The following is a 144,179-nucleotide window of genomic DNA, read 5'->3' as shown; positions in this document are numbered from 1 at the left end:
AAATCGGACTTGAGTTCAGCCCTGGAAAGCGGTTCTGAATCAGACAATTTAGGAACAAGGTCAGAGACCAGCAATATTAAACTAACGTTGGGGGAAGAGCTGGAGATTTTAAAGCGCCGTCGGAGAGAGACATTAAGGCCGCGCATCAAGGTGCCCGTCAGAACAGGGCAACCCGGAGAAGAAGGGGGCACAGGCAAGCAAGAAGAAGGCGCAAAGAAGCGCGGTAGGGGCAGAAACCGACGATAGGTGCAAGAATAGGGGATACAACAATGGGAGGTGATATTGTTGATCCCGTTGCCCCAGACAACAACAATACCATCATGAACCTTGCAGAATTGATCTCTCTGCGGCGGAAAAGCAGCTTTTATCTTTGGGGTTATCTTATTGTCCGGAATCAAATTTTAACTATACCCAGACCCGGGCAGACATATATAGGTTCATACGAAAATTAAAATTGAAAAAGTTTCATCACCTGCGCAGCGCCAGGGGGGGGATTGGAAGAGGCCAAAATGGCATCTCAAACCTCGGGGATGCAAGGTTTGCTGGGATCAGATTATGAACTATTAAATGATCTGCAGAGCTTGGAAAGAGGAGATACAATGGCAACTGGTATCCCTAATCAGTCCCATGGGTTAAAGGAGATAGTGGACAGGGATATACAGCTGTCACAAATACATGGGACCAATGTCAAGCCACGGACTCCATTCAAACAAAAATCTAAATTTGTTCCTATCATGGCGAGAGACTCCATAGATGTTTTCAATGAACAGGTTGTTGCACAAATAAAGAGACTCAACATTGCTATCAACAGTGCCAATAATAAAAAATTCACTAACCATGAGAGGAGCTATTGGCAACTCATCAAGAAGTTGAAAGAAAATCATCAGATTATTATATGTAATTCAGACAATGGAGGTAATTTGGTATTATGGACCCTAAAGGAATATTTGGAGGAGGCGCATAGCCAACTCAACAACATGGAGTGCTATAGAAAGGTTTCACCTATAAAATTTAAGGACATCCAGGCGGCATTGTTTTCTCAACTACTAGCTTGGAGGAGCATGGGGTTGCTAAGCTGGGATGAATTCAAATATCTCAAAAAGGAACATGCCATTATCCCGGTGATTTATTTTATACCTAAAGTGCATAAAAATATGAACACGCCACCGGGGCGCCCTATAATTGCTGCATGCGATGGCCTGTTAGAGAACCTTTCTAGATACATTGACTTTTTCCTGCAGGATTTTGTAAAAAGTTTAAAGTCATATGTGCAGGATACAAGTGACTTCCTGAGAAAAGTACAAAATATAACATGGAGGTCTACTTATTTAATGATAGCACTCGATGTGTCCTCTCTGTATACCTGCATTAGGTGTAAGGATGGTATGAGGGCGGTTGAGTATTTCTTGATGAATAGACCGATTGGTCTCTTTCAGCATACCAATGTGCTTCTCAAAATGTTATTATTCTGCCTGGAAAATAATCTGTTTCTGTTCAATGGGAAGATGTACCAACAGATACAGGGAGTTGCTATGGGGGCCAGCTTCTCTCCCAGTTATGCCTGTTGTTTATGGGGTTGTGGGAGGAGCTGGTCCTCATGCAGCAGCACAAGCAGATTTTCAATAGGAGAGTGGTAACCTGGCTCCGCTATATTGATGACTTGTTTATAGTGTGGGACGGTGATGTTGTAAGTGCAACAGCTTTTATTGAGTTATTGAATAACGATTTGTTTAATCTTCATTTTACATCTGATATAAGCAAGGAGATGGTCACATTTCTGGATGTGCGAGTCCAGATATTGAATAATAGGTTATCTACTACCCTCTATAGAAAACCTTCAGCGGGCAATAAATTACTTCATGCCTCCAGTGCACATCCACCTCATCTTATCAAAAGCATCCCATTTGGGGAGATGCTTCGCATCAGACGGATATGTAGTGAGGTGGATGATTGCAATATAAAACAGAAGGAAAGCAGAGCCAGGTTTCTAGATAGGGGGTATAGCTCGGATGTGATTGAGTCAGCAATTGCCAAGTCCAAGTCTTTGGCCAGACAAGATTTGTTAAAATATAAGCATATACAAACTGGCCAAGATGGAGGAGAGGAGAACCCATAAGGTTGTTCCTTGGATTTTCACGCCAGGAAAAACAAATTAGGGCAATAGTGAGGAAGAACTGGCCCATTGTAAAGGATGACCCACTAATTGGGGGATTATTACCCAATAATCCATCAGTAACCTTCAGGAAAACTAATAGCATGGGCATGTCCTTAGTAGAAAGCAACCTTGAGGTGGAAGGAAAGGGTTCATGGCTTACGGCAAGGAAGGGGTTCTTTAAATGCTCATCGTGCAAGGCTTGCCAGTATGGAATAAACACCAAGACCTATATAACAGCATTTGGCTGTAAAATATGTAAAATTGGGCAACATCTTACATGCAAATCTGATTTTGCAGTATATGAGCTAACCTGCAGCTGTAATTTGAAATATGTAGGAAGCACAAAGCTGCCTGTGCACAAAAGAATCCTTCAACATATCCGGGCTATTTGCAACAATGATGAAAATTACCCCGTTGCAAGACATTTTAAGATTAACCATAACAATGACCCAAAGTTTTTGAAGTATTATGTTATAGATACTGTAACCCCCCAAAAAAGAGGTGGTGATAGGGAATCAAAATTGAGGAGGTTGGAAACAACCTATATCCTGCAATTCGATTCCAAACACCCCAGGGGTTTAAATAACAGTGAAGATTTATACACATTCTTATGATAATTGTGACTTTTATGAACATCATAGATGGAGCCTCTTGCAAACTGTGATAGGACAGATGACTTTCGCTTATATTTCCTGTCTTTTGATGAGATGTTCGTTAATAAGTTCCACCGTACATGAATGTTTAGATGGCAAATTTTAGGATAGTATTTCTATATTTATGATGTTCTAGGATTGATTTAGGAATCAGTATTGGAAAGTATATTTTTATGCTTCCACATATATCGTATGATTTCTAGTTGGATCTACCTATTATATTAATCATATTTATTGTTGTCCTGAAAACATTTGCACTTTAATAATTTATGCTGTTTGCACAACCTCTAGACTCACAGTGGAGATGGAATTCGCCACATATGCTGCTTTGATGTAATAATTGTAGCACTTTTGTGATTTAACATGTGAGTAGGGGTGGAGACCTCAGGTGGTCACCTTGCTGGAATCCTGAACTGTTTAGTGTTTAAATATTCTCTTTTTTTTGTTTAAGGTTTATTAGAAACAGCACTTTATGAATTCTGTTAAGCACTTTATATGGTTCCATGGTAAGGGCACAGTGTGAAACAAAATTGACTTATGCATTGATGCTGCTATCAGTATTTGTTTATTCAAACAAATATAAAAAAACAATTTTCAGCCTTACAGTAATTTTGGAAGGACTTAAATGTATATATATATGTATTTTGTAGTGATCTGGATTTTACATTTATGTAATTATCTATGAGCATTGCTGATACATTCAGATATATTGCAGTGTTTTCACAATTTAAGCCATTGCACTTGCACTTTAAAAAGCCTGGCATACAGCCAAGAGTTGTCATGTGATCAAGGGCGAGATCGCCCGAAACGCGTAATGGCGGAGTTGGCTAAATAAAATTTGCACAAGAATTTCAGGGTCCACGCTCGTTTGTTCTCAAGAAAGGAGGAGTGAAGGCGAGTTGCAGCACATATATATGTGTGAAACCTATATATATATATTCACTGAAAAAAACATAGGTTTCAGGGGCATTATAGTTAGCTGGACTTTTCACTCGTACAAAACCATTGAAATTACCCTGTTATAGTTAGTTCAGCTAACTATAACTCGCGCGCCCGCAATGCACTGCTGATGACGTCACATATTACATCACTCATGACATCACTGATGACATCTCAAATGACATCACTGATGACATCATCCAGTGGATGTGTGTTTTTCTGATATTACATGTTTTACATATGTATATCTCAAGGTCGATGGAAGAATAAATGGGTATATAAGTGTCTAAATGGATGATTTTTTTGTGAAAAATTGGTTGTATAACTGACTGATTAAGTGTATAATAGTGAATACATGGCTTAGTGAGTAATGTTTAAATATGTAAATATCTGTATCAGTCTCTCACTTTGTGTATAAGTGGCTGCATGAGTTGGTGAGTAGCTACATGAGTGTCTATATAGGTTATTAGTTGGTTTTTTGAGTATCAGTATGAGTGTCTGAGTGTCTGTATGGTTCGGTGGGGGGTATTACGTAGAGCATAGATGCATGAATGAATGACTCACTGTTTGTATGTGTTGAAGACAGCATGTGTGCAGGACTGTATGGGTGGATGAGTGTGTGTATGGGTGTGTTAGTGAGTGAATGACTGTCTCAATAGTGTCTTTATAAGTAACTACATATGTTTTAAACTAGTATATGTGACTATTGGTGTATATAAGTGAGTATATGTGAGAGTGAGAGATTGGAGGAGTTCGTGTATGAATAAGTATGTGTTTCTATAAGTGATTGTTTAAAAGGCTAAGTATGTGTAAGTTTCTGTAGAAGTAAGTGTGGTGGTGTGTGTATAACTGTATATGCAAACAAATGGATGTTCGATTCTTTATTAGCATGAGTGACTATGTGTGTAAGTAACTCTATGGATGAGTGGCATTGTGTAACAGGATGTATAGGTGTATGAGTACATATGATGAGTGAGTACATGTATGAGTGACTGTATAGGACTGTTGATGAATGAGTGGATGTGTATGTGGATCTTAGAATTACTGAATAGGTTGTTGTAACTGGTATTGGTACATCCATTGTTTTGAAAATTGTAGCTTCTATTTTTGAATGTGTGTTTCAAAGGTTATATTAGGGTGAGAGGAGGTCTGCCACTCTATCACAAGGATGATGTCATCAGTGATGTCATCAGTGATGTCATTTGAGATGTCATCAGTGATGTCATGAGTGATGTCACTGACCATGTCATGAGTGATGTAATATGTGACGTCATCAGCAGTGCATTGTGGGCGCTCGAGTTATAGTTAGCTGAACTAACTATAACGGGGGAGTTTCAATGGTTTTGTACGAGTGGAAAGTCCAGCTAACTATAATGCCCCTGAAACCTATGGTTTTTCAGTGAATTTCTAAGATTTTTGTAAATGCTAATTCCTAACTATATCGTGCCTGAAACCTATGTTTTTTTCAGTGAATTTCAAAGGTCTTTTAAATGCTGATTTCTAACTATGCCATTCAGAGATAGGACATGTGAAGAAGGAAGAAAAAACACATAGAAAAAAAAGAAATGCAGAAAGAAGCAACAGAAGTCCTCAAATATGAAGAAAAGTGCAGGAAGAAGGATAACGTGCAGAAAGAACAAACAGAAGAGCAGACAGAAGCCTTGTTGCAAAATCATCCTGTACCCTCAACTTTTTCAGACGGATACTGGTGGTAACTGAGTCTGACTAACCATTCCTAGAGCCAGTGCTATGTTAAAAGACACTTAGAATACAGTGCAAACACCTACATACACTAGGGAGCACTATGCGTTGGGGTCCCCCTGTGATTAGCATGACCTCCTCTGTAAGTCCCTAGTATATAATAGGGCAAGCGGATTAAAACTACCTCTTAAAACGCGCCACAGGGCGTATAGCGCACGTCACCTCAGGCCCCGTCCCCTCCCTTCACCACTGAGTAAACACGCCCTGTGGCAGTTTTTAGTTGGGAGATAAAGTTCATTTGAATCCTGAGGGTCCCTAGGATCCAACTAGCCCACTAGGTACCTCCAGTAAGCGCCACAGAGCTGCGTTGCAGAGAAGTGTAAAAAGTGGCATGGCCTGGACCACCTCTCTGAAACGCAGCACATTGGCGCTTACTGGAAGCACCTGGTGGGCTAGTTAGCCCCCAGGGGCCCTCAGGATTGAAAGGGAATTATTTCCCCAACTTAAAACGCGCCATAGGGCTTGTCTGCACACATCACCTCAGGCCCCGTCGCCTCCCTTCCCTACTGTCTAAACACGCCCTGTGGCCGTTTTAAGTTGGGAGATTAAGTCCCCTTGAATCCTGAGGGTCCCTAGGGGCAAAATAGCCCACTAGCTACGTCCAGTAAGCGCCATTGTTGAGAGGTGTAAAAAGGGCACGGCCTGCACCACCTCTCTGCAACGCAGCGCAGTGGCGCTTACTGAAAGCACCTGGTGGGCTAGTTGGCCCCCAGGGTCCCTCAGGATTGAAAGGGAATTAACTCCCCAACTTACAACTCGCCAGGGGGCGCTTTTGCAGAGTGCTGCAAGGAGGGGGCGCAGCCTCCAGCGCGATGCTGGTCTTTTATCTATTTAATTTTTTTAAGAAGGGGGGCTGTGTGGCCTAATTTATTGGCACTGGGGACTCCATCTCCCAGGGCCTGCCCCCTAATTTTTTTTTTAGAAAAAGAAAATTTGGAAGGGCCCCCGTCCCGAGGCCTGAATCTGCCCCGGGGACCCCAACCCCCGGGGCATGGCCTTTTTTTTAATTAATTCTTTAGGAGGGGGGCTGTGTTGCCCCCCTCCTCAGGCCACTTATGGCCCCCAGGGACACTATCCCCCGGGGCCGGCCTTTGTTTTTTATTTTTGTATTTTTTATATATTTATGGAAACACCTAGGACATGCTGGACAAACAGTACGTACCTATCACCATGACGATTTGCATGATATTCATTAAAAGGCGTCTATGCATACAATGAATCCACGTGGAATGTATTTACATCGCTAGTGAAGGTCTGACGTGTCTGACGCCCTACCGTGCCTAATCACGGCGCCCCCGCCGGTGGGTACTCTCCAAGTAGACACCCTTGTCGTTTATTTATACAAACATGGGTAGCTATTGATGGGCACATTTAATACACACGCACACCAAGCCATTCAAAGGGGATTCGACAAAAATTCAACCAAAACTATGCAAGAAACCCCCCTCACGGTTAATAAAACACACATCCACCGCCGGATGTGTAATACTTTGTATTTTACTCTCTTGAAAGAAGACAAACCTCACTTGAGGGTCACAGCACGCTCATGGCTGAGCCCAATGCTGTGTTACACCCACCAGTGTCCACCGAGTGCCACACACCTCTGTGTTGTATTCCACCAGCTAGTGCGTATGCTATGACATCCTCTAGCCCATGTGCACTGTAACACCACCCCATGAATATGTCATGCCACACTTGCCTTCGCACGGGTTATATTGCCCCATCTTACCTGCCTTCCTCGATGTATATGTTATAACGCACAGCGCTATGCCATACATATTACAATCTGGGATCCATATCTTTGTCACAGTGCATATGCAACGTTACTCTCCCCAGCACATATTTTATATTACAACTTTAGAGACTAGTTAGGTTACACAACACTGCCCTTGCATATTACACTCCATGATGCATATCGCAGAGCACGCGCTAGTGCCTGTGCTATCTCACGCTCTCCAATGAATCTGTCATTGCGCACAATGTATTGCATATTATATTTCACGCCCTGGTTCATCTTATATCACACTTTTTGGTGCATAGTTTATGCCATACACTATATCTAGTTTTCATTTTCAATCGTGCTCTCAGGACTATATTCTATATAACACTGCGTTCACCTACCTTTTCACAGGCATTACATTTTGCGATGGGGGTGGAGGGTCAGGGGGTGTTTCTGCCAAGTGAGCCCAGAGTCACAGTCACAAACGTCCTCTTCTTCCTGAATAAAAGTGAGATTATGCTGCATACTTGTTCATATTTTAAGTAGTTCGCACAGACACACATTTTAAATACAATAAAGTTCCTAATACCCACCTTCTCTGAACAGTTAGCTTGCTGCCCCATCCACCTCCTCCCTATCCTCTGTTGTCTGAATCCATGGACTAGCCTCCTCCCTCCTGCCATGCATGGTCTGATGTGCTGCCACTGCCCTCCATTTAGCATGATGTACCAGTCCACTCCTCCTGCCCTCCATTGCACGATTCTGTGCCCCACCATTGACCTCCTGCTTAGCCTCTGTGCTTAGCTTGCTGCCCCTATTCTCCTTCCCCCTGCCCTCCGATCTCTTTGTGCATGCCCCTGCTCCATCCTTTTTGCCCACCATGTTCCATGGACCTGCCACTCCTATCTACTCTGAGTGTTCTGTTGAGCTGCCACTCCCCTCCCACCTGCCTAGCATTGTCAGATGACTGTAACCTGTCCCTGCCACCTCCACCCTGCCTGTCCACATTCCATGCCTCTATCCCCTTCCTCCTGTCCTCCATGGTCCATTTTACTGCCACACACTTCTGCCCTCCCTGGTCTGTTGTGCTGCAACTGCTCCTCCTGCCTGCCCCACGTGGTCTGTTGTGAGGCCCCTTCCCCTGAACTCTCTTGTCTGTGCCCAGGTCCTGACCTTCCCTTCTATCATGCACCCTCCTTCTTGCCCATCATAGCCATTGTGCTGCCACTAACCCACCCGCTTGCCATGCATGGTCTTCTATGCTGCCACGGCCCCTCCCACCTTCCCTGTGTGGTCAGCTAGCTGCCCCTGACCCCCTCCCACCTTCCCTCCATGGTCTGTGTGTCTGCCATCATAGTCTCACTGTTGCTCTCCATGGTGTGTCTTGTTTCTAGTGCCCATCCTGCCTGACCTCCATGGTCATCTTGCTGCTCCTGCCCTGCCCCCATGACCACAGCCCTCTGTTTCCATGTGCAGACCCCTAATCCCTCTCTCCTGGCTTGTCTGTTCCATTGTAATGCCCCGGATCCGACACTCCTGCCCTTTATGGTCTGTTATGCTGTAGCTTTCTCTCCTGTCTGTCCATTATGGTCAGCTAGCTACCATTGCCTCTTTCTCCTCTGTTCTCTGTTTTACGTGTGCATGGTCCTGTCACCTCCCTATTGCTTTCTATGGATTGTGCTGCACTCCCGTCCCGCATGCTCTGTGTGGTGTATTGTGCTGCTGCAAACCCTGATGCCTATCCTGTAGGCTCAGTTTGGTGCACCTCTCCATGTCCCTCCTGTCCTCTGTTATCCAAGTCCATGTCCCTACCCCATTTCCTCCTGCCTTCCATGATGCAATGTACCATACTTGTGAACATTTTGAACTTGGTAAGAGGGAGATTTTGAAAAAAAACTGGGGTATTGATTTTCCCCTTTGAGTTACATTGAAAAAGAGGAGATTGTAGACAGGAGACAGATCAAACAAAGCCCATTTGAGCTTAAAAACATTGGACGTTTCCTGGCTGAATTGAGTCTGTTGGCATGTATGGTTGTACCACCACTGCCTCTTCCTTCTGCCCACAATGGTCTGTTATATTGCCACAGCCTCTCTTGCCAGTCCTGTATTGTTGGTTTGTTGCCCCTGCCCCCCTTTCCACTGCCCTCCATAGTCTGTTGTGCTGCCACTGCCCTTCGTGCCTGCCCAGTGTGGTCAAATTGTTGCCTCTGCACCTTCCTACCTGCCTTCAATTTTCAGAGTCTGTGCCCCTGGCCTCTGCCTCTCAACAGTATCCTAATGAACAACTAGATTGCTAACATTCTATATTTATTATAAAAGTGTGGAACGCCTGACATCATCTTGATGTAGTCGAAACTGTAATACCTAGAGCATTTCCTTTAGAAATTACATATATGAGAGGGTCTTATTTGCATCACAATTATGGTGCTCTCAAAAACTAAAATGAGAACATATTTTCTGAATTTTCAAATAGCGACAAAGCACTTTTAAATAATTTGTTATCTTTATGTTTTTTTTATCCAGTTGACCACTTGATTAAATGTTGCACTTAGGGGAGAGGATATGGTGTTACTTCCAGAGCTGCAGAATTTGCAACTGGGAAACTAGTTTGGAGTTTCTGCTTCAGCTCGACATTCTGTGAATCTGGTCAAATCACTTAATCTCCCCATGTCTACAACCAAAATGAATTTGTTCTTGTGTGATGTAACCAATTCTCATGTAAAGCACTCCAATACCTGACAAGTCTGCACTATATAAAACTGCAAAAACACAAAAAATAAAAAGTGTTTTGCACACTTCTGTCATTGGGCTACATCTGGGTGATATTTGTGCTGCATTTGGGCTCTTTTGTCTCTGATGGCCATCTTGGGAGAATTATTTGTTATGAAGTTTCCTAATTTCCTCATTTACTGCAGTCTCCTCAGTAGGAAATACTTTCAGTTTTTCACTTTGATTCCATCAAGAAGGCACTCAGATGTGTCACACCTTTGCCATAAATTCGGAATGTTAGCACTCTAGTTGCTCACTAGATCACTGTAGTAAAGCTACTGCTCATCAGGTAAGTCTGCTGCTGGTATTCAAAGTGCATGTTTCAGTCTGCATGTCAGAATTGTTTAATGAAATAGAAGAGGGTTTGAGAAGTCAAAATGTGCCCTAATTTTTCTTTCTGCAGCACTAATCATAATTTCTATAGCAAAATGAACCCCCTCATTTTGTTCCTTTGCAAATTAAATGTTCTAAGTGTTACCACTTTATTCCAATCAAGATGGCTTTAGGTGTGCCATACTTTTGTCATAAGTAAGACTGTTAGCGCTCTAGTTGTTCTTTAGGACACTCTGGGACATTCTGTCATTGGTCTATCCTTGGGCTACATCTGGGTGATATTTGTGCTACATTTGGGCTCTTTTGTCTCTGGTGGCCATCTTGGGAGACTTATTTGTTATGAAGTTTTCTAATTTCCTCATTTACTACAGTCTCCACAGTAGGAAATACTTTCAGTTTTTTACTTTGATTCCATCAATAAGGCATTCAGATGTGTCACACATTTGCCATAAATTCAGAATGTTAGCACTCTAGTTGCTCATTAGATCACTGTAGTAAAGCTATTGCTCACCACGGAAGTCTGCTGCTGGTACTAAAAGTGCATGTTTCAGTCTGCATGTCAGAATTTTTTCATGAAATAGAAGAGGATTTGAGAAGTCACTCAAAATGTGCCCTAATTTTTCTTTCTGCACCACTAATCATACTTTCTATGGCAAAATGAACCCCCTCATTTTGTTCCTTTTTAAATTAAATGTTTTAAGAGTTACCACTTTATTCCAATCAAGATGGCTTCTGGTGTGCAATACATTTGTCATAAGTAGAACTGTTAGCGCTCTAGTTGTTATTTAGAACACTCTGGGGAGCTGCAGTAGAACACAAAGGAATCATCTGACAGTCTCTGCCCTTGTTGGATGTACATGTTTTACTGAGAATGTCAGACTTCATTCTCACATGACTGAGAAATATAATGTGAATCTTAAAACCTTCTATTAACTGCAATGCTTTTTAATGAGGTGCAATCATGTATATTGGTCCCAAGATGGCTGCCAACACTTCTTGGATGAAGTGCTGATAGCCAATCAGATCTCACGATGAGATGTGTGGTTAGGCTCCGCCCAGAAATATATATTTCTTTTTCCATTAATATTTTAAAAACTAGTGAACGGATTTTACACCATTTAACTAAAAGGCACGACTCTGAACCAAGGGCTACGTTTTGCCAAATTTGGTGTAATTCCGTTCAGCAGTTCGGGCTGTAGCTGCGACTAAAGGTTCCTATGGAAAATTGCATGGGGAAAACACGCAATCCCGCTGAATTGTTTTTCAAAATAAAGCACGGGCTCTCGTGCTTCATTTTAATGAGGCCCCCGGGTGGTCCAGGACCCGGGGGCATTGCCCAAAAAAGAATAGCGGGGACCTTGGGGCCCCCACACCCCGGGGACCGCCACCTCCCCGGGGCTATTTATTAAACAATGCGTGGGGGTCTCACCCCCCCGCTGCCCCGAGAACCGCCACCTCTCCGGGGCATTGTTAATTGGATGCGGGGGGCTCGCGGCCACCCGAAGCTCCAGGGACCACCACCTCCACAGGGCTTCTTATAAATAACGAGGAGGGGTCTCTCAGGCCACCCCAAGCCCCGGGGATCACCACCTCTCGGGGCTTTGAAACTGAAGGGCGGGGGGCTACGTGGCCTCCTCCAGGAGCCCTTGATGACCCTGGGGACCGCCACCCCCCAGGGCCTGCTCCTGCAGTGTCCCGGGGTGCCCACCCCCGGGACACTGCTGTTTGCTATGGCAGGGCGGGAGCCATGGGGCTTCCACCCTGCCATAGCAGAGTCTGCTTTGCTTCATTGAAGCGAGAGCAGGGAAACCTGCTCTTGCTTCAATGAAGCAAAGCAGAATTGCTCAAAAGCAATGCCGGCTCCCGCAGGAGTCTGGGAGCCGGTGGGACCGTGGGGGCATTGGGGCTCCCCCCATGGTCCCCAATGAAAAAGGGCCCGGCCGCGGGGATGGGGTCCCCAAGGCCAGAAGAGGCCCAGGAAGGGTGCCACGCGGCCCCCCTTCAGTATTAAAATTTAAAAAAATAAATAAATAAAGAGGTACAGCCCGGGGGATGGGGTCCCCAGGGCTAATAGAGGCCTAAGGAGCAGGCCCTGAGGGATGGGGTCCCCAGGGCCTCAAATAATTTAAAAGAAGGGGGGCCACAAAGCCCCCCTGGTAAAATATATATATATTTTTCAAAAGCCGGCATCACGGCAGAGGCCCTGCCCCCTCCCTGCAGCACTCAGCAAACGCACCCCCTAGCACGTTGTAAGTTGGGGAAATAATTTCTCTTGAATACTGAGGGTCCCTGGGGGCCAACTAGCCCACCAGGTACCTCCAGTAAGTGCCACAGAGCTGCGTTGCAGAGAGGTGGTCTTTAGCCACGCCCCTTTTTACACTTCTCTGCAACACAGCTCTGTGGCGCTTACTGGAGGTACCTGGTGGGCTAGTTGGCCCCCAGGGACCCTCAGGATTCAAGGGGACTTAATTCCCCATGTTACAATGTTCCCGGGGGCACCATAGGTTTCAGGCACCTTATAGTTGAAAATTAGCATTTAAAAAACATTGAAATTCACTGAAAAACCCATAGGTTTCAGGGACATTATAGTTAGAAACCAGCATTTAAAAAAACATTGAAATTCACTAAAAAAAACGTAGGTTTCAGGCACGTTATAGTTAGAAACTAGCATTTAAAAAACCTTACAAATTCACTGAAAAAAACATAGATTTTAGGGACATTATAGTTAGTTGGACATTTCTCTCGTACAAAACCAGAGAAATTCCCCTGTTATAGTTAGTTTAGCTAACTATAACTCGCACACCCGCAATGCACTGCTGATGAGGTCACATATTACATCATTCATGACATGGTCAGTGACATCACTGATGACTTTAGGCCATAAGTTATTGTTTCTTAAGTGATGTCAGATGTTTCCAGCTGCAATATCATAATACGGCAGGCAGGAATGCCTTCAGCGCTGCAGAGTTGTCAGTCCTACTACTGCAGCGCGACTTGGTAAGAACACTAAACTCATAGGGGCTTACTTATGAGAAGCTAACGCAGCGAGGTGGCGCAAGTTAATTTGCTGCACCACTCTGCATTAGTTACGAGGCACAGGGATGAGACATATTTACAGCAACTTGTTGCATTTCTGTGCCTTTTCATGAATTTGCGCACAAACTCTTGCCATGTGCCGGCGCAGGCACCCTTGCACCATGGTGCAAGGGTGCCTGCATCGTGGAGCGATTGTTTATGTGCAGTAAGTGGCACCTTCCAGCATAAAATCAATCACTTGAGGTGATTTCCTCTTCCAATGAGTGCTGTAGAATGCAGCACACATTGAAAGAGAAAAAAATGAGGAGAAATGAAAACATTTCTCCTTGTTGCGCCTCGCGTAGAATTCTGATGCATTTCCAGGTTTAAGATTGCTCGTAAATCTGGAAATCCATCAGTGGACATGGGTATTGCGTGGGAACACCCACAGCAACACACGTCACGCCCCTAACACGCAACGTATTGCGTGAAATGGGGCGATATTTACGAGCACACGTAAAGCCACACAGGGTGGTTTTATGTGTGCCCGTAAATTTCACACAGCTGGTTGCGCCACCCGTGCGTCACATTTGACGGCACAAGGGGTTTATAAATAAGCCCCCTAGTAGTGCCCTCTGTGATTTTTCCAAAGTCTCTATGGTTAAATGCAGCAGGCAGATGAAGGCTTCAACAGAGAAAGAGAGGGAGAGGGAGGGAGGGAAAAACAATCAGAGAGGGAAAGGAGCGAGAGTAGAGAACAGGAGAGAGAGAATGGATGGATGGATGGATGAATTGAAAGAGAAAGCTTGTACGAAGACGAAGGGTGAGGAGCTGGTTTGAGCATTTTTGCCAGGGCTGCTTTTGGTTCACTAGTCTGGCCCCTGCCAGTGTACAGCAATAAAAAGTCACCTAGTACAAAAGCACTGCCACTTTGGCTCTCGATACAAGTCCGTGCATGCCAATACAGCCGATTCAGGTGGGAGTCTCCCGAGTTTGGAAATTGCCTCTGCTTAAATAAAAGTACATGGAAGAAATACATTTTAAAAACTCCCATTTTCCTCTTTGGAAATGTTGGCCTGCATACTAGTAGTTCAGAGCGTGAGCCTCCGAGGCACACGTTCTGGCGATTCTGATGGAAACTGGGGGGAAGCAGCAACCGGAAACGCTAATTCACGCCTTGATGGTTCCCTATGACAATCCCGGGCACCTCGTGACGAGGGCCATTGAGATAAATATGTATCATACGAAAAGTAGGTTGAGTCTAACAGTGACGAAAATGCAGCTTGAAAGCAGACTTCTCGAACTACTTCATAATCACAGCTGTTACCGAATTCTTCCTTTTTTGTAGCTACAGCATGCAATCTGCTCATCACTCACTCCACAGTTCTCCCCCTCTCACGCCTCACAATATGCTTAACCAAAGGATTTAATGTTCTGTCCCAAGCAATGATTCATCGCCAGCAAGACCAACGAGGAAAACACTGGTTCATCTCCCGTCGTACGGCTCGTGCTCACACAATAGTGTCTTCAGTTTATAGCTGCAGCTGCATCGCCTTCTAAAAATACGAAGAGATGTCTGAAAGCAATTGGAAAAAAAAAGAAATGAAATTGATGTAGCATTTCAAAGAGAACACGGGGAGGAATTATAAAATACAGGAAGACATCTCTAAATGTGAAATCTATTAGAACTGATAATGTGGCAATAGACAGCCAAGCGTGAACAATCGGATTCTTATCTAATTCATGTAACTTGAATACTGTTTTGAACATTAAATGCGCTTTAAAAGAGACTTGCAGTTCCCACGCAATTTCCTGATTCACAAAACAATATGCCTCATTACGCGTAGATGATCGTAATATTTCTTAATTCGTAGAGCCTCCTTCAGAAGCTTAGAAGCAGGTTTTCCATACTTCCGTGAACATGAAATATTACGAGTTCATAAATATGCTACTACAGGCCCGGCTCCAGGAATTTTTATTTGGGTGGGCCAAGGGTGCATTTGGGTGGGCCACTGCGGGCTCGATTTGTCGCATATATGTCTAGGTAGGCCTGCTTCAGGGCCCTCCTTTATTTCTTCTTAGTCTTACAAGGCCCAGTAAAACGCACTTTTTCCAAATCTCTTTCTAAATATTATCACTCTCAAAAAGTGTTTTTTCCATGTAATGTTCTTTTGATGGAAAGAGAAGGTTTCTGAGGTGGGAGTATCAGGCAAGTGACACTTCTCGGGCTCCCTCTGTGCGAGCCTTTAGGGTGAATCCCTCTTCATTACTACCTCCACCTGACCCCGGACTCTGCAACGCACTCCCTTATAGGCTTGATTATCCACTACTCTTCTCCAGTGCACCTTTTCTCACAGCTGACCTTGGGCCCCAGCCCCATATCAGGCACCATCAGGCTCCACTTTCATTTTTCCCAGTCAAAACATTAGTAAAATCACCTTCAAACTTAAAACATTGAATATAGCAGTAAATATAATGAGTACGTACTTTAAAGTATGTTCCACAGTAGCCCTTATGACCCGACGGCTAATTAAATGAACAAAAACAGAAAGACCATGACAGGGCCGGCTTTGGTGCAGATGCGAAAGTCATTTTTGGCGCCGCACCAATAACCTCTTTCTCCGTAAATACCTTTACTACCACCTTCCACCAGTGCCCCTCATCTCCCCATAGGCCCTTCCTCTCATGACCTCATCCTCGGATTCCCTCACTACCACCCTCCACTAGTGCCCCTCATCTCTCCCTAGCTCCCCCCTCCACCCCATGACCTCTTCCTCGGATTCCCTCACTGCCACCCTCCAACAGTGCCCCTCATCGCTCCATAGCCCCTCCCCTATTGACCTCCTCCTCGGATTCCCTCACTGCCACCCTTCAACAGTGCCCCTCATCGCTCCATAGCCCCTCCCCTATTGACCTCCTCCTCGGATTCCCTCACTGCCACCCTCTAACAGTGCCCCTCATCTTTACGTAGCACCTCTCTCATACGCATTTCATATTGTTGTATAGTGCTACTCATATCAGTGTAGTGTGTGTCAGTACTTTACACCACGCACACATTATATAGAGACAACCAATCATATAAGTATGTAAATCAGTCTACAAGGAATGTCACATAAACCAATGAGGATTACAGGGTGTATGAATCACATGTCATCCATACTGGTGGGCAGTATATTTTAAGAGTTTGGTCTGAAGAAGCACAAACTCAGGATTTAAAGAGTACTCCAGTGGTTGTGGGTTGGCTTTACTGATAAAAATGTATATCTGCCCAAACATACTCATTTTAGCAACATTAGAATAATGAAAGACTGAGAAAGTTCTAACTATGGGCCAGATGTATGAAGCCCTTTTCATGTTCGCAAACGGGCTGATTCTCAGAATCGGCCCAATATTGTGAATGGGAAAAAGCCTTTTGGGATGTATCCTCCCAGAAGGCCCTCACAAAATAGGGAATCGCTAAATTTGCGATTCCTTATTTTTCAAATGCATTTAAGGAATCGCAAATTGCGAGTCCTTAAAAGCAATGCAGGAAGCACCCAAGTTGTGCGATTTTTCCGTAAGAAATCGCAAATTACCACCAACTTCAAGTTGGTGGCAATTTGCGATTTCTTTGAAAAATGCTCTTTTATGCATTTTTCAAAGTGCCATGTGGTGCACATGCATGCCTTTAGGGCATGTTTGTGTACCATATGTGCACGCATATATATTTCAGGGGTGCTACAGGGTGTCATTTTGACACCCTTGAAATTGCATTCGCAATTTGCGAGCACCTAATGGGTACTCGCAAATTGCAGATGTCTTCCCATTCATTTCTATAGGTCTCTAGGCCCATAGGAATTAATGGGAAGGTATTCCTTAATTGCGAATCGCAATTTGCGATTCGCAATTAAGGAATATCAAGGAATCGCAATTATTATTACGATTCTTACCTACATAGCATTTTGCGAGTCCTTAACAGCGATTCGCAAAAAATCGCTATTAAGGACTCGCAAACTGCTAAATTGATACATCTGCCCCTATATCACAAAACAAAAAAAGCCAAGTTCTAACTATACCATTCAGGTTTGCATGCATCTCTTTGATGAAAGTTCATTGGTCACTGTCCTATGTTGGGATTGTAACTTCTGAACTGCAAGTAACACAAGGATCTTTGTGACAAAGGCAGTAACCCACTGAGCTTCCACATAAAATGCAGTTCATCTGCATTTAAAAACTACTAACAGACAAATGATTGCTCTCCAGCAGGATCATTAATCACCAGCGTTATCTGGGCATCTTTTATTGTCTTACTGTTGTCCTGCATCGGCAATGAAAAGGATAAAAACTGTTTAAATGAAGCACACACGAAGTATGTGCCCTGCTGGGCCTGTGCAGATTTTAAAAAGAAAAACATATAGTAACACATTCTCTTACCTACTCCATTAGTCAAACTTTGTGTCACAGCCTGATGTGATAAGCGGCTGCAAAGGTTACCAGTGCCAAAGAAAGGATTTGTCGCCTTTCGCCATGCCCCTAGTGGAGCTGAAGGGGTGAAAAAATAAACAAAGCCTCGTTAACATGTAAATTGTATTTTGAAGACCTGTGAAGTACTCGGGTGCGGCTGCAATTATCTCAAAAACTCTGTGTGCGCCCTGGAACCTGTCTCAGCCGGGCTGACACACACAACGGGGGGACGGGGGTTGAAGCCCTTTGAGCGCCATGGCGTTGCGCGCCTGCCTTCAAGCCCTCACTGCGAGGGCCAAGGCTCATGTTTGGGTGGGCCAGACTCATGTTTGGGTGGGCTTGGCCCACCCGGCCCACCCGCTAGAACCGGGCCTGTGCTACTATGGTGCAAATGTGGGTGAATCCAAGAGTGGCTCCAGCAATATGCAAGCGCTCCTAAAAATAGGCGTGGCGTCAGTGAAAAGGTGAGAGTGCACTGTCTAGAATATGCTTTGTACAGCATGCATACTTTTCCAGTAAAACTTCCTGGGGCAGATTTACAAGAAAGGGCTGCAGCGCAGCACCGTAGGCCCTTTGGCTGCACCACGCTGCTGCACTTTCAGAGCAAGGTGCAAGGATGCCTGCGTCATGGGGAGATAGTTTTTGTGCAGGAAGGGGCACCTTCCTGCACAAAAACAATCACCACAGGCATTTTCCTCTTTCAATGCGTGCTGTAGAATGCAGCACGCATTGAAGGAGGAAAAAAACGAGGAGAAATGAAAACATTTCTCCACGTTTCCCTTCCTTACGCCTTCCCTGGGGAGACTTAGCATACTGACGCATTTCCAGGTTTACGATTCCTCGTAAATCTGGAAATGTGTCTGGTTCCATGGGTGTTGCATGGGAACACCCACAGTAACACCCATGGAACGCCCCTTTCACGCAAAGTGCTGAGTGTAAAGGGGCCGTATTTTCAAGGACAGGAAAAGCCACGAAGGGTGGCTTTTACCGTCCTTGTAAATATGGGGCAGAGAAATGCGCTGCCACTGCGTCACAAAAAGTGACGTACTGGCAGTGTAAGGGGCTTGTAAATCTGCCCCTCTATGCCTGGTCACACTCCAAAGAATTTCACGCAGAAAGAAATTGAATTAAACATTTCCCCAAATTGCTCCCAGGAGCAATTAGTTTTTGACGCAAATTCCGGTTTGACTGTCTTAGGAGATTGGGTTTGTGTCAAACCACTACTTATTTACGCTGGTCCTTCCCATTAACCCCCTTGACACAAAGCAATGCAAAGGAGCACAAAAGTATTTCTGCACTGAGGGCACCTCACCAGTGCAAAATACCTTTGCGATGGATAGTAAACACCTGGGCAAGATTGCGTCGTATTGGCCACTTTGCAAAAATGCAAAGCCATAGTGAATCTGGCCCTTAGTTTTTACTGGCTGAATGACTAATAATGTCAGGCTTTTCAGATGCCTTTACCTACTCAGTGGGAGTTACTAATGTCAGTTGGTGTTGCCACAACTCTTCCTCGATGGACTGATATCTTTTAGTAAGTCAAGGGGCATATGCAGCATTACCAACTTATCTATGAAGAAATTATCATAGCATTAATATGATGTGATTACTTTAATATCATTTGATATTATCACTTTCTCGCTCTCTGTCTCTCTCTCTCTCTCTGTTTCTCTCTCTCTCTGTCTCTCTCTGTCTCTCTCTGTCTCTCTCTCTGTCTGTCTGTCTCTGTCTCTCTCTCTCTCTCTCTTTATATATATATATATATATGTATATATATATATCTATTACCTACTGGCCGTCGCCAGTAGGTAGTTATAGTTAGGGCCTATTTTCCATAGGAAATCCGCAACATCCTATTCCCAATAAGTCTGGCGCCGGTTGACGAATCTTCGTGAAATTTTCCAAACTTTTGGTCAGCACCGGTCCGCTGCTATCCGGAAAGTTTCGTGGTGATTTGTCAAGCGGGGGCTGAGAAAAAAGGGGGGTCCCAAAACGTGTTTTCCCCATGCAATTTCCCATAGGACCTGTTGACGCAGCTACAGCCCGAACTGCTGAACCTAATTACACCAAATTTGGCAGAGAAGTAGTCCTCAGTTCAGACTCGTGCCTTTTGCATAAATGGTGTAAATCCGTTCAGTAGTTCCTGAGAAAATGAGAGTAAAAAAGATAGATATATCTATGGCCTCGGAGGATCCGCGCAACCTAAGCGCAACCTAAGCGCACCCTCCCCAAACCGAGCGCGCACCCTTCCGATCGCTCGCTGATTGCTAATTGGCTGTCAAGTGTTTGTCTACATTCGAAACAAGGAACTGTTGGCAGCCATTTTGTGCCTCGGTAGAAGCGAGGCTGATTAAGTAAGGTAAATAAGTGTGTGAAAGATGGAAAGGGGGCAGCATAGAAATACTCTGACCCTCTAGTGTTGCTTAGGGGGTCCCAGAAGGACCCCCTGGGGCCCCCTTTTTTTTTTAAACGGCGAAATGCGTGCAGGGTGCGCGGTTCCTAACACGTTGGGTGCGCGGATCCCCAAAAAATGGAGAAAAAAATTAAAAAAGAAAGTTTTGAAAATATAGTTTAAAAAATATTTTTATAAATATTAAACTATATTTTAAAACATTAACAATTTTTTTTTTTTAAAACGCAATAAAAACAAATATTTTTTAATTTTTAAAAGACTTAATTGAAAAAATAAGTTAAAAAAGGTGATAAAAAAGTATTTTAAAAAACCATAATTAAAGCAATTGACACACTGTTGTGCCTCGGTAGAAGCGAGGCTGATTAAGTAAGGTAAATAAGTGTGTGAAAGATGTAAAGGGGGCATGGTAGAAATACTCTGACCCTCTAGTGTTGCTTAGGGGGTCCCAGAAGGACCCCCTGTGGCCCCTTTTTTTTTTTTTTTAAATGGCAAAATGTGCACAGGGTGCGCGGTTCCTAAAGCGTTGGGTGCGCGGATCCCCAAAAAATTGAACTTTTTAAAAAAAAATAAGGTGTTGAAAATATAGTTTAAAAATATTTTTAAAAATATAAAACTATATTTTAAAACATTAACAGTTTTTTTAAAAACCCAATAAAAACAAATATGTTTTAATTTTTAAAAGAATTAATTGAAAAAATAAGTTAAAAAAAGGTGATGAAAAAGAATTTTAAAAAAACATAATAAAAGGAATTGACACACTGAAATTTAAAAATTTTAAAATTCAATGAAAATCATTAAACATCATAGCTTTAGAGATAAATTATAGATAGGAATTAGCATTTAAAAAACCTTTGACATTCTCTAAAAAAAACATAGGTTTCATGCCCGTTATAGTTAGGAATTGGCATTTAAAAAACCTTAGAAATTCACTGAATAAACCATAGGTTTCAGGGGTGTTATAGTTAGCTGGACATTTCCCTCGTACAAAACCCTAGAAATTCCCCCATTATAGTTAGTTCAGCTAACTATAACTCGCACGCCCCCGCAATGCACTGCTGATGACGTCACATATTACATCACTCATGGCATGGTCAGTGACATCACTGATGACATCACTGATGACATCTCAAATGACATCACTGATGACATCATCCATGTAATAAATTAGTGCATCTTCTCACACCCTAATATAACCTTTGATACACCGACTCAAAATTTCAGACGGCCATTCTCAAAACCATAGATACTCCAATACCAATAACTACATACACACTCATTGACTCTTAGGTCTACACACACCTCCACTCACTCACCTGTAGAGTCACTAATACTTACAGTCACTCAGTACAGGACTATCATAGGCATTTATACACCTATATAGACACTCAGACACCGCCAATCATCCATAGACATACTCACACACCTAGTCAATCATGCAAATAATTAATCACACTCCAATTTACGCACCTATACAGTTATACACACACAAGTTCACATACTCATAAAAATACTACCACATTCTTACGCTCTTATACAATTACTGATACAAGCACACACTCATCCATACAGCCGCTCTCATAATCACACACTCTCACATATACCCAGTTATATACTCTTACACACATATACCCTGCCTTTCACATATGTAGTTACTCACACATGTACCACTGAGATATACATTCAATCACTAACACACCCATACATAAACTTACCCAACCATACAGTCCATCACAGATGCACTCTTACAACCATGCACCCATAGAATCACCCACTCACTCATCTATGCACAGAGTCACACACACCCTACCCACACAAACACTCAGGCACCCATACAGATACTCAGACAACCAATCAATAACCCATATAGACACTCATATAGCTATTCACAAAACCATGCAGCTACTTATACACCAACAGACAGACAGATACAGACATTCACACAGTTTAGTCACTAGTCTTCAGTAAGATACATTTAATGACTCACTTATAGAGTCAGTCACACACCTAGAAAATCATCCATTCACACACTTATACACCCACTCATTCTTCCATAGGTCTTTCCCTATATATATTAAACATCTTAAAACTCTACAGAAACACAGACTAACTGGATGACGTCCTCAGTGATGTCATCAGTGATGTCATTTGAGATGTCATCAGTGATGTCATCAGTGATTTCACTGACCATGACATGAGTGATGTAATATGTGACGTCATCAGCAGTGCATTGCGGGGGCGCACAAGTTATAGTTAGCTGAACTAACTATAACGGGGGAATTTCTAGGGTTTTGTACGAGGAAAATGACTAGCTAACTATAACACCCCTGAAACCTATGGTTTTTTCAGTGAATATATATATACATACATATATACACACACACACATATATATATTCCCACATATTTATATACATGCCTGTATCAGTACCCATATCTATCTATCTATCTATCTATCTATCTATCTATCTATCTATCTATCTATCTATCTATCTATCTATCTATCTATCTATCTATCTATCTATCTATCTATCTATCTATCTATCTATCTATCTATCTATCTATCTATCTATCTATCTATCTATCTATCTATCTATCTATCTATCTATCTATCTATCTATCTATCTATCTATCTTCTATCTATCTATATATATCTATATCTATATTCACTGAAAAAACCATAGGTTTCAGGGGTGTTATAGTTAGCTGGACTTTTCACTTGTACAAAACCATTGAAATTCCCCCGTTATAGTTAGTTCAGCTAACTATAACTCGCGCGCCCGCAATGCACTGCTGATGACGTCACATATTACATCACTCATGACATGGTCAGTGACATCACTCATGACATCACTGATGACATCTCAAATGACATCACTGATGACATCACTGATGACATCATCCAGTGAATGTGTGTTTTTCTGAAAATTAAATATGTTTTATATATGTATATCTCAAGGTCGATGGAAGAATAAATGGGTATATAAGTGTCTAAATGGTTGATTTGTTTTTGAAAAATTGATTGTGTAACTGACTGATTAAGTGTATCATAGTGAATACATGGCTTAGTGAGTAATGTTTAAATATGTAAATATCTGTATCAGTCTCTCACTTTGTGTATAAGTGGCTGCATGGGTTGGTGAGTAGCTACATGGGTGTCTATATAGGTTATTAGTTGGTTTTTTGAGTATCAGTCTGAGTGTCTGCATGATTCGGTGGGGGGTATTACGTAGTGCATAGGTGCATGAATGAGTGACTCACTGTTTGTATGTGTTGAAGACAGCATGTGTGCAGGACTGTATGGGTGGATGAGTGTGTGTATGGGTGTGTTAGTGAGTGAATGACTGTCTCAATAGTGTCTTTATGAGTAACTACATATGTTTTAAACTAGTATATGTGACTATTGGTGTATATAAGTGAGTATATGTGAGAGTGAGAGATTGAAAGAGTTCCTGTATGAATAAGTATGTGTTTCTATAAGTGATTGTTTAAAAGACTAAGTATGTGTAAGTTTCTGTAGAAGTAAGTGTGGTGGTGTGTGTATAACTGTATATGCAAGTAAATATATGTTTGATTCTTTATTAGCATGAGTGACTATGTGTGTGAGTAACTCTATGGATGAGTGGCATTGTGTAACAGGATGTATAGGTGTATGAGTACATATGATGAGTGAGTACATGTATGAGTAACTGTATAGGACTGTTGGTGAATGAGTGGATGTGTATGTGGATCTTAGAATTACTGAAGAGGTTGTTGTAACTGTTATTGGTATGTCCATTGTTTTGAAAATTTTAGTCTCTATTTTTGAATGTGTGTATCAAAGGTTATATTAGGGTGAGAGGAGGTCTGCCACTCTATCACAAGGATGATGTCATCAGTGATGTCATCAGTGATGTCATTTGAGATGTCATGAGTGATGTCATGAGTGATGTCATGAGTGATGTCACTGACCATGTCATGAGTGATGTAATATGTGACGTCATCAGCAGTGCATTGCCGGCGCGCGAGTTATAGTTAGCTGAACTAACTATAACGGGGGAATTTCAATGGTTTTGTACAAGTGAAAAGTCCAGCTAACTATAACACCCCTGAAACCTATGGTTTTTTCAGTGAATTTCTGAGGTTTTTTAAAAGCTAATTCCTAACTATAACGTGCCTGAAACCTATGGTTTTTTCTGTGAATTTCAAAGGTTTTTTAAATGCCAATTTCTAACTATGCCTACAGAGATAGGACATGTGAAGAAAGAAGAAAAAATGCACAGAAAGAAAAAAAAGAAGTGCAGAAAGAAGCAACAGAAGTCATCAAAGACGAAGAAAAGTGCAGGAAGAAGGATAACGTGCAGAAAGAACAAAAAGAAGAGCAGAAAGAAGCCTTGTTGCAAAATCATCCTCTACCCTCAACTTTTTCAGATGGATACTGGTGGGAACTGAGTCCTAGAGCCAGTGATATGTTAAAAGACACTTAGAATACAGTGAAAACACCTACATACACTAGGGAACATTATGCTTTGGGGTCCCCCTGTGATTAGCAGGACCTCCTCTGTAAGCCCGTAGTATATAATAGGGCAGGGGGATTAAAACTACCTCTTAAAACAGGCAACAGGGCAATTTTGCACACGTTTACTCAGGCCCCGTCCCCTCCCTTCACCACTGTGTAAACACGCCCTGTGTCCGTTTTTAGTTGGGAGATTAAGTTTATTTGAATCCTGAGGGTCCCTAGGGTCCAACTAGCCCACTAGGTACCTCCAGTAAGTGCCACAGAGCTGCGTTGCAGAGAGGTGTAAAAAGTGGCACGGCCTGGACCACCTCTCTGCAATGCAGCTCAGTGGCGCTTACTGGAAGCACTTGGTGGGCTAGTTAGCCCCCAGGGGCCCTCAGTATTGAAGGGAAAATATATCCCCAATTTAAAACATGCCATAGTGCGTGTTTGCACACGTCACCTCAGGCCCCGTCCCCTCCCTTCACCACTGTGTAAACGCGCCATGTGGCTGTTCTAAGTTGAGAGATTAAGTCCCCTTGAATCCTAAGGGTCCCTAGGGTCAAACTAGACCACTAGGTACCTCCAGTAAGCGCCACAGAGCTGCGTTGCAGAGAAGTGTAAAAAGGGGCTTGGCCTCAGAACACCTGTCTGCAGCGCAGCTCCCTGGCGCATACTGGAGATGCCTGTTGGGCTAGTTGGCCCTCAGGGACCCTCAGTATTGAAGAGGAATTAATTCCCCAACTTACAACTCGCCAGGGGGCGCGTTTGCAGAGTGCTGCAAGGAAGGGGCGTGGCCTCCGGCACGATGCCAGTCTTTTATTTATTTTAATTTTTTAAGAAGGGGGGCTGTGTGGTTCCCCTTCTTATTCTAATTTATTGGCCTGATGACCCCATCCCCCAGGGCCTGTCTCCTAATTATATTTTTTTGACCCCAATCCCCAGGGCCGGCCACTGTTTTTTATTATTTTTTTTAAAGTATATATTTATAGACACACCTAGGACATGCTGGACAAACCGTACGTACCTATCACAATGACGATTTGCGTGATATTCATTAAAAGGCGACTATGCATACAATGAATCCACGTGGAATGTATTTACACCACTAGTGAAGCTCTGACATGTCTGATGCCCTACCGTGCCTAATCCCGGTAGACACCCTTGTCGTTTATTTATACAAACATGGGTAGCTATTGACGGGCACATTTAATACACATGCACACCAAGCCATTCAAAGGGGATTCGACAAAAATTCGACCAAAACCATACAAGAAACTCCCCTCACGGTTAATAAAACACACATCCACTGCCGGATGTGTAATACTTTTTATTTTACTCTCTGGAAAGGGGACGAACATCACTTGAGAGTCACAGCGCGCTCCTGGCAGAGCCCAATGCTGTGTTACACCCACCATTGCCTGCTGAGTGCCACACACCTCTGTGTGGTATTCCACTAGCTAGTGCATATGCTATGACACTCTCTAGCCCATGTGCACTGTAACACCACCCCGTGAATATGTCATGCCACACTTGTCTTCGCACAGGTTATATTGCCCCATCTAACGTGCCTTCCTCGATGCCTATGTTATAACGCACAGTGCTATGCCATACATATTACAATCTGGGATCCATATCTTTGTCACAGTGCATATGCAACGTTACACTCCCCAGCACATATTTTATATTACAACTTTAGAGACTAGTTAGGTTACACAACACTGCCCTGTGCATATTACACTTCAAGGCGCATATCGAATAGCACGCGCTAGTGCCTGTGCTATCTCGCGCTCTCCAATGAATCTGTCATTGCGCACAATGTATTGCATATTATATTTCACGCCCGGTTCATCTTATATCACACTTTTTGGTGCATAGTTTATACCATACACTATATCTAGTTTTCATTTTCAATCGTGCTCTCAGGACTATGTTCTATATAACACTGTGTTCACCTACCCTTTTCACAGGCATAACATTTTGCGATACGGGGTGGAGGGTCAGGGGGTGTTTCTGCCAAGTGAGCCCGGAGTCACAGTCACAAACGTCCTCTTCTTCCTGAATAAAAGTGAGATTATGCTGCATACTTGTTCATATTTTAAGTAGTTCGCACAGACACACGTTTTAAAAACAATAAAGTTCCTAATACCCGCCTTCTCTGAACAGTTAGCTTGCTGCCCCATCCCCCTCCTCCCTATCCTCTGTTGTGTGAATCCATGGACTAGCCTCCTTCCTCCTGCCATGCATGGTCTGATGTGCTGCCACTGCCCTCAATTTAGTATGATGTACCAGTCCACTCCTCCTGCCCTCCATTGCCCAATTCTATGCCCTATCATTGACCTCCTGCTTAAACTCTGTGTGCTTAGCTTGCTGCCCCTATTCTGCTTCCCCCTGCCCTCTGATGTCTTTGTGCATGCCCCTGCTCCATCCTTTTTGCCCACCATGTTCCATGGACCTGCCACTCCTATCTACTCTGAATGTTCTGTTGAGCTGCCACTCCCCTCCCACCTGCCTAGCATTGTCAGATGACTGTAACCTGTCCCTGCCACCTCCACCCTGCCTGTCCACATGCCATGCCCCTATCCTCTTCCTCCTGTCCTACATGGTCCATTGTACTGCCACACCCTTCTACCCTCCCTGGTCTGTTGTGCTGCAACTGCTCCTCCTGCCTGCCCCGTGCGGTCTGTTGTGAGGCCCCTTCCCCTGAACTTTCTTGTCTGTGCACAGGTCCTGACCCTCCCTTCTATCCTCCATGGTCCTTTGTGCATGCCCCTGCACCCTCCTTCTTGCCCATCATAGCCATTGTGCTGCCACTAACCCTCCCACTTGCCATGCATGGTCTTCTGTGCTGCCATGGCCCCTCCCACCTTCCCTGTGTGGTCAGTTAGCTTCCCCTGACCCCCTCCCACCTTCCCTCCATGGTCTGTGTGTATGCCATCACAGTCTCACTGTTGCTCTTCATGGTGTGTCTTGCTTCTAGTGCCCATCCTGCCTGACCTCCATGGCTATCTTGCTGCTCCTGCCCTGCCCCCTTGCCCCCAGCCCTCTGTTTACATGTTCAGACCCCTACTCCTTCCCTCCTAGCTTGTCTGTTCCATTGTAATGCCCCTGATTCGTCCCTCCTGCCCTTTATGGTCTGTTATGCTGCAGCTTTCTCTCCTGGCTGTCCATTATGGTCAGCTAGCTACCATTGCCTCTTGCCCCTCTGTTCTCTGTTGTCCATGTGCATGGTCCTGTCCCCTTCCTCTTGCTTTCTATGGATTGTTGTGCTGCACTCCCGTCCCGCATGCCCTGTGTGGTGTATTGCGCTGCTGCAAACCCTGATGTCTGCCCTGCAGGGACAGTTTGGTGCACCTCTCCATGTCCCTCCTGTCCTCTGTTATCCAAGTCCATGTCCCTACCCCATTTCCTTCCATGATCCAATGTACCATACTTGCGAACATTTTGAACTTGGTAAGAGGGAGATTTTGAAAAAAAACTGGGGTATTGATTTTCCCCTTTGAGTTACATTGAAAAAGAGGAGATTGTAGACAGGAGACCGATCAAATAAAGCCCATTTGAGCTTAAAAACATTGGACGTTTCCTGGCTGAATCGGGTCTGTTGGCATGAATGGTTGTACTACCATTGCCTCTTCCTTCTGCCCACAATGGTCTATTACATTGCCACAGCCTCTCTTGCAAGTCCTGTATTGTTGGTTTGTTGCCCCTGCCCCCCTTTCCACTGCCCCCCATAGTCTGTTGTGCTGCCACGGCCCTTCCTGCCTGCTCAGTGTGGTTAAATTGTTGCCTTTGCACCCTCCTACCTGCCTTAAATTTTCAGAGTCTGGCCTCTGCCTCTCAACAGTATCCTAATGAACAAGTAGATTGCTAACATTCTATATTTATTACAAAAGTGTGGGACGCCTGACGTCATCTTGATGTAATCAAAACTGTAATACCTAGAGCATTTCCTTTAGAAATTACATATATGAGAGGGTCTTATTGGCAACAAAATTATGGTTAGTGCTCTAAAAGACTAAAATAAGGACATATTTTCTGAGTTTTCAAATAGCAAGAAAGCACTTTTAAATTATTTGTTATCTTTATGTTTTTTTATCCAGTTGACCACTTGATTAAATGTTGCACTTAGCGGAGAGGATGTGGTGTTACTTCCAGAACTGCAGACTTTGCAACTGGGGAACTGGATTAAAGTGGTAACTCTTAAAACATTTAATTTAAAAAGGAACAAAATGAGGGGGTTCATTTTTCCATAAAAGGTATGATTAGTGCTGCAGAAAGAAAAATTAGGGCACATTTTGAGTGACTTCTCAAATCCTCTTCTATTTCATTAAAAAATTCTGACATGCAGACTGAAATATGCACTTTTAATACCAGGAGCAGACTTCCATGGTGAACAGTAGTTTTACTACAGTGATCTAATGAGCAACTAGAGTGCTAACATTCAGAATTTATGGCAAATGTGTGACATATCTGAATACCTTCATGATGGAATCAAAGTAAAAAACTGAAAGCATTTCCTACTGAGGAGACTGCAGTACATGAGGAAATTAGGAAACTTCATAACAAATAAATCTCCCAAGATGGCCACCGGAGACAAAAGAGCCCAAATGTAGCCCAAAATCACACAGATGTAGCCCAAATATAGCCCAATGACAGAAGTGTGCAAAACACTTAATATTTCGTGTTTTTGCAGTGTTATATAGTGCAGACTTGTCAGGTATTGGAGTGCTTTACATGAGCATTGGTTACATAACACAAGAACAAATTCATTTTGGTTGTAGACATGGGGAGACTAAGTGATTTGACCAGAATCACAGAATGTCGAGCTGAAGCAGAAACTCCAACCTGGTTCCCCAGTTGCAAAGTCTGCAGTTCTGGAAGTAACACCACATCCTCTCCCCTAAGTGCAACATTTAATCAAGTGGTCAACTGGATAAAAAAAAAACATAAAGATAACAAATAATTTAAAAGTGCTTTGTCGCTATTTGAAAACTCAGAAAATATGTCCTTATTTTAGTCTTTTAGAGCACTAACCATAATTTTGATGCCAATAAGACCCTCTCATATATGTAATTTCTAAAGGAAATGCTCTAGGTATTACAGTTTTGATTACATCAAGATGACGTCAGGCGATCCACACTTTTGTAATAAATATAGAATGTTAGCAATCTAGTTGTTCATTAGGATACTGTTGAGAGGCAGAGGCCAGGGGCACGGACTCTGAAAATTGAAGGCAGGTAGGAGGGTGCAAAGGCAACAATTTAACCACACTGAGCAGGCAGGAAGGGCCGTGGCAGCACAACAGACTATGGAGGGCAGTGGAAAGGGGGGCAGGGGCAACAAACCAACAATGCAGGACTTGCAAGAGAGGCTGTGGCAATGTAATCGACCATTGTGGGCAGAAGGAAGAGGCAATGGTAGTACAACCATTCATGCCAACAGACCCGATTCAGCCAGGAAACGTCCATTGTTTTTAAGCTCAAATGGGCTTTATTTGATCTGTCTCCTGTCTACAATCTCCTCTTTTTCAATGTAACTCAAAGGGGAAAATCAATACCCCAGTTTTTTTTCAAAATCTCCCTCTTACCAAGTTCAAAATGTTCGCAAGTATGGTACATTGGATCATGGAAGGAAATGGGGTAGGGACATGGACTTGGATAACAGAGGACAGGAGGGACATGGAGAGGTGCACCAAACTGACCCTGCAGGGCAGGCATTAGGGTTTGCAGCAGCACAATACACCACACAGGGCATGCGGGACGGGAGTGCAGCACAACAAATCACAGAAAGCAAGAGGGAGGGGACAGGACCATGCACATGGACAACAGAGAACAGAGGGGCAAGAGGCAATGGTAGCTAGCTGACCATAATGGACAGACAGGAGAGAAAGCTGCAGCATAACAGAACATAAAGGGCAGGAGGGACGGATCAGGGGCATTACAATGGAACAGACAAGCCGGGAGGGAGGGAGTAGGGGTCTGCACATGTAAACAGAGGGCTGGGGGCAAGGGGGCAGGGCAGGAGCAGCAAGATAGCCATGGAGGTCAGGCAGGATGGGCACTAGAAGCAAGAAACACCATGAAGAGCAACAGTGAGACTGTTATGGCATACACACAGACCATGGAGGGAAGGTGGGAGGGGGTCAGGGGCAGCTAACTGACCACACAGGGAAGGTGGGAGGGGCCATGGCAGCACAGAAGACCATGCATGGCAAGTGGGAGGGTTAGTGACAGCACAATGGCTATGATGGGCAAGAAGGAGGGTGCAGGGGCATGCACAAAGGACGATGGAGGATAGAAGGGCGGGTCAGGACCTGTGCACAGACAAGAAAGTTCAGTGGAAGGGGCCTCACAACAGACCGCACGGGGCAGGCAGGAGGAGCAGTTGCAGCACAACAGACCAGGGAGGGCAGAAGGGTGTGGCAGTACAATGGACCATGTAGGACAGGAGGAAGAGGATAGGGGCATGGCATGTGGACAGGCAGGGTGGAGGTGGCAGGGACAGGTTACAGTCATCTGACAATGCTAGGCAGGTGGGAGGGGAGTGGCAGCTCAACAGAACACTCAGAGTAGATTGGAGTGGCAGGTTCATGGAACATGGTGGGCAAAAAGGATGGAGCAGGGGCATGCACAAAGACATCGGAGGGCAGGGGGAAGGAGAATAGGGGCAGCAAGCTACGCACAGAGTTTAAGCAGGAGGTCAATGATGGGGCATAGAATTGGGCAATCGAGGGCAGGAGGAGTGGACTGGTACATCATACTAAATTGAGGGCAGTGGCAGCACATCAGACCATGCATGGCAGGAGGGAGGAGGCTAGTCCATAGATACACACAACAGAGGATAGGGAGGAGGGGGTAGGGCAGCAAGCTAACTGTTCAGAGAAGGCGGGTATTAGGAACTTTATTGTTTTTAAAACGTGTGTCTGTGCGAACTACTTAAAATATGAACAAGAATGCAGCATAATCTCACTTTTATTCAGGAAGAAGAGGACGTTTGTGACTGTGACTCCGGGCTCACTTGGCAGAAACACCCCCTGACCCTCCACCCCCAATCGCAAAATGTAATGCCTGTGAAAAGGGTAGGTGAACACAGTGTTATATAGAACATAGTCCTGAGAGCACGATTGAAAATGAAAACTAGATATAGTGTATGGTATAAACTATGCACCAAAAAGTGTGATATAAGATGAACCGGGCGTGAAATATAATATGCAATACATTGTGCGCAATGACAGATTCATTGGAGAGCGCGAGATAGCACAGGCACTAGCGCGTGCTATGCGATATGCGCCTTGGAGTGTAATATGCACAGGGCAGTGTTGTGTAACCTAACTAGTCTCTAAAGTTGTAATATAAAATATGTGCTGGGGAGTGTAACGTTGCATATGCACTGTGACAAAGATATGGATCCCAGATTGTAATATGTATGGCATAGCACTGTGCGTTATAACATAGGCATCGAGGAAGGCACGTTAGATGGGGCAATATAACCCGTGCAAAGACAAGTGTGGCATGACATATTCACGGGGTGGTGTTACAGTGCACATGGGCTAGAGAGTGTCATAGCATATGCAGTAGCTGGTGGAATACAACACAGAGGTGTGTGGCACTCGGCAGGCAATGGTGGGTGTAACACAGCATTGGGCTCTGCCAGGAGCGCGCTGTGACTCTCAAGTGATGTTCGTCCCCTTTCCAGAGAGTAAAATAAAAAATATTACACATCCGGCAGTGGATGTGTGTTTTATTAACCGTGAGGGGGGTTTCTTGCATAGTTTTGGTCGAATTTTTGTCGAATCCCCTTTGAATGGCTTGGTGTGCATGTGTATTAAATGTGCCCGTCAATAGCTACCCATGTTTGTATAAATTAACGACAAGGGTGTCTACCGGGATTAGGCACGGTAGGGCATCAGACATGTCAGAGCTTCACTAGTGGTGTAAATACATTCCACGTGGATTCATTGTATGCATAGTCGCCTTTTAATGAATATCACGCAAATCGTCATGGTGATTGGTACGTACGGTTTGTCCAGCATGTCCTAGGTGTGTCTATAAATATATATTTTTTAAAAATAATAAAAAACAGTGGCCGGCCCTGGGGATTGGGGTCAAAAAAATATAATTAGGAGACAGGCCCTGGGGGATGGGGTCATCAGGGCCAATAAATTAGAATAAGAAGGGGAACCACACAGCCCCCCTTCCTAAAAAATTAAAATAAATAAAAGACTGGCATCGTGCCGGAGGCCACGCCCCCTCCTTGCAGCACTCTGCAAACGCACCCCCTGGCGAGTTGTAAGTTGGGGAATTAATTCCTCTTCAATACTGAGGGTCCCTGAGGGCCAACTAGCCCAACAGGCATCTCCAGTATGCGCCAGGGAGCTGCGCTGCAGACAGGTGTTCTGAGGCCAAGCCCCTTTTTACACCTCTCTGCAACGCAGCTCTGTGGCGCTTACTGGAGGTACCTAGTGGTCTAGTTTGACCCTAGGGACCCTTAGGATTCAAGGGGACTTAATCTCTCAACGTAGAACAGCCACAGGGCGCGTTTACACAGTGGTGAAGGGAGGGGACGGGGCCTGAGGTGACGTGTGCAAACACGCACTATGGCACGTTTTAAATTGGGAATATAATTTCCCTTCAATACTGAGGGCCCCTGGGGGCTAACTAGCCCACCAAGTGCTTCCAGTAAGCGCCACTGAGCTGCATTGCAGAGAGGTGGTCCAGGCCATGCCACTTTTTACACCTCTCTGCAACGCAGCTCTGTGGCACTTACTGGAGGTACCTAGTGGGCTAGTTGGACCCTAGGGACCCTCAGGATTCAAATGAACTTAATCTCCCAACTAAAAACGGACACAGGGCGTGTTTACACAGTGGTGAAGGGAGGGGACGGGGCCTGAGTTAACGTGTGCAAAAACGCCCTGTGGCTTGTTTTAAGAGGTAGTTTTAATCCCCCTGCCCTATTATATACTAGGGGCTTACAGAGGAGGTCATGCTAATCAAAGGGGGACCCCAACGCATAATGTTCCCTAGTGTATGTAGGTGTTTTCACTGTATTCTAAGTGTCTTTTAACATAGTACTGGCTCTAGGACTGGTTAGTCAGACTCAGTTACCACCAGTATCCGTCTGAAAAAGTTGAGGGTACAGGATGATTTTGCAAGAAGGCTTCTTTCTGCTCTTCTTTTTGTTCTTTCTGCACGTTATCCTTCTTCCTGCACTTTTCTTCGTCTTTGAGGACTTCTGTTGCTTCTTTCTGCACTTCTTTTTTTTCTTTCTGTGCATTTTTTCTTCTTTCTTCACATGTCCTATCTCTGTAGGCATAGTTAGAAATTAATATTTAAAAAACCTTTGAAATTCACAGAAAAAAACATAGGTTTCAGGCACGTTATAGTTAGGAATTAGCATTTAAAAAACCTCGGAAATTCACTGAAAAATCCATAGGTTTCAGGGGTGTTATAGTTAGCTGGACTTTTCACTTGTACAAAACCATTGAAATTCCCCTGTTATAGTTAGTTCAGCTAACTATAACTTGCGCGACCGCAATGCACTGCTGATGACATCACATATTGCATCACTCATGACATGGTCAGTGACATCACTCATGACATCACTGATGACATCTCAAATGACATCACTGATGACATCACTGATGACATCATCCTTGTGATAGAGTGGCAGACCTCCTCTCACCCTAATATAACCTTTGATACACACATTCAAAAATAGAGACTAAAATTTTCAAAACAATGGACATACCAATACCAGTTACAACAACCTCTTCAGTAATTCTAAGATCCACATACACATCCACTCATTCACCAACAGTCCTATATAGTCACTCATACATGTACTCACTCATCATATGTACTCATACACCTATACATCCTGTTACACAATGCCACTCATCCATAGAGTTACTCTCACACATAGTCACTCATGCTAATAAAGAATCAAACATACATTTACTTGTATATACAGTTATACACACACCACCACACTTACTTCTACGGAAACTTACACATACTTAGTCTTTTAAACAATCACTTATAGAAACACATACTTATTCATACAGGAACTCTTTCAATCTCTCACTCTCACATATACTCACTTATATACACCAATAGTCACATATACTAGTTTAAAAAATATGTAGTTACTCATAAAGACACTATTGAGACAGTCATTCACTCACTAACACACCCATGCACACACTCATCCACCCATACAGTCCTGCACACATGCTGTCTTCAACACATACAAACAGTGAGTCACTCATTCATGCACCTATGCACTACGTAATACCCCCCACCGAACCATGCAGACACTCAGACTGATACTCAAAAAACCAACTAATAACCTATATAGACACCCATGTAGCTACTCACCAACCCATGCAGCCACTTATACACAAAGTGAGAGACTGATACAGATATTTACATATTTAAACATTACTCACTAAGCCATGTATTCACTATGATACACTTAATCAGTCAGTTACACAATCAATTTTTCAAAAACAAATCATCCATTTAGACACTTATATACCCATTTATTCTTCCATCGACCTTGAGATATACATATATAAAACATATTTAATTTTCAGAAAAACAGACATTCACTGGATGATGTCATCAGTGATGTCATCAGTGATGTCATTTGAGATGTCATCAGTGATGTCATGAGTGATGTCACTGACCATGTCATGAGTGATGTGATATGTGACATCATCAGCAGTGCATTGCGGGCGCGCGAGTTATAGTTAGCTGAACTAACTATAACGGGGGAATTTCAATGGTTTTGTACAAGTGAAAAGTCCAGCTAACTATAACAGCCCTGAAACCTATGGTTTTTTCAGTGAATATATATATATACACACATACATATATACTTTCAAAAGCAAAGCAGTATTGAAGGTGGTGCACTCGACTGCTGTTGCCAGCATTAGGGTTGAGACCTAAAGCTCTTGTAATTTGTTGCTAAAACAGAAAGGAAAACGCTGCACTCTCAAAAGCTGTTTGAAGTAATTTCTTTTCTTTAGCTAATTCTAGTTGCATTTAGTTGCATCATATACCACAACGCATTTCATCAAAACTGCCTTCTTCATGGCGGTATTCATCTGTTTGCAATTATTGTTAATAAGTGCCTTGACTTTTATACAGTTGACAGGCTTGCTGGGATAGGTAGTCTCTTTATAATCCCACCTGAGAGTCAACACCTTTCACTTTTACTCTGAATTAGAGATCAAAAAGATCGATATGACTTCAGTGGGTAAATTGCATTTGTATTTATTACAGCACACTGCTGGATTGCGAATGTCCTAGCTCACTTTCGCTCGTACAAAATCATAGAAATTCAGCAGGTGTAGTTACCTTAGCTAACTATTACTTACACCCCCTCAATGCAGTGGGAGTGAAAGTGTCTGAGTGGGTTTGTGAGTGCATCCATGAGTGTGTCAGTCAGTCTTGAGTGACTGCATGAGTGTTTGAGTAGGTCTATCAGTAGGTGCATGAGTCTCGGAGCGGGTCAGTGGGTGGGTCTGAGAGTCAGGGCATAAGTCTCTGAGTAGATCTGTGAGTGGATTAGAGAGAGTATGTGTGATTCTGTAAGTGGGTGCGTGGGTGTCTGACTGGGTTCTGCTTGTTTTCTGCTCATTTTCTGCCTTTTTTCTACTCACTTCTATCCATTATTTTGTCTCGTCTGCTTGTTTCAGACCTGCATTTTGTCTCTTTCTGCTTGTTTCTGACCTTTATCTTGACTCTTTATGCTCGTTGCTGACCTTTATTTTGTCACTTTCTCCTCATTTCTGATCTCTATTTTGCCTCATTCTTCTCATTTCTGATCTCTGCTTTGCCTCTTTCTGGTCGCTGCTAACCACTATTTTGCCTCTTTCTGCTCATATCTGACCTCTATTGTACCTCTTTCTGCTCGTTGCTGGCCTTTATTATGTCTCTATCCTATCATTTCTGATCTCTATTTTTCCTCTTTCTGCTCATTTCTGACTTCTATTGTACCTCTTTCTGCTCGTTTTTGATCTCTATTTTGCCTCTTTCTGCTTGTTGCTAGCCTTTATATTGCCTTCATCTGCTCATTTCTGATCTCTATTTTGCCTCTTTCTGCTCATTGCTGGCCTTTATTTTGCCTCTTTCGGCTCACTTCTGATCTCTATTTTACCTCTTTCAGCTGTTTGCTAACCTTGATTTTGCTTCTTTCTGCTCATTTCTGACCTTTATTTTGCCTCTTTCTGCTGGTTTGCCTCTTTCTGTTCTTTGCTGTCCTCTAGTTTTCCTCTCCCTGCTTGTTGCTGACCTTTATTTTCCCTCTTTCGGCTCAGTGCTGACCTTTATTTTGTCACTTTCTCCTTGTTTCCGACCTCTATTTTGCATCTTTCTTCTTGTTTCTGACCTCTATTTTGCCTCATTCTTCTCATTTCTGATTCCTGTTTTGCCTCTTTCCGATCGCTGCTAACCACTATTTTGCCTCTTTCTGCTTATTTCTGACCTCTATTGTACCTCTTTCTGCTCCTTTCTGATCTCTATTTTGCCTCCTTCTGCACATTACTGGCCTTTATTTTGTCTGTATCCTCTAATTTCTGATCTCTATTTTGCCTCTTTCTGCGTGTTGCTGGCCTTTATATTGCCTCTCCTGCTCATTTCTGACCTCTATTGTACCTCTTTCTGCTCGTTTCGGATCTTTACTTTGCCCCGTTCTGCTCATTGCTGGCCTTTATTTTGTCTCTATCCTCTCACTTATGATCTCTATTTTGCCTCTTTCTGGTCATTGCTGCCCTTTATATTGCCTCTATCTGCTCCATTCTGATGTCTATTATGCCTCTTTCTAATCTTATTTTGCCTCTTTCTGCTGATTGTTAACCTTCATTTTGCTTCTTTGTGCACGTATCTGACCTCTATATCACCTCTTTCTGATCATTTCTGATCTCTATTTTGCCTGCTTCTGCTCGTTTCTGACCTTTATTTTGCCTCTTTCTGCTTGTTGCGGGTCTCTAATTTGTCTCTTCCTGCTCATTGCTGGCCTCTAGTTTTGCTCTCTCTGCTTGTTGCTGACCTTTATTTTCACTCTTTCTGCTCAGTGCTGACCTTTATTTTCCATCTTTGTGCTCATTTCAGACATTTATCTGCCTCATTCTGCCTGTTACTGATCTTTATTTTGCGTCTCTCTGCTAGTTGCTGATCTCTATTTTGTCTCTGCTCATTTGTTACCTTTATCTTGCCTCTTTCTGCTCATTGCTGACCTTTATTTTGCCTCATTCTGCTCATTGCTGATCTCTGTTTTACCTCTTTATGATCATTGCTGGCCTCTATTGTCCCTCCTTCTGCTAATTTCTTACCTTTATTTTGCCTCTTTCTGCTCTTTTCTGATGTTTATTCTGCCTCTTTCTGCTAGTTTCTGATCTTTATCTTGCCTCTTTCTGCTCGTTGCTGACCTTTATTTTGCCTCTTTCTGCTAATTGCTGGCCTCTATTGTGCCTCCTTCTGCTCCTTGCTGACCTTTATTTTCCCTCTTTGCGCTGGTTTCTGACCTTTATTCTGCCTCTTTCTGCACATTTCTAACCGTTATCTTGCCTCTTTACACTCATTGCTAACCTTTATTTTGCCTCTTTCTGCTCATTGCTGACCTTTATTCTGCCTCTTGCTGCTCATTTCTGACGTTCATTCTGCCTCTTGCTGCTAGTTCCTGGCCTCTATTTGACCTCTTTCTTCTCGTGTTTGACCTTTATTGTGCCTCTTTTAGCTCATTTCTCTTCTTTATTCTTCTTCTTTTTGCTTGCTTCTGACCTTTAGTCTGCCTCTTCTGCTCATTTCTCACCTTTATAGTGCCTCTTTCTGCTCATTGCTGCCTCTTTCTGCTCATTTTTGACTTTTATTCTGCCTCTTTCTGCTTGTTTCTGACCGTTATTTTTCCTCTTTCTGCCCTACCCCTGGGACCGTGGAGGGAGCCTCAAGACCCCCACAGTCCCAGCTGGCTCCATACTCCTTCATGAGTGGGCTTTTCTCCCCCAAGAAGGGAGCTGCTTGAAATAGCAGCTCCGTGCATGCGGGAGCAATGTTTTCATCTGTTTCACTGTACGCTTATTTATGTGCAGAGAAACAGATGAAAACTCCACTTTCTGCAAGCCAGAGCTGTTTGACAGTTCCAGCTTACAGAAAGCGGAGTTATCTTTGCATATGCTTGGTGGGAGATGCCAGCTTTCTTATTTTTAGTGCCTTTTTAGGTCAAACATTGCGATGAACTGTTGTATCTCTCTCTGTGTGGCTTAGCCAAACCCAACCATTGCTATTGGCTGTTAGAGAAATGCTGGTTTCCTAATGGTGCATGTCTGTTGAAGTCCCTTCGTGTGTTTATCTCTCTGTCCGGCAATTTCACTCTGAGAGCATTTTCTTTGGTCATCACACAGTACAGTGTGTGATGCCCATCTTCCCTCTTCCCGTATAGGCATTGCATGTTTAGTGTTGTTCATAGCTCCCTCCCCTCATCTGGTTGTATATGGTGCTTTGAAAGGCACTACAAGCTCCGGCAAAAAGCATTTATAGACTCAGCTCGAGCACGCACTCAGCAGTCCCCCTGGGGCACAAGCAAGCATCCACTTCAGTACTGCCTCGTAAGAAGCGCCCAGCTTGGTTCCCTCCCACATTGCTGCTTTTGGCCTGCATGGCGCTTGTAATGTCATGTTATTCTAGTCTTGAGATTGTTATTGATGTTTATACAGTGCCTGGTTTTTTTGTGTGCAGCGTCTACAAAAAAGCAAGTCCGATTTGCATTGCCGATGCCTAGTTTTAACTTTAAAGGTGAGCGTGGCGCCCGCTTCACGGATGCCACGCTTAATGTTTCAGCACGCTTTATAAAAATGTATTTACTTTGAAATGCTTGTTTCTGGTTGCGGCATGAGGAGCAGAGGCAGTGACGGGTCCTTAATATGTGAGGAGGTGAGCAGGCGTAATTTAGCCTTACTTTTTCCATTAAAAGTTAAGTGTTGCACACAAAACTAAAATACCGTCCGATCTGCTAAATGTGAGGACGTGCAACGTTTACTGCATAGAGATTTGTTTCGGACAACAGCTACCGTGAAGTACAGTTTTTCCTCTGAAACGTACTTGCGCTTCATTGTTGGCATTTTTTTTATTGGCTCTGCTTTCACTTTCACAATCCCTAGCGTCCTCAAATTTGCACACTCATTGGCAAGTTAAGCTCTCCCTCTGCCCTCGGGAGGAACTCGTGGACTTTCAGTTTACTGTTTGCAGCACACAGGCTTCTCAGAAGCTGGCTGCAATGCCACAAAACTGAGGTGGGGATGTTGTGAGACTTGCTGTGCTTTCTAAATCACTAACAGAACAACTTGTTGTATTGGAGATCGTAAGCGCATGTAAAACTCATGAGGTTGTCATTAAGAGAATAGATTTTTTGCTGAAAGCATGTTATGTATAACACAGGTCTCTTTCAGCCGATAACCTTTGGGCAAGCATATTCAGACTATAATACTTCTACAGAGTTTTCTATTCACTCATCAAGCACAATATTTGGCATGTTAAGTACGGGGGCAGTTGCATTTTCCAGCCACACTGTCAGCTCAAAGTAGGAACACAGTGATTAACATGTCAGCGCCACTGACATATTTTGTACTGTAGTGGTCTGCTTTCGGTGCACAATAGATTTATAACATTCCTCCTTGTTTATTCACACAAACTCCTGAGGTGGGACATCTCTGTGAACTGCTGTCATCCGTGTTTTTGCACGCTTCTCTTTCCTGCCCTTGTTCTCATCCTCCAGCATGCACGTTCAGCTAAGTGGGGGTGATGGTTCCCCCAGTAGGGCACTGACTCGTTTCTCTTTGGACTGTTCCAGGCTGTGTGCTTGTGGTGCTGATCCTTGCCCATTTCCCTAGCAGTTAGAAGGAATAAGTGGCTTGAAGGGAAGAATATGTCCCTTGGCAGTGCCAGTCCACAGAGGCATTTCGTAACAGGCACCGATAGTCTGTCTGGAAACCTCCTGATCATAAACAAGGCTTACCTGGACATTCCTGGCAAGAGGTAAACAGTTCTTAAGTTACAACATGGACCAAACGTGCGCATTGAAAGCCCCCACGGGAGATACATATGCCAACAAACAGAAATAGCTGTATATATGAAGGGTTGCATTATGTTCCCTTCTGTCTGTATTGCAAAGCAAAAAATAAATCTTCATAAGTATTGCGAAGCTTTGGAAGGGCAGCTGAATTGTAACGTAATCAACAACACATTTGTATAGAAGGCACAACCAAGTCTCCCAGTAACATTGCGCCCTAAAGAACAATTGTGTTACGTGCAAATGCTCTATCAGCAACATACTTTAAGGCACTTCTGGTGATGTTCATCATTTGAAGGGATGAGCTGGGCTGATCATGTGATTGATAATAATTGGAATGTGCAAGTACCTGCCAACTACTCCTATGCCATGCATGACAACTTCCAGCAAATCCTGGGTTTTGTTTTATTTAATATCATGGGCTGTTTGTGGCAATATGTTTCTTCATGAAAGCAAAAACCACAAGTTCCACAATACAAAAATGCTGGCTAAGTGAAAGGGGTAAAGCAATGCTACATCTATGTAAAATGAAGGCCAAAGCACAGTCACCAACCTATGCCCTATGTAAACTAAACACGCTAATGCAAAGTCCAACGACAGCTCCTATTAGAAAAGTAATACAAGCCAAAATCAGGGCAACTGCAGGGTATGCACAGCAGGCATTCCCGGGTAAAATTGAATCATTGTTAGACAAAGCACAATGTCAGGCCTATAAATGCATCTTCAAATTGCCTAAACACACTTGCAACTGCCTAATTCGTTTGGAATTCAGACTGAAGCAATAAAGTAAAGAATGTTTGGGAATGCATGCAAAATATTACTATCAAGTACTAACAGCCCCAGCCGGTAGCTTAAAGAGCAAGCTGAAGCCGATCTACGGGGGCCATTTAACCCGTGGCAATGCTATATGGAGGAAGCAGTGGAAAAGTTGGGTTTAGTCATTGAAAACTGGGACCAAGGGACGATAAACTATCTAGCCATTAAAAATGCAATCAATAAACAATGTTACAAACTGTCACATAAAAATTACATTGCAGAATATGTAACAGGAAGAGGTCTACCAGGGCTGATAACATCATATGCAGGGCATAAAATTCAGCCCTATCTCTGCCAAGCACTTGGAAGGAAAGCACTAAAAAACATTGTATGGGCCAGATTAGTGCCCCTCCCAATTAAAGAACTGAACTCTTGGTGGACGTCCCTTCAAAACAAAACCAGATGACAAATCTGCAACTTTAAATCTGAATCTTTGCTACACTTGATTTGTTGGTGTCCCGAATGCTACAACCCCGTAAGAACCTGTTAAAATACATATGGCTGCATAACGGGGTCCGGACAGTGAAAGAAGCAGTCTCGGCTCTCTTTTCCAGCACCCTACCGTCAGACCTGGCCAGATTTGGGAGATACATGGCCGAGCTGCGCCTTATGCTTATGGAAGAGGGAGGGGCAAGGCAATGCAAGAGGCAACCTGGTTTGTTAAACACTCAGACACCAGCAATTAGCTCATGATGACGCTGTTTTAACTAACAACCTCAGTACCTGTATCAACTTGCCAATAAGGCTGAACTGGCAATCCCTTTTCCATTTTGTTAATGTATATAACATATCTTTTTATTCAGTTTTTGATAATGCTGTACGTAAGCCCATTTTATTTGAATGTTCTTTTAAACAATTGCTACTATAACCGTCTTTTAAATTTGTATGTAAGCCATATTGCAAATGGTTTTAAGTAACTGTGCAATATAAATAAAAATTAATTAATTAATTAATTAATTCATTCATTCATTCATTCATTCAATACAAAAATGCTGTTGCATGAAAATCCAGGACTGAGAGGAGATGCCACACAAAGTATGGGTTCATTTGGTAGCTGTGTGCATAACTGCATGGGAAACTTGAGAGATGGCCCTTAAGACTGAAGGTGACACGCACCTTTTCTTATAACACAACATGTTGTTCCTCACAATCAATGTGCCACCTTCTGCCAGTTTCATCCATCAAAGATTCTTCCCAGCTAAATTATTTGTACTTTTTTTTCCCTTGTCTAGTGCTTATTCCATTTCGTGACTCACCTATAACTATTGAAACAGGAAGTGACATCAGAAAAAAACACATGCAGCGTGTAGCTCATTTAGGGCATGCTCTGTGATCTTTAGGTCTAAGCCTACCAGACAGCTCCGCTGTCTGATTTGCTAATGACATCTTGGGGCCATTTGGAAAACGTCCCTGGAAATGCTTTCCACCCACTGCTTACCATTAGCTTTATAATTAGTTAGGCACACTTGCTTGCTTTCTATTTTTTTGTCGTGTATCATCCCCGACCATTTACAGCAACTCTGTTTTAATAGGTCTAGTAGCCAAGGTATCGTTTGTTAAAGATGATTTATTAGTCTTAGATACAGGTTAGTATATTCAAAGTATGCTCCTGGTTTAGTAGCTAGTATAGCCCCATCAGGAGCAGCCTCCCTACTCCTCAGCCCATATGCCAACTGACATCTCTCACCGACACTACAAAGATTCTGTTGCGTCATCACTCCTCCAACATTCCACACAGCACATCCACTCTGGCTGAACAACAAGGGCCAAGGCACCAGGGAAGATGCATAGATAAGTACACAAGATATAACAAACTTCATCCCTAGTTTTTTAAATTCTTTTTTCCATTGGTGTCATTTTATTTTCCACCTCCCCTCCCTCGTAACCTATTTCACATTTTCTGGTTCTCCAGCGCCGCAAGGTCATACGAATGGAAATAGCGCTATGCAAATATGATAATTCCACTGCAATTAAAAAAAACAAAAGTAAAAAACATTGTAATTTACAGCGCCAATAGATCTAACTTTCACAAACGTAAAACCGATAGCATTGCAAATGCTTGTATTTTGCTTCCTCCCATTACAAACCAAAACAAATGAGTAAAAGACATTATCATTTACGCCAATAGCTCTAACTCTCTCAAATGCGAGACCAATTTGCATTGCAAATGCTTGTTTTGGATTGCAATTAGTAATTTCCAGTGTTTCCCAAATTCTCAAAAATGTTGGTTACCAGTGTTTATATATTTTGCTGCCTCAATAATTTGGTGGAGGTGGCACTTTTTATGTGCTAGAGGAAACTCACTAATGGATTACATTTTTAGTATAACAGGGTGTTAGATATGTCATCCTTATGGTTGTCTTCCCCAAAACATTTTGCCTGTTTACCTCCCCTTTTTGTTATATCTTATTGTTGGACTTAGGACTCTGAGGCTCTGAGGCTTTAACGCTGGTGCCCAGTGCTAAAGCGCATGTTCTCCCCCTTAAACTTGGTGACACTGGTGTATATATATGATTGGCATATGTAGTTTACCTATAAGTCCCCTGTAAAGTGGTGTTAGACTTGGCATCTTTGGCATGGTTCCCCTGACTTTTTGCCTCTACCTCCTGTATTTTTGATGCTGTGCTGGATTTAGTTTTTGCTGGCTTAGATGCTTTGGGCACTTTGCCACTGCTAATCATTGTCAAAGTGCAAGTGCTCCCTGTGTAAAATATTATTACAATTGGTTCTCCCTGATTGGTATATTTGATTTACTGGTAATTCCCTAGTAAAGTGCACGGAGTGTGGCAGGGCCTGTAAATCAAGTGCTACTAGTGGGCCTGCAGCACTGATTGTGTCAGCCACCTGGGTAGCCCCGAAAAGAAAACTCAGACCTGCCACTGCAGTGTCTGTGCGCAGTTTTAAACTGCCATGTCGACCTGGCAAGTGCATCCACTTGCCAGGCCCTAACCTTTCCTTTTGTTACATGTAAGGCACCCATATGGTAGGCCCAAGGTACCCCCGTGGGTAGGGTGCAGTGTAGGTGAGAGGTAGGACATGTACTGTGTGTGTGACATGTCCTGATAGTGAAATACTGCCAATTTTGTTTTTCACAATTGAAAGGCTATCTTTCCCTTTGGATAGAATGGGAGATACTTTGTAACATTATGCAAGTATTGCTTCCCATTGGGACAAGATAGAGAAATAAAGTTTTGGCTCTCTGAACTCAGAATGTAATAACACATCTTTTAGTAAAGATGGTTTTTAAATTGTGTGTTTGAAAATGTCACTTTTAGAAAGTTTGTTAACAAACAAAGTGTCTAGTTGCCAAGTTTTTTAATACAAATTCAAACATAAAGGACCAACAACTATTATTTTGGATGGCCCTTGTGCTTTAGTTCACTTTCCTTCTATATTAATTCCAAACCTTATGTGACATTGCTGCACATTGATTTTTGAAGGGCATATTTTTTATTAGAAGTAAGGTTCAAATATCCATTTCAAACACGTTTTGACAATACAATGAACATAACTAATAACAAAAAACAATAAAGCTTTGTTAATTCTATTAAAAAACTAATAGTGAAAGTAAACTTTCTTAGACCAGTCTTTCATTTAAACAAAATCACACCTGGCGGAAATGATATGTCTTGCCGGTGTAGGCTGCCGGGGGTCTCTAACTCTATATGTTTATAAAGAAGGAATAGGCATATTACCATATCTCCCAAACATTATTGGTTTGTTGCAAGTATTCTTCGCCCAGAAGCTAGGTCAACGCGTTGCAATCCCTCTACGGTTAAAGGTGTTCTCCTCAGGACCGGGACTTGGTCAGTTCTGTGAAAGGTTATATGAAACAATGAATTAAATCAGTGAACTTAGATATTACCCTCTCTTTTAGGACCTCATTACACTTTTTGTCGTAAAATACCTTGGTTTGTCCTCGCACGAAATGAAGCGGCAGTGGCAACTTCTTATTCTGAAAGGCTTGAGGCAAGATCACAGGTACCTGTGTCTCCTGTAGTAGATTTACGCAGGTTTACCTTGGAAAGGAGTGATGCATTCCAGCATTAGCGAATCTGAATAATGATATGGACATTAAATAAATATACCTTGACCTTAAAGAAACATGAGTTGGAAATTGGTCCAATACAGATCGTACTTTGTTGTTCTTTTTATTACTTCAAAGTTTCCTGAGAGCGATGTTCAGTCAAATACATGTTTGTTTGTATTTGTGCTCTTTTAAAATTGGAATGCACGTGAATATTGTGAAAGCTCACCCAGTGATATGATTGAAGCAACTTGCCTTTTCAAACATGAAAAGCTTCGGTTAGCCTGCCTTTTTCTTTTATATACGGTGGGCGTCGTCTTTTCCATGCCAGCACGCCTGAAAAGTGAAAATACAATCATCCATTGAAACTGTGTTGCAAAAAGTTCGCTTCTGTTACATTTATTTGAAGGCTGCCATTGTGTGAGGTAGGATTGAAACTATGTAGCGAGTTCTCAGATTGATTTTGGCGTTTGTAAAACCGCTATGACATTATTTTGAGCCGAGGCTCATATGGGAACTTGCCTTCACTTTTCGGCGTTGTTCATCTCCAGTACTTCTCGTATCAAGATCTGGGAACCATCTCCGAGCTGCTCTGATACCGGCTGTTAAATGATACTTAGTCGGTAAGGCGTGAAATGTCGAACTCCAACACAGCTGAATCCACTTGTAGTGTTGCATGCTGGATTTCGTTGTTTATCAGATTTCTATAGAGCCATGTAAATGATTCCTTCTCAGGGTCCAATTTCTTAGGGAAATGAAACCGTAGTAGTTATGATTATTTTATAATGTCCATATTCCATTGAGTCTGGTATGATTGCTCGACATCATAAGGCAGAAAGACTGAACCAGGTCTGGCTTGGTTTTATAGTCTATTAATCTCCGTCATTTCTTTAATCCCTGTGTTGTTGCGTTGAATTTCATAATTAAATAAGCTTTTCTTATTAGTAGAGTTTCTGAGTCCTCGCCTCTGAGATTTGGCTTGATGGCACTGAGGACAGTCCACTTGAAATCCTTTTCATTATGGCCCATCTCCCTGTAGTGGCTTACCAAAGGTGCCGCTGTAATTTTATTTTTCAATCTGGAACGATGCCGGACAATTCTTTGTTTCACTTCCTAATTTGTCTTGCCTATATACATCTTGGAAGATGGGCAAATTATTGCGTACACCACATTCTTAGTTTTAAAATTGGAAAACTCATTGTGCCTCCATTGAAGTCGACCATCAGTGTAAATTGACCCCTCAATTGTTGAACTACAAGCCGTATAATTTCCCCATTCATGATTACCCTGAACCGGTTTCAGATTTATAAGTGTAACGTGTCTGGTTTTCTTTGCTGTGCATCGCTGGCTCTAATTAATTGTTGTCCAATACTGATGTTCTTCTTTAGAGCAAATAAAGTAAGGTCAAAACCATGCTCCATACCTCTGATGAGATGCCAATTATTGTGTATAATCTTTTTGAAGACATTTGTGTAGGGACCATAAGTTGACACACACACCAATCGGTTTGTTGTTTTTTTGGGCTTCTTTGTCAGTAAATGTTCCCTCGGTGTATGCCATGCCCTCTTCACAGAATGCTTCAACAATTTCTGAGGATAACCCCTCTCTTTTAATTTGTCAATCAACGCGTAGGCATGTAGCTCGTATTCTTCCATGTGGGGCCAATTGCATCTTATTTGTAAAAATTGACCATACGGCAAATTATCTTTGAGGTTCCTGGGATGAAAGCTTTTATAATGTAAGTGTAGGAAAGTAGGATCTGATTTTTATGGTTACCCCCAATTTTTCCTAGATGTAATGCTGTTCTTGAATAGTCTGACTGTGATTCTGCTAATCAGGACCCCTGTCTATCTGCTTTCTCCCTAAACTGCTATGTTTTGTACTTAGGTACACTCCAGATTGGATACTGGGGTACCCTTGTCAGTACCCATGTACCCAGGGCATAGGTAGACCATATGCCTCCCATGGGCTGAAACATGTATTATGCCACCCATGAGAGGCCATCCAAAATGGAACTACAGGCCTGCCATTGCAGCCTGTGTAAGTTGGTACATGCACCACTTAATTAAGATATAGGTTTACTATATCTAAGGGTCACTGCACTTAAAACATATAAGTCACCCCTATAGCAGGCCTTTAAATCCTGAGGGCAGAGTACTTGGTTCTAAGTGAGAGGGTGCCCCTATATGAGAAGGACACCCCTTCATCCTAAAGAGTCCATTCTCCCAGGTCGGTGAAGTAGTCATATACCATATATAGAAGGGCATTACGCAACTGCGTGATGACCAACTCTAAAACGACTGAAACAAACCCTATTGTGTTCGGTGTCAAACATGTTGGAATCATACCCCCACACCGGTAACTGGTGTGGGAGGTATGATTCTACCCCTCAGAAGCGACCTTCAAGGGCTTCCTGGGGTTGGTACCAGCCTTCTAGCTCTGGACAGCACAAAATGGTTGCTGCCGACCAGAGACACATTTCTGCCCTCCTGCTGCTGAGCCAAGCTCAAGCAGGGGAAGGCAGAACAATAGGAATCCTGTCACAGGGAGGTGTGACCATCTCCCAGACAGGATTTGGTGTATTAGGGATGGGTGGGTGTGCTTGCAAGCTACTGAAAGTCTGCACGAGGGGCACATTTGGTGTACCTGTGCATAGTCTAGTTCAAACCAGTCCTTGAGCCGTTGTCTCCTGCTCTGGCTTGAAACTGGACAAAGGACATGGGAGTAACCTCCCCCGTCCAGACCCTCCCCTGGGAGGGTCCCCTGAATCTTTCCAACCCCCTCCCGTGGGTATCTAAGGCCTCACCTGGCTGTAGGGCATTAGATTTGTCGTCGACAAAATTCTGAACAAGAAACCACTGCACTTAGACCGTCTGGGCACTCTGGATTTCGCTGGACTTCGTTTGGGCATGACTTTGTCTCCCTCTCAGTCTGCTGCATTGTCTGTGTCTGTGCACCATACAGGATCTGTGTAGGACCTGTGGAGCATCCAAAACATCTTAAGATAATCCTCCTTGGAGTGAAAGAATCACTCCCCTGCATTCACAGGCTCCGCAACACTGCTGACCAGTCTGCTGATTCCAAGCTCCTTCGGATTCCAAAAAGCTCAGCAACACAGGAGGCTAGTTTCTATGTCCCTTGAGGTCCGAGCTGCCCTCTCACCAAGTTTGAGGTCAGCATCCTTCTTAGGGGCTGCAATGCCCGAACCCCTGTGCATCGCGTACTTTTGCAAGTGTATGTGCTTGTTGGCAATCCTGCGATAAGTGCATTAGGCTCCAGGTAGCCCCAACCTCTGGCACCACTTCCTACAAAGATCTTCAGTCACCTCGCAATGTGTGCTCCATGGCCTGTTGTTTTGTGAAGCTGCTCTAGGTCCTCTGCGACCCCTGTGCCCCGGCCTGTGGGTCCAAAAGAGGGTCAACTTTGCTTTTCCTGGGTGCCCCTGGCTGCTTCAGGCCGGACCTGACGTCCCTGTGTGTGGGGAGTCTCCTGGAACTTGCTGGTCCGAACCGTGCACTCCCTTGACCTACTACGTGGGTTGCTGTTGCCAAGGCTTGTTGGTGCTCCCGCCGGACACCGACCCCTCACCACTCAACATCCTTTGTGGGAAAGCTCACATTTGGCGCCTGGTCATCCTCAACATCGCCTGGTCCCCGCAGCTACAGAGTCAAGGTCATAGTCAACTATCCTGAAGCACCCAACATCGGTGAGCATTCATCTACCGAGCACCTGGTCACTCTCAAGTGACCCAGACTCTGTCCCCTCTGCTTTCAGGGCATCTAGATGATGAGGGATGTTGGACTGATCTGTCCGAGAAACAGAGATGGATGTTACCAAATGCATACGTACTTCCTGTAGTTACTATGGCACATGGTCCGGCCCTTATTAGCGCCAAGGGCATTTGTAAGTTGCTAGATCCTGTGTGGCAAAATGACAATATTTCAAAGGTTTCTACTCACTTGGTGAAATACTGTATGATCTGTCTTAGACACAATCCTGGGAAGGGTACCCCTACACCTTCTGGTCATTTTGCACCTCCTTCTTTCCCTTTTGAGGTACTCCAAATAGATTATATAGAATTACCACGAGTTCATAATTTGAAATACGTGTTAGTGGTAGTTTGTACTTTAAGCAAATGGATTGAGGCATACCCCACAAAAGAAAACACTGTCATGGCAACGGCAAAGGCTTTTATTAAGGAGTTTTTCCCTCGCTACGGCTTGCCCCATTTGATTTGGAGTGACAATGGAAGTCACTTTAACCCCAAATTGATCCAACTGATATGTGACGGTTTGCATATTCAGCAAGAATTCCATGCAGCTAGTTAACCCTGTCAGCAGGTTTAGTTGAGAAGTAGAATGGTACTCTCAAGTTAAATGTGGCAAAAGTGAAGGAAAGTACTGGGTTGCAATGGCCAAATGCATTACCCTTTGCTTTATTGTCTCACAGAATGACAGCCCATTCTAGGACAGGATTATCTCCCTATGCAGTAATTTTCAGTCGTCCAGCAAATGTGTGGAGTGTTACTAGACCCAAAAAATTCTCTGACATCGATTATCCTCTGTTGGTCGATTATTTGTATGAACTTACTAAAAGCTTGTGTTCTATTTACCAACAGGTACACGAGGGGCTGCCTCTAGCACCTGAGGGGTCTGGTCATACAATTCAACCTGGTGATTAGACGTTAATATGAAGCTTTCAAAGAAAGAACGGCTTGGAGCCAAGATGGAGGACCGCAGTGAGGGTGGAAGGTCGGAAGAACTGGATGCAGGCCTCTCATTGTAAGAGGGTGCCGTTACCTCTTCCCTACGATGCCTGGGAGCAAGAGGGCATCGGAGATCACAAAACCGAGAGGGTCCCAAGATTTCTCCAGTTCAACGTATGCCCAACTGGTTTGGACGCAGACAGAGGCAGAAAACGATGCTGTTCTAAATGAAGCAGTCCCCCCAGAAATAAGGGCTACTCAGGGTTCCACTTTATCTAATTCACAGGAGCCTGAGTCCCAGTCCCCGGCACCCCCTGAATTTCAGATTCTACTTCGAGATGAGACAGTACCTGGAAAAGACAGGTATAATTCGCGTCTTCGACAGAAAGGTAGTGCGCCAAAAGAAAAGTGAGTCTAGTTAGGGATGGACTTTATTGGATAAGACAAGTGAAAATGTCCCTTGTTTTTGCTTCTTCCCATTGGATTAGGGATTAGAACATTGGTGCACTGCCTGTGGTGCAGGACAGGATGAGTTGAGGATATCTTCCAAGGAAGGAGAGTGTCCTATTTTGAGAACATTGAATATTTGTTGATGAGCTGCAAGGGTGTGCCTCCACTGCAGCGTGCTCAATAGCAGCACTGAGGATTGGACGATAGAAGCCTGACAGTGAGCCTTGGAACGAACCCTGATCCTCGATCATTTTTGGTGTTTCTTTTTACCTGATTTATTAGCTTTTTTTGCCCTTTTCCCATTATTGACCCCATTCTAAGTCATTTTGTTTTTGACGCTTTGGTTTGTGAATATAAATATAGAGAAAATGTATCTGCTGGGTCGTCCTCTTGCAGCAGATGAACAGGTTTTTGATGCCCTACACCCCAGGCGGGTTTGTTTTGAAAGGTTGCTCAGGAAAAAGATCTTTTGGGTTGTAGTTATGTTACTGTTTCTATTGGGGGGAGGGGGGCTGTTCTGGATAATGTAGGTCTCTGATGTTACATCTTCATGTGTATGGCATCAAGCAGTTCTCTCTGATGGTCAGAAGCGAACTATGCGCAGTAATATTTTCTTGGATACCCACTTAAAATTCTTTGGGGAAGCACAGCTTGTTACCCCACTGAATCTGTCACAAGTCTATGGAAAGCTTATCCCCTATCACTGGTAAATTACATGTTTGTCCTCCCACCTTTGTAGAGGTAAAAGGTGAATTTGGTTTGAGATACACTGAACTTGCCTAGATTATAGAAAACCAAGAGGCACAGGATATCCGGGATGTATGCATGGAATGTATTGTGGTGATCTATACTTTAGCAAAAGAAATATCACTCTGACAGGTTGGCATTACCAAGACCTCACTGTCACTCAAGAGGCAGGAACATATCCTGCATGTTGTCCTGAACTAAACAATACTGATACTTATTTGTATCTTAATTGTTTTGGAGAAATAGTATACAAAAATGTTCTACGTTTAGGGAAAAAGGATGACCCCATTATGAAAGAAATGAGCACTAGATATGCTCCATTAGATTACCAAGGTCCACTCTATGCACACCCAGGTTTTTATTTTCTATCCAATAGCACATATTCCAATATGTACAATGGTACAGAGGACGTGAATTTGGGAATGGTGTTACCTCTTGGGGTACCTTGTAGGCATAGTAGACCGAATATACAATGGGTAAAAAGAACTTTGACTAAGGAATTCTGCGAGGGAGTTACTGATTTAGAAGTTAATAACTATAACAATGGTATTACTTTTGGGTATATCCTTTCTTCCATTATCACATTCGGTGGTACTGCTATGGCCAGAGGTTGACGTGCTAGAGATTATTTTGGGTGTAAATTACAGATTTTATCCAATTCGACAGTGGCAGCTTTACTGGATATCACCACTCAATTATAAAGTATGCGCATATACTCAGAGCACACCAGATATGCTGTTGATTTTATTTTAGCTAAGAATGGTGGAGCATGCACTGTCATAGGAGATCAGTGTGTGGTCGGCATCACAAATATGGAAAACAATATTACCCAACATATTTTAGACATCTTGGAGAATGCTAAAGGCATGGAGAGTGGCAATTGGAGTTGGTCCTTGTTCGGTGGGTGAGGTTGAATCTTAGAAAAGGTGATATATTTCATTGTTATTCTAATTTTCTGCTGTGTCCTGATACAGTGTCTTCCCTTATGTTGCTCATATTGTGCCACTTATCTTACACCCAAAAGAAGTTTGATTCATGAAACAAATGCAAAAATAATGCTTCAGCAAGAGCTTGATACCCTCATGCAGTTGGATGAAGGAGTCTTTGGATCAGATACTTCCTTGGCAGATTCTATCTCTGATGTTACTTGTGGCTGGGTCCAAACTGGGGTGGTGTGGTGAGCAAATGAATGATGGATTAAACCCAGATTCTTGTGACTGGGGGTGAATAGTTGCATTGTCCAGGATTCCGTCCATCAATTGTTTCTTTTGCATTAATATGCGGAAGCCATATAGGGAATGGAGAATGGAGAAGGGAGAAGTAGCACCTCTCGAATGCACAGGAAGTTAAATGACTGTATAAAGCTACAAAGCTCTATTTTGAGAAAAACAAAGGTACAGTGCAGAGCCCTATTGCATTTTTGGAAGCGTACAAGTAAACAATTAGAGGTGTCATAATTGCAGGGGAAGTTGGGGACAGGGGAGACAGGTACATTAGGTCGACCATACTAGAAGGAGATCTGTTACAACTGGAAAGGGGTTATGCGGCTTCCTCCACTCTCAGGGTTAAAACAAAGATGGACCTAAAAAGGGCCAAGAACCAGACCGACCTAAAAAGGGCCAAGAACCAGACAGTATCTAATCACAAAGTCCAAATGTCTTGTATGACGAAACAAAAAAGGGTTTACGAAGCAGGGAACAAAGCACACAAACCGCTGGTGTGGATTGGAAGCAGGAAAGGGAAGGCATGTCCATTAGAGAATTGAAGGTAGAATCAGGGGATATGGTGATGGACAGTCGGAGGATAGTGGAGGATTTCGACAGGCACTTGGAGGAGTATTATGACATGTGGTTGCAGGCCCCTGAGGAGGAGGTGCTAGCTTTTATAGATGATTGCCCCGTGAGTTGTCTGGGAACACAACAAATTAAGGAATTGGGGACAGATATTTCAGTAGAGGAGGTTTCCTTAGCCATGGGACAGATGCAGTCGGGTAAGGTCCAGGCCCCGAATGGGTTCCTAGTTGCACTGTTTCACAGAATTACTAGATGAACGGTAGTCCCACTGTATGCAGCCTTCAAAGCGGCATTTAGAGAGGGTGGGTTACTGGAACACATGAGGTTGGCGACAGATGTTCTCATACTGAAGGCAGGCAAATCCAAAGAAAGGCGTGACTCATACCAGCCAATATCACTGCTTAATGCAGATGTGAAGTCCTCGCCAAAGTACCAGTGACCAGACTACAGGTGGTGGTGACTGACATTATGCATCCAAACCAAAATGGGATCATACCGGGTCGTTCGACCAGAATGAATCTGAGATGACTCTACAACACTCTGGTGGCAGCGGGGGCATCGCCTGCGGGTTGCTTAATCACTTCACTAGACGCAAACAAGGCATTTGACACTGTAGAATAGCCATAACTCTTCAGGATGCTGGCCAAGATGGGTTTTAGTTTCAAATGCATCAGATGGGTTAAGCTGCTGCATAAGGAGGGGACTGCTTATTAACCCTATGATGGGCACACAGGCTTGTACATTTCCCATCCTGGGATGGAAACAGTGAGGGGCATAGTGGAATTTTTTGCAGTAGTGCAAACAGGAAGTGCTGCAAACCTGTGTAGGGTAACTATTACACCATTAGTTAGGCAGGAACCAGGAGTCACCTCACACACTTTCTGGTGCCAGGCATGTATGTGGTACCCCAATGTACCCTCTTCAGAACACTTTCTAAACCTGCAGACGAACAGAAACAAATTGGACCTGCCGATGTGACCTGAGTGGAGCCCTGATGACTTTACCTGCTCCCGCTTGTACCCAGGACAAAGACTAGGGCTCCAGGAGACAGTTGACTACCCTCCTGTATGGTGACAGGGCCACACAAAGCGGTAAGAGGCCTTTTTCCTGATTTTTTCAGCTGCCTAGTACCAACTGGACCTGACCTAGATGGTAGCCTCTGCTAGAATGAGTTCTGACAGTCAAGTGCTGTTCCTGAGACTCTTGGAGGTGCCTAACTGAACTTTTTCTATCACTGCAGAAAACCTTGGACTGGTCCTGTGATTTTTTAACCCTAGGTGGGCCGGGACAAACCACCACCAGCCTATGCTACCGAGACACAGCCTCACTGAGATAAGGAAACATGTGTCTTCTGGTCAGAGCTTCTACGCAGCAGCAAATACAATTCAGGTGACACTGGGTGAGAGTGTATCTGGCCTCTTGGAACTCAATTTTGGAATCAGACGCAGCCTTGTTCCACTGCAGGAGCCTGAGCTCCAAAAAGAGAATAAGTCCGAAGGGAAAAATCTTGCCTGAGCAAAGGCACAAAAAGTATCCAAACAGCGAGAGAACTTTCCCGGGTGCAAAATTGGAATATCTCTTTATTGGAGCTTTTCCTGTCAAAATCAGTGGCTTTAGCTGTACCTCGTCCAATGCCTATCTGACTTTGCGAAGACTTCTTTGGACACAGCCTGCTACCTTGCCCCGTTGAAGATTTTGACTTCCCAAAAAATACTCTGATGGGGCCAACCCTGGTTACTGCATTGGACCAAGTCTCCATTGTGGTGGACCTTAAATCGTGCTTAGGTCCCAGTCCATCACAACCATTGACTACCATTGTTACTTTGTGCTTTTTGGCACTATTTTCAATTAAAAATATAAGAAATCATACCTCTGGTTCCACATGTTGTATTTTTGTCATTTTGGTATCATTTTATTTGTTAAGTTTTACTCTATTTCTTTTTTTTACTATTTTGGGATTTTTATTGCTTGGTGTTTTCACTCTATATCTGTTTAGTTGCTGCAGAAACACTTTAGACATTACCCTAAATTAAGTCTGCCTGTTCTGTGTCATAGTTAACAAGGGGTTGAGCTCAGGTTAATTGAGTGACTTTGAAAATTCACCCTGACAAGAGTTGTGATTGTTCCCTGAGTTGGACAGTCACCCACCCCAAATAATATTCCAATTTCTCACAAGGAGGAAAAGTGAATGGATTGCTCGGTTGCATACCTTAATGCAACCACATTTTAAATCGTAACACTTTCACAGGACCTCAAAATGTAATTTGTCTGAAGAACAAACACTAATCAAAGAGCTGCCAATACACCAGCTTTTATTTTCTTGAAATTAATAGCTCAGAGAAAGAGAAGTCACTAAACAATGGTGAAGCAAGACACAGAAGAGGTACAAGGTTAAATAAATAAGTAGATTGGTGGGAAAGGCAAAAAGTGTTGTTAAAACATTTTTCCTCACAATGAAACACAGGCAGAATAGCTGCAAGGTCATTTCACACATTTACCTATACTTTTCAAGTAGTTGAAATAATGTAATTTATTTTACATTATTTCCAATAGGGTTTCATTTGAAGTTTCTACCTCCCTAAATTCCTATGGAAGGCCATCAACGGTTAGTCATGTGTGGTGCTGGACTTACTCCAACTCCTATCTGGAGTACATTTACTACCATGTGTCCTTATTTTTGGCTGTAGTAACTTTAGAGGTGAAGTTTGTGAATAGCAATAGACTTAAGGGCATATTTAGGAGGTTTGTGGTGCAGGGCAGCGCAACAAGTCACCTTACTGCACTGCTCTGCGTCACAGGGAAAGGGACAGAATTTATTAAATACTGCGTATTCCTGTTCTTTTCCCCTTGCAGTGGTGCCATTTTGGCAGCATAACACCAACACAGGCACCCTTGCACCAATGGTGCCTGTGTTGTAGGCAGGAATGGGCCACCACAGGCAAAGGGAGAACCAGCCTCCAGGAGCTCTCGTCAACTAGAGCCTCCATGCTCGTCCCGCTGAAGATTTTTTACTTCCAAATAAGTGACTAAGTCTGAATGTAGAAATTTTCACCACAACTACATCCAGCGGCTCCCCAAAATGATGATTGTTCCTCACACCTCACCTGCAGCGTTGGCTTGTTAAACTTTATCTTCTGAGAAATTTTTCTTCAAACTTTCTTTTACATCGGAAGATAAGCACCAACCAGGCCAAATCTACTTCTTGTGTCCGACTTTCAGTCCATCGGGGTCGACCATATTTTTCAAATTTGACCCAGTCTTGCATGACTAAATGTCCGTGATTGGTGCTTTAATCTTTTAGTCAATAGTTTTCACTTGTGTTTTAACTTAATTACTGTTTGTGTGCTATACAAAAAATGTACACATTACCTCTAAGTTAAGCCTGATTTCTTTATGTACCAAGCTACTAAAGTGTTAAACCCAGGTTAATTTAGTGAATTTTGTAGTTTACTATGACAGGAATTGTGGCTTTTGCTTGAACAGGTGTCACTTCTCCTTCAACCAACAACCCAATTTGTCACAAATCTTATATGGATTACGGCATTACGGTTCAGAGTGCAGAGTGGAGAAGTGTAGCTCACTGGTGTGGAGAAGTGTAGCTCACTGGTTAGAGGAGGCATACCCTGAAGCAGAGATCAGGCCCGGGACCTGGGTTCGATTCCCGACGCGGCAGGGTCCAGAACCCAATTGTCCACGGACTTGATAATTCTCGCTTCGGTGCCCACTCTAAGCATGAGTTCACACTATGCAGCTCTGGGCAACAAGCCTGCTTAATCTCCACAACGGCCCCCCGTGGCGGGATGCCTGGCTTTCACCTTGGGGATACCCAGTACGGGTTATCTTACAGGGAAAAACCAGGACGGGTTCCCAATGCAAGCGCCAAGATGCCCGTAGGGTGATAGTTGCGCTCTATAAGTACCTCAATCAAGCATAGTAGATTGAGATTTTGATATTTTACTAGATTTTAATGAAATATTTCACTTTCTGAATCAAGCTTCTTGATGTTTATTCATGATAAAATGTTCTAAGTTACGGAGATTGGAGGTGTCATAATAGTTGTACATTTCATAGCAACATCAGATAAATTGACTAAGGTGCATGACATTTTATGCAGAGATTATGCATGATCCGAAGCCAAGTTTTCCTAGCAGTGTCTCTTGGAAGATATAGAGAAACACATTTTGTATTCCCTCCTGGGGATCAACCTCAAACCTGTTGAATGTCACAACAGAATCCGTGAATAAATATTAGCTCTTTATTTTTTACAGGAATTCGTAATTATAATTTAATTGTCAGCATTAACTTCCACAAGCCTCCCAAAGAAGCAATTCTCACAATACCCATCAAATGTGTTCATTATTTTATTATAAATTATATTTTCATATGTGTCTTAATTGTACTGACAAGATAATTACATAAACGAGAATAATATTTTCTCAATTCATTTGTTTATACGCATCCTCCCTTCTTGTCAACGCATTTTAACCTTTAATATTTAGAAGGCTTCAAGAGAGCAGGACAACAGGAGCAATGAGAACAAATATTGTGGTCAAGGCTTACGTAATTAGAGCTTTTGCCTTTGTATTCCATGCTTATTAACATATGCGTTGGTGTTTCTTTTTAAATGGTACACGGGTAAGTTACAGACAGCTGTTGTCAATGTTTTCTCGTAAGGGCTATGTCGGGGTCATCCATCCATCCATCCATCCATCCATCCATCCATCCATCCATCCATCCATCCATCCATCCATCGCTTGTTTGTTTGTTGCTGTTTATATGTGCAGGTTTATATAGGTCGTTAGAGCGCTTTACAATGAAGCAATCAAAAAGCACTTCAGTGCAATAAATAAATAGCAAAACAAAAAACAATATACATAGGTTAACAAAGTAGTCACCTAACCATACGTGCCCACGAATGTAGCTAGAGGCCATCAGTACATATAAACAATTCAACAATAATGGACTGGGACTGAGTTACCTTCTGTAAAGCAGACCCCCAGACGTCCACACAAGTAAAGTAGCTCAGACCCGTTAACAAGAGGTCAAGAGTGGAGGTACAAGGAAGGAAGTGGTGAGAGAAGTCAGACCATCAGAGGTAAAAATATAAGTGGAAAAAAGACGAGGGCAAGAAAAGAACAGGAGAGGGAGATACTATCCAAGTTATGCTAGATGCATAGGCAGGGACATTTTAAGGAAGTTGGGGGCCATGGGCCAAATGTATTTTGGGGGCCCCTGTTGGGAACAGATTTGAATTTATGATCCAATTTCAGCTCTTTCGCCTGGTCACTGGCAGTGCACTGGCATACTTGTTCAAATTCCTTGTGTTTACATCTAATATTCAGGGCCAATGATGTGTGTTTTCAATATTATAACACAGCGCACTAATATTACTACAAAAACTTTTTTTATGGATGTTGCATGAAACAAACACAGTTTTCTGCAAAATGTCTGTGACAGATCCTCACTCCTCACCCACATTAAAAATACATTAACAAAAAATGGTATTCAAAATAATCTGCTTAAGGGTTATGCAAGGCCATTAGGGCAAGATTCTCTGCAGAACAGAGCTGGCTCTATCAGGGGGCCCCCGGAAAGGCTGGGGCCCTGGGCCAGCGCCAACTTTGCCCATGCCTAAAAAAGTGTCTGTGCATAGGGAGATATACCAGGAATAGGGTATATACTGCTAAAGAAGGACTAATAGTAGGTGAAGTGGCTACCGAGCTGCCAGGAGCAGAGGCGGTGCGGTACCCGGCACTCCCGGCAGTAAGGTACGTTTTATTTTTATTTTTTTATCCCCACCCCCTTCCCCCTCCCACGAGCATGCCGGCCGCCGCTGCCAGAAAAGCTTCAGGTTCACATAAACGCGCCTCGGTGCAGGAAGGAGATATTTGGATAGAAGCTGGGTGCCTGGTGAATCTATAAAATTCCCAAACCCGTGGGTGTATAGAAATGCGGCCTAGTTGCTCAACTCACAGCGCGATATTAACGGCCCTCATTTCATCTCGCTTTAATTGTACCTCTGGGCCAAGATTATGATGTGAGTCCGGCAAGGGGGCCTATTACTTCCAATTGTTTTATAAGTGCTTTCCCCTGCTAACAGGCCTGTATTACAAGATGATAAATGCACCCCTGTGTTACAGAGTGGGCTCTTCTCACCTTCAGACCCGTCACATATTAGGCTGTTCCATCCCGTCTCTTTGAGGGGGGTGCCCGGCCAGAAACAAATAAAACACCATAGGTCATCGTAAAAGCTCTCTATTCCGGAATCTCAAGAGGCAGCAGGATGGGCTTGGCCGAGGCGTGTGTTTGTTGTAGTTTTTGTTGCAGAATGACTTGAGGATTTGCTTCTATTGTACTGGGATCTAGGGTTCGGGAGCTACACTGGGAATGCCATGTCTGATTTGATGAAAGTGGAGTTTGGGCTCTGGCTGGAGGAAAGGTGATATTGGGTCCTGTTTTCAGAACGCACTTTTCGGTTAGGCTTGGCCGAATGCAGTCATGGGCCACGGCGGAACATGTTATAGCCAGCACAGTGAGCGAAGTCACTTGAAATCGAAACTACTTGTGAAGGGGGTGGGGAGCAGCGGTTATAAAATGCAGACTGACAGCACAAACCATAGGTTATTGTAAAATCACTATTATCCCACGAGGCTGCAAGATGGACTTGGCCGCGACGTGTGTATGTTGTTTGTTGTACCTTTTGTTGACTGCCGACTGACTTGCAGAGGACTTTTCTGTTGTTTATGCTGTGAAACGAGAGTCAATTCATTAGCGGTAGAGCACAGAATGTGTTGCCAGTGACTCAGTGCCAAAGCGTCTTTCGACTACAAACTGCATGATTGATTTATTGCAGCAAAGAAGCACAGTATTGATTTTCCCAGGTGAGGTAGATTTTCAAATTAGAATATTAATTAGATTGTGCATTACCACTACTAGTGGCAATGCGCAATCTAATTAATATTTTACAGCGCTGCCACTGAACGGGATGAGCAGGAACGCAGCCTCGTTGGCAGCATCATCCTAAAGTACTCTCACTCAGCCACACCTTTTACGCCTCACCACTTTCAAATGTCACCAGCCGCCCCTGCATCGCATGGATGAGAAACCTGGCATAAGCTAGACAGGATCTTCCATAGAAGATCATTGATTCATCACTAGAGGCGAGGAGCAACAAATAGTGCAAAGTGGGAGGGCACTGGTGTGTACCCTGTCCAGCAGCCACGTTCAGTAAGCTCAGTTTTTTTTTACTTCTCTAACGTTCAATGATAATTCTTAATGTGATAAAAGGTATTTACTCTGTTTTGGTTTGCTTCCAAAAAAAGTCAATTTCTTTCCTGAGCTACTCCAACAGTTAGTCCAACAGTAAGTACACTTAGAATACAACATAACATTCTTACCCAACAGAGTTATATGTGCTCTAAATGACTGCTTGAGATACCAATCCAACAGTAGTAAAAAATGATACAAATTCTACCAGAAAAAGACAAAACTATTTTCGTACAAAAAAAAAAACCGCTGGTATGAAACTTAGGGCAATATGTACAAAAAAATAGGAATTGCGATTTCCTAATGTACAAACAAATGATTTCCTAAATATTGATTCCTTATGGGTTCATAAATCGACCTACCTCATGAATATTAACGAGGTAGGTCGCAATTGGCGACCCATTAGGAATTGCAGCCATCACAGTGATGATGGCCTGCTGAGGTCAGCAGACCACCATGTCGGTGATTGCTTTTTAATGCAATCTTTTTTTTCAAATGCAGCCCGTTTTCCTTAAAGGAAAACAGGATGTGTTTAAAAAGGAAAAAAATGAAACTTTTAAATTTCATTGTTTAAGAGTAGGCATTGAGCCGTGGGACCACTACTTGCTCTGAAAATGGTTTGCAAAGGGGTAGCTACCTCCTTCAATGTAAAGTATCAATGTTTTTCAACCGGAATTCAGTTGCAAAACATTCATAGTTATATGCCATTGCTATTCAGTATTTGGGAGTGTTAGATTTGGGGGTCTCTAGTTGGCACAGGTATGCACTTGTGACAAATAGGGACCCTCGCCCCTAGTCAGGGTAAGGGGGTACACTCCTAAAATAACCCCTGCTCACCCCCTTGGTAGCTTGGCACGAGCACACAGGCTTACCTCAGAGGCAGTGTGTAAAGCATTTGTGAACACATACAGTAACCAAGTGACAACACTACAGATGGACATCACACAGGTTTTATATAAAAAATAAGTATTCTTTATATAGATTTACCACAAGACCATTAATCGACAAAAACTCACAATACTGTTACTTTAGATGGTAGAATTTTAACTTAGTTCTCTTAAGTTCTTAGATGCGACACTTTAAGTCAATGTACCTTTTAGATGCGACACGCAGGGCAACGAAAGTGTTGCAACGATGTTGATGCAATGAAGTTTTTAGTGCAAAGAAATAAAGACGTGAAGATCTTCCAGATGCAGCACGCTTCTCCGATGTTGCGAGAAGACTCGACTCGATGCTTCAGCTGCAGCGGCGACACACTTTACGCGATGCAACGACAGCGGCCTTGGCAGCGACACTCTACTCCGACGTTGCAAGACGCTTCCGCTCGATGTGATGTTGCAGCGGCAACACCCCTTTACGGTATGCGACGACAGCAGCTCTGACAGCGGCGCGCTTCTCCGTGGATGCGAGGCTCTTTTCTTGATGCAGTGCAATGCGACAACTACGATGGCTGCGATGGCGACACGCTTCTCTTTCGATGCGAGACTCTTCTCTTGATGCGGTGCAATGCGTCAGCTACGATGGCTGCGATGGCGATAAGCTTCTTCGGCATTGCGAGACACTTCCTGGATGATGCGAGATGCTTCCGCTCGATGCGATGCTGCAGCGGCAACACACTTTACGCGATGTGACGACAACAGCTCCGACGGCGGCACGCTTCTCCTTCTTGAGTCGCGCTTCCAGCTCCTTGCAACACGCAGCAGGCACTTCCAAAGAACTCTGGGGAGCTGGGGGGTGAAGTCTGTTGTCCCTGAGACTTCAGCAGGAGGCAAGCTCTTTTCCAAGCCCTTGGAGATCCTTCACAAGTTGATCAAAAGTACACACAAAGTTCCTTTCTCCTCTCTTTGGCAATAGGCAACCCCTGCAGGCCCATCCCCCAGTTTCAGGGATAGTCTCTCCTCAGTTTCTTCTTGGTTCCTGTCCTCAGCAGAGTTTCTTCTTGTTTCCCAAAGTGATCTAAATTCTTGGGATCAGGGTCCCAATACTTATACCCCAAAATCCTTTGTCCTCTGAAGGCAGAGGGGCCTTTGCTTTGTTCAAACCAGTTCTGGTCAGTCCTGGAGCATTTTGTTTACCTGACTCCTTCTTTCCTTTCAGAGTGCAGGGCAGAGACAACAGACGCACCACAGGAGGTGGAGCCAGCATTGTGGAGGGAAGGCACAGCCCTATTCAGGTCCCAGGTGCAACTCCTCCCACCCATCTAGATGCAAATCTCTCTATTCACCACTGGGCCACCTCACCCTGTCTCCTGGAATTCCCCAGCCCTGTCACTCAAACTCCAGACAAGGAATGCACAGCCTAGCAGAGGCAGGTTCAAATGGTTAGACAAAAAAATGCCTACATTCTAAAAGTGGCATTTTCAAACACAGAATGTTAAAACCAACTTCACTAAAAGATGTATTTTATCATTCTGAGTTCAGGAATACTAAATTCGAATTTCTACCATGTTCCCTGAGTCAGTTAGGATTATAAAATGTAATAATCAAACTGCCCATTCTGGCCTATGGAGAACAGGTAGCCTTGCAAGAGTGAAAAACGAAAATGGCTGTAATTCACTATTAGAACATGCTACACACACCAGGGCATGTCCTACCTTATCCTTACAATGCACCCTGCCCTTGGGCCTACCATAGGGGTGTCTGATATGAAGAAAAGGGAAGGTTTAGGAACTGGCAAGTGGGTGCACTTACCCAGTCAGCATGACAGTACCAGACTGCACGCAGGCTCTGCAATGGCAGACCTTAGACACACTTTTTCAGGCTGCTTCTGTGGGTGGCACACCCAGTGCTGCAAGCCCACCAGCAGTATTTGGATTTACAAGCCCTGGGCACTCCTGGTGCACTGTACTAGGGTCTGACAGGTAAACCAAACCAGCCAATCATGGAATCACAAATTCATACATTAATTTACAATAGCGAGCACTTGCACTGTGGCACTGGACAGCAGAGGCACAGTGCCCTGAGCAACTAACACCAGCACAAATACATGAGGCAACAGCAACAAAAATGGGATGGGAGACCCACGCCAAGGTGCCAGGTCTAACAGGGAGGGACACCCAGTTTAATTCAACTTAAACAAAAAAAACAGACCTAACCATGCCCGTTCCAAATAGTGATTTGAAAATGAGAATTGCAGTTTGTAACATGTTGCTGGACTGCAGATTGTGCTTTGCATATATGAAAAAGCATTTGTGTGGTCCAAATCGGCCTGAATCTGCAAATCGCGCCGTCTCTGATTGCAAAATTGCTTTGTACATATGGCCCTTAGTTCGATTTCAATGTGCTCAATAGCATGATGTATCACCTTACAAACAAAAAAGATTATTAACACACAGCACAAACCGATTATGCAATTAACTGGCAAGTAAGGCTTGTGTTGGGTCGGCGGCCGGGGTTATAGGTGCAAGGATGCTCGCCTTAAGCAATATCCTTTAGTAACAAAGATGCACAAGCTCTGTAAGGTTGGATACTGGCTAAGGAACAGTGTGGTCGGGTTCCAGCCTTCTTTATTGCTTACTGACCTTGATGTCATGGGACAGACCATCCAATACCCTTTCACAGGGGTCCATATAGTAAACACTTCTACCCCAGTGTTTCATATAGGGTGGTAGACCCAATCATAACATTCCTCCTTCACCCAGACATCAACATCACCAAACATAAACAGTTGAGTAACACTTGAACAATGCACAATGAGAAAACTAGTGCATGGCATTTCAACAATCAACAACTAGGTAAAGTGAGTGATGAAACGAGAGAGAGAGGGAGAGAGAGAGAGAGAGAGAGAAAGAGCGAGAGAGAGAGAGAGAGAGAGAAAGAGAAAAAAAGGCATTAGCTGCATTTTAGTGTTAGCACATCACATCAGTTCAAAACAAAGTCCATCAGATAGGAGGACTTCATTGGATGTGGCCTGAGGTGGTACCTCCCAGCCCGTACCACCTGGTGTTGGCAACCCCAGCTCCAGACCTTTCTCGGGGTTGACAGACTTCAGGATCATAGTGCAGACTTGAAATGTCCTCTCTCGCCTTATCACTGGACATGGACAGGGTTACTGACATGGGATGTTCATTGTCCTCTGGAGAGGGTGTCAGCATGGGATAGGAGAGTTGGATCCTTGGACATCTAGCCAATGGATAATCCTCCTTAGACACTAGCCTGTCACGATTGGGTGATGGTGGTGGATCAGTGACACTGGCTGCCGGTCGCCGGTATAGCTTGAAGAAGAACACATTTCTCGTGACAGTCTCACCTTGCTTCTGAGCAGTTATCATAGTTCCATGGGTCAGCCTCAAAAGGCAGCAAGAACTTGCTCCAGGGATGCCAACATCATCTTGCCAATGTGAATGAGTCGCCTCTTGCCACGTCGTGTACGAGAGACGAGGTCATTTTATGCCTGGCACTGACGCAGCGCTACATCCACTTAATTTTGTTAGGCTGAGGGTGCTTCCACATGGGGAATGGTATAATTTATGGCCTGAATCTTGCACAGAGCACTGGGGCTCACCTTGGTTGTGGCATGTGGTGTGAGTCGGTATTCCCTCAGAAAAGCATGGAGGGAGCACTTCATATTCTGTCCATTCGCCAGGGCAATTCTGCAAAGCTTGTTTAGAGTCTGCATAAATCTTTCGGCCTCTCCATTGGCTTGAGGCCAACATGTCATAATTTGTCTGTGATGGATGCCACAAGATTGTAAGTACTCAGTGAACTTCTAACTCGAGAACAGGGGAACATTGTCTGTTCGCATCTCACTCAACAACCCATGAGAGGCCATGACTTTTTCCAAACGGGAAATGGTGAGTGGCTGGCTATCATTGACTCAATTACCCCAACTTCAGGATATTTTTAAAGGAATCATCTATGACAAACAGCATGTATCTGCTATAAGGCGGACTTCCGAAATCAGCACTGGCTATGTGCCTTGGAATACGTGGAATGGTCATCCTTGATGATGGGCGCCGATGCCAGTCCAGCAGCTTGACACAACGGGCATTGCCAAATGCTACGCTTCAATAAATAATCTAAATTCAGGAACCATACCTTGCATAGCAGTCTGGATTTGGCTCTGACGATCCCTTGGTAAGCTGTGTGAGTGAGGTTCACCACCTGTTGCTGCATGGTTCTCGGGATTATCAATCAGGGAGCCCTCATTAAACACCCTTCATGTGAGACAGTTAGTTCCAGACGGACATTGTGGAGGGATGTCAGAGTCAGCCTCATTTCCTCGGTACAAAGTGAGGCTATGTGAGGAAGGTGAACCAATTTCTAGAAGTTACAGCAGAAATGGCCAGTTGAAGGCATTCATCAGTAGCAGTGGCCTTAATAATGTCCGCAAGGGAGATAGCAGAGGCCTGGATTGTTCCACCACCAGTCAAACGTATTCCTCGACTTCCTCAGCCTCTGACTCCTCTTCTACAGTGGTGGGTCCTGCATGCCGAGAGAATCAGCAGGATTTTGTGACCTGGAGCAATATGTGACAGAGGAACAGTATGCTTGAAGAATCCATTTCCCGATTCCAGGAGGTAGTTTAAATGAGGACCCGGTGAAAAAAGGAACCCGTGGCTTGTGGTCCATATGATCTGTGAATGATCGGCCATACAAGTAAATATGAAAGTGGCGGCAGCCCAAATGCACCGCAATGGCCTCTTTTTCAATATGAGAATAGCGCGGATCCATTTCGGTTAGGGAACAACTGGGGTGCGCCACTGGGGCCCATTCACCATTGGATTGTCTGTGATAATACAGCCCCTAAACCAGTGGGGCTGACGTCGACTGACAACTCTGATTTACGGCTGAGGTCAATATAAACCAACGTGATGTCTGCAGACAGGGCACGTTTGGTTGCCCGGAATAGCTTCCTTCTGGGGGTACCCAAAGTCCACGTGTCATTGGCCTTGGTCAATTCTTGAAGCTGGACAGTGAGGGCTGTCAGGTTCTGGATAAAAGACCTGCAATGTTTAACCATTCCTAAAAAATTGCGCACTCCCGTGACAGTGGTGGGTGCCGGTGCTAATTTAATATCATGAACTTTTGAGGGATCTGGCATGACCCCCTCTGAGAAACAGTATTCAAAAAACGCTATCTATTTTGAAGAAAGCCAAATTTTTCTTGGTGGAGTGTGATACCATTGTCCTTAAGTCTTTCTAAAGTGGCTCTTAGACAGTCAAGATAATTCTCCAGGGTCGGGTCATGGACCAGAATGTCATCATCATGTCTTGAAATACTTCTACAACAATCAACACTCCAAAACTAAGGCATTTGTACCTCCGCAGATCTACATGGGCAGAAAATGTGGTGATCACTCTAGATTCCGGGGCAAGTATTAGCTGGTGATACCCTTCACGGAGGTCCATTTTGGAAAATCACCTGGAGCAGCTGCCTTCAGCAATGGCCCACGATGTCATCAACCGTGGGTGTGAGATGTCTTTCATATCAGATGGACAGATTGGGCAGGTGCATGTCAGCATAAATTCTGAATCCCTCTGGCTGCTTGGGTTTCCATGGCAACACCATTGGGGATTCCCAGGGCTTAGGGCCATCAACCTTATCAATGATATCTGCTCGCTCCAATTTCCGCAATTCAGCTTCCACCCTGGGCCGTAGGTGAAAAGCTACCCTAAGATGCTTCAGTGCAAAAGGTTGGATAGAGTCATCAATGTGTGGGTCTATTAGATGGTTCTTGAGACACCCTATGCCTTTGAACTGGGTTGAAAACTCAGCCACCAGGTCGCCACACTTCCTAAGTGGATGCTAAAGGCAAACACAATGAGTTTAAGACACTCTGCCATCCGGCAAGTTAGCAGCATCTCTGAACCACCTTTGGTTACATACACCTTGGCCCTAGTTGAATGAGACTCATGTGCAATTTCTGTCATGAAGAAACCGGCCAGAGGAAGTGGTGTGGATGAGCCATATGCGAAAACATGGGTGGAGGTGGGGCGTAAGACCGGTTGAAAAGGGAGCGTTTTGAAGACAGCTTGTGCCAAAATATTGATCAAAGCTCCCATGTGGATTAAAGCTGGTACCCGATGGCCTGCCAGGAGAATATTGCACTTGGGAATGCAGTTTCGCGGATATCCACCAGGTTGGAGTGTATAGATGACATGAACATTTACTTCTGGGTCATCATCATCATCCATGTCTTCATCATCTTTTGGTATAGTGGGGGACTGCATCGAGTTGATTGTTTTGGGTTGCTGACCCTTTTTGGGCATGGGAGAAGGGCAGACCTTGGCAAAGTGGTTAGACTTATGGCATTCTAAACATTGTTTTCTCTGAGCAGGGCAGGGTTCCTTAGTGGATATGACCCTCCACAGTTGTAGCACATCTTAGGAGCTGAGTTGGATTTGGGGCGGGCTACTTTTTGTCTGTTTTCACTGCGTTAACTGGTTCCAACTTCACCTAGCGTTGCAGAGCCACTTCCATATGTGCAGGCTGCACTTTGGAGAGTTCTTTGGAGTGACCCATAGTCATCGTGTCGGCCATGGACATCCCTGGAAATTAGAGAATGTTCTCTCTGAGCTTAACGGAGGAGCAGCCCTGTATAAATTGTGCACAAATATCATCATCGGCATCAGGCAAAGTGCAGGTGCTGGTCAAGTCTCTCAGGTGCGCATAAAAAGTGTTTATAGATTCTTCAGGTAGTTGGAGTGCCTGGTGCAACAAAAACCTCTCATAGTAGGAATTTTCAAGGGGTTTGAAATTAGCAGTCAAAGCCTGTTTTAAATTAACATAGGTGAATGGAGGGCCAGACTCGACAACTGACATTCCCTGAATGTGAATTGCCACCCCTTCCAAGTGTAATAGCATGGAACGCCATCAATCATGTTCCTGGCCCACCGCTGCAAAATAGGTCTCAAGCCGCTCGACCCAGTCCTTCCATTTCACTGCTTGAGCGGGTGGGGGCCCATCCATCACAAACAGTTCTAGAGCAGGTACGGAGGCCATGGTAGTAACAAGCTGGTATAGATAGCGCAGGGGTCAAAGCAATGACCTTGTGTGAAGGTGACCTCGACCACCAGTGGAGCAGTTGGGGAGAAGCAGTTGTGAAATGGTGAAAGATGGCACCGAGCTTGCCGTGGTACAGTCCTATAGCATGATGCACATGTCTCAGGAGTGCTGGAGCATGGATAGCCAATGATCTACACAGGGGTAGGGCCTAGTATCCTATATGCTTGGCAGGCATGCCTAATGTGAAAACATGAGAGGGGCGCTACCAGTGCAGGCAGGAGATGGCAGGTACACGTCGCATAACTCACCAGGCAGCCCATTGATGTGCAGACAGGCAGGTTAAAAGGTGATCCACACTTGAGGAATGGCAGCAGAACCAGGGGAGTTACCAGTACTGCAGTCAGTATTCAGGAACCCCTCCAGTGAGGCCCTCAAACCCCGGGGAAGACAGAGCTGTGGCTGAAGGTCAGGCCCTCCCTCCCTCCCCCTGCAGGCATCTCTCCCAGGAAATAGCAGGGCTGGATACCGTAATGTGGTGCATGAAAACAAAAGGGGAAAGCAGGCTTCGTGGGCACCACAGCATGCAGGAGGCCAGGGGAGAGAGATAGGACACACTGTTCCTTCCCTCACAGAGACCAGAGTGCGCGTGTAAACAGATAAGTGCAGCACATTGTGATGGCAGAGAAAGCAGCACGCTAGAGCAGATGGCCCAGCAGGAGCAGGCCTCAGAGCAGAGCAGTGGGGGGCGCTCCAGTCCGTGGCTAGAAACAGGCTGCGTGGACGACAGCAACACAGACACACATGATCCGTGGGTCATCGGTGGAAGCACAACAGATATGTGTCTGGAGCAGGAGCACATAGTGCCAATATCGGCAACAGTAGTCAGTATACATGCAGCACAATACATCAATAAACCACACAACACCTTGTTAGCGGAGAAAATTGCTGCAGGTTTATTTGCACAACAAATATGCCAACATGGTGGGTTATCTTACGGGCGATCCCAGGGCAGGCCAACCCTTATGCCGCCTGCCCGTCTGATGAGCCAAATTACACCGTGGCCGTCGCCAATCGGTGTTTACCAATTCTTGGGAGGGACCACCCCTCCCATCAGTGGACCACCAGTCCACTCCCTTACTCACGCCCCCCAAAAAGGTGAGCGGAGCATTCCAGGCAGCCCCCGGCTGCTCAGACTCACAACCGGCCGTAGGACTAACGGGGCGCCGTAGTTCTTCCAGGGGACAACGCTAAGACATCCCTGGGTATCCTTGGCTTAGCACCAACTGTGCTGCTGCATGAAGTACCCCTTGGTAAATTGCAGACTCTCGATCGCCCTGTAACTCCTCCACAGCTCTGGGGGTGGCCACCGTCACAACCAGGGCCCCCCACCAAGGTAGGCCTCTTTACTTACAACATGCTGATACCGGGCCTCTCCCAGGTCCAGCCAAAACAAGTCTTAGCCCATACAGGACCGGAGGCCAGCATGCCCCTTCTGGACAGGTGCCACCATCCTTTCTAAACTCCCCATGGATTTTTGACTGATATGACCTGAAACCAATAATTAGGTGTTGGTTCAGTGTTAATATTGCCTGGCTGAAGAGCAATACCTATGGCAAGCCACTCCTGCCAGGAAATGCCAGTGCGGGTGGAGGTAAGAGTTGACAAGCCCACCTTGCTTCCTCTTTCACTTAGTTATCTGAGTCTAGCACTAGTCGGAGTATGTCCATCGCATTCCGTCAGTCACCTCCCTGTGTGAAGCCTTGCCCTCCCCAAACTTCTGCTAGTTTACCAGGGAGCAGACAGGACAGAGTGAACCAGAGGGAATCCAAGTATAAATACCTCTGTTTTTTGAATACTGGGAATGCCAAGTGTTCTTCTAATACTTTGTAGCCCAATTGAGTTTAACCCAGGCGTTTCCCCAGACATATGGACCATATCGCCCTAGTTGGAAGACAACTTCCACAACCTGCATAGCTGCCAGCCAAGGCGATACGGCTGGAGAAATAGCACATGTTCTTGTTACTCGCCTAAATGGTACTTGTTTCGACGACCTCAAAACTGAACTGCTCGGTGGACTGACCAGGATCTGAACCTGTGACCAGCGGTCGAACCCAAGCCCCTTTCCGTTCTGACTCTCCACCTGCCTGTGAACTTGCATTACAGGGCCAACTTTAGGCACCATAACCCATACCTGGACATGCCGGAGTTGGAGCAAACCTCTAAACGGCTTGCCAACCGGCTAACCCCCAATGTTGAGGTCCGGCAATCCGCTCACAACTCCCAAAGTAACTTAGCTTACTGAAGCAACTGATAACATGCCAGCCATGAAATCAATGTAACCTAACTATGACTGCAAAATGTGCTCTGGTAGATGTCCGTATAAGTGCTCCCTCCCCTCCATCTCAGCACTAACAAGGCAACCCGCACTCTCTTGGGAATAGCACACACCCGCATCCGCTGACAGAAAGTGCCTGTTCACGTGTCGCCAACGGCCTTACGTTTATTACTGACGTATACCAGGATTACGTTGAAACTTAGCTGGTTCTACAGCTTTGTGCCCATTGCACCATCACTGGTACGTCTTGGCCTAATCAGATTCTGGCTGCAAGGCTTTATGACATTGCCAGCTCCCATCCCAGGCGAAATAAAAGAAGCTTTCCTGCTACCCCTGTGAGCCGCTGCAGGTGCTGATGATGGACAACTAGCACCGCTAAACTAGACAGGGAGTGGTCCTGGGAAAAGAGGTTGGACCACCGCCACCACCATACCCCGCCTGTGAATCAGTAAGGTTTACTTTGCCATCTGCAGTAGTGCAGCCACAATTTGTGGGCATCTAACCTGTGCAGTATCCTGTTCTGTGCAGTCCCCCACATGCTTCCACTGGGCATCTCTGCCTGATGTAATTGGCCTGGGTACAATGTCTCCCTGCCTGGCAGCCTGCCAGTGAAAAATACATCACATACCCCATAAGTACCCTACCTGCCTTTGCGCTTTTGCTAAATTCTTGCCTGGCCTTCCTACCTGCCCAGATATACCCAGCAAAATTGGCTGTACTCGGTCGATTGACCCGACCAAACTTCAAACCCACCAGTTTGGGCCAGATAACCTGCCCCCAAACTCTGTGGAAACAACGAATAACCAGGATATGACAAAAAGGAAGGGGATCCCTGGTTGTACTTTAAAATGTCATACTGCCCAACCAGATGTGCCCCTCTGAAAGATACCACAATCGCTTTGGATTTGAGCCTCACTCAGCACAACCTTTCATCCTGGACCTACCTCCAACATGACGTGTAATTGAGCGCGCTGTAACCTTAGGGGTCTGCTGGCTCTGACAGAGAAGTGACAAGATGATGCATGCTAACCTGCCACCAAACTCCCAGAACACCCATGTGTGCGAGCTAACCACCAATGTCTGCAAAAGTTTGCCAACCCATATATTGTTTACCTCTTCCCCAAAAGAGTCAAGTGGCATGCCTGCCCTTTCTATTCGATGCAGGAGAGGAAAAGTAGGAGCACTAATACACTTTCTCATCCTGAGTTTTCCCACAAGTGTACCCCACACCCTGAGGACCTTGCCCCCCTCTAAAGGCCCGCTCCTACCTTACTGCTTCTGTTGAGGGGCATCCCCGTTAAATGGCCACTTCCTAACATGGCAATCGCACGCTAGACTCACAGCTTCTGCCAGCTGCGTGGCGCCCGCTTATCCCTTCTACTGATGACCGTCCTGAGGTACCCCCCGGTTGTGCTGAGGGACATTCTCGTTAGCTGGCCGCTAATTATGCACCTCCCCATATCTATTGGAAACTGGCTTGCCCATGTTGTGTTGTAGTCCCGTACCCTTGGGGCATTGTCTTTTGTGCCAAAACAATCCATTAATCTCCTGCTCATTAAACCTGTTAAAATCTAACAGTGACCTCATGCTTTAGGATTATAGGTCCCCAGGGGTAGACCCTGTGACCCTTCTGTTGCAACCACCACAACACCCCAGCATTCCAGTTATTTGGCAAGACCCCTCCTATGCCCATGGAAAGCACCCTGCCTGCAGGGGCCAGCAGGACCTGCCAGTCCTATTTATCCTTCAACTCCTTACAGCTTGGCGGCATTCACAAAGTTGTGCCGGTGTAGTGGAACCTTCCACTAATAAAACTGTGCATACCAAACTCCGTACAATCATAATTATTATTTGCTATTTAATAAAAGCTGAAAATTCTGATGCAACTTACTGTTACTAATTTTACCACACTCAAAGAGTGAAAGATTGAGCTAGTTACTGATGCACTCCCCATTATCAATGGCCTTATCAGCAGGCACATACCCTAGTGTTTTTTTTAGTTTTTTTTTAGGATCTATGACCTGGGGATAACACTGCGATCTCTCTGCCAAATCAAGTACACCCTCAGAAAGTACTAGTAATCAAGTCTGAGACCTATAGATACATATATACTTCTAGACTTGCTACATAACATGGCCATAATGCGTGCTACGCCCTCACCTTCTGCCTGCAAATATAACAGCTGTGATCCCAGGCTGATAAATCTTCCTTGTGCAAGTTATGCACACAAAAACTTCTGCCAGTGAGAACCCTGTTGCGGACCCGTGGGGCACCATCATTCCAGCTACCTAGCTTCGCTTGACTAATGGCCCTGCCACCATTGCCTCAACATTGTAGCTGTAAACACCTTGCTTCCCCCCACTGTGGGACAGCCGCCCCCCTGCTAGAACTCAGCTTCCTCTCCTCACAATTCTATATTTGTTCAGGCAGGGAATATTGTTTAACCAAAGCATCCTGTAACATGATGAACTCCTGGATGACGACAATGTGGATAGAGGGGAGATGCATAATGAACCCACTATTGAAGTCACTGCACCCCCCTCTTGGGTGATCCTTACACAGCCCCTCCTGCTTACTTGCTGTAGTCCTATCCCAAGTAACCCTACCTGCTGACCAACATTGACCCTTGGTGCTTAACCCACCAAGCCCTGGTTCGCTTTGTATCCCCCGGGCTTGCTAGCCCTCCACAGGAAGTGCGTGAACTGGGCGTGCCTTTATCTTGGAGGTACTGGAGGATGTATGTCATTTGCCGTTCTTGTGATAGTTCTTGTGGCAGCTCAGGCCCTTTCACCACCTCCCTCCCCTACCATCCATGTAAAAGTGCAATGACTCAAAGTCTTTAGTGGACTAAAAGAAGGTATAAAAACGAAATCACAATTTTAACACAAACAGTGTGATATTTAAAATCTGGTTTCTCATAATCCAGGCCGGGGTTCCAAATCCAAAATTTTGGGTCTGGACTGCTTGAGTACTCTGGAAAATGAATACTCCTGGATCTCAAAATTATGGTGTTGAAGCGCCGGAGTGACAGGGTGCTTCACAGGGCTGTAATTGGATGAATGATCACTAAATGGGATGCCTTCAGAATAGAACCTTATTGCCCCATGGAATTGACAGTTCTTATACCCGTGGTTGAGGTCAGAACAGGGTGTGGATGTCTTTCAACACCGCCACTCAGTTATGCACCTCTGTGTTTTTTATGCATTCTTCTTGATTGCATGCCTCTTGTCATAGGTTAGAAACTCCAAGGAAGCTGAGACGCATGAACTTTCCCTTTGGAATTCCAAGATCAAGTACCCGTCAGAGATACAGTAGGGTCCACTTATCTCCACAGGTTTCAGACTGCTGCCCAGCACTCCCTACTGGAGTGAATCATCATAGTCTAGACCCGAAGCCTCAGTAAGGGCATCGAAAGAGCCCCCCTGCTGTTATACGCACCTCCACGGGCCATGAGCAAGTCCTTCAGCCTCTCGTGGCAGAGACCTGCATATGAGGATGTGAAACTAAAAAAGACTAAATTTTACGTTGCCGCTGCTGCTTTGGCTGGTCTCAAGCAACACCTCATGGATATTAGATATCTACGCTTGACTCTGGAAGAACAATGCGTCTTTCTGTGGATATGGGCCAATACTTTCATATTTTTACACACAATGTGAACATGTATGAGGATGCATGGGTTAAAATGTACTAACCAGATCAAAACGTCAGGCCTCAGGAATTCATTAAAATGAACTTCATCATACTATAAGTCCAAATCTTCTCATCCTTGCTCGGAGATTTACATGGCTATGTATCAAACAGGGAATGCTAGCTGTAGTTCCGTGCTCTTTCTTTCTGTGGGGCCATGCCTTCCGGTTGAAAAGGAGTTTGTAGAACATTCAGAGGTTAGCGGACTTCTTCATGACTCCGTATTAAGCATCTCTGAGCTGCCTAGGTGTCAGTAGCTTTAAAATAGACTTGCATATTATTGTCCCTGTTGTCTTCAATGCAATCTTATTTTTAACCCTGGGCGTAGATCGCGTAGCCACACTTCGCGAAGCTTCGCGAAGCTTCTCGAAGATGTACTTGCACTATGCGACCTTCGCGTAGCTTCGCGAGCTTGCGTAGTTGCTTGGGGCGCCCGTTCGCGATGACTTTTTCTTGTTTGGGAGCGCGGTGAGCGTGTTCGCGGAGCTCTTTGCATGCTTGGGGGATATATCTCGCGATCTTACCCATTCGGTCGCCAACGGGCGCGGCCGTCTTGTTTTTCAATTGTCCTGCCCGCTCGCGATGCCTATTTCCTGTTCGCGGATAGCGTGTTCGCGATGTGCATTGACGTGTTCGGGAGCGCATTTTACTTGTTCGCGATGAATAGTGCATGTTCGCGAGAAATATCGTGCAAACTTACCCACGCGGTCGCGAATGGGTGCGGCCATCTTATTTTTCACTCTATGCTATGGTTCTGGGTCTGCTTTTGCATCTACCCTTTATCTTTGCAATCCTTTGTCTTTAAAGCATTTTTTTTTACTTTTTTAGTTATTATCTATCTCTCTCTTTGCTTAAGTTTATATTTTGCATTTTATTTCTACTTTTACTGTGTTTTTGTTACTTTTATAAAGTTCTTTCTATCTTCTTCCCCCTAACTTTTTTTTCCCCTTCTAACTTTTCTTTTCCGCCTCCCACCCACCCCAGAACCATGGCCAAGGGCACACCAAGTCTGAGTGCCATAGGCAAGGGACCTGCAGGAGCAGAGAAGGGCCGCCTGCCTTGTGGCAGAATGCTTCCTGCAGGGGTGCAGGCCCGGCAACTGTTAGGGGAGGAGGAGGTGACCGCCCTTGTTTTTTTCATCCAGCACCTCCTCCCCTTGACCTTGGCAGCAGGCGGCAGACCCGGCTCCAGGTACGCTACCCAGGACCGGCACCGTCGGAGGGCGAAGGTGCGCCGGGCCGTGTTCCGGTGTTCTGGGGTCCGGCGCACCCACAATCAGCTAGCCCACCGGTGGTCCGACATCCTGGACCGGGAGCAGGACCTGTTGCACCTGCTAGGTGTCGAGGTCATCGGGCTTGGTGAGTAACTGATTGTGTATATTAAATTTGATGAACAACAAGATTACTGCTGCGTGCCAAGCGTTGCTGGTACATTACGTTCCAGAAAGCAAAATGTTCTTTGATTTAAGCCAAGGACCCAGGTGCTTGGTGGTACTCTTACTTGTTTGCAAGTTAGTTTGCGCTAGCTTGTGCTGCTGATCCTGATTATGTAAGTTTATTTTACAGAACTGAAGTTAGGTAATGCAATTTGCTAGAGAGACTCTAGTCCTTCCATTGTCCTACTGTGAAATAGTGGTGGATGGATATTGGATACTAGGTTTAGTTTGTTAGTATTAGTTAATAATTGTTTTATGTGGTCTGCGTGACGCCTCCTCTGTCACTGATTGCCGAGGCTCCTGCTGCTGGCCCCAGTAAGTCCTCCAGTGGTTATATTGACATTTATATTTCCCTAACTTTTACTGTATCTTTTTATTCCGAACTATAAATTATGGTTCCACTTTCTAATTCTATTTTTTACAAAAGCTTACTTCTTTGACCTTGACTATCTGTTTCCAAATTCTGTTTATCCCTGCCTCTAACTAAGTTGCTTCTAACTGCCTCTGCTATGACTCTCTGTACTACTACTACTATTACTATTATTACTCTGTCTGTAGCGAAGCTTGCACAGTTACTAACTCTTTATAGAAGGTTTTCTTTGGAATAATAAAACTCTGATTGACCAATAGCTCTAGCCACTGTGTCCCGTCCTTTGGGTTGTACTCTTCAAGTCTTCTCAATGTTGAGGCTTTGAGAATTACCACAAACAAAATGGCCAACCAGATATTTGACTAGTATTTTTGATCGGATAGGACATGATACTACTATTGTCTAGTGATTCTGCAGAGCCACATACAGAACTATTCACAACAAAATAGGATGTTGCTGATGGGAGGTTGGACCTTACTGATCACACCTCAGTCCGAAGAACCCACGATCCCCTGACCGACTAGCTATAGTGTCTCACATTAGGGTCCCACTCTAGCCCCCCCCCCCCACGAAGAAGATACACAATGTTGATGGTGACTGAGACAGACAACCCAGAACATAATAATTAATAACACCATTTTGCTCACTCGTGTAAGTCCACCCCACCACACCAAATACCACAGAGTCTATGTGTAAGTTCAAAAGGTTTATTTGAAACAAGTATCAAACTCTGTACATCGTTAATATGAAATTTAATTTACTACAGCCATAGTCAATAAGCCAGCAAAAAGCCTAAGATTAAAACAGTAAACATTTACAAGTGCATGACAACAAGAACAAGAGCCAAGATCTTTTGAATTCTGGAAGACCCCTCACCGTAGAACGTAGAAATACTGGTTACATCATCTTGCATCATAATATGCTCTGTAAATCTCTGGTTTGTAGAAGGGAATCTTCCGCCTATTACATGAGAAAAATGCTGCGCGTTAGCCGTTAGATAGTATACTGGTGAATGCAAGCATTTTGCAGTCATGGCAAAAAGTGTAACATGTATGTGATGGCTAAGCAATATGGACTAAACAAACTCAATAAGTGGGTTGTTTTTCGACCTCTTCACTTGTACGCAACAGTCAAGTGGCCTCAAAGGCATCTACTGCACATGTCAATAAGCTGGCAGGTATAATTAAATATGCGCCAAAAGAGTAGTAGTCAACATGATGAATCTAAAAGGGTTACACATGGCTCAGGCTAACTTGCAAAAGAGTAGAGTAGGACTAGATGACCCTAGGAACCATTTCACTACTAGTGTCTGTCTACTGACTGTACTTACTGTCTAGTGCTGATGTATGTTGTATTAACTTTTTTTTCAATGTTCCAAGTGAACACTTAAAATAGGGGGAGGTTTCCAGGCATCCACAAATTTGTGTTGTTTTTTTCTAGGCACACTACCATCCACCAGTGCCGGCGGGGCCAGCGGCGATGCGGCCATTCCGGAGGGGGCAGGAGAACTGGCGGCACCTGCAGGAGAGACAGGGGGGGAGCCAGCAGCAGTGGCCGGCGGCGGTAAGTTATATTCATTAATTCTTGACATTACTACTAGATGGAAGTGTGTTCACTATTTCACTGTACTGTGCGACTTATTAAGTTGTAGTGAACATTATACAACGGTTGAAGAAGACACACTTTACTTAGCATTAGCAGCGTGAGTTGAGTAACCAATGGCCTCTTCTATTTGACTCCAAAATCAGCTGTGAAGGTTTTATGGAAAAGACAAACTCAGATCAGATGACCTTGATGGATGTGTTGAACAAAGAGGGAAAGAACTAAGGGTGGAAGGACGGGCGAGATAAAAATTATGACTGACTGGCAGAGAAGGATATGTTGTTGGAAGCATGCATAGGTGGCTGATAGTAATCAGATCAGATGCATGGGTTGTTGAAGGATGGGTGGAAGGTGAAAGAGAATGCCTGCCTGGGTGGGCGACACAGTATGGGTGGATAGTGCTAGATAGCAAGAATCAGCGTTGTTTGGTTCTCAAGCCAAGGCAAGCAAGGAAGGAGCGGAAGCATGGGTGGTTGCTGGTGAAACCAACTAAGAATGAGATATATAAAAAAGAAGGATAAACGTTTACTTTAATGGATGTATGCCTGGATGTACTACTACTACTATCATCATCAATAGACAGTATAGGTGGAAAGTGTCACTGGAGATTCTTACTTTGAAGAAAATGTAAAAGAAACTGCGCAACAGTAGCAAAGCGTAGGGGAATATAGGTAGTATTATCAGAAGAATACAGTAGACTTGCAGTAGTTTGCAAGCACGTCATATATATTTTTATATATATATATATATATATATATATATATATATAAGGAAATTGTCCATGCCATGAAGGAAAAGAACTGTGTCAGTGCATGATGGGGCCTGTAGTTGGGTAACAGGTCATGTGACCACTTGGCTTTAACTTTACTCACCTGTGATCAAGGCGGTACTCCGCTGAAACGCGTAAGGATATTGAGTATAAAATGCTGCACAGACGAATAAAGTCTTTCTTGGAAACAAGTCGGTTTTGTGGCTCTGCATCCTCTGTTGCTGTCGCGAATTTCTCCAGGATCTCCATTCCTGTCAGCAGAGCCTGCCCTGCAGGGTCAGGGGCCCTCAGTAAAATGGAGCCTTTGCTTGTTGTCATTATCGAGGGGGCATGACCCGCGCATCCCACGTTCCAGCCATTAGGATTTCCATGGATATTTGGCATTGTGTGAATGCGAAAGGGAGACGGGGGAGGTGGCATCCTCTCTCTGTTTAAACCACTTTTCATGAACTTATCAAGTAGATGCAGCATACGCACTATGCGAATACAGAACTTTGTGCACGTTTATTTTTGGACACTGTTTTTCATATTGTTTATGCACGTGACATTTGAAACGCTATTTCAGCCTAAAGGAAATTGTCCGTGCCATGAAGGAAAAGAACTGTGTCAGTGCATGATGGGGCCTGTAGTTGGATAACAGGTCATGTGACCACTTGGCTTTAACTTTACTCACCTGTGATCAAGGCGGTACTCCGCTGAAACGCGTAAGGATATTGATTTTAAAATGCTGCACAGACGAATAAAGTCTTTCTTGGAAACAAGTCGGTTTTGTGGCTCTGCATCCTCTGTTGCTGTCGCGAATTTCTCCAGGATCTCCATTCCTGTCAGCAGAGCCTGCCCTGCAGGGTCGGGGGCCCTCAGTAAAATGGAGCCTTTGCTTGTTGTCATTATCGAGGGGGCATGACCCGCGCATCCCACGTTCCAGCCATTAGGATTTCCATGGATATTTGGCATTGTGTGAATGCGAAAGGGAGACGGGGGAGGTGGCATCCTCTCTCTGTTTAAACCGCTTTTCATGAACTTATCAAGTAGATGCAGCATACGCACTATGCGAATACAGAACTTTGTACACGTTTATTTTTGGACACTGTTTTTCATATTGTTTATGCACGTGACATTTGAAACGCTATTTCAGCCTAAAGGAAATTGTCCGTGCCATGAAGGAAAAGAACTGTGTCAGTGCATGATGGGGCCTGTAGTTGGGTAACAGGTCATGTGACCACTTGGCTTTAACTTTACTCACCTGTGATCAAGGCGGTACTCCGCTGAAACGCGTAAGGATATTGAGTATAAAATGCTGCACAGACGAATAAAGTCTTTCTTGGAAACAAGTCGGTTTTGTGGCTCTGCATCCTCTGTTGCTGTCGCGAATTTCTCCAGGATCTCCATTCCTGTCAGCAGAGCCTGCCCTGCAGGGTCGGGGGCCCTCAGTAAAATGGAGCCTTTGCTTGTTGTTGTTATATATATATATATATATATATATATATATATATATATATATATATATATATATATATATATACATATATATATATAAATATATATATTATCTACTGGCGGTCGCCAGTAGATAGTTATAGTTAGGACCGTGTTTCCATAGGAAATCCGCAACATTCTATTTGGAATAACTTTGGCGCCGGTCGACGAATCCTTGCGAGATTTTCAAAACTAATGGGGCGCTCCGCTCCTACCCTGAAAGTCTCGGGGGGATTCGTCAAGCGGGGGCTGAGAAAAAAGGGGGGTCCCAAAACGCGTTTTCCCCATGCATTTTCCCATAGGACCTTTAGTCCGAGCTACAGCCCGAACGGCTGAACAGAATTACTTGAAATTTGGCAGAGAGGTAGTCCTCAGGTCAAGGATGTGCCTTTTGTAGGTCTGGTGTAAATCTGTTCAGTAGGTCCTGAGAAAATAGCATTTAAATCAATATATATATCTGTAAGCGCGCTCCGTGCGCTTACCGTAAGCTTACCGTACGCGTACGGTGCCGTGCGCGAGCTCAATTCTGATTGGTGGTTACATGACTGTAAACATTCGAATCGGTCGAAATCAGGAAGTGTCGGCCGCCATTTTCTGTCTCTCGCACTGAGAAACAAAGGTGGGGAACGTGAAAAGGGGGCAACGAAGAGAGTTGCAGACCCCCTAGTGTTTGTCAGGGGTCCAAGAAGGACCCAAAAGTACGGAAAATACATTTAATAATTTTTTTAAAAAATCGCGGAGTGCGCGTACGGTAAGCTTACCATACGCGCACGGCAAAAAAAAAAAAAAAAAAAAAAAAAGAAGTAACAATCACATTTAGTAAATAAATTAAAGGACCCACAAGGGAGAAAAAAACAAATGTTACTGTGTAAAAAAAGGCGAGGCGCGCACGGCATGGACTGCGCAACGTGGGCGCTCGGTGCGCACAGTTAAAACCAGAAAATAAATAAATAAATAAATACATAACTTAGCATTTAAAAAAACGTACAAATTCACTGAAAAAAACATAGGTTTCACACACGTTATAGTTAGGAATTATCATTTACAAAACCTTGCAAATTCACTTAAAAAACCATAGGTTTCACACATGTTATAGTTAGCTGTACATTTCACTCGTAAAAAACCAATGAAATTCCACGTTATAGTTAGATCAGGTAACTATAGCTTGCGCGACCGCAATCCACAATGTGTAATTTCAGATGTCATCATTGATGTCATGAGTGATGTCACTGACCATGTCATGAGTGATGTAATATGTGACGTCATCAGCAGTTTATTGTGGGCGCGCAAGTTATAGTTACCTGATCTAACTATAACGTGGAATATATATATAGATATATATATTCACTTAAAAAAACATAGGTTTCACACACGTTATAGTTAGGAATTAGCATTTAAAAAACCTTGCAAATTCACTGAAAAAACCATAGGTTTCACACATGTTATAGTTAGCTGGACATTTCACTCGTAAAAAACCATTGAAATTCCCCCGTTATAGTTAGTTCAGCTAACTATAACTCGCGCGACCGCCACTCTATCACAAGGATGATGTCATCAGTGATGTCATCAGTGATGTCATTTGAGATGTCATCAGTGATGTCACTGACCATGTCATGAGTGATGTAATATGTGACATCATCAGCAGTGGATTGCGGTCGCGCGAGTTATAGTTAGCTGAACTAACTATAACGGGGGAATTTCAATGGTTTTTTACGAGTGAAATGTCCAGCTAACTATTACATGTGTGAAACCTATGGTTTTTTCAGTGAATATATATATATATATATATATTATCAAGCGGAAGCCCCTTCCTCCCACTCTGGGGACCACTCCCTACCTATTATTATTTATGTATTTTCGATTGGGTCAGCCAGCCTGCAAAGGGTGGCCTATCTGTTGTTATGGTTGGTTACACAATCAATGAAAGCAAAGTAACCTCTGCAGTAGCGGTTGGTGGTGGGAGTGCTGGTGGGCGGTGACATGGGAAGGGGACGGGTGGGTGGCACTGGCGAGTAAACTGTGTTTTACGGCCAAATACAGGTAATCAACATAAAAATAAATAAAATTATTTTCAATGTGCGCTCTACACCGCCGAATGCGATGCAGTGCGTGCAAATTTTTTTTTTTAATGTATTGTTTAATTACCTGTGATTGTCCTTAATCCATAGTTTACTATCCCCACCCTGCACCTTCCCACGTCACCGCCCGGCAGCACTCCCACCACCGACTGCTACTGACCTGATTTCGTATCGTATTAGCATCTATAATATGAATATAAGCAATGAACATTGGATCAGATTAATAATAAGCCTTTTTGTAGTACCCAGGGCAGGGTGTAAGTGAAATTGTGTGTTTGCTCTCATGTAACAGACAGAGTATGGCCAGTGCTACCGGCCGTAAGGCGTCATACAAAAATATGAGCTTCCCCACCTGCAGACAGTAGTAGTAAATAAAACTAACGTGAGTCTGCATCATGTGGCTCATATCTGTTTCTCTTGGGTGCAAGCTTAGCTGACTGAGCTGGCATGCCGGCTACAACAAGGTTACGTAATAGGGCTAAACAACAGATGAGAACAACATGACTGGTGTACCGGAGTACATAGTACGATTAAATTTTTAATGTCGGAAACTCCCACAAATGTTAGAGTCCAAGGAAGTAGGAGTAGAGATATTTACCACCAAAGCACAAATGTTATGAACTGTGCTTGCTACTGATACTGTGATACTATGTGTTGAATGATTTTAGTGTTTCTGTTTTGCTAAGAGTATTGGCTACAACATGTTCTTTTTCTTTCTTGATATAAATACTACTTCCACATCAACAAAACCATTTCGGAACGAGTTGGCCGCTAGGGCCCGGCGCCGTAAACTGGAGGCCATCTGCGAACATTATCACCAGCTGATGGCTCAGGCGGAGGAGGAGGAGGAGGCGGCTACAGCTGCAGCATCCTCCAATGCCCCGGGCCCCAGTCAGGCCCTGGCTCCAGTTTCACGGCGTCGTGGTCCGCAGCCGCTCGCCGCCGCGCCTCCATTTCAAGCACTGCTGCCCCCCACCCTGCATGTACATGCAGGGCATTTCGCCGCCGGATGGCCTGCTTAGAGGAGAACCTGGAGGAGCGGGTAAAAATCCTGGTGGACAAACACCTCAAGGCCCGCCGACAATAGAGGACCTCGTCATTTGCCCCTTTTTTAATTCCTTTTGTTGGGGGTGGGTTTTTGGGCGTTGGGGATTCGTTCGGACATTGGGAATCTTGGACTTTCGTTTAGTTTTGGACATTGGTTGGGGTTAGGGAGGGGGGTGGGTTAGGTCAGAGTGGGATAGTTTATTTTTGTTAGGGGATATTAAATTTTATACTATTTACTTATACGATGTTAATGTTTTGTGGTGGGTTACAGTTTTCAGAATTCAATCTAAGTTACATGGTTTGTTACTTTGTTTCCGTGCTGCTGCATGCCCACAGCCAGTGTTTGATTTAAAAGATCTGCCGATTTTGTAACACACAAACCGATAGATGCAGTACCCCTCACTGAGTTTTTTTAATTGTCATAATAGCACTGTCAGTCTCTCCTCCTAGTCCATACCTCCCACCAAACTTATCTTACCTGTGATTGATGATGAAGTTCGGCACACTGATGGCTGCATGGTTGGTTTCCCAAATTAACGGAGAAGATGCCATTATTGTGGTGGTAGTAGTAGACACTGGCAATAGCATTTGAAAAAAGAAAGAGAAAGTCACTTGACTGAGAGACTGTGGGAGGAGTAGTAGAACAGAGCACAAAGTAAACTACAGCATGGGTGGGCAAGCAGAAGAAGATCCTTGCCCTGCCTTAGTTGAAATTCAATTAGTGTTGCTTTCACCACATCTGCCCCAGCAAGCATGTGATCAATTGTTGGTGTACATTTAATGTAGTCATCACATCACACCTCAATATAAATCACACAGCCCGGGGGAAGAGGGTTAGGGATTGATGAATGGATGGGAAGTGGGGTTTTGGGAAAGGTTTGAGAAAGAAAAACAGACAGTGTGCATGGACACAACAAAAGTAAAACACAATCTTGTAAGACGACCATGATCCATTATCAAAGAAATCAAAGTATAAAGTGAGAAAATGCAAATGCATGCATGCTGAGGAAGAGAACTTGATGGTTAATGATAATGAGTTGTACTTACTATAACTACTATTACCCAATGAGACAGTACAGGTAAGAAATTATTAATATGAAATTTGCCTTGCCTGTCTGCCGCCCTCAGAGCTCAGATTGAACCAAATTACATGCTGTACCGGGCTTACTTTTATTGTTCAAGCTAGCAAAGCAAATTAAAAAATAGTTGTAGGGATCAATTACCAAACAAACCACAACACACAGTCGTAATGATTGAAGAGAAAAAAGCAATCAAATAAATTTAATGATGAATGATACTAAAGTTACTGTATTATCCTGGTCCAAATGTGGAGTTGCATCATTCTCGTCATTCCTCTTGGTCCTCCCTTCCATGCGGATTGGTAAGGTAAGTGTGAGTCATTTCTCCCGTTATAGCACAGGTTAAAGGCCGGCCTGTAAGTGTAGATGGAAAAACAAACAGGGTATTGAAAAATTACTGCATTTAAAACAATAAACTCAATTACATTGGAGTGCAAGATGAGAAGACAAGACTCTCGAGAGAACACTTTCAGACTGAGGCAGCTTGGATAGGATACATAGTGTCTACTCTACAGCATTAAGCTACAACAACAACGGGACAGGACTCAGGAGCCAGCACAGCCACAGAACAGGAGAACCGCGGCACAGGCCAGGCACCCTACCCCTTACTTACATTTTGACCGAGCCAGAGAAATGTCATATGCACTGCAGCAACCTAGCATTTTCCAAATGAAGTGACTAAATCAATGCGCCACTGTCCCTCATACCACTACACTCTACTCCAGTCCACACCACTACACGGACATCTAGCCTAGGTCTGCTGTGGTTCTTGTTCAAACTGTTTACCTTTTAAGTCAGCCCATGAAACGCAGTTATTCCATCAATTTTCTCCGATCTAACTGACTGTGTGCAAAGATAGTATGCTCAGCAGCATCATGATGATGACCGTGTGGTACGTATTCTCCAACACCAACTCAGTCTGTAGTGACTGATTAAGTATAACATATTCCATATTACAAAATTGCAACGGATATTGGCCGGCACCTGCAGTGGTAGGAGTACAATGTGGTTATTATTAAACAACAAGGAAACATTAACTGTCACCACACCTGAGTCACTTTTACTTTGTCGATAAACTAGTATAGTTCTACTTCATGGCATGCACAATTATTCGTAGTCACCCAGCATCCAATGCAATGCATGTCATCATTCACAATATTAATCACTCATTACCTGTCTTGCTGTTCTCTTTGGCTGTCAGATCTGATGCCTGCCTAGCCTTCTGACAGTCAGTGATGAGTTTCTTTCGGCTTGGAAACAAAACGGAATATAGCTGGAGTCACGTTTCACTTCTTATGGAGGGACTGTTAGAGGCAACATGTATTGTACTATTCTCCCTCTCCATCCAATGTCTGGCTTGCTTGAAATGTACTTAGGGAGAGTAAGGAAGATGGAGCAGAACCCTGAGGAGTGGAGTGGACAGTTATGCACAGACGTGCAACTCCAATAGGGAAATAAAAAGAGGAGACTGTTGATGGATTTGTTGTGATTAGATTTTGAACCAGAAAAACAGATACACAGTCACACACAAATAAAGGAAGGGAGAACAATTTGAAAGCCTAGTTGTCAGGGAAGAGGAGCTCATCCTCAAACTCTGGTGGTTCGGACATAAGTACGTCTAGCAACCCACTACTTATATCATCGAAGTCGCTCTCCTCTTCCTGCTGTGATTTACGTATTTTGTACTCTGGTGGTATAAAGTGTTGATTCATTTTGATCATGGTTAACCTCTCAACGCTTTTGGGCGAGAGACTGGTCCTTTTGACAGTAACAATGGCACCAGCAGCACTGAAAATACGCTCTGAAGAGACACTTGCAACAGGGCAAGCCACATACTTTATCGCCAGCCTGCTGAGCACTGGCCATTGGCTTATTTTCCCATACCAATACACCAATGGGCTTTGCTCCATGAAGACCTCTGTTGTGTCATCTAGATAGGCCTGAACCATCCGCTCAATGTTCAGGGGTGCTCCGATTTGCTTGGCCTCTTTTGCCTTTGCATCAGTCATGGACGTACAAAACCCTTTCCATAGAAACCAATCACCTGCTGTTTTTTTAAATGTGCCTGATGATTCTGTTGGTGCTGTTGATGTTATTGCTGGCAGTGTTGTTGACTGCTGGGAGGCAAACGCACTGCTCTCAGCCTCTGAAGTAGAACTTGACTCTGGGTGCCCTGCAGTACCTTTTCTGCCCTGGGGGGGTGGGCCTCTAATTAAGATCCTTTCGTTTTCAAACTCAGTGGCTTCCTCAGCTATCAAAGTTTTATACTGGGCAACATCCACTTCTGGAAAAGGAATTACTTCATTACTGCGCAGCAATAATTTGTAACGTGGATCCAAAATTGAGGCAGTAATGTAATGTGGATGTGACACAATGTTATTTTGAATCCTTGTATTGTCAGATAAGCGAGCGACTAAGGTGTCTGCCAAATAATATGCGTCTACTTTGTCATCCACACCTGCGTACATTTCTGACACCTCCTTCAGCTCTTGCTCTAGCATGTACAACAATGGGATAGCTTGGCCCATAGTACAGTCCTCCCTGCTCACTTCACGTGTGAAGACCTCAAAAGGAAGTAGCATCTCTGTCAGGCATTTGACGAGGTCCCATTGGGCCATCTCAACTCTCATGCCTTTCACAGTAGGATCCCCTGACCTTTTCATGACATAAGCATTAAGTGGTATGTACTGCTCAAACAGACGCTCAAGCATGTATAACGTTGAGTTCCAACGTGTTGGCACCTCCTGGATGAGTGCTTTGACTGGCATTTTATGCTCACGTTGAATGACCCTCAGCTGCTTCCGGGCTTTAAAAGAATGGTTGAAATGTGTGCATATTCTTCTGCAGGTGGTCAGTAGGCTGCTGACTTTGCTTTCATTTTTCAGAAAGTCTTGAACAACAATGTTAATGCAGTGTGCCAAACATGGGACCCTGAAATAGCCACCATCTTTCATGGCCCTAACTACATTACTGCCATTGTCCGTGGCAACAAAACCAATGGTAAGCCCTCTTGGTCGCGGCCACTCAAACACCTTGCTGTTAAACTCATCCAAAATGTTTGCAGCAGTATAAGATTTCTCCATAGAAACATGGCTACAGTTGCATGTTTGCAAGTGTCTTTAAAAATCTCTGCGGTGTCAACAAGACCGTCAGATATCTTATCTTTAACACCCGAAAAAGTGACCCAGTGTGCATTGATGCACATGTAATCAGTGGCTTGGCAACTGGTCCACATGTTGTCAGGTGTATACTCTGAACAGCACTCTGTTTTAAGGCTTTTCCAAGCAATTCCAGCATGTCGTGATGTAGTGCTGGAACAGCAACTCTTGCGAAATAGTAGCGGCTGGGAACTTTCCATTTTGGGCAGATGGTGGTCACAAATTCAAGAAAACCCACCCCTTCAACAAAAGAAGACGGGAGAAGGTCCAGTGCTAACATTTTAGCCAGCTTCGCATTGTACAAACGTGCTATTGGGTGGTTACGTTCGTACTGCTCCTCCGGCCTACTAAACATGCTAAGAATGGTAGGCTGCTTGGTATTCCTTCCTGTGGTCAACGTCGCACTTTTTGGGCCAGCAGTACTCCTTGGTGTCTCAGGCTGACTCTTACTCTTATGCCAATGAGATGTGGCTGAGGATGTGGGCGTTACCACTGCAGTGCTGGGGACAGGGCTACTTTGTGTACCACTAGCACAGAGAATGTCTCCCTCTTCATCCTGTTCCACCGTGAGCGGACTTTCTACTCGTTTATGCCCAACAGCAATGGTTCCAGTTTTTTTCATGCGACTAAGGTGCTCCTCCCACTGGATTGCGTGGTGTTTTTTCAGATGGGTCATTTGGCCTCCGGTACCATAGTTTGTACCAAGCTTACCACGACTAACAGAGGTATGACAAACGGAGCATATAGCAATGTTCTCCTCCTTTCCGCTAACCGTAAAGAAGTCTCACACTGGGGAGCTTAACTTTTGTCTCCTGCTGGAGGTGCCACTCCCACTTCCAATGCCGGATGAACTGGAGGGTGTGTGTTGAATTTGACTCTGTGCAGTACCACTACCTACTTCTGCTGAGGTGGTGCTTGTGCTGGATGTAGGACGCTGCCGGCCCTTTGCTAATCCTCCTCTGTCTTTTGTGCACCTAAAAGCAAAAAAGCCAGAAGAACATCAGTCAAAAGATCAATAATATAATATATAACTTCTTAGTGTCTGGTGGGTGGTCACAATTATTACATTTTATGAAGTCAGTGAACAACAACAGTATAGCCAGCCATTAAAGAAACTGACAAGGCCAGGGATCCTGGTGTATTTGTACTGTGTACACTCAGGAAGAAGAATAGCAAAGAACAAAAACATAAATTTAGTCTAGCCTGTTTGCCCTAAATAAAAATGTGTGCATCTTATGGATGCAGAATCAGGGAGCAACAACAACGTACATATACACATAAAAACTAAAGGCATTTATTTACAACACCCAAAAAGTGAAATCTACCCCCGAAAAAAGTAAAGGCCACATTTTACAATTCCATCCAAAGCCATACATGATGTTGAAATTTAACGCACAACACAAAAACAGTTGTTTAATTTCCATGCACCCGTGATTATTCCGTGATTATTGATGAGTAGTAGCCCTGGGCCTACTGTACAACTAGGCCACAAGCTTGGAGGCCTATGGAAAAAGCACAGTGGCTGGTACCACAAAATAGCCACCACCACATGGCCAGGCCACTCACAAAAACAAGAAAAGGTCAGGAATACAAGACAGACAATGCAGGCCTATTGCAAAAGCACAATGCCTGCCTCCACAAAATGGCCAACACACATGCTCAGGCCACCCACCACAGTAATAACCAAAAAGTGATTACAAAGGACAGGAACAGGAAGTTGTAGTGTCTGTGGAACTTACTTACTCTCATAAAAAATATTTTAAAAAAAATAAAAGCTTCTTCGTGCTCCAAAGCTACAGCTGAATGACAACCTGAGGAGTTTTTTTAGCAAAATGCACAAAATCCGCGTTTTCGAGATGGATTTATGTTGCTCGCGAGATATTGTTTGCCAGATTGCAAATGCTGCGTGTTCGAGATCGCGAACTGTACGAAAATGCTTTATCGCGTGCGCGAACACGCATATTGAGAGCGCGAAAATGCCGAAAACTGTAAGTAATGTAAAGTAATGTAAAGTGGATTTGTAAAGCGCGATTGCTGCCCGAAGGCGTCCAAGCGCTACTTGAAGAGTGGAATGAGGGGCAGCCGGAACATTTTGGGGAGTTAATTTTGAAGAGTGAAGAGAAAAGTCTTTAGGTGTTTACGGAATGAAGAGAGGTTGGCGTTGGACCTGAGTTGGGGGGGTAAACGGTTCCACTGTTTGGCGACACTATATGAAAACATTCTACCGCCAGCCCGCGCTCTCCTAACCCTAGGTACTGTCGCTAAGAAGGCATGGCTGGAGCGCAGATGCTTTGGAGGATGGTAGTGAGTCATGAGGTTACTGCAGATTGCCGGACCTGTGTCCCAAAAGGCCTGATGGGCAATGCACAGAGCCTTAAAAGAGATTTTCTGGCGGACCGGGAGCCAATGTAGTTTCCTCAGTCCGGGTTTCACTGATGATTTCCGTGGAAGTTGCAGTAGTGTACGGGCAGCACAGTTTTGTACCGTCTGTAACTTGCGGAGGGTATAGTCAGGGGCACCCAGGTATAGGGAGTTACTGAAGTCAAGTCGGGATTGTATCAAACCCTGCACGGCGACCTGCCTGGCCTCCATAGATAGTAATGGGAGCACTTTCCTAAGCATCCTAAGTAGGCCAAAACAGGTTGCAGACAGTTTTGTGGCCTGGGTGTTGAATGTCAGGACCTTGTCCAGCCAAATGCCCAGACTCTTTATATTGTCCTTGGGTACTGGCGGAGTACCAAGGAAGGAGGGCCAGAGAGGGTCCAAGGATGTGGGGGAGGCAGGCCCCAGGAACATCAACTCCGTTTTATCCCCATTGAGTTTGAGGAAGGATCTTGTCATCCACACTTTCACAGCCTCCAGGCAGTCCCTTAGTCCTCTTTGCCTGGGGCTACTGTTCTCCTGTGCCAGGGATACCACTAGTTGAGTATCGTCCGCATAGGAGACAATTTTGATGCCAAATGGGCGGACGATCTCAGCCAGTGGTCGCATGTAGACATTAAACAGTGCAGGGCTCAGCGATGAGCCCTGTGGGACCCCGCAGCTGAGAGATTTCCTGGTAGAGACAGTGTCTCCCTCAAAAACCCGGAAAGATCTGTTGCTTAGAAAGGATCTAAACCAGCACAGAGCCTTGCCCGAGATTCCTATCTGAGAGAGACGGCCGAGAAGCACATCATGACTTACTGTGTCAAAAGCTGCGCTCAGATCAAGGAGGATCACTGCCACTGACCCTCCCTGGTCCATCATTCTCCTGGCTTCTTCGGTTACTGCCAATAAGGCAGTCTCCGTCCCATGTTTTGGTCGGAAGCCAGTTTGGGTGATATCTAGCAGCTGGTTTGACTCCAGGAAAGCCATAAGGTGGAGAGTGATGTGCTTCTCCAGGATCTTGCCTGTCCAGGGGAGCAGGGAGATGGGACGATAATTGCTGAAGTCGCCCGGGTCCAAATCGTTTTTTTTTAACAATGTCCGGACCATGTCGCGTTGTCGCGCTGTGCAGAGTTACCGAAAGTACGCGAGCTGAATCCCTAGGGTTACCTACTGGCTGTTAAGCCCTATTTATTTAACACACACACAAAAACTGCTATTCCACCCCAAAAAACACCTTTTGCAATAAAATCCAAAGCCATACATGGTGTAAAAAAAATCAACTGACAACACAAACTGTAAATTTAAATAACGCACCAAAGAATGTAAGCCTATGGCAAAAGCACAATGCCTGCCTTCACAAAATGGCCGCCACACACATGGCCAGGAGGACACAACAACAACAAGCATAAGCCAAGGGGAACAAAGAAAAGAAATGCAGGCCTTTATGGAAAAAGAAGCACACACTACTAAACTACCACCACAAAATTGCCACAAGCCACATGGGCACTCACAGTCACACTAGGCCATGGAAAAAAATTAACTGAAGCAGGCCTATAATAGATGACGGGACAAAGGAGGCCTGCTAAACAACACAGCTTTAATCCAAAAATGAAAATCAACAGGGCTACGAAAGGATTGGAAAGAAGTTACACAACAAGCACACACATCCAACAAAGGTATTTCACACACACACACACACCAACAGTCAAATACACCACAGCCACATTTAGCATTTCAATCCTATGCCATCCATGCCCTACATGATGTTGAAAATTCTACAGACGCCACAAAACATGGACCCGTGGGTACCCTACTGGCAGAAATTGCAGAGAAAAACAACTAGGCCCCTATTGAAAGTACAGGCCACCCGCCACAACAATAATTTTAAAAAACAATGACAATCCCAGAAAAATGTAGGTACAAACAAGCCCCAATGAAACAAACACACCAATTCTCCAACTTACTTGTAGTAAATTAAATCTCAAATCAAAAAGTCCTCAAATAAATCCAATCCAATGGTATGATGCAGCAGACAGACACAAAAAGTGAACCTTCCAGCTCCAAATCCAAATGAAAGTGAACAGCACATGCACAAAGCACTGGGAGAAGCCTGCTGGACAGGAACAGGAAGTTGTAGACTCAGGGGCACTCCCTTCCTCTTGAAAAAAAGAGTTAAAAAAATTAAAGGACTCCTCCTTACACAAAAGACTACAGCAAAATAACAATCTGAGAAGTTTTTCTGAGCAAAATGATCATTTTAGAGAAGGTTTTATGAAGCTCGCGAGATATTCTTCGCCAGATTGTAGTTTTTGCATGTTCGGAATCGCGATCTTACCAAGACAGCCGCCGGAAGTCAGCTCGCCCGAATGACGTGTTCGCGATCGCACACTCTCATGGGCTTGGGCAGCCATATTACAAATCTCGTGGCGCTCGCGAACGGACAGAAAAGCAAGTTGGTGATCGCAGAATCACGGTAAGACATTACCGCGCGCGCGAGAATGAATATTGAGCGTGCGAGGAAGCAAAAGTACTACGCTATGCGCTAGATTGCGTAGCAATCTGCAACTTCGCGCTCTACGCGAATCGCGAAGTTGCCTAAACTTCGCAAGCTCCGCGAACGGAGCGTAGTTCAACGCCCAGGCTTACTTATTTTATAAGAGGGATCTACATTTCATAACTTATGTTAGTTGCCAGTGACTATCAACATCTTGGCTGCTAGGTGATTTGCTGTGAGCTCAGACTGTATTTTGTTCTGCAACACAATAGAACCATCTGCTATCTAGAATGTATGTGCGGTCACCATCAATTGGAGACTTTAGATGTGAATCGTCACAAAGCTTTACTCAATCTGTCTTCTATTCTTGAAGTAAGGTTTTACTACCAATAGTCCTTTTCAGGTTCCGGAGTAGCGTGCTACTCACTGAAAAAGCACAGTGACGCCTCACCCGAGGTAGTAAACGCTATATAACTGCAATTACAATACATACATCTCTATAGAAGTCCGCTTCATTACCCATACCTTTTGTGCAGCAGGTGCAGTGGCACCGGAGCCCAGCACCCTGCAGCTTCCCTAGTGAATGCTGTAGTTTACTACCCTAACAGCAGTTACAGGGGCCATTTTCCTTGTTTGCACCAGGGGCCATAACTTCCGTGCTATGCTAAAGGCCCACCCTGCCCCCGAAACTTGCCACGCATGATGACCACTACCTGGTCCTGGGTTCAGCCACCAGCGCGATGTTGACCCTGCGTGTCCAGCGGGGCACAAAGGATAGCAGACAGCTCGGTACCCAAGGCTCTCTCACAACAGTCAGGCCTCCCTGCATCCAGGTAAACAATAAATGCCGCTTGCAGCCACCTTGCCCACTCCATTCTGCCTGCAGGCCTGGCCGCGCCCAACCGACATTCCGGTTCACCGAAGAGACCCCAAACTCGCTTTACTGCCCACCGAGGGGGAGCCCAGGATCCCACGTATCACCGCTGCCAGCTCCTAGGACGTGGTGTTATTTACGCTTCAAACCGCTGCACATGTGTCTTCGCTTGTGTGATTATATGTTCCCGGGCTGCAGCCAAACCTATGTTCACACTACAGCCCAGTGTGTGCTGCTTCTGTACCTGGTAGCAGAGAAAGCGTTGCAGGAGGTCCAAACATTTCCACCACAGCTGTGACTAACCCTGCTCCGGCCCCCCCGTTACAATCACATTCAGTCACGTGCACACCCTCTGCTGTCTGTCCCCCGCAGCAAGGCCCCCCCCAAATGGAGGCCTGCCCCCTTTAACCCTCCACAGAAGGGACTTCTGCAGCACTTGCAATGGGCTTGGTATAGTATAACGTGCTAATTCTTCCCGCAATAGTCAGAGTGGCGATGCGATGGCTCTAGAAGGGGTGACAAAACCAAGGAAGCCTCATTAACAAGGGAATGGTCTTATAAAGACCTGTGAAGTACTCGGGCGGCTGTGTGGGTACCTGGGTTGGAGTATGCACTGCCAGCGTTTGCGTTTAAAATGTCCGATCCAGCACACTTCCAAAGTCCAACATGAAAGTAACCCGCTTCAAGGCCCCATTCACCCGATTATTTGCTTTCATGAAATGTTGCCATGTATGGTCCAAGAGCACCCCGGATCACCAGTGTCGCCGCCCTGGTCCAGGCCGACCCCTCCACTGGAGCGTGGCCTATCTTCTCAGGGGTGCAAACAGCTTCCCATAACTTATGCCCCTCCCGACTGGTGCCCACTGCAGCACGGACCGTGACCGGCGTGATCGCTGCAATGGCGAGGGGTGCTGCCTCGCAGCCAGGGAATACTCACGCTCTGGGACCCGAGCCAGAAAACCCCATGGTAGACTCCGGTGCATCGCACAGGAGGAGGGGGAGCCACGCACTTGCCGCCCTCCCCCAGAATCCTCGAATACACCCGCCCTCCAACCCGACATCCCAAACCCGGGTAGAAGGGGAAAAGAGGAGGGTTCTCCCGCCGAGGCAAGCGGTGAAAAAACAGGGGGGGGGTGTCGACTGGGAGTCGCAGCAGCCGGGCCACCTCCCCCAACCTAGTATGCGTGGTCACTTTCCCAAAGTCCTGCCATGGAAGACCCGCAGGGGGTCACTACCCTCGGCCCTGGATGCAAACAACCCCCACAAGGGAGGGACTGGGCACAGAGAGAGGGGCTCCCCTCCTCACTTTTACTCCACACCCCCGGGCGCACCAGGGAGCCCCAGTGGTAACCAGGGTCGGTACCGGGCAGCGATGGGAAAGACGCCGCGAAGACACGGGCCAGGTTCCCAGGGTACTGTGCCACACCCCCCCACGGCAGTCTATTACCTCCGGTTGCTGCCGGGCACAAGGGCACCGAGTGCCTACTGGGGGGTTTTGCACCCACCGGATGCTCGTGGGATATCCGTCGCTCTTTGAGATCAGGTCAAGGCTGCGTGGCGAGATGCCATGTGGTGTGAGCCCGACCCCCCCCTGAACAGCCCCCGTCCCAATCCCTCACCACAACCCTGCGGGCCGGCCCTGACAAATTGCTACTGGGACGGGGGTCCCACACGGGCCATGGCCAGCGTGGTGGGACCCAAAGGGGTGGGGGGGCGATAGGGGTAGCACTCACCTCGCTCAAGCAACCGAGTCCCGGAGCACCCCACAGCGCGACCAACAGACGCGTGTCCAGGGTGCAAACGGCGTACAGGCAGAAGACGAAAAAGGCGAGACGGGCAGCGAACAAGAGGCTGCTCAGTGGGCGGGGGACAGTATATGTACCCCTGTCCCCCCTCCCACTACTGGAAGTGGCCAGCCAGAAGTCTTCCCTGGACCCCGGCCCAGGGAAACTAGGAGGCCGACTCCAGTGCCTTCCTGTGGCACTAAGGCGGCCGCCCTATTGAGGGGCCACTGCGTGGCCACCCGGGCAGCCTTGACAAAGGCGGGCAGGTAAAACCCACTTTTCACCATTTTATTGGGTGAGAAGACGGGGTTATAGTTGCACGGCTGCTCGGCTTACGCAATATCCTTTAGTAGCAAAGAGGCACAAGTTCTGTAAGGTTGGATTCTGGCTAAAGAACCATGTGGGTGGGTCCCAGCCTTTTTTATTGCTTCCTGACCTTGATGACACGGGCCGGACCACCCAATGCCTCTTCATGTGGTCCTTATAGCGAATAGTCCTACACCGGTGTTTCATAATGGGGTGGTCGACCCCAAACATAACAGTTTGCAACCATCAATTACATACCAAATATGATTTTTGGCTAGTCAATAAGGACCTGTTTTCACAGAGGAAATACATAAGCAATTTTGTACTGCTATGCTGTCACACTCACCAAAACGTTCTCACAACCAATTTGAAGTGGAAGAGGTGTGGCGCCGCGGCCAGGACCACTGACTCCAGAATCTGGGGATCATGGTTCGATCTCCGGCGCCGGCGGCAGATTAGGCCAGCACCATGTGACTCTGGGCAATAGCTTACTTAATCTTCCCGACGGCCCTCAGCGCCTAGAGACCCTTACGGGTGAGTGTTTGCGCTTTACAAAATGTGGCTTATATAAAGTGATATAGTTGGTCTACTAAGACAGACCCCATGAAACAAATTAGATCCCGGTGTATGACGGAAATGGTGGAAAATCATACCTCATTCTACTGAAATGTGATGCTAAGTCATACTAATGGCAGATTGTCTGCTATACAAGTGTTAATCAACCTTTAGAGCCCCATACAAATGATACAAATGTGTGGAATGCACATTTTACCATGTATACGGATTTCAAGTTTTGTAGTAAAACTCTAGTGTGTTGTGTTAGTTATCAGGGCTGGACAGGCCAATCTGGCACTATGGCATTTTACGGGTGGTCTGAAGCCACAGGTGCAATCTATGGAGTAGGATTGGCTGCTATGTTTCAACTATGCCCAGACGGGCACATGACCCCATTCTAGTTGCGGCCTCTTGTGGTGTGGGGCTATTTTGAACATTTTTGCCAGGGCGAATTTTATGGCTAGATGCACGAAGCACTTGCAAATCGTAAACTGGTAGTAAATGACCTTGTGTCTTAAACAGTGGCTATTTAGGATGTACGAAAGCCATTCACAATTGTTTTGCGATGTGACACATTTGCGAATTGCTCTTTGTTGCGACGCAATTTTGCAATTCGCATTTATATAATCTATAACTGTGACTCGCAAACTGTATGTTCAAGGCTGCCGCAATTAGCGACTCATCTAAATAAGGCCTGCTGCACATGCAATTTCCCATCAATTCATTTCAGGTAGTAGCTGTGTGCAAATTATAAAAAGTGGCACTAGAGAATCCTCACAGTGCCGAGTGCCAGCATGCAATGTGACACGTTGGTGTTGTGGTGTTAGAAAGGGGGGTCTCTAGATGACAAAGGCTTGCACCCTGTCCAAGTAGGGACCCTTCCTCTAGTCAGGATAAGGGAGTTACACACTTTAGATAACGTCTGCTCACCCCCTTGGTAGCTTGGCACGGGCAGACAAGCTTATCTCTGAGGCAATGTGTAAAGTATTTGTAACCAAAAACACAGCAACTCATTGAAAACACTACAAAGGGACACAAAACCAGTTTAGAAAAATAAAGTATTTTTATTTAAACCAAACAAGACAAAAATGTCAAAAATCCCACATACACAATTCAAAATATGAATTTTTAAAGGTTTCAAGCAATTATGTCCATAGAAATCTATGGTTGCATGACTTCTTTACAAAATCCACAAAGCAAAACAGCCGTAAAGTTGAGAAGCACCGGAAAACTCAGCAATGCATCAGTTCCTACGCCCTTGGAGAGGCTGAGCATCAGTTCTACCACCATGCAGGAGAAGTCTTGTGTCAAATCTGGACTGTGTGGGGAAGTGATGTGTCAAAATACGGTCTGCAGATGCTGTGTCAGAAAATGCAGTGCAGGTGCGATGTGTGAAAATCTGGACGTGCTGGATGTTGATGTGGAGGTGGCAAGACAGGCACTGCGTCGATTTCTTCAGCCAGAGTCCTTCAAAGTGTTGATTCTTTCAGCCGCACAGTAGGCCCTGTGTTGATCTCAGACTTTGGAGGTCTGTGCACTTGACTCGGCGTGCGGCTGATTTTTCAGCCACTGACAGGTGCTGCGTTGATTCTTTAGTCGCACAGCGGCAGTGTGTGGAAATTCTTCCTACACAGTGGTGCTGCTTCAGAAAAACAGGTGCTGGAAGGGCTTTTTCTTTAGTTCTTTGCAGCAGGAACAATCTCCAAGGGCCCAGAACTTGAGTTGGCATGACAAAGCAGGTCAGAACTCCAACTAATAGAGTTCAAGGACTCTACGGGTGAAGTCTTTGTGTCACTGAGACTTCAGAACAGAAGGCAAGCTCTGCATCAAGCCCTTGGAGATTTTCTTTAAGTAGGATACAACAACAGGGCATAGGTTTCAGTCCTTTCCTCTACCCACAGATGGAAGCAGCAACTGCAGGCAAACCAAAGAAGGAACACACAGATAAGAGGCAGTACTCCTCCTGGCAGCTCTTCAGCTTTTCTTCTTGGCAGGGTCCTTGATCTAGAGTTCCGGGGTTTTAGGTCCAATACTTATACCCCATTTCCTCTTTGTTGTCTTTGTTTCAAGAGTCTCTGAGCTCAGTAGAAAACTGTTCTGCCCTCCCTGGTCCAGTTTCACAGGAGGAAAAGACAGCATTGTGCAGGGCAGACACATTCTATTCAGGTGCTAGTGAAATCTCCTCCCACCACTCTAAGTGCAGAAAAGTCTATCCAGCCTTGCTATGAGTCACCCAGGAAAGGCAGGACACACCTCAACCCTCTTTGTGACTGTCTAGAGTGAATGCAAATCTCAGCTCTTGTCACTCCAAAACCAGATGGCGAATACACAACCAGGCAGATGTACACAGGATGGTTACACAAGAAAATGCCACTCTATAAAAAGTGGCATTTTCAAACACACAATTTAAAAACCACCTTTACTAAACAGTGTGTTATTAAATGTTGATGTCAGAGAGCCTAAACTCCAAATCTCAAGATGCTCCCAATTGAAAGTTACACAGGTAAAATGTTACAGTGTAGTTCAAATGATAGCCTATGGGAGAGCTAGTCCTTGCAAAAGAGAAAACAAAATTGGCAAAATTTCACTATTAGGACATGTAAAAAACACTAGTACATGTCCACCTTTAACATACACTGCACCCTGCCCATAGGGGTACCTTGGGCCTACCTTAGGGGTGACTAACCTGTAGTAAAAGGGAAGGCGAGGGCCTGGCAAGTGGTTGCACTTGCCAGGTCCATGTGGCAGTAAACAACTGTGCATGCAGACACTGCAGTGGCAAGTCTGAGACACATTTTATAGGCTACTGGTGTGGGTGGCACAAACAGTGCTGCAGGCCCACTAGTAGCATTTGGGTACCCTCAGTGCATGTTACTAGGGACTTACCAGTAAATCAAATATGCCAATCATGGAGGACCAATCATAATTATAATTTACAGAGGGAGCACCTTCACTTTAACACTGATCAGCAGTGCAAAGTGCCCAAAGCATCTTAGCCAGCAAAATAGAAATCCAGCATACAATCAAAAATGCAGGAGGTAGAGGCGAAAAGGCGGGGGAAACCACGCCAAGGATGCCATGTCTAACATGTGGCCTCACAACTGGCTGCAGGATTGGACAATGAGGCTGTTGGACAACATCCTCATGCAATGATGCTGGCGTTGGGGGGAGTATGGAGCACTGCTACAGTGGCGATGAGGTGTGGTTAGCTGACTGTGTATTTCAGGTGAGAGTCATCCTGTCCATCCACATTTGAGTCATTGTCACCTTCCTCGGGTTGATCTGATTACAGAATGAAATTTAAAATAATTTCTGTAGGATTGAAAAGCCCTTCTTATTGTTTGTTGTTATTTGTTAAATGCATTTCTAATATTTGATTATAGTGTAGTGAGTTATTAACTACATGTCCATGGAGGCACTATGATGTTTCAGTAAAGATGCCTTACCAAAAAATCTGTGTTATGATACATAATTAATGCACATAGAAGACAGTTTGTGGGTAACAGATGTGTAGCTAAAAAATGATTACACTTACCCTGAGATGTTGCCTAAGCAGATTTATCAATCCTTGTGAAACCCACATCTGCCTCAAGTGCCAAGGTAGCTTCACCACTGACTCCAGTGTGGTGGGTGGGGGGACAATAGAGGGGCCACCTCCTGTTGCCAGGGACTCACTCAGCTGAGTTGCAACCTTCTCCTTTGTGCACAAACTGAGGTTGCACCACCTCTTCTTAATTTCGTCAATGGAGTGCTACGTTACTCCAACAGCATGTACATTTTTCTACATCTCCTGCATTATTTGTTTTTCTATGCATCTGGGAAAGTCATGGAAGATCTTCCTAACAGGAGGTCATGGTTGTTGCAACACTCCTCTGTTAATATCACAATTTTGTTTTCAGAGAACTTGAGTTTTCTTTTTTGGCCCACTGATTCATTCTCTGCTTCTTGGCTTGAATCGCAGGTGTCAAAAGGTGTGGCATGCTGCTCCTATTCAAATTTGCACTGAAAGCTGTGGACCACCTCCTCTCTGACTGCTTCCCAGGATTGAAATAAGAACCAATTCCTGGTTCTGGGGTTATTACTCAGAATAAGGAATTGTGTTTCTATATTTGAAGTTGCGTTCACAATTTGCGACTGAGATCGCAATTTTGGTTATCACAAAATGTGATTTTTAAATAAAGAAGTGAAGATTAAATTGTGAGTTGCAAAATAGGGCCACAACTCGTGCGTGCATTCGGTTATGCGATAACCTTAAAGAAATCACACAAAAATCGAAACTAGGAAATCGCCAATTAGAATTTTTGTACCTCTAGCCCTTAATTTCTAATCTTGTAAGTGGTGTAATGAAACCACTCAGTGAAAAATACAATGCTACTATCAGCACCAGAAACTAGTGGTAAATCCATGGGTGTAAATAAGCAGAAATTGATGGCAATAGTTTTACCTCTTTTCTACCCACAAATTTCTCTGCTTTTACTGCTCAGTTGTGCGGTAAACAAGAACCAGCTTGAGTTCCAAAGATAACATAAGAACCACACACTGTTATCACCGCACTGAAATAAATGTTAAAATACTGACACCTTTTAAATGCATCTCTCTTATCGTAAACGCTCCAGCAGTTCTGGCGTGATTTCTTTTCAAAGAGAAGGTCTGATCAATCCATAAAAAATTGCCAATGATGTCTTGTGCTGTTGAGGAACCGAAGACACATTGAATGTGACAGACCTTACTATATATGATCGCAAAAAAAGATTAATGTAGTGGAGAGGAAGCATTTTCTCAGCACATGACAATGTCAGTTCCTTTTCTTTTGTGCCTTATGCATGCACATCCATCGCCTTATAAATAAGTCAGACAGGAGGACGGATAGATCTTTTATCTATAACACTCACAGAAGCTGAGTTGGTTGGGATATTTTACATGAAATACAGTCTCCATATTTTCTGTCCAAAAATAAAGTTCTGTATTTTTTATATTCTAGCCCTCAAATTTCGACACTTTATTCTTCATTTTTAATGATTTAAATAAATATATGTAATGATTTCTTTGGCTTCACCAACCATCATATGAGTCGTTTTTTTCTGCTTAATATTCATCGTGTTAAATTGCAATGTTTCAAAATGTGCAATGATTTCTACCAAATATTAAGGTCCTTATCGTCATATTTTTTTCTAATGAACACCAAAGCTGAAAATAAGGACAATGGAATTGTAGGGACTGGAATATGCCTGTTAATCAATTGATTACTTGTTTCTTATTTTTTTTTTTTATGTAGCTTGATCATTGTTTTTTTTTCTATTATAGCTCTAACTTTGCAGATTTCTTTTTGGATATGGACTTCCTACCATATTCTGTTAATAATAATAAACTTACAGTACCCGTTATAAATGCGCCTGCAGCAATGCAAGATATCAATCACAATAAATACACGCATGAGCTACTTTGCAAGAAGAAAAGATTGGGATGCAAGGCAAGATTTTGACATGAAACTGGGAGTATAATATATTTAACAAAAATAGAAACTGACTAAATCCTACACTGACAGCTGACTCCTAGCAGCAGTATGATGATACCCACTATGACAATTTAGGGGTATCTGATGATATGACCTCTGTATGATAGCAGTGCACTTGTATCATATGCAACGTTTTTATAAACACTTTATTACAATGGTTTTACATTTAGCAAGGAAAGGAAATTTGCTGGGAACTGGGCCATATCAGAATGTAGATAAATATCCGTTTTTGTGTATGAAGGAAAAAAATTGCATAGGACCTTATTTACAAGATTTTGCTGTAGGGCAGCGCAGCAGGCCATCCCGCATCACTGCCCTACAGCAAAAGAAAAGGGCACGAATGCGCTGTATCTATAAGATAAGGCACATTCCTGTCCTTTTCCCCCGTGCTGGCGCACAGGGGACTGCCATACACCAACGCAGGTACCATTGTGCCATGGTGTGGTGATGCCTGTTTTGCAGGGATGATTGTTGTGTGTACAGGAAGGGAAACCCGGGTCTCTAGCTTTCAGAAATGTGTGTTCCTCCAGGTTTCCTGATAAAAATGGTACCTCACTTGTGTGGGTAGGCATAGTGGCTGCAACAGGAAATGGCCCAAATCGTACTGTGGAGACTTCAAAATTACCTATCTTAAAACAGCCAGGTTTTGCAGGGGGGCACCTGGGTTTTTGGCCCCCGGCTCGCGGCCATTTAGGGAAACCTTCCAAACCCGCACATTTCTGAAAACCAGACACCCAGTCCGCTGCCATCCCTGTTGGAGGGAAGTTGATGAGTTGCCCATGGGTGGGTGCCATGATGGAGCAGTCCCTTCATGAGCACAATCCCACCATGGCTCATGATGGAACCGCTCCGTCATGAGCATAGAAAGGGTTAAAGTTAATATTTTCATCACATACAGAAGAAAATAAATGTTATGCTTTTTCCTCTATAAGAATGGTTTCCTCCAGTATATCGAGGAAAAATTATCATGGGGTCAAAACATTTTAGCCTGAAATATCAAGGACCAAAAATATCAAACAGATAAGCATATATAGGTAAGTGTAAGCCTATTATACTGAACTCTTAACTTCACATATATGTGCGCTGACACTATATATATTTGTTTCACTGAAAAAAACAAAGCTTAATGTGGAGTAATACGTGAGAAAGAGAGGAAAATTAAAAAAAAAAAGCACTACAGTTTAAAAACCCCAAAAAACAGGAAAATTCTCCAGTTATACCTAACTGACACTATCATAGATGTTAGATGTCATCAATAATGTAAGATGTGAGGCCTAAGCTGTGCATCACAGCAGAGCAAGTTATACTTCTGTCAGTTATGTGGATCCCTTAGTTATAATTCGCAGAATCTCACCATCTGTGGAGACCAGTGTCTCCTTCTGAGTAGGAAGCTTCTGCTCCTTGGAATATCAGGACTCAAGAAGTCAAAACTTATAAAAGAACACTCGTCTGGAAGTCCATTTTTCCTGTGGGACTACATGGCACCATATAATAGGATAACTCTATACTAGCAAACGTTTTAAAAAGAGTGAGTGATTGCTTTTTCAGTGTCATATCCAGGTGTGAAAGCCCGTTTTGCTGTAGTTTTTGGGACAGGTATTTTATTTGAAGAATTTTTTTGACCTTGCTGAATACTAATCACATTGTGTATTATATTCTCTAATGCTACTGTATTATATTATATTGTATTATATTATATTATAATATCATTGTAATCTATTACTTTATAATAAGAAAGAAAGAAAGAAAGAAAGAAAGAAAGAAAGAAAGAAAGAAAGAAAGATAGAAAGAAAGAAATAAAGAAAGAAAGAAAGAAAGAAAGAAAGAAAGAAAGAAAGAAAGAAAGAAGGAGAGAAAGAAAGAAAGAAAGCAAAGCTGAAACAGTTCACACATTGAAATCAATTGCAAATCATAATACAACAGTCAGAGCTTGGGCAATACCCAAATTGTAGAACTGTATAGAATGATATCACACACTCTGCTCCTCATTGAGAAGGTCATACAATGAAAAAAACATTTTAAATGTGTGGTAAGTGTAATTGATCTTGCACAGTAATTAACAACAAATGTTAAACTGTAAATGAGGATCTAGCACAAAAGCATTTGATGACATTCACAAGGTAACGTGACCTTAGAAACAAAAGGAGTGATGAGCAGAAAAAAGTAAATTGTAACATCCCTATCTTAAATTATAAAAAGAGAAATTATATTTATGTATCAACAATTAAATGAATTAAATAATAGACCATCTTGATGTTTATAACCAAGGATTCGAATTAACAATGGTACATTTGAAGGAAGTAATGTTGAAACCAATGACACATGGCTGTGGTGAGGGAGGAAAGGTGTCAGAGTGATGCATTTTGGCTTGAATGGATTGGTTTTCTCTAGCCACCAATCCATATCAAGAAGGTTTCTGCAGATGAGGCATCAGACTTTCATTGTTACCTATTGAATTCAAGATGAAGGATTAGAAATAATGAATTGTTCAATAAAAACACATGTGTTCCGTTTTTATAAGTCAAATACAGTGTGAAAAACCAAAATGTCAACAAAATAATTTTTATACAGCAGAGTCTAGATTGAGGAAGAGCCAAATGAGTAGAACAGGCATTTGCATAAACTCAGAGTTCCCCCAGGACATTTCCATGTTACATAAGTTGAGGAAGATACTTGCATGGACCCTTCTCTTACACACATAGGGGCCGATTCCTATCCGGGATCGAAGGGCACCGAACGCTATCTGGCTGGAAAAACGACGAGCCGAATACGTGTTTTCCGCCCGACTCGTACAGCTGTACGAGCGAGCAAGTACGATGCGAGCTACGTGAAATTCACTGATCGAGTCGTTTCCAGGTCTGAACCGCTCCGTACGTCTCGGTCAGAAGCTAACCGTGGCGTGCAATGGATGCGATTTACGACCAAGCCAGTATGATGCACGCGTCGGACAGCCTTTGCGAGCCGGGGGGACTGGCTCGCAAAACGTCCGGGTCATTGCCTTTGGGGGTCCGCGTCGGACCCCCTGTCACCCGCAGCCCTACGACTCGGACACAGGGGGAGACCCAAGGGTACCCCCAACACAGGCATGTACGGTGCGGATGGCGCCGACGCGTACCCACTGTAGGGGGCGCCCTTGCACGAGACGTACCAATTGAGTCAATGGGAGCCCATGTACGCATCGTACAACCGGCTCCCATTGACTTCTATGGGAGTCCGACTGAACCGAGTCTGGCAGCATACGGCCGCATCGTACTCGCTCGGTCGGACTGCAGGACTCCGGCTCGGTCAGAAAACCCTCCGGATCCGGCTCGGTTGGAGTGCTTTCCAACCAGGATCGGAATCGGCACCTTAGTGGTAAATGTCAGGAGGACCTTCCATCATTTACATGGGGGAATGTCAACGTGCAAACGAAAGATCACCTTTGCCTGTGCACCTTATTATGACTGCTGGCACAGGGGTAAAGAGCCTCTTAGGGGGTGCACTAATTGTGTGACATCAAGGAAGTGGTGAACAAATAGTAACGCCCATGACAGCCGATCCTGCATGGGGCACTTGGCCCCCTCCTGACCCTTCTCCTAGGCAAGGTTACAAAGGCATCTACACGCAACATCCTCCCCTTCCATGTCTCACCCGCCACCCCACATTGCCCCCTCACACAGCTGCCACCTGCTCAGAACAGGTGGTATATATGTGCATTAAACACAGCTGAATTGGAAATTCTGTGCTGAATTTCATGCATGGTCCACACTGCCTTGTTCTAATTGTTTGCCTCTACTGGTCATGTTTCTGGCTCAGCTTCAGAGGCCACAATATTGGTCATCCCTTAGGAAGGGAACGATACAGTGGAGCTCATAAGCTAGAGGCCGATATCGTTAAGTAATGTCGACTGTAAGAGAAAGTACTACATAAACTCATTGCCGCACCTTAAACAGGATTTTTGAAAGGCAGGCCAGCCACCGCCAACATCTGCGTCTTCTTCCACGCCCTTGAAAAAGTCCGATCATCGTTCTTACCCCCCATAGTGATGGCACTCGACATGGAAAAAGCCTTTGATAGGGTCCCTTGGACCTTCCGACATGAGACACTGCCCAAATTCTAAGTAGACGAGAATGTCATCTTCTCTATGCAGCCCCAGTGGTGAAAGGCAGGATAAACAGCTGGTTATCTGACTCATTCCTCCTATCCCAAGGCAAGGCTGCCACCTCTCCCCCTCCTATTCTAAATAGCTATCAAACCCTTTTTATAATACCTAAAAGCGAATACCAATGATAGAGGCATTCATTTCCAATCGAGCAGACAATTAGTTGCAGCCTACACTGACGACATTCCGAACTTCACTGAAGATGCAGACAAAGCCATTCAAAACACATCATGACGTAAATGAACTACTCAAAAGTATCCAGCTACACCCATAACCGCTCCAAAACAGAAATCTTCCCCATGAATATCCACTGCACCCCCACAATTCTGGGCGATTCTGGCCTGAAATAGCAGTCTAAGGCATTCAAGTACCTAGAAATCTGGTTTGGCAAAGATCTACAGGAATTAAAACACCCTACAAAATTAACAATCTTCTATCGTTTCCCAAACTCTTAACCCGGTGGGGCAGGGCAGACACTTCAAAAATGATGATAGCACCACTTGTCAACTTCTTTACAAGCATGCTCCCTTTAAAACTATCTAACCACTTCTTCAAGACAGTAGACAAAGCTATCTCCAACTTCATATGGCAGGGGAAGTGAGTTAGGATTACTGGTTACAGCCTAAAACTGAGCAAAAATATAGGTGGTCTAAACATGCCTGATTTCCACAGATGTCAGCAAGCCTTCCTATCTGCACAAGGCAACTAGTGGTTTAGTGAAACCATGGACTCTTCACCTCCCTGGCTGCAAATGGAATCGCACCTACCTTTCTCTATCCCACTAAAATCCACCCTAGCAATTCACAGACTCAGAAAATTACCTGTTTCCCACTCTTGCCCCATAATAGCAGACACATAGCAGCCCTCCTATGCATTGACAAAACGCTCCCTAAACGGATCGCTGATTCTACCATAGCCTCTCTATGGAATAATCATAAATTTAAGATAGATGGCAGAAGCCTATTTTGGAAAGAATGTGCAGAAAAAAGTATTAACTGCATTGGCGACCTGGGCTCCACGCTAAATCCCATCAACTTTACCAGTTTGAGCTTGCGAAACAACCTCCCCTCAATTGAATTTTACAAGTTTTTAAAACTTAACATATCAACCAGGACTCTCTCGAAACCTTACAAGCCAGACCTACATGACCTTCTGGGAAACCCAAAAGAATAGGTCATGCCGTATCCCACATCTATAAAACTTTTAGAAACTCAAAGACCACATCTCATTAAAAAACTAAAAAATAAATGGTCAACCCAAACTCCTGAGAACCTGACCTCGCATTTCTCTGACTCCATCTGGCATAGAATCTGGTAATCCCCTTTCCAAGAACAAATGACACCTGTATTGCTCAATCTAGATTCTGGTTGATTCACAAATCCAACAGGACTCCATCTAGGCTCCACGAACTGGAAATACGTCACTCTTACAAATGTTGGCACTGTGAGGAAGCCACCGGGTCAGTTGATCATAGGTTCCTTACTTGCAAAATGGTCCACCCACTATGGTCCAAGATACAACAAACCATCCAAAACATTGTTAACATCCGCTTCTCCACAACACTTCTGACATCAACACTCGGTCTTGCTGCACAACGTCCCACCATTAACCTATCTCATCAAGACTCACTTTTACTCGACCTCATGCTAGCCCTAGGCACTAAAACAATACTACTAGATTTGAAATCCACTACTACAGAAACTCCCTACAAGAGATGGTGGAACAATTTATGTGCCGCTAGAGGTGCCAAAAATATAATGTCCAAGGAAGCACACAGCACCTCTGGCTTATGGGGTGTATGGGACTCACTCGACTTTTATCTCTAAAACGTGGACCCCCCCCCCATAGTTCTCACATATCAGGGCTAGAACCACAAACACAAATCCTAGGCCTTGCAGACCTGTGGTCGACAAAACCCCACCGGTATTGACTACAAAACAGGTGGCCAAAACCTCTCCTCCCCCATTCTTTCCCTTTCCCCCGTCTCCTCTTTCCTCTCACTCTCCTCTATCTCTTCCTCTTGACATTCCAGTCTGCAACCAATTAGTGTATACCAGTATCTACTCAGCTCTTGCATATGGGCCATTCATACTTGTTGGTACCCCCTTTCTTACATATAGTAGGCCCGTAACCACCACCTTTACTATTTTTAAAATGACCCGTAAGACCGCATCTCATGTAAAGTCATGTCGTCCTACAATGAAATTGTATGCTGCTATATATCTTACCTTGTAGGGCCATATGTTGGTGGGCTAATACCGATCGGTAAAAGCAGAAAATCGGTAAATTTCCCCTTACCGACCGGTATTTAGCCCTTTGCGATGTCGGAGGCTGGATTTAAGGATTCGGTAATTTACCAAATCATTATTTTAAGGAATCGGTAAATTACCAAATCCTTAAATCCTATGTAGGGAGCACTCAAGTGAGTGCATGTTTGGTTTAAGGATTCGTTATTTACCACCAACTACAAGTTGGTGGTAAATACCGAATACCTTTCCAAAAGCAATTTTGTGCTTTGTTAAAAGTGCCATGTGGCAGTATGTGCACCACATGTGCACACATGCACGATTCAGGGGTGCAACAGGGTGTCAATGTGACACCCTGCCACCCTTGAATATGCTCCCCCTATTACCGATTCGGTATTTACCGAATCGTTAATAGTGAATGGCTTCCCATTCATAGCTATGGGCCTCCAGGCCCATAGGAATGAATGGGAAGGTATTCCTTATTACCGATTCGGTCTCGCCTAGGCAGCACATGCGCTGTCTCTTCAAGATATGCTGTATCTACTCCATGGGCTTTCATCAAGCCCAACAATTTTCATTTGTTCTTTCATGTGGCTTTCTAAATTCCTTTATTTTCACTGGTGAAATATTGCTATTTGTCCTGCCTTTGGGAGTGTGTTCCACTTTCATGGCTACTGCCCATGTTACATGCCCCCTACTCTTGGTTTTGTTTGGTGCTATCTATTTTTCTTGGAGTTGGTCTTACCCTATTTATTGCTTGGTTAATTTTGTTGCTGCCTGAGTTTTGGAAATGTGAGCTTTTTTTCTGTACGCATTCACCCTATCCAGTACATGTTTATGAAGGGAGCCCATTGCTATAGTAATTTTCACCATTATTAATTTTCAATTGTAATTATCAGCATGTTTTTTGCAGGTACGGGTAGAGCCGATGCTGAGACTCGACCATGGTTCCTCAGTCCCAAAGTCAGCAGCTCTGTATGTTATGCAACATCCTCTCTCACTGCGGTGCATCTTTACTACACCTTATTTCACGCAAGTGTCCAGATATTATTCATTGTACAAATGTGCAAATTACATCTAACTTGATTTTAGCAACCAAAAGAATTTTGCAACACATACTACGCCTGCCCATTATAAAGACTGCCCAAATGCGAAATGTGGTCAAGTATGGAGCATTTTAGGTCAAAACACCTCGCCTTTGCCTAAGTGCTTGCCGTCATGTGAAAGGCTCCCTGAAGAAAGTAGTGAAGGGGCCATCTTGGAATAGTGAAAGTGCAAATGCAAAGGAGTTCATTCAGGACATTTGTTTAATGTATTAAGAAAAATGGCGGACACACAGTGACACTTTTGTGGGCAAACCTCAGTATTCATTCTTATATAAAGCATATGAAATCTCATTATTTGTTACTCACCCTAATTAATAAGAGCAATTTTCAAGAAAATATAGCTAAATACCAAAGATGCACAACATGACTGCAGCATTATTAACCGATTCTATGTCCTTGGCTGTGTCACTGGTGAGCTGAGGGTATAACCGTTAAGTCCTCGGCACACCACTGAGAAATCCCTCTGTTGAAAACAGCAGAGGGATTTCCTTTTTATGTTTTTTAACCTCTGGATTAGGGGTAGAGCTCCCCCAACCTCCCAAGGCATTTTTTTCTTTCAATGTAATGACGATCTCGCGCCTGGTGCACTGAAGTCATTACATTGAAAGTCAAGCTGAAATGAGCCGATCGGTTCATTTAAGTGTCACTGCTTCAGTGCAAGGTACCATTGGAAAGGAGAGAACAACCTGTTTTTGCAAGAGGTCTCCTGCGTTTTTGGTCCCAGACTGGGCAGTCATTTAGGGAAATCTACTAAACCCAGACAGTTCTGAAAACTAGCAACCCAGGGGAGTCCAGGGAGGTTAGGCGTGTGTGGATCCCCCAAGGTTTTCTTGCTGAGAATCCCCTGCAAACGTCCAATTTTGCACACAAAAAAACATATTTTCCCCACATTTCTATGTGGGAAAGTTGTGGGATTAGTGGGTGAACACAAATTTCTTCCCACCCAACATTCCCCCAGGTCTCCTGATAAAAATGGTAGCTTACTTGTGTGGGTGGGCCAAGTGCCTGCTACAGAGAAGGGCCCAAAATGTATTGTGGAGACATCAAAATTATCTATCACAAAACAACCTTGTTTTGCAAAGGGGACACCTGTGTGTTTGGTCCCTGGCTCCGTTACAATGTAGGGAAAGCTACCAAACCCAGACATTTCTGACAACTGGACAGCAGGTGGAGTCCAAGGATGTGTGGCTTGTGTGGATACAAAATAAACAGCTGGTGAACTGACACCAGTATACTGAGTTCACAGCTGAACGGTCTAGAATGAACTATAAGTGAAAACTCTTAAACAAGATACTTGCATAGAATAACATCAACGGTGATTCAAGCAAAAAATATGTGAGGCAAGATAATCCCAAAGTTTGTATCAAAGAAACTTTTTGATGATCAAATCAGAACGAGAATTTTTTTTTTGCATAGCATCAATAAATGAATGACATTGAAAATGAAAGTACATCAATGTGTATAAGCTTGAGGCTAACAGCCTGAATGTACGTCAATTAATAAAGAAGTGCCCAATGCATTTCGGGATTAGAAAACATCCCTTCTTCAGGGGCCGCTGTAAATAAAGGATGCACTTTAGAAGCAAATAATGTTTGTGTGGATACCCCAAACGTTTCTTACCCTAAATCCCCTGCAAACCTCACATTTAGCTAAAAAAACTAATTTTTCTCACATTTCTGTGTGGGCTCACCATGCCGACACAAATTTCCTACCACACAGCATTCCCCTCAGTCTCCTGAGTAAAATGATACCTCACTTGTGTTGGTGGGCCAAGGGTCTGTGACTGGGAAGGGCCAAAAATGAGAGACTGAGGGTACAGCACAGCAGGCTGTTAGCACTATATTATATTTATATACGTTTTATAGGCTGATTTTGCATTTGACACAGACACAAGTGAGGAATCATTTTTATCGGGAGACCAAGGGGAAAACTGGGTACTGGTAAATTTGTGCTGGCATGGTGAGCAACTTTGACAAATTGTGAGGTTTGCAAGTGAATCAGGGTAACAGAACCTGGTGAAAACCACACGTCACCCCATCCCGGATTCCAATGGTTGTTTATAAATGTACAGGTTTGCCAGGTTTCCCTAGGTGCCGGCTGAGCTAGGGCCCCAAATCCACAGCTAGGTACATTGTAAAAAAAGGGTCAGTTTTCAGTGGAAAAATGTGATGTGTCCATGTTGCGTTTTGGGCCATTTCCTGTCACAGACACTTAGCCTACCCACACAAGTGAGGTACCATTTTTATTAGCAGACTTAGGGAAAGGCTGTGGGGGGGAACGTTTGTGGCTCCCCACTGATTCCAGATCATTCCATTACAGAAATGTGAGGAAAATGTGTTTTTTTTTACAAAGTTTGAGGTTTGCAAGGGATTTTGGGTAACAGAATCTGGCGAGAGCCCCACAAATCACCAAATCCTGGATTCCTCTGGGTGTATAGTTTTCAAACATGTGCAGGTTTGCTAGTTTTCCCTAGGTGCTTGCTGAGCGAGGGCCCAAAATCAACAGCGCTGCACATTGTAAAAAAATGGTCAGTTTTCACTGGGAAACAGAACCTTTTGAGGGCCACACAAGTCACCCCATCCTGGATTTACCTGGGTATCTAGTTTATAACAATTTATAGGTTTACTATGTTCCCCTTAGGGGCCGGCTGAACTAGGGCCGAAAATCCACAGCTCGGCATATTGCCCAAAAAAGGGTCAGTTTTCAACGGATAAAAAAATATGATGTGTCCACGTTGCATTTTGGGCCGTTTCCAGCTGCGGGCACTAAGCCTACCCACACAAGTGAGGTACCATTTTTCTTGGCAAACTTGCGGGAATGCTGAGTCAGTGGAGGTTTGTGGCTCTCTACATATTTCAGTACTTTCCATCACAGAAATGTGAGGAAAATGTGCTTTGTGATGCAAAATTTGAGGTGTGCAAGGGATTCTGGGTAACAGAAACTGGTGAGAGCCACACAAGTCACCCCATCAACGATTCCCCATGGTGTCTAGTTTTTAAAAAATTACAGTTTTGCTACGTTTCCCTAGGGGCCGGCTGAGCTATGGCCCAAAATCCACAGCTAAGCACATTGCAAAAAAAGGGTCAGTGTTCACTGAAATAATGTGATGTGTCCACATTGCGTTTTGGGACGTTTTCTCTCACAGGCACGAGGCCTACCCACAGATGTGAGGTAACATTTTTATCAGGAGACTTGGTGGAATGCTGTGTAGGTGGAAGTCTATGGCTGTCCACAGATTCCAGAACTTTCCATCACAAAAAATTAGGATTTTTTTGTTTTTTTTTGTTTTACAAATTATGAGATTTGCAAGTAATTCTGGGTAACAAAACCTGGTGAGAGCACACAAGTCACCCCACGCTAGATTCTAGGTTTTCCTATGTGTCGACTGAGCTAGGGCACAAAATCCACAACTAGGCCGATTGCAAAAAAAGGGTCCGTTTTCACTGGAAAAATTTGATGTGTTCATAGTGTGTTTTGGGACGTTTCCTATCGGGGACACTAGGCCTGCCCACACAAGTGAGGTGCCATTTTTCTCAGAAGACTTAGGGGAATAAAGAATACTAGAACATGTTTTAATACCCTCTGTATGTCTATGCATTTCTGCCTTCCAAATGTAAGACAGTGTGTAAAAAATAAGTCATTTTGAACAATACCCTCCAATTCACATGCTAGTATGGGTACCCACAAATTCAGAGATGCACAAATAATCGCTGCTTATAAACTCCATATCATGTTTCCATTTCAGAAATACATAGATTTTCTTGATACCTATTTTTCACTTGAAAATGTGGGCATGAATTGCTGTTTTTTTTCAAATAACACTGTCAATATTATTTTATTTCAACTGTTACTTTCTATAGGAAATCTTTAAATGGTCTACACAAATGACCCATAGATAAATTTAGAATTTTGTCTACCTTTCAAAACTGTATAGCTTTTTTGGATCCATTATTGGTTTCATACCCATTTCTGCCACTAACCGGAAGGAGGTTAAAAGCACCAAAAATAGGAAAAAAAGGATATGCCCCAGTAAAATGCCAAAAGGATGTAAACAATTTAGGTTTTCTGACAAAATCTACCTGTTCATAATAGCTGGAAAGATGGTGATTTTAGCACCACAAACCCTTTGTTGATGCCATATGCAGGGAAAAAAACAGACACTTTAAATATATATAAATATTACATTTTATATATGTATATTTAATTTATTTTAATAAAATGTATTACTTATAATTGTTAACATTTACAAATCAATCTCAATCATTTTTTAAAGTTACATTTATTATTTAATTAATTTTACATTATTTTTTATACAGATAAAAAAATATATTTTTTACATCAGTATTTTTTACAACAATATTTTTATTTCAATATTTTTGTACTTACCATGAGAAATATAGGAAGTCGATATTTTTGACAACGATATTTATGTCCCGATATTTGTGTAAGTCGATATTGTGGTGTTCGATATTCTGTCAGTGATCTGAAGAATTTGCCAGAAAGTTAAATGGCAATGAAACATGTCTGCCTTTCTGCTTATAATGGTTTAAACATGGTATGTGATTTTGAAACCATGAGTGTGGGCACAACAAATTAAAGATGTCTGCAGTGGCCTATCCACAATTCATTTTTAACTTTTTTATGCTAGTGAGGAAGAAGTATCTCCTCCCTTCAAGGGGATCCATAGAGAGTGAATGAGATGTGTTCCACACATGATAGAGGTTTTTAGGTTACACACACACATATCATTCATCTGCATTTATTTGGGCGTCGGTTCCGTTTCCTACATAGGAAAGTTGCGAATGATGAAAGAGTGAGTAAGCTGGTGAGAACCTGCCAATCGCTCTTTGGTGGCTGCTTACGTTAGACACTTCCTATATATACCCTTTTTTCTGACATGCAGTACTCACAGTGAGGTATGGGACCTGGATTTTAGTAAATACATACAACGCAGTGGTTCATAGATATGTACTAGAACCTTTTTCCCTGCTTGAAATTTTTAAAAGCAAGGGGAGGCCTGAAATACCTATTTATTGTGTGATGCAAACAAGGGGTATTTGTTGTGTTGCAGCAGTTGTGACATACCTGACATTAAACGCTTTTGCCATTTCTAATGATTGTGAGGCTGACTGGTGTACGAGATGGAGGACTGCACGTTCATTACTGAGGATGGTGAGGGAGGCAATTACACAGGAGAGAATTGGATGGAGTGGTATCCTTTGGTTTCACATAGAAAGTTGATATTTCACTCACAGGGAGTGATAGAAGTGATAAGCACAGCTAGCTTTTCATTCCCCCCATGTTTTGGCCTGACACAGCATGAGGGGGGCTGTGCTTTCTTTGGGGTCAGGCACAAGTCAAGAGAGGACTGTCTCTCCACTGGGACAAGGAACCGCAGGAAGGACCTAACTCTTGTAAGATAAATTAATATTTTCTATCATGTTTGTTCTGTGCTTTCCAGATGTTGCAGACCAGAATCCACAAATCTCATGAAATGAGATGGCCCTTGTTACCTGTAAGCAAAGTTGTTGAGTCAAGTCTAATATCCTTGTCTGGCTTACCATTATAATTTTCTAGTTCTCGTATTTGAATGGCTGTCATTCTCCGTACAAGATGTAGTATCAAACAAACACAATAAAATCAACAAACTAAGGGGCATATTAGCAACGCTTTGCGATAAATATCGCAAAGCACTCTTAGCGCTAATTTTCTTAACGCCGGCTATTGCTGGTTTTCATCACGGAGATAGCACGTTATCAGCAATGCGTATCTCCAAGGCGATAAGAAATCCAGCGATAGCGGCGAAATGCCTGACTATCGCTGGAAATCCAGCGATGAAATTCCTGCGATAGTGAAATCCTTGGTAATAATCCGAGGGGGTCTCAGGCTGACAATCCATATCCCATTGGAAATATGGCTAAGTCAGGTTTCTATAAGGCGTTAGGAAGCAGCGATAATCGCGGTTAGCGCAAGTTATTTCATTGCTTCGCGGCCATTGGTAATAGGGGGAAGGTGAGTTAGTGACTGCTTTCAGTTGCCTTGAAGTTGGGAACGCCTACTTTGCATGTCATTATCTATAAATATCGCTGACATGCAAAGCGGCACCCAAACCGGTCGCTTTCGCCAGGAAGCTGTCGCTAACAGCTGTTAGCAACAACTTGCTGATAGGGTGATGAAAATATTGCCGCTTTCGTGGCTAAAACTGCCGCTAAAGCTGGGATGACACCCTTGCTAATATGCCCCTAGATTTTTCACTCTATTAAGACATGATGTGTCACTGGTAAGATAGGGATTTACAGCAGCACAGGAGTCTGCCTGCACTTACCTGGTCAGATGTCCATATGTGTACTCTCTTGTTCCTTGCTCTCTCTGTCAGCTCACACGACTCTCTCGGTCCAGTGCCTATGCTCGGTGCCTCGCCGCCAGCTGGTGGGTGGGTATTGCCTCTCTGAACACCTGCCTTACTTTGAAGTTAATAAGGTTTCTTTGGGAAGAGCAACCAGTCCCTCTCTCTCTCTCTCTCGTAATCTCTCTCTGTTTCAAACTCTCATGCACTCTTTCTGCCTCTCTGATGTGGTTGACTACAGGTCTTCGAGCACAGTTTCTTTCCTGTGCGTTTTCAAGCTTTCTGTCCCTCAATCCCAAGCTCTCCTCTTCGGCTGTCTTCTGCATAAACAGTAGGCCTGGGCGAAGCACTACGCTACGCTCGCGTAGTTTGCGAAGTTCGCGCTACTTCGCACTACGCGAACTGCACGTAGCACAGTGCGAACACGCGTAGTGTTGCGTAGTGCTGCGGTCATTTTTTGCTTGCTCGCGGTCCTCAACGTCAAGTTGGCGACCGCGAGCAAGCAAAATGACATGCTGGCGAGACTTTTTCCTTGTTCGCGATCGCGAGCATGGAAAATAAACCTCCCGGCGAGATTCCCAACGCGAGGAGGTCAGGTTTCTCATTGCGAGGGGTCACGTATGCTCGCGACCGCTCGCGATGAGAAACTACCAGTTCGCGTTGAGAAAGCTGCCGCTCGAGTAACAATCTACTCGAGCAGCAGAAAACTACAGCTCGCACTGTGCAAGATGCCATTTTCAATGATTGCACAGTGCCGGTTGCTTGTCCGCACTGTGCAATCATTGAAAACAACATCTTCCACAGTGCGAACATGTTACTACGCAGTTCGCGAAGTGCTACGCGTAGCTCGTGTAGTGAGAACTTCACTTGGCGTAGCTTCGCGAAGTGCTACTTCGCAAACTACGCCCACCCTTAATAAACAGGTGCTACATCTTTATGCGTTTGTGGCCGGCTCTCCCCTTCTTTCTCTCTTTCTCACACACTCGTTCTGCTCCTCTGTCTGGAGTTCATTCACCACTTCGTGCACAAACTACCTATCCCCTCTGTCTTCCTGTCTATCTATTCTGTTCAGCTCTCACCCCTAACTATACACCATAGTACACAAATCCACTCCACACCACACAGTTCCACCCCACACAAGTACACCCCACTAACAATTCCAATCCAACCCACTGTTCAGTAAATACATCCACTCTACTCCAAACCAAAACACATGGGTAAAAGACAGTGGGGCATATTTACAAGCCCCTATCAACACCACAACATCACTTTCAGTGACGTTGCGATGGCGATAGGGGCCTAGCCTTATTTACAAGCCAGCGTTAAGCCACAATAAGGCAACCTGTAATTTTGTATTTAGCGGAGGGCAATGGGTGATGTGGTGGGCACTCCACCATTGATTTTGACGATGCCTCCTATTTACAAGGGCAGCATAAACAGGAGGCGGTGCCAAAATTAAGACCAGAGAAAACCTAGCCTTAAACAGGCAAAATGAGGAGAAATGCTTTTTTTCTCCTCGGTTTTGCTGTTTCCGTGTGTGCTGCCTTGTGCCGCACACATAGAAACAGCAAATGGCCTATGATTGTTTATGTGCAGGAAGGTCCCCCTTACCGCACATAAACAATCATTTAAAAAAAATGCTGTTTTGCAACTTTTATGTGTGCTGCATTAAGCAGCACACATAGAATTAACAAAACCACATTTAAAGTTTGTTTATGTGCAGGAAGGGGGACCTTCCTGCACAAAAACAATCTTCCCCTCAACACGGGCAACCTTGCACTATCGTGCAAGGGTGCCTGCGTTGGCGCTAGGCAGCTTAATTTAGCGCCAGTGCAGGGGGAAACGCAGGACTGCACCATATTCTAGTAAATATGGTGCAGCCCTGTGTTTCTAAAGTGACAAAGCGCGTTGTTAGCCTTCCTGGCTTAACGTCAAGCTTCGCCACTTTCTAGTAAATATGCCCCATTCTTATTTACAACGCCAATTGTTCTAACTCTCATTTCTTGAGTTGCAGTGGCGGCCGGCATGGATCGGCGGAAGAGGGCAGGAAGGAGAGGGGGTTTAAAAGAAAAAAAGTACTGATTGCTGCATCACTCCTCATCTCTCCCCTTTCGTCTCTTCAGGCCAGAACAGGGAAGCAGGAAACACCCGGCTCCAAGGCTCCCCATAGCCAATCTCAACGCTTCAGCGTTGTGATTGGTGTGAGTGCCGTGGTTCGTCGCTCAGCCGGGGACTGGGGGCCTGGGCATGTTTTCCATCCAGGCTGGAATGAAGCCTGCATGGAGAACATGCAAAGTGCGCATGAATGTTTGGCTGGCCAAGCATTCATGCACACATGGAGTGGGTAAACCGCTCCTCCCCTGCTCTGAGAGCAGGGCAGCCCCGCCCCACCCGCACAGCTGCCGCAGCAGAGTACCATTGAATGGTAATAACAACGATTTAATATCATTTTATGTTTCCTTTATTTACACTGCTAAAACGCAGTGAGGCGACGCTCCTTGGCGGAGGATCCACCACTGTTTAGTTCGTGGGTCTATTTGTTGGCTGATCGTAATTCCTTTCTGGGCACAAAGTCATGCTTGCACCTAAAATAATATCTACAATTATTGATTGTGATCGGGCCGTTAGTTTATTCCCACTTGGTGCCATTGTCCACAGGAAAGCCAAGGGAAAGCAAAACTTGGAGCGAATAAATCTGTATCCTTTTTATATGCGGGAAATATGACGTGGATATGAATGCATGGCAAATTACATTGAGGGGGGGGCTTATTTACAAGCCTCTTGCGCCGCATTGCGTCCCTTTTAATATGGGAAAAGTGACGCACCGGTGGCGCAAAGGGATTGTAAAACAGCCCCCACCCCCACCCTCCGCCCCATGGGGCAGATTTATGTTTGATGTGGAGCACCTACTCGCCTAGCTCCACTCTGCCATTCCCAGCGTGGTCACAGCGAGGAACGCGCTGAGCCCTTCGCGCGCGCCGCAACTGCTGACACGCCCCCAGAGAGGACATGCCCACTTAGGCCACGCCCCCTTTTTCGCCGCCTACAAATACGCGCTGATCAACAAGCGCCAGTACTCTGTAAAGCACTCCTGAGGCGGAAGCCGGGAGGTTTGTGTTGTACCTTTTTAAAATTACTTTGTTTGGTTTAGTTTTTAAAATTGTGCACTCACCCTGAGCACCTACTCGCCTAGCTCCACTCTGCCATTCCCAGCGTGGTCACAGCGAGGAACGCGCTGAGCCCTTCGCGCGCGCCGCAACTGCTGACACGCCCCCAGAGAGGACACGCCCACTTAGGCCACGCCCCCTTTTTCGCCGCCTACAAATACGCGCTGATCAACAAGCGCCAGTACTCTGTAAAGCACTCCTGAGGCGGAAGCCGGGAGGTTTGTGTTGTACCTTTTTAAAATTACTTTGTTTGGTTTAGTTTTTAAAATTGTGCACTCACCCTGAGCACCTACTCGCCTAGCTCCACTCTGCCATTCCCAGCGTGGTCACAGCGAGGAACGCGCTGAGCCCTTCGCGCGCGCCGCAACTGCTGACACGCCCCCAGAGAGGACACGCCCACTTAGACCACGCCCCCTTTTTCGCCGCCTACAAATACGCGCTGATCATCAAGCGCCAGTACTCTGTAAAGCACTCCTGAGGCGGAAGCCGGGAGGTTTGTGTTGTACCTTTTTAAAATTACTTTGTTTGGTTTAGTTTTTAAAATTGTGCACTCACCCTGAGCACCTACTCGCCTAGCTCCACTCTGCCATTCCCAGCGTGGTCACAGCGAGGAACGCGCTGAGCCCTTCGCGCGCGCTGCAACTGCTGACACGCCCCCAGAGAGGACACACCCCTCCGCCCTCTACCAATGTGCCACTTTCGGACGCGCAGCGGCCGAGCGCAGCGGGAGCGCCGGCATCGCGCCGAAGTCGAGCCAAAGTCAAGCCCGTCTGTGCCCGTCCGTGCACGACCGGGCCTAGGGCCTGCCCCCATGCCGGATCCTACCTCCATTAGGATAGCCTACTCTCGACGAGACCTCCTCAGCCTCAGAACCTCGAAAAGTACCTCCTGTCAGGCCATACATGACCCTAATGTCCCCTTCACGAGGTGTATTATTTGCAAACCTGGCAACCTACTTCTTTCCAGGACCACCGCCCCTCTCCCCGGCCTCAAATTAGCAACCCTTAACTGTAGATCGCTGCCAAAACACGCCCTTCTCATAAACCACTTAATCGTCGATCACGAGCTGGACATACTTTTCTTAACTGAAACTTGGATCACCGACCACTCCGATTCCGATATAGTCTCGGCCCTCCCCCCGGGCTTTCTCATCATGTCCCAACCTCGCCCTCTAGGTCGAGGTGGTGGTATTGCCATCATTTACCGTGACGACTTCTCCTGCCGATCTACCGAGATCGAGAGCAAGGAATCAGAGAGCTGTATGTTCACTTTGTCACTCTCGCCGACCTATTCCCTATCAGGCCTTTTGGTATATAGACCCCCTGGACACTTCGGCCCCTTCTCCGCCGCCTTTCTAGAAGCCGTCTCATCCCTGGCCCACTTAACATCTAATTTCCTGATTACAGGCGACCTCAACATCCATTTCAACGATCTTACTGATACAGGTTCGTCGGACCTCATCAGCGAACTGGGTGCCCTTGGTCTCTCCTTGACTAACTCAGGAGCCACGCACACGAAAGGTCATCTGCTCGATCCTGTATTCTCGAATATCGCTTCACTCCAGTTCACCAATTCCCTCCCCCTTCCGTGGACGGACCACTTCTTGGTCTTAACCCATCTCCCAGGGGCCTTTAAGAAACCCCCCAACCCCCCTATTTTTACCAGGGACAGATCCTGGGCCAGACTCTCGACGGACAACTGGGTCTCGGCGCTGGAGGCTACTATCCCCAGGCTCGCAGCCGACCCCACCATGGCGGACAGCCAGTTCAGAGACTGGATTTCTTTATCCCTCGACAGCCTCATACCCATCAAGAATCGGGAGGTGAAAAACAAGATTAAGCGCAACGCCCCCTGGTATAATCCCGAACTTAGAGCGCTCCGTAAAGTATGTAAAAGGGCGGAAAGAGTATGGAGGAAAGACTGGCTACACAGCAACAAGGATTTATATCACAACGCGGTAAGACAATATAAAACTGCCCTGAAATCAGCCAAATCCACGTTCTACGACAATAGAATACAAACCGCGTCCAACTCAGCCAAAGAGTCCTATCAGATAGTTAAAGAACTACTCAACATCCCAACAGCGCCTCCCACTCTCTCCCCCCCCCAGACAGAAGCAAGGATCTGGCCAATTTTTTTGAGTCCAAAGTCCTGCGGATACTGGACTCCCTCCCTACTGTCAGTCCCCCACACACCCTGGCCTCAGTGGACGAAAACAACATCCCACAGCTGAAGACTTTTAGATCAGTTTCCCTCACCGAAGTCACATCCACACTAGGGAAAATGAAAAGCGGTTCCCCCCTTGACCCAGCCCCAGTTAGACTGCTCAAACAGGCCTCCTCCACCATAGCCCCTATCATAAGGGACCTTATCAATTCCTCTCTTGCTGGTGGAACGGTTCCATCCAACTGGAAGAACGCAGTCGTAAAGGCTTTACTGAAAAAGCCCCAACTGAACCCGGACGACATATAGACCGATCTCACTACTCCCTTGCATCAGCAAGATGGCTGAAAAATTAGTTAATTCTCAACTATCCCAATTCCTCGAGACAAACAACATCTTGCGCCAATCTCAAACCGGGTTCCGACCCGGCCATGGCACGGACACTGCACTCCTCTCTGTCATCGAGGAGGCAAGGTGTATCTTAGACTCAGGGGGATCAGTGGCAGTGATCCTCCTGGATCTGAGCGCCGCCTTTGACACGGTGAATCACCGTGTCCTTTTACACCGCCTGGCCAAGGCAGGAATTGTGGGTACAGCGCGAGCGTGGATCGAATCCTTTCTCTCCCAGCGATCCTTTCAGGTGTGGGACGGCAACTCCAGGTCAGATCCTCTCCCACTGAAGAATGGAGTTCCCCAGGGGTCTTCGCTTAGCCCCACCCTGTTTAATGTATACATGGCTCCCCTGGAAGACGTAGTGGCCCCCTACGATATAAAAATAATCAACTACGCTGACGACACCCAACTGGTCGTCTCCCTGTCCCACCTGGACAACCATCCTGACAGCCTGCTGCTCTGCCTCCAGGACATTCATACCTGGATGTGTGACTCGGCCTTGAAGCTTAACGGCGCTAAGACCGAGATCATGCTCCTGGGTAATAAATGGACTGCTTTCCCATCCACATCTTGGCCCGATACTTTCGGCGAAATACCCTCTCCTAGAAAGGAAATTAAAACTCTAGGAGTCTGGCTGGAACCAGACCTGTCCATGAAAACACAGGCAGCTAAGACAGCAGGCACCTGCTTCGGTCTTTTACGGTCCGTACGCAAGATATTGCCCCTTCTACCCTTCCCTTCCAGGAAACTACTTGTTCAGGGTCTTGTCCTGGCCCGGCTCGATTATAGTAATGCCATCTATCTGGGGGCCCCGGAGTACACCCTGAACAAACTTCAACGCACCCAGAATGCGGCTGCCAGGACCATCATGAATCTCTCCCCTAGAGCGTCAGCTAAGCCTGCCCTCAAAACCCTACACTGGCTCCCGGTCCGCCAACGTGTAGAGTTCAAGGCCCTATGCACCACCCACAAGCTCATCAATGGAGCTGGTCCCGCCGTGCTTAAAAATATGGTTACCCCCTACAAAGCCTCAAGACCCCTTCGCTCTGACTCCGAACATCTCGCTAGGGTGCCCAAATTCAGGAAGGCTCGCACTGGCGGTCGCCGATTTTCGGTTAAAGCCGCTACAGCTTGGAACTCTCTCCCTCTCAGTCTTCGCCTGGAACCCTCCTACATGGTCTTCCGTAAAAAACTCAAAACCTTCCTGTTCCCCAAATAAGACACTCCCTTTTCCACCTTCTGGATCTATACAGGTTAATAGCGCGGGGATGCCTACGGGTCACCAGGCGCTCTACAAATCACAAAATAATAATAATACTTGCGCCTCATTTACGCCGCCGTTGCGTCACTTTTGTGACGCAGCAGCGGTGCAAATCCTGCGCCATGGTGCGGGGTATTTACAACGTGACGCATCTGGGAGATGCGTCACGTTGTAAAGCCCTGCGCCACATGTAGGCGTTCCAGGGAAGGTGGGGGCGTTCCGGCGCAGGAACGCCTCCTAAAAGTGGCTGAGTGAAATCTACAAGATTTCACTCAGTCACTTTTGAGCCCATGCTGAGTCAAAAACCTGCGCCTGCTTAAAGCAGGCGTAAGGATTGACGCAGCATTGTGCAGATAGGGCCCCCCAGAGCATTGCTGGAGCTGCGTCGCGCTTGCGACGCAACTCCATCAATGCGCCACTTTTACGGCACAGATGCGTCACGCATCTGTGCCGTTTTTGCCCCATGATGCGCCGCATTATAAATGCGGCGCATCCATGGTGGCGGAGCTGGGGCGCAAAATAACTGACGCATCCCTGCTGATATGCAGGGATGCGTCAGTTATTATAAATATGCCCCCATGTTCTTAGCGATGAGTCAGAATGTGAACATTAGTGCTCTTTGCCGACAGAAAACGTTGGGACCCATGTAAAAAGCAACAACCGGGAACTTCACAAAATGTTATTGGCATGAAAGAACTTTGATAGACCTCTAATTGAAAACTCATGAAAAGAGGCTTGGGAAGTCAATCCTACTTTGAAAAGGGTTTGCCGCCTATCAAAAGCCCTGTGATTCACTCCACTGCCTGTCCCCCCTTCTCACACAAGGTGGCGCCGTGCATTGTAGCTGAAGCTTATTGCAACATCTCAAAGGAGGGAACTTGATTTGAGTTTCTTTTAAATTATGAATAAATTATGAACTATTGTCCTGCCATGGGTTTTGGTTATTTGAACCATTAGCAAGCAGTACGTATGGTGGAGACGGATGTATCATGTTTTGTCGTTCATTAGCATATATTTATCTAATCATTTTACTTTACTGTCTCAAAATGTGGGCACTTGCATGTTTCTAAAGTAATTACATTTGAACTTCGCCTTAGATTATTTACCTGTTAATGAACGCCATTCATTCTATTGATATAATTTACTTTATTGTCTCGCTTCGCACGGATGGGGATCATTTTATGACTTAATTTCCTAATATGCTCACTAGATGGCGCCTAAACACTTCTTTTCGAAATGACTAGATCGCCATGAGAATCACGAGCTACCATGATGACATTCTAGGAATGTTCCCATAAATGAGTAATGTATCAAGGGAAGGATAGACAGCAACTTTACAAGCCGACACTGGATTATTCCTAGAAATGAAGTTGGGAAGTTTCCACAATCTCATAAAACATATTAAAAAAAATGTGCGGAAGAAATGACGCAGTAATTTTGAAATGCTACCCTTGATGTGGTTTCTGATTTAATTTCATTTAATGTGACAGCTACTCGTAAATTCCACACAGCACGAGCTCCTGTTCAGTAATTGATTGCCTATCCTGAGGCAAATGTCCTCAAAGTTGCCCACTTTGGTTGTTTTCCCCAAACGTTTTTTTTATTGGTAACTTGTAAACAAAGAAAGAACATATACCATCAATTATGCATTCCAAGGGGCATATTTATTTACAAGGGCTTTCTCTCCGCTTTTTTGGCTTAAAAAGCCCAAAAAGCGGAGATAAAACTATCGCCCTATTTACAAGAGGGTGCTAACCTGCATAATCGCATGTTAGCACCCTTTTTCCCAAAGCCTCACTTTGCATCTCCAATGAGATGCAAAGTGGGCGTTACTGGGCGTACCCAAGATGGACTACCTTTCAAATATCGCTGATGTTCACATTGCGATATTTCCAAGGCTGCCCCAGCATTTTAGCACACGTTAGTTTTTGGATAAAACCGCTGTTTTCTCCAAAAACTAACGTCTGCTAAAATGCAGACTTACCTATCCCTAACATTTGGGTGGATTATGCTGATTCGACCCTGTGGGTCGTATCAGCAATGTTATCGCCGTTTTGCAGGGAACATTGCTGGAAAACCAGCGATGTTGCCTGCAAAACGGCGATAACCTCGCCATCTCTGGAATTTTTATCGCCCTGGAGAAACGCGTTGTTAATAACGTGCTACCATTCCAGAGATAGCCTGCGATAACAAAATTATCTCTAAGCAAGGCCAGCGATAATTATCGCTGGCCGTTGATAATATCCCCCCAAATTCTTAGACATGAGCATAGACGCGCCAAGAGATGGTTTGGTCTGTATTGTGCGCTATTCAAATACCTTCCTCAATCTGAAGCCCTTACACAAACGATGCTATGATTGACACTCTATCGGGCTCATTTGCAAGCCCCTTGCGTCACCGTTTGTTCACCTTTTTTGAAGCAACAGTGACGCTCCATTTATTCCATTAGGCAGATACGTCACTTTTCGTTGGTTTCTCCTGTCAGAATGGGCTGCATCGTTTTTTTTTTTTAAATCTATACAAGGTATGCGTTCTGTCAGACACACCCCCGTAAAACAAACGCAGTGGTATTTATGATGGGGCTCATTTACAAGCCCCTTGTGCTGCCTTACGTTGCTGTTGCGTCACTTTTTTTGACGCAATGGCAGCACTTTATTTGCTCCACATTTACAAGGATGCAGATGTGTCACTTTTTGTCGGGTTAGTCAGATTGTCCTGCGTCGGAATCAGCTGCATCGATTTAGTTTTTAATTTATGCAAGGTACGCGTTCCGTAAGATACGCCCCCATAAAACAAATACAGTGGTATTTATGATTTTTGGTGCATCCGGCCACTGCTCTGCCAATGCATCACAATCCCTATCCAGGCGTAGGAATGACGCGTTGGCTGTGGCCAAGGGATCACACCAGCTGTAGTGACTTGACTGCAATCAAATCATATGTTCAGTGGACCACAGAAGGTGGGTATGTGCACGTAGTGTACCATTGTGTGACATTACATGCTGATGTGACACATACAAGTAGGCACTATGCTCACTTGTATGTGTCTCATCCAGGACCTATATGTTAGAGCGCATGGTGTCTTTGTCACCTTTTCACACTCTAACACATTGGTCCTGTATTGCGACGAATTGCTGTAGTTGAGTAAGTTTTCACACCAATTACAGTAATAGGTCACTTTTGCGCCAGATGCCTTGCGAGATCCTTCACGCAGACATTTCAGAATTTCTGACATAGCCTTGAAACCTTGCGCCATGGATCTCCATATTGTTAATACAGTACATCCATGGTGGTGCAAGGGTTTCAGCCGCAGGTGCAAGTAAAACTGACGCATCGCTGCTTTAGCGCAGCAATGCATCAGTTCTTGTAAATGAGGCCCTCTGAGTACTTGCATTAGTTACATTCACCAAGATTTCCAATACGATGTCATCAACATGGTTAACATGATTGTGAAACTCGGAAACAATGGGATCAAATAGGGGCTGGTGCACCATTCAAACTGCAAAAATACTCTCGACACGGAGTTATGTTTGTTTCTGGTTCCATGGGATTCAAATGCAAATCAGTACCAACCCAGCTTCCCATGGGAAAGTACATCCCAAAATGCCAGGCAAGGCCCTCTCCAGAAGAGACCGTAAGTAACCGTGGACAGATTGTGACCTACTTAGGTCGCATCAGAGAGGCATAGCTTGAGTCCTTTGGAACCATTACCATGGACCCATTTCATACCCGTCACACATAGGGCATAAACTACAACAAGGGGATGGATGCAATGCTTGAATTAATCTCAGCCACTGGCAATCACTCAGGGTTGCACTGCCCTGCTTTTCACAACTTTGCATAAATGGGACATATCTTGGGTGTTCTTTTCGGTGATCCGAGCAAGATCCCAAATTCTTGATGCAAAACCCGAGCTGCAAAGATAGCCCTGCTGGGCTTTGAATCAAAAACAAACTCCTCCTTGACGCAGGTGCTGACAAAGAGAAATGTTTTCTTTTCTCAAAGCATTCCATACATTGCATGTGTACTGCACTGCACAGTGAACATGCATTGTGTGAAATGTTTCAGAATTTGTCTAGGCTTGGGATGTTATACTGTAACATTATGTTGTGAATACAAACTCAATGCCCGACTGCATCGTTGTGCTGATACTGACGCCGATGCTCGATTGCTATGCCCAACGCCGCCCATTGTAGGAGTGCAGGAGCCAGCACCTGGTCTTGTTTTTCACTGTCTCGCTGCCCCGTGACAATTGGACGGCCCTCCCATGTAGCCCAGAGTGGGGAGTTGGGAGCTCAGAGTACAGGAGTGGTAGACATTGGATCTCTAGTTGGTAGAGGTTTGCACCCTGTCCAAGTAGGGACCATTATCCTAGTCAGGGTAAATCAGATACACATCCTAAATTAACCTATGCTCACCCTCTGACAGCTTGGCCCTGAGCAGTCAGGCTTAACTCAAGAGACAATCTATAAAATATATGTGCAGACTTAAATTACAGTAAAAAGTGAAAATACCACTGAAAGACTCCACACCAGTTTAGGATAAATTGAGATTATTTATTGGAGTCAAACTAGACTAAAACGACAGACATCCAATAAGTAGAACTTGAGATATGAATTTTAAAAGATTAAATGAAAAAACAGTGCCAGAAAGTCATTAGTGCTACAAGGTTACTTGAGGTCGCACTAGACCAGGCATAATCTAAAGTTTCAGGTCAATTATGATGGCGGGCAGGCTAGCTAGAAGACCCGCACAAGGCCATCTGAAAAAAAACTTGGATGGAGCAATTGTTGGCATTGATGCAGCGGTTACATTTCGTGCAATCAGGTCAATGCATCGTCGTTGAACTCCTTACGATGAAGGTGCTGTGTAGTTGTAAAACATTGCAGCGGTGTCTTCAGAGAAGTTCTGCGTCATCGTAGAGCCTTGCAGTCGGGACCTCGGATCGGCACTGTGTTGGCATCGAAGGGCAGTGCATCGGTTCCAATCAGTGCAGAAGTAACAATGCATTGATTTTTTAGCAAAATAGCTGCAGAACCCACTTCTGATGCCCAAGACTGGAGGGGCACCTCAGGCAAGGGGGGACTCACAGATGGCAAAATCCAGCAGCTGATTTGAAGTTAAAGGAAGTCTTTGATGGCCCTGAGACGTCAAGAACTGGGGGCAAGTCAGCAAGCCCTTGGGGAAACTTTGGTTCAAGGATGCAGAGAGCAGACCCAGTCCTACTCACTCCCAGGCAAGAAGCATCAGGCCAACACAGCAAAGCAGGTAGCAAAGTGGCAATCCCTCCTACAGCACAGCAATCAATAGATAGCAAGCCAACACAACAAAGCAGCTAGCAAAGTCATAGTACCTCCTGCGGCGCATCTGCTCCTCTTCCTGGCAGAATGTCCTTGGCTCTAGCAAAGTTCTGATTTGGTGATGTCAGGGGTCCAGTACTTATACCCAAATGTGCCTTTGAAGTAGGGGAGACTTCAAAGAGGCCTGTGAAGATCACACGGTCCATGCCGCTCCTGCCCTGGCTCTAGACTCACTATGGGGGGGGAGGTATGAAGCTCTTTGTGTGGGGATAACCACAGCCCTATTCAGGTGCAAAAGAACAATTGATGAACAGAATGCTGAACAATGTCATGCATTCACCCCAGTACAGAGATCTGGGCCAAAATACATTGTTTTTTTGCTCCCCATGCCATTTCAGTTTAGACCCAGCCATATGCAAATGAGTCTTGACCCTGTTCCCCATGGGAACAGTCCAGCCCAAACTGCCAAGCCACTGCAAAGGTCACACCCCAGCTCCCTTTGTGTGTGACTATCTAGAAGGAATGCACAAAGCCCAGCTGTCACCCACCCCAGATGTGTATTCAGAGACAGGCACAGGCACAGAATGCTTAAGTAAAAAAAAAAGCCAACTTTCTAAGAGTGGCATTTTCAAACTTACAATTTAAAATTCAACTTTACCATGAGTTGTGATCTTGAATTGTATGTCCAGGGACACCAAACTCAAAATATCTATCTTGTCCCTGTTCAAAATTAACTTTCTAAGATGTAATACTGCAATCAAAATGTTAACCTATGGGAGAGATAGCCTTACAGTAGTGAAAAGCAAATTTAATAGTTTTTCACTACCAGCCCATATAAAACCTAAAAGCACATGTCCATTTTTAAAAACACTGCACCCTGCCCTTGGGGCTACATAGAGAATATTGTATGAATGATATATATGTATTAAAAAGGAAGGTTTTGCCCGGCAAGAGGGTTAACATGCCAGGTCGACATGGCAGTAATAAACTGTACCCACTTGCTCTGCAGAGGCAGTCCTGAGATATGTTTAAAGGGCTACTGAAGTGGGTGGAACAATCAGTGCAGCAGGCCCACTAGCAACATTTAATTTACAGGCCCTGGGCACATGCAGTACACTTCACTAAGGACTTGTATTAACTATGCCAATGGTGGATACGCCAATGTTACCATGTTTTAAAACAGAGAGCACATGCATTTTAACACTGGTTAGCAGTGGTAAAGTGTCCAGAGTCCTAAAGCCAACGAAAATAAATTTAGCAAAAAGGGGAAGAGGAAGGCAAAAGGTTTCAAGGTGTCAATGCATAAAGGCCAGGTGCAACAAGGAACCTGCTCAGAGCTGCATGAGCTGCTGCCCTGTCTTGCTTCATGGCTTACCGATGTCTCATGGTCCACCGCAGCCTGCCTGCCTGCTTGCCGGCCTCCTTGTTCTGCCTTTGCCCCCCTGTGCATCCTAGAGCCCATTAGAGCCTGATTGTGTCACCTTGCTCCCTTTTTATACCCTGTTCAGTGGGGTACGGTTGGTGTATAGAGGCTGGGAGCCAAGAGCCATCATCTGCTGTTGGGCTCCAGTCAACGTTCCTGCTGCCCGCTACCCTTGTGGAGACAGCTGCAGCTGGAGGCAGTCGCAGGCACCACAGCCAGAGACAGCTAGTGAGAGAGGGAGCAGGGGCAAAGTGTGGTGTGGTGGCAGGCTAGTGAACCTACTACAGAGGAGGCACAGATGTATGGATGCAAATTCACCCTGCTAGTAGTGTTGGAGATGCCTGATAATCTATAGCTTGTGGCTGAGGCACACTACACCTGTTTGGCTCTCTCTGCTCTCGTTGGTGAGAGCTGGAGTTGGAGCCAATTGGAATTCGAGTTGAAAGACAGTGAGAGATGGGAGCATGCACGTGGAGAAGTGGGAAAAGAGGTGGCTTGGTGGTCTTAAGATCGGTGTGACTTGGCAAGATTGCTATAGGTGCCTGCGGCCCTCTTGAGTGTTGAGGTGGCCAGCATTAGGCCAGTGTGGCTTGCACCTAGGGGGCGCACTAATCCAGGCCCTAAGTCTATCGCCACCCCTCTACCCTCCCAGCTACAATGGCACCAAAGAAATTGCACTCTGGGCACATAATTCCATCTGCTTCAAGTAAAAAAACTTCAAATTCAGCTGGCTGCAACAGAAGCTCCCAGCAGCAATTTTACAAATCTCATTCTTCTATTTTTATTATAAAGGTTTTGCCTAATTGAGCCTTCAGCTCCTCTCTACCAGCTCTCTATGCTTTGGCTGTGCCTTCTCAAGCCCAGATGTCTGGAAGTATAACTGCCTTTTGTCACTGAATAATTTAAAGCAGATTCCTGAACTGGTCAGAGTTGGGTTATTGGGGGGCAGTGAATGCCTAGGGTCTTCGCTGGTGTTTCTGGGGGCTCAGGCTTGGGTCTTGTGCCTTCAGGGGATTTATAAACAGCTACCCCAGTTCAGCCACCCGGGGGGGGTGCTTTCTTTGATAAGGGCTCTGGAGTCTGGCATATGCCATCGCATATTTCTTGTCAGGATGGTGGCTCACAAGTAGAACCAGAAGCTATCTCCCCAAGTGTTAACTGTGTCAAAGCAGATGTGGAGGAGGAAGAGGAGGAGGTTGTCTTTTTGTAGGACTTTACCTTGCCCGTCATTGACTGTGTTTTTTGAGCTGGGAAAGGGCAAGGGATTCCATCTAGCTGTGCATCTATGAACTCAATTGAGGATGTGGGTCCTTCTATTTTGAATTCATACCCCAACCCCCTCCACGTCACTCCTTACTGCTTTTATATCATACTTCATCACTGCTTGAGGTGTCCCTTTCTGAATCACATCATGATCACTTTCTCCCTCCTAGCACAGAGTGGATGTGTGGTTTGCCATCAGAATCTCTGTTTTGCTTTGAAAAAATCTTATCTTCCATTTTGTCCCTATTAGATAAATTGATATCTCGCTCCGATCATGCATTAAACATGTTGCCAGCAATTCTTTGGAAATTCAGAATGAAAATAAGCTAGTCTGTTAGAATGTAAATAATATTGCAAATAATGTTAATAATAATGTAAAATCTTTGCAGCAGTCTGGAGAGATTAAGGATACCTCTGTACGAGTGAGTAAATCTATGCGAAGTGTGGTGTCCCCTAAAAAATAGTTGTTTACGTGGCAATGAGGCTCGTTGCTTAAGCTGGCAGATTGGGAACCCTAGTAGTCAGAACATCCCCTCAGTGGCCGATCAGGTCGAGATTTTTTTGATGTTTCAAAAATTGTTAAAAAGAGGAGTTAACAAATCTGGGAAGGAGTTTAGATTAGTATCTCAGGCAGGAGAAGTGAGTGGGGCTGGGTGCAGGATTCTTTTTTCTCTTTTGGAATTGCTAAATCCTCTCCCTGTAACTAGTCATTCAGAGCAAGAATCCAAGGCAGGGCCCTCGTTGCAAAGTCAGGCAGTGGCTACAAAGAATTGTACATATTAAAAGATTACTTACGTTTTCCCATTGTTCTGAAAAGGGGGGTCCTTGTGAGGTGATGACAACGTTGTTGGGAGGCAGTGCCCTGTCCCCTTCCTCAATTGATAACACTCAGATGTTCAGCTATCCATAGTGAAAGAGAGGGGTGGGGTAATCTTAGTTGATCCCCTTACTCCTTTTGTGGTTCACCTCCACCACCAGGGATTTCCACATTTGGTCTCAAGTGTTTTTCTTTGGCGCCATTGTGGGAAGGGGGGCTCGGTGGTGTGGCTCCTCAACTGCCGCCCACAGTAGAGGGGAAAGTGCACCGTGGCCCTATTTCTGGAATGGGTTTAGAGCAGAACCATATGTCAACTGCCCAGGATTTCATTTTGTTATTTGAGAATGAATCTCCTCTAGTGAGCAGAAGCTCTATCTTAAATTATTTTTCAAAGGTTGAAGTATTAAGTTTGGTCAAAATCAATAATATCAAAAGGTGGTCATGTATTCCTCTGTACCGACTCCTTTTTATAGGATTGTATCAATTTTTATTGTTTTGAAAGAGGAAAATACAGATCATTCACTTGCAACCAATGACTGGCAAATAAAAAGAAAAAGGAGGGGGGGAGAGGGGTAATGACCAACGGTTTAAACTTATAATGATACCATTAAAATAATAGAAGTCATACCCACGTGTTTCATGATGGTGTCCATGTTGTCCCTCTTCCACTCTAATGTAGCATAAGTGTCACGTTGCATGCCGGCTGTGAGGCGTAGAATATGTTGGTATATTGGGCATGTGAGTTCTCAGAAGGTGTTGGATAAGTTTTTTTTAGCAGGGGCCCCATATCTTCTCAAATTTAGGGAGCTTGTGGTCTACGACTGCTGTAAGCTTTTCCATGCTTAATAGATCCCAAAGTTTGTGCGGGCAGTCTAGGTGAGTGGGCGTGGAGTCAGTTCACCATCTGGATAGCAATACTTCTTTTGCTGCACACAATGCCAGAGTAATGGCCCTCCCTCTCAGGAAACAAAGTGGGTACGTCAAGGCGTTGGGAAGACCCAGTAGAATGTAGCTAGAGAAGTGAAGTAATTCTGTCTCAAACATGGGATCTATATTGGCCAGTTTATCTTCCCAATAATGGTGTAATTGGGGGCAGTGCCATAAGAGGCGTATTAGTGTACCTGAGTTGTCACAATGATGTCAGCATTTGTCATCGCATCCCTGCTTCCACCTGGACAGGGGAGGCGGTGTGTAGTACCAATAGGGTGCTCGTTTGCGAAGTGTCTCCTTCCCCGCAGCGCAATATGCCAATGTACGGGCTCGTTGCATGATTTCTGTCCATTCTTTGTCAGTGAACTTCCGTTCACATTCCGTCTCCCATCTGGACCTCACTGGTGACAATAGAGAATAAATGTCGAACAGCAAACCCCAATCATCGCTCCTTGTCAAGAGCCAGCGCTAAAATTGCATAAGGGGTCTGCTAGCGTGGGGCCACACATCAGTTTGAGTGGCTAACCGCTGCATATAGCCATCGCTCCGAGTCCTCGAGACCATAATCCTGCTAGAGCCCTGAGAAATAATGCAGCCCCCGTTCATCAAAGAGGTATCCCATGCGCTTGCAGTTGGCCTCTTGCCACCGAGAGAATATAGTGCCATTCATAGCCGGGGGAAAGTCTGCATTCCCTATTATCAAAGTGAGTGGAGAGATTGGGGTAGTGCGGCCCTTGCAGATGCTCAGTCTGTCCCAGGAACCCATTGTAGCCCTGACTACTGGGGAGATATACATTCCCGGTGGGTGGTTTTTGTGCAACAGCCAGGGTATCCTCCAGATGTGTATACCGGCCACTGCCTGTTCCAAGAAGCACCAATGCTTTTCCTTGAGTGGACGTTGCCACTCCACCAAGAACCTCAATTGCGCCGCCTGCTGGTAGCATATCAAATGGGGTATCCCCAATCCTTTCTTAGCCACTGGGAGATCGGCATGCTCCCTATCCATCCTGGCTTTTTTACCGCCCCAGATGAAGGACTCCAACAATAGTTGCAGCTTCTTCATCACAGTGGGAGGTGGTTGCAATGGTAGTACTTGCATTAAATATAACATTTTGGGCAAAAGAGTCATTTTTATGGCAGCTATTCAACCTGACCAAGAGATAGGGGCCCCGTGCCATGATTGGATGAGCGAGAGCACCATGGCCAGTAGTGCAGCATAGTTGTGCTATAATGACTTGTCGATGGTGGAGAATAGCTGGATACCTAGGTATGAGATGTCCCGTGTGATCCATGCCTCTGGAATCAAGCTATCCTGGCTGAAGAGGGGTGAAACCCCGAAACCGGTCCTAGGATGCTTGTTTCCAGTCCAGGGAGGACCTGGCTTGGCTGTTCGGGCTGGACTGTTCCCATGAGGCACAGGGTCAAGACTGATTTGCATATGGCTGGGTTCAAACTGGAACAGCATGGTGAGCAAAAAAACAATGGATTTAGGCGTAGATCTCTGTGCTGGGGTGAATGTATGACATTGTTCTGCATTCTGTCCATCAACTGTTGTTTTTGCAAGGAAAAGTGCTAGCCAGGTATGCCTGTTCATCTCATGGGATAGTGAAGTGAGGGCCTTAGATTTGGTGGTGTTCATCTTAAACCCGGACGATTCCCCAAATGCCGTTAGTTCTTTGAGTAACGAGGGCAATGACGGGCGCGGTTTGGTTATTGTGAGCAGCACATCATCAGCTTATAATGCTATTTTGTGCACCTGGCCCCCAATGTTCACTCTCTCAATAATAGTATGTCCCCATATCCTCTCCGCCAGTGGCTCCATATAGAATGCGGGTGAGAGGGGACACCCTTGTCACGCTCCTCTCCATATTGGGAACACTGGGGAAAGTGTGTTGTTGACCTGGAACATAGCTTTGGGGTCTGAATAGCTAGCCCATATCCACTGGCGAAAGCGAAGGCCCAGGCCTACAGCTTCCAACTCTTTGCGCAGCAAGGGCCAATGCACCCGATCAAATGCTTTTTCAAGGTCTATAGATAAAAGTAATGTGGGTGTCTGTGACTGGTTGGCTTTGTCAATAAGATGGAATATCTGGTTCGTATTGTCCCTGCATGTGCATCGCGGGATGAAACCTGATTGGTCTGGGTTAATCAAGTCAGGCAAAAAATTTCCCAGTCTGTTGGCTAGGATCCGTGTAAATAGCTCGGCATCTACATTTAGGAGGGATATGGGCCGATAGGAGGAGCAGTTCTGCGGGTCTTTGCCGGGCTTCGGGATAACTGTGATTAAGGGTGTTTTCATGGTCCCTTTGAGGGCCCTTGTAGAACTCAAAGAGTTATACAGCCCGGCAAACACTGGGGACAGTTTCATAAAGGGCACGTATAAAGCCATTCTGTCCTGAGGCTTTGTCTACTTGGAGTCTCCCTAGTGACTTGAGGACCTCTTGTGGTGTTATATCTGATTCTAGGGGTGCGGCTACTTGCTCCGTCAGCTTTGTTAGGGGGGCCTGTTCAATGTGAGAAGTATGGTGTGTGGGCTGCAGGTTCTCAGTTTTATAAAATTGAGCGTTGAATCAATCAAATTCTCCTGCATTATCAGTGTCCCTCATCAAGGGACTTTGGTTGTGGTCTGTTATAGCTTGTATGTGGTCAGTGTGTGGCTGTGTAATCTATGTGCAAGCAGCCTACCCTTCCACACAGTACCTCTGCCCTGTGCAGAGTAAAGCGTGTTCTGCTATGTCCATATCAAAGCCCTTAAGTTGTTATCTGGCAGTAGTCAGTTGTTGCCTTATCTCGTGAGTCATTTTCTGTCTATGTGTTTCTTCCAGTTCCTTCAAAGCCCCCCTCTAGCTCCGCACGCTTGGCCCTGCACTCCTTGTTGTGCTTTGCTGCTATATCTATGTAGGTTCCCTGCACAACTGCTTTTAGTGCTTTTAGTGCATCCACAGTGTTGAGATCGGTATGTGTGGTGCATCATTGTTGACAAGGTAGTCCAAAATTACCCCTCAGACCCCCTTGACATTTGAGTCATATGAAAGCAATTTAGGATTGAGGTGCCATATTCTAGAATCCTGGCTACTATGAGGCAGGCGCAGCACTAGTGAAATGGGGGAATGATCTAAGAATGAGGCAACTTCAATATCAGGCTTCGTCATAGACCGCAACAGAGAAGTGGAGACTAGGAAAAAGTCTATTATGGCGTATGACTGATGTGCGGCAGAGAAGTGTGTGCATGATTTTGTTGTCTGAAAGCCATTGAAGACCCTACGGAGTGAGTGCTCCTGTTGGTCCTATTTGCTGGGGGGTCCTGTCCAGTGCGGTGTCCCCTTCAATGAGAAGATTGGCTTCTGGTGTAGTGAGGATGGTCCGAATTGCTTGTCGAATAAAAAGTTCATGGTGGGGGTTAGGTGTGTAAAGGCATGCATTGGGGAAAAACGATCTGCAGGGCTATCATGGGGCCTGTGGTCTCTGAGTGTGTTTGAGTGAACCTGCTTTGGAAATGTGTAGTGAGTAGTATAGCTACCCCAGCCCTCTTGCTCGGTCCAGTTGACCAGAATTGGCGGTCGAACCATTTTGTTTGCATACGACTCCAGTTCTTTTTAACAAGGCGAGTCTTTTGCAGAAGGCATATATCACATTGTGTTGCCTTTAATTGTGTCAAGAGTGCTAATCTGTTTGCCGGAGAGTTTAGGCCCCTTATGTTAAGGCTAACCACCCATACCATAACAAGGTTTTAATGTAGTGCATAGTAGTGGTGTTAATGAATGACACTGTGTTCTCTTTCTATGTAGTGGATCGGGACATATGTCGATGCAGGCGGTGCATGGGCTTGCATTAAAGGAAACAAACAGTAAAACGTAAATAACAAGTTACCAAGGGCCATATGTAGGTAAATTAATTTTACCGATTCTTAAATACCGAATTTTACCGAATCGGTATTTAAGAATCGGTAAGTTATATGTAGGTCAACAATCGGTAAACATTACCGAATCGGTAAAATTCGGTAAACATGAATCGGAATTTACCGAATCGGTAAATACCGAAGCGGTATTTTCCGAATCGGTAAATACCGAAGTGGTATTTTCCGAATCGGTAAATACCGAATCGGTAAATACCGAATCGGGAGTTCAAAAACACATGACTTCAATCAGCCAATCCTGTGCTACCTAAACCCCACCCAACCAGGGAGTGGCCACACCCAGGCAGGTGCACACAATCAGCAGACTCTGGAGAGGCTGGGAGTGCTGAGGAGAGGAAGAGAGCAACTGCCTGATTCAGCCCTGGAGACTGCAAGAATGGCCAGCCAGGACACAGAGAGGGAAGGAGGGGAGAGGAAGCGAAAGCTCAAATTCAGCCCAAAGGAGCTGCAAGTTCTGGTGGAGGAGGTCGTGAAGCAGCACCAGAAACTTTTTGGAAAACTGTCACAGCAAGTGCCTGAGTCAGAAAAACGAAAGATCTGGCTTGGAATCCAGGCACAGGTGAATGCCATTGGAGTGACCCCACGGGACATCGATGTCCTGAAGAAGCGGTGGTATGACATCCGCATCATCACAAAGAGGAAGGTGGCAGATTTAAAAAAAGAGGCCAGCCAGACAGGAGGTGGACGCAACAGAGCACCAGCCCTGACCGAACTGGAGGAGCTAGTGGAGACAACGATTGAGCCAGAAAGCATCGTGGGGATTGGGGACGCTGACAGCTCCGCCAGAGGCACCTCCAAACAAGGTAAGACGCTTGCACAGCAATGTGCCCCCCCCTACCCCTATCCCAACTCCCAAAATGTACTATGAGAATCCCACTCCAGTACAGGTATTAGTGCATGCCTGCAATGCATCATGGGAGATGTAGTCCCTGAAAGCCCAAACATGATACGAGGACATTGAGATACTGTATAGAAAATGTATTGTCATGTCATCACGAAAATGCTTCAGGTACACTTAGCTGCTGTCACTTTTCTGTCCACAGGCACTACTGCGCACAGAACTGGCCATGACAAGGGAGAGAGGGCACACCACACACCCAGCACAGAGAAGGCCACCACCAGTTCCGCCCAGGGAACGGCACCACAGGCAGTCACACCACCCCAGCCAGCATCGCCGCTCCTGCCAGCATCCCCAGTCCTGCAGGTGTCACCACCATCTTCACCTCCTGCATTGCACAGGTTGAGGAGGCGTCCTGCAGCCAGGTTGGATGTGACCGACTCATCATCCGAAGACTCGAGGGGCCCGGAAACGTCCACTGTACCCCAGGATGTAACCCATGCCAGTGTGCCTTCCGAGTCTGAGGGAGAACACACAGTTGGCAGACAGCGCCGCAGGGCTCGGCCGCAGAGTCCCCCTCCCCTTGGGCAGGGCCATGGAGTGTTCTCAGGTCTTGAGGGCACCATGGTGAAAATACAACGCATGCAGGCAAGGGCAATGGTGTCCGTACAGCGACAAATGCGTGGCCTCAACAATACCTTTGGAAACATTGAAAAGGGCATCAGCACCATGGCAGGGGGCATGGCTGAAATGGCAGCGGGCATGCGGGACATGTCCCAATCCATCATGCTGCTGTGCTCAAAGTACGATGAGGACAGGGCAACACGGCGCAGGGGACATCAGAGGAAGGATCTGACCTCGAGGGCAGTGAACTGGCTGGCGACTGCCACATCGCTGATCTGCAGGCGCTCTGTGGCGATGCAGGAGGGCCTTGCACAGTGCAGCACAGATGTGTCCAGGGGGATGGTTAGGGTCACAAGTGCACTAGAAGTGCTGCTCACTAGCCAGTCTGCAACAGCTGGCGCTTTGGATGCTGGCGACACAGAAGACACGACCAGCAGGAGCAGCATAACCCCCCCTGTCCCAGACACTCGTCGGAGCAACAGGCGTCAACGTGGTGCCACTGGTACCCCAGCCAGTGAGGACGCCCCCTCAATTCCATCCCGCACTGGTGCGCGTGGGCGCAAACATTAATGCGTCAGGCAAAACAATGAAAAAATAGGGTGAAGTAACCCTTAACTCACACAATTTTATTTTTCATTGTTGTTGGAATACGATTTCCTTTTGTGTTGTGGCGTAGTGCTGCCTGATTAAACTACGTTATGGCATCCAACTACAGGCTGTGTCCCCTTACTCATTCAGAAATAGTTGCATGTGATCTCTGCCCGTCTCACTCTTCCATCTGTTGCTGTTGGCACTCCTGCTGCGTTGGCCTCTGCCTGCGCAGAGTCATCATCATTGTCCTCAATATATGTAATTTCGACCTCTGTGCCTCTCTTTGTGGCAAGGTTGTGCAGCATTGAACAAGTGGCAATAATCTTGCAGCAGAGGATGGGTGTGTACTGGCGTGCACCTCCACTCTTATGGAGGCAGCGAAACCTGCTCTTCAGTAGTCCAAACGTGCGCTCCACCACATTACGTGTAGATTTGTGTGCCACATTATATCGTCTCTCACTCTGGGTTGATGGGTGTAGGTAGGGAGTGAGGATGAATGACCGCACGGCATATGCACTGTCCCCTAGGTGAGTAAAAGGGAGACATCAGTCACATGCCTCAATACACTATGATTTGCACTGAGTACTATGGAGCGTCACTGTTACTTACCTAGCAGGTATCCTTCTCCAAATTCTCCCGCAAGCAGTCGTGTGTAGATCCCACTGTTCTGGAAGATGTAGGAGTCATGGGTGCTCCCAGGGAATTTGGCAACGATATCAGTGATGATGTTCCCTGCATCGCAGATTACCTGCACATTGATGGAGTGGGTGGACTTTCTGTTTCTGTAGATGTGCTCAGTGGCAGCTGGTGGGCAGATTGGGATGTGTGTGCCATCTATACAGCCAATGACATGGGGGAACTGTGCCATGTGATAAAACTCAGTTTTAGTTTTCTGCAGTTCAGCCTGTGTGTTTGGGAAGCTGATGTAGTGGTGCATTCTCTGCATCATGGCATCCAGGAACTTCCTGAAGAAACGGGACAGGCAACTCTGGGATACACCGCCCACCGCAGCTATCACCCCCTGGTAACTGCCAGATGCAAGTAGGTGTAGGCTGCAGAGAACCTGCACATGTGGTGGTATGGCATGCGCCCTTCTTGTTGGCTGGTCCAGGAGTGGGTGCAGGTCCCTTATCAGGTCCATGATGGTTTGGGGGTCTAGCCTGTACCTTTCATGTATCTCTGCGTCAGTCAGTTGGAAGAGTGTGATGCGCTGTCTGTAGATGCGTTCCTCCCGTCTCCATATCCTCAGTCCTGCAGCCTGTAGACGTAGCCGCCTTGCAATGACATAGAGAGCGGCCATGTTGTCCATGCTGTTGCATTTTGGGATTGCTTATATGCACTGTTGAAAATTACCACCTGCTTTCTATCAGTGTTAATTACCGACTCTTATTTACCGATTTTAAAGGATTTGTTAATTACCGAATTTACCTACATATCATTTTTCCGTATTACCACTTCATATTTACCACTTCATATTTACCGAATCGGAAAATATGTATTCGGTAAATTTGAAGCGGTATTTTGGAAGTCGGTAAATTTGAATCGGTATTTACCGATTCATATTTACCGAATGTGGGTTTTTGGCCTCCTACATCTCAACTATCTAAATACCGGTCGGTAACGGGTTTTTTACCTAATTTCGGCCGTTACCGACCGGTATTTAGCTACCTACATGAGGCCCCAAGTGTTGAACAACCAGTGTATTGTAGAAGGGGTCCATGTCGTCGGCAAACCTAGCGGGTCATCTAGGATGTTGACAGTTGGTGGAGTCCTCCACTACTGTCACAAATCAACCCTGGAGCGGATCCCGGTGTCAGGCTTTCATTTTCCATAGTCTGCCTGACTGAGGCCTTCAGTTAGTGTCTCCTGGCCAGCCTGTCCCATAATGACAGAGTTTGTTGTTTAGCTCCGGCCTCTAAGACTTTCATTCATCTCTTGCTCCGGGGTGGGATCCTGTTTGGTAAGGTGTTGAAGCAAAGCTGATCGTTCCCTGATGCTTTTGGTTGTGGTCAGCTTGCTCACAAGTTTTGGGAGTCAGTGATTGGGACGACCCCGCCAGCCAGATCCCAGAGAAGCCAAGGGGGAGCCCCTGCTTTCGCTAAGGTCACCCTGCTCCAAATCTAGGCCCAAAATCGCTGCTGCTTCTGAGGGGTTGTGGGTCGAGTGCGTCTCCCCATTCCATATGAACACAAGGTGGAAGGGGTTACCCCATCTGTAACGCACACTCTTCTCGCTCAAGAAGTCAGTAATAGGTTTTATGTTGCGACGATGCTGTAGAGTGATGGGAGAGAGGTCACGTACCACATTCATTATAAGCTCTTTCTGGCTGTAGCTGTGGAGACATGTAAGGATGTCTTGAGTGGTCCCTGGAGATTGGGATGGACGGCCAGCCCTTTGTGTGCGATCTAGAGGGATCTCAGTGCTTTTCAGTCCTGGGACAATCTGGCAGAAAAGACGTATAATGAAATCCACTAGGCGACTTCCATCCGCCTGAAACGGGACCACCTTAATTCTAATAATGGATCTCTGGGATCTGCTTTCCAGGTCTTCTAGGTAGAAGTTAAGGTCTGCATTGTGATCTTTGAATTCAAGTATCTCACCACTGCACAGTTCCAGTTCCTCTTCTCTGGTGTCACCCGACCTCTCCACGGTGTCCACCTGCTGTTCCAGTTCGCCCACTTCATGACACAGACCCTTCATATCATTGGCCATCTCTGTTTTCAGTGTCGTCTTTCAATATCCCAAAGAGGGACTCCATGAAACCACGTGTGACCAGGCTTCCTCGTTTGCTCAGTGCAACTGCGTGCTCCCATCAACTTGCATTTTGATGAAGTCGCCTCCAAGGCCTGCCCTGCACGCTTAGAGGAGGTTTTTGTGAAGAGGTCCTTGATGGAAGGATCTTTTTTAGTTCTGGTATTTGCCATTTTTGTCCATTGGTGGCGTGGAGTGTGTGTGCACTCTCGTTCTGCTACCCTGTGTTCATTTGCGCACAAGCTGTCTCTCCAAACGGCAATACTATGTGCGGGACGTCTGCACAACGATCTGCGTAGATTTAGCATGGCTCTCCCGGGGAGAATGACACCAGTAGCTTTTACCCTTGGTCCTTGGCATGACTGTTATTTACTTCCAGACCACATTTCTTGACCGAAAGGCCCAGGTCCTGTTATATAGTGCAGCCCCTCTTGACCACCTGGTCAATAGTCTCCACTGATTTTACGCTGTTCCCTGTGCACGCACTGTTCTTTCACTATCTGGGGGTCGCGTGGTCTGGCAAACTGGGGACATCAGCGTGGAACCAGCATTTCATTCAGGTTTTTGTGGCCCTTTGACACTGCAGGACTGGGTGTCTGCTGACTCTCTGGGCCTTTGCCTGTCGCAACGTTAGTTGGGCACCCCAGCACTGTTGCTGCCTGCAGGCCTTCCTCCACGTGGTGTTTCTCTGTGTCCCTCTTAGTTTCACTGCACGATGCAGCTGCTCCCTGGCCACTTTGGTCTGTGAATGTCAGCTCCTGTGTCTACTGCACCGCTCTTCTCTCGGGGCTCACCCTGCACTGGGCGGGAAGCTTGTCACTTTGCGTGACTGCCAGCGGGGGTGTCCGGCCTCAGCTGTGCTCCCACTTCAGGTGGACGACTCCAGTTGCAGGCTGCAAATCCCTGCCATCAAGACACAGGCCTGATGCCACCGGCCCACAGCTACAGTGCGGCGGCTGGAGGCGAGGGAAGGAACGCTCACCCACCGTCCCCCAGCTCTCCCACAGCATGTAATCCTGCCGCAAGAATGCCCCCCCTTTGACGTCCGAACTGCCCAAGGGTTCCACAGATGGGCTCCACTCCCTGAAGCGGCTCCTGTGATCAGGAGCCACCGCAGGCTCCTCTGGCCGCCATTTTCTCTAGTTGGCCCTGTGCCTTCAACCTTCCGCTGCTCAGCTCTCGCACCTTTTCTCTTCAATCGGAAGGGCCAGCAGGCATCCCCCTATGGTTGTGACTTTGCATCCGGGCTTGGATTCAATCAGAGCCCCGGAAATCCACTATCTCGTGGAGTGGCGCAGCAGAGATCTGAGTGAACGATCCTACACAGGCGCCATCTTGGACACACATCCCGACCCCCTTTTTTTTGGATTACTTTCGGCACCCTTGTTATCGCAATCCTGGTTGTACAAAATTGTGATTACTTTTTGAAAAGGGGGATTGATATTGTGCCTGTGGTGGAGCACTCTGAGACCATGATTCATCATTTGAATACCCAAAAAGAAAATAGGTCAATGATGGTCACTGCAGTGGGGCCTTCAAATGGTCTACAACAGGGGTTGCCCACAGATGTATTTATCCAGCTTGGGCAAATTGAACAAAATGTTACATTTTGAAAGGTTCAATGGCTAACCAACAAGCTATTGATTCCAAGGATGAACTCCATTAGTGGAGTTGGTTGGTGGGAGTGCTGAAAAATGCCCGCCCTGCTCCAAAACAGGGTTTGCATTTGAGGTATCTTGGGTTGCTGCTTCTGTCTTAGAATTTAGCCAGGCTGGGTCATGATGAGGCAAAGTTCAATCCACTGAAATTTCTTAATCCAACTAATCATGTATTTGAAAGAAACCTAGTCTTGTTCTGACTTTTAAATTCAGATTATTTTATATTTTCATGCAAAGCAAGGCGCTCTGATGAGGGTCAGGCTAGTGGGGGATGCCAATCATGCTGAAGAATAGGGTGAACTGGAAGCAAGTGGTTTTTGCTTATCCCTCAAATTTGTGCCTCTGTTTGAATTTGGCTTTTCGTGAAGAGAGAGGTTGTTCATCCTTTAAAAAAAAAATGTTTTCCAGGTACGATCAATAACACAACATACAATACAGTTATAGTATCATTTTTACTGGATACACTCAGTTCAATGTCAACTATACATAGAACATGGCACACTTAAATATCATTGTACTCGTATAAATACGCGGTTCAAGCAATTGATTAGGCTACTCCCTCAAGGTAGCACTTCCAGCCATAGACTTGAAGGGGACCTCCGCTTGTTGGTGCCAACAATAACAGTATAACCAGCACACTGGATTCATACAATAACATCTGCAATTTATCTAATCATCCGTATTTCCACCTTTCGGTTCCCCTGTTTCCTTTCCCACTAAGTAGTGCTTGTATAATCCCCAGAAACTCTTGGGTCGACTCTTTTGGGGTAGTAGTTCATTATATGTGTCTGATTGTGTGTTTCAATAGAGCATATCTGTAACAAAGTCAGCTATTAATGGTACCGGGTCATTGGCCCAACGCATCACCACTGTACATTTATCTAGTAATAACCCCATCGCTACTAGTTTCCTTATACTTTTATGCACCTCCACATCATAACCCAGCAGGGCGAGCAGCAGATTGGGCTCAAGAGTTTGTCCTGTAATCTCACCTAATTTGTGGAAGGTCTTCCCCCAGAACTTTAGAATTTTGGGGCGATAACATGCAGCATGTATAAATCCTGCTACCTGTTCTGTACAGTAATAGCATTTTGCCGTGTCTAAAAAGCTTCGCAGGCGTACAATTACACTCTATTAATATATTTAAAATGTATTAATCGATGTCTGCCATTCAAGGATATGCTTTTTGTTACTGTGCAGCAATGTTGCCAGCTTTTATCTTCGATGACTAGGCCTAGGTCCTTCTGCCAATCCTGGTGAAATTTCATTATTTGTGATCTCTTGACTTCTTGTGCATAACTGTACATTCTAGTTACCAGCTTAGTGGGGGCGTCCACATGTAAAATATTGGTGAGTGTAGGCATCTCCACTGTTTCCTGAATATCACCTTCCAGTACGTCTTGCGATGCATGTCTAGTTCTGAGGTATTGATATTGGTCTAGAGGCGAAGGATCTAGCCCCTCTTTTAATATGTTATCTGTTAGAAACTGGATTTTTGGTAGGCTGGGGTATGCGCCAAAACCAGGCAGAAACCACCACTCTACTCAGGATAAGGAAGTTACACTCCTAAAATAACCCCTTCACACCCCCTTGGTGGATTGGCACTAGCAGTCAGGCTTATTTTAGAGGCAGTGTGTACAGCATTTGCACATAACCAACAGCAATAAAGTGTAAGCACTACAAAAGGACACCACACCAGTTTAGAAAAATATCCAATATTTTTATATACTTAAGACAAGACCAAAACGATAAAAATCCACAATACAGTACTTAAAAATCTTCAGTTATCAAAATGTGCTTGAAAAATAGTTCCTTGGTGTCGA

This window comes from Triturus cristatus, chromosome 11, assembly GCF_964204655.1.
Source record: "Triturus cristatus chromosome 11, aTriCri1.1, whole genome shotgun sequence".
Taxonomy (NCBI): Eukaryota; Metazoa; Chordata; class Amphibia; order Caudata; family Salamandridae; genus Triturus; species Triturus cristatus.
The sequence above is the reverse complement of the archived record's forward strand: the minus strand, read 5'-3'. Positions refer to the sequence as shown.